Below are 144,179 nucleotides of genomic sequence, written 5' to 3'. Positions count from 1 at the left end.
TTTGTCATGGTGTAATCTTTAAAAGTGAATGGAAATCTGACACTGTCAGGGTGTGAAGACCGGCAGCACTGGCAACAAAATAAGTAGTAGCTGGTGACAAGCACATAATGTTCTCTCACAAATCTACGTGCTGTCTGCTCTTAGGAGTTATAACTATGATTAATCTACCTAATTCAAATTGCTCCTTAATCACTGACAGAGTTCATTAAAAACATACTTAAGCTTAAAAAAAAGCCTGTGTCTGCAATAATTTATTAATTTCTATTTAATAATAAATAACTAAACCTTGGGGAGTTGACCTGGACTGTAACCATTAAGAAAATCCTGTCTGTAAGTAGATGCATTTGTAATTTCTTTTGTTTCGCTGGAAGTGCCTGAATGGAAAATAAACTCAGCCTATATAGTTGAGTTTGTGGAGATAATTAGGTTGAAAGTCATATTGCAGATTAAAAATAAGATCCACAGGTTCCTTAAGTCTGATGTAGCCTGACTGTATCTGTATACAACTGCCTTAATGTCTTTTTGTTTCCTGGGAATACAATCCTTTCTATCAAAAACATAAGTAATTTATATGTTACACTAGGACAATCTCTATTGACTTCTTTAAAGTCATGCAGAGAATACATCTGGGTATCCTTTGCTTCAGAAGATGTGTGTCTCTTCTCAAAAGTATAATCCACAGCATTAGCTACCACAATGGATTGTAAATATGCAATTTATCCAGACCACTCTAGCTCATTGAAAATTCTGGCTATAAATATATTTCTGGTAACTGAATATTCAGATATCTACCTAATGGAATTTTCAGAAGTGCCTAACTGGCTCCTTTCTATTGATGTCAAAGGACAACAAATGCTTTGGAGCACTACCCTTCTGCTAGAAGTTTTTATTATTAATTGAAAACAGCTCAGGTTATATATTATGAGCATGTTTCAGTTTGGTTTCCCGAAGTGTCTCCATAATGTCCAAGCAATATTTATTTGGCTTGACAGAGTTAAAAGGGATTGCACAACCTGAGTAATGTAGTGTTTTAACGGATGCTTAGCAAAGGGTGTGTTGTTTGGCACAAGTTCAACCAGGCACTAATTAGAAAACAATGTGAGGGCCAAGGTGATGGCTGAAAAGGCCTTACTTTGCTAAGCTCCATCATGCATTACTTAATTTTGTCACTGTTTAAAGAGACTTTTAGAACACTATGGGAACATGTATGGTCAAAATTGTCTTTTAGGGGGATTTTGATATCTCAAAACAAAGCAGCTGGATTTTAAACAACTGGGAAGAAATGAGAGTAGTCAATAAAATTGCAAAGTAAAGGGAATTCTTTGTGTGCCCAAGGTAAGATCACAATGCTCTGACTAATGATCATTAATTTTATAGGAAAATTAATTGTGAAGGGGAAAAAGTTACTTACCCAGAGCTGGTTTGTATTGTAGATAGTTAGAAATTACAGTTCCTACAATTGGCTTGTGCCTTGTGTATAACATGTAATATTGCTTCTTCTAATTCATCATTAATCTCATCATTTTTATCTTTGCATTTGGTTATCTAGTTGTCCATAATAAAACCATATTGAGCTATGACCAGGATAATTGAAGGCATATTAAAGATATCTATGATGGGTTGCTCAATCATTTTTGTTGTGCAATCTGATTGAAGGGAGAAAAGGAGATTTGGGCTGATTGTGAATTTCATAAGTTTTAATGTTATGCATCTAAGGAATCCTAGAAACCAAAAACATAAAGGACTTTTTGTTTTTGTTTTTCCTGTTAGTGCACAGGTCTTTGATTGCTGAGATCTATATTACAAACTGCAACATTGCTTTGCTTTCTTACAGTTAGTTACAGAGACTTAGAAGTACTTGGGTAGGTCATTTGGATGGTGGCTGATTTTGTCATGTCAAATGTGACACATAATGGCATGAGAATGCTGAGTAAATTTTTCTTTTGGATTACTGCAGCTGCTTCCTCCAGATATGGGCATGATTTTTTCCTTTAGGCTTTTTATAAAGGAATTGTAGCTCAGGTCTTTTTTGAGTTGTTTCAGCTCTGCTGAATGATTTGAAGGAAGATTATTGACAAAACTGTATTTCTTAAGAACAGCTCCAGCCTGAGGTCTGAGTGAAGCCTTCAATCCTTTCCAAGCTGAATGATACTGAAAGGACAAACGAAAAAGAGATATGGAAGAAGGGGAAGTTCTCAGAAACTACAATATTCATATGTGTCCTTTGCATGGTTTTGGCTATGGAAAAGACTTGCCCAATGGGCTCTCAAGACTTAGACTTTGGATCTTTCCTTCTCCTTTTGCCTTTTACTATAAGGAAAAGCAACAGTGCAGCATCCTGCGTGTTAAATCAGTGCACAGACCAGTAAAAATTAGAGCAATACATGTGCAGAAGGCTCTGGGAGTGCAGCACTGACAAATGAGGAATATTAATACTCAAAACAAAGCAGGTTTACATGGGAAATGGAAGTTGTGCTGGTTTTTTTTTTAGCTCTGTTACTCTGTGTAAACCTGGTAAAAGTTTGGTATGCCCTGTAACAGAACTGAGCTACAATCTAGAGACAATACAATAGTACAGCAGAAACATGGTAAATAAATGGGTAAGGTGTCTCTTGATCCCTAGGGGGGCACAACACTTTTTCATGTCTGTATAGCCCTATTTTTTTTTCAAGTGGCTTCAGTTGTTAAGAGTGAGATCAGTAGGTTTTGTCCCACATTTGAGGAATTTAAATATTGGTTGAAATATTTGGTTTTCTTTTGTGCATTCCATTGCTGAGCATCTTGTTTTGCTTTTGCCTCTCCCACTTCCTTTCAGAATTGTACCAGCAGCCTACAGGCTTGTTCAGCATTTCAAAGGGGCAATATGATTCCCAGACCAGAATGGTGTCAACAGGAGACAGTCTGCCCAGTGTCAGGTTTTTTGTAAGTTGTTTCTTTGTTTACGCTGTGAAATGAGAAGGGGGGAAAAATCAAATTGTGCACAATTGGCTCCAGTAAATGCCAAGAGACAGTAAATGCCTTGTTTATTGCCTGGGGAAGGCTGGTTACTTGCTGACTTTCCATCGAGTCTCCTCCGTAAAGATCTCCCTTGGAGCTGGTTATGCAATTGATGGGGCAGGGTTTTGGCTTCTGGAGCAGCAGGCTTGCATAACATGGCTTACAATCCAGCACTCCCTTCCCAGCCTGAAAGGATCTTTCTCATAAGACATTTTCTACAACAAACTTCTTCCACATTTCTACACAATTACTGAAATAATCGTACCCTGACTCTTAAAAAAAAACATTCTACAAGAGATTTTTTTACTTGATCTCTTTGTATATGGCACTTAAAAAAAAAATAATGAATCATTTATAAATTCTTTTTTTTTCTTCATACCATGAAGGCTACTTTGTATTTTATTAGCAGAATTCTTGTTGATACAACACTGAAGAAATTGAATTATGCCAACTAAGCACTTCTTGGAGGCCTTAACAAAACTAGGCTGGTTTCTGAGAGCTTAATATTCTTACATGACCTATATTTGAAATCATAGGTGACCAAACCTGCAACTAGAAGGTTTTGTCTGTATAGCTGGGAGAGGGAGGCCTGCATAGCATGACAATAATGCCACAAAGATGCTGTCTGTGGAGATGGCTACAGTGGTTACTTAAGGACAATGGGAACTGGGATGTCTTGTTCTTTATTGCAGCCTAGGGGCACGCATTCTTCTTCCTCTAACAAGAAACTTCCATCTATTCTTCTTCTTCCTTCATAACATACACTGCCCATCTCCAGATGCTTGATTGCTGTTTCTGTCCTCACAGAAATGTATGGATCTCCCTGTCAGCCTGGTGAGAATTCCAGGGTAGCTGATGGGTGGTTGTGTGTTGCAGCCCAGGTCCTCCCTGCTTCATGGCCTGTCTGGGCAACTTTATATGTCAGTATGAGGACCCATGCAGCACAATCTGACCTAAATATTTATATTACTACTTTGTCTTGCAGTTTTGAGGACAAAAAGCAGAAATATAGGAAAAACGTGTAAATGAAGTCTTTGGGAATTGGAAGTAGGAAATCTAATATTCTTTCCCTCCTTTCACTGAACTGCCCCACTGAATCCTCATGCCCAGGAAGAGAAATGTTCTCAGCTTGTTACAAACATGGAGGTTCTCGGGATACTCCAGTTATGAACTGGTGACTTGGAAAGAGCTGAAGTTACATATGCATCTCACATCATTGTCAGCTGTAATTGCAGATGACTGGTCTTTCTGAAAATAACTTTGGGGATGAAGATGTGGTACTGCTATTTCAGACAACAGCAATCAGAATGACTTATGTGACATCACATGAAATCTGTTATTAAGATGTCTGTAGCAGTCATTACTTGCTTTCCTTACATGAAAGCAGATATGACAGATGAAACTAAGAAAGGTGTTTATTTAAATACTACTAGTTTAAATATTTGGATGAAATTACTAAGGATTCTAAATCTGATTGCTGAAGTCCTTATTCACCATAGGAGCAGTATGGACAGCAGAAGTGAAAGCTCTTTATAACTGTTCCACAAATATGAGTTGTCATATTTTTATGCATTTTTAAGCCACTGTCCTCAGGAACTGGACTCTGCCAGCAATATTAGCAGGGAAAGGTTTTTACTGGAAAGCGTTCACTGCAGGAAAATTGTTTCTCAACTCTCCATTGTTTCTCTGCTGCCACTACCATTGTCACCATTATTCTCCTATTTCATCACACAAATGAATTTCCTTTCCCAATATCTGGATTGTCCCCAATGAGGTGGTAATCAGAGGGGCTGCTGTTTTTGTCTAGTGGATTCTCTGACACCTAAGGAGATTATTATTGGATCAATCACAGCACCAGAATATTTTCATTTACATCTCTTGGATTCACTAAGCATGGTCAGTTTGGATGTGCATGGCAGGAAAACTATCTTTCAGTGTCCACTTCTTTCAGCTCCCTAAGGGGCTGACAAAAATAACACTGAACCTCCAGCAGGAATTGTTCAGATTCATATTTTGAAAAGTCAGTTTAGTTGTAGCAAAGAAACCTCTGAGATATGGCATGGGCAAATTGAAGTAAATTCTCAGGTTATTTTGGATTTTATTATTGAAATGCATTTGTAATATCAGCTGCATATGATAAATCAGGAGGTATGTTTAGAGGTTATTCATGACAGTTAAATCTTTTATGAGGAACTGCACTTTTATAATTTGGGGCTACCTAAAAGTCAAAATATGAGTCCCTGCACACAACCTGGCTACTCTCCATTAAGCAGCCCTAGAGTTTCATCTGTGAGAAACTGGAACCAATCAAACATTTTGTTTATGCAATCTATGTTATTTAATGAGCTACTGACTCTGGAGTTATTTGATCTTCGACAGTTTAGGAGTGGGGATGGGAGACAAAGTTGCATTCTCACTGGCAAAATCCACATTAATTTCAGAGCTTTTAACTGAGAGAAATGTGGGGTCAAGACTGTTGTATAGCAATGCATTCACTAAATTATGTATGATTGTTAGTCCGGTTCTTACAGTAAAAACAAGTAAAGTGATATGAATTTAATTTTAAATTCAGTTTTTCGTGTTCTGAAGAGTCTGGAAAGGCTAATCATGACACCAAAACCTATATCTGAAACTGAAATATCAAACAAGTTTCCATGGACAAGACTTACTGAACAAGAGAACTTTCAGTTTTATTCCTTTAAAAGCCTTCAGTTCAGTTTGTCTGGCTCCTTAGGTACAAAATGAAAAAAAATCCACTCATCTCTCCTTGAAACTGTTCCACTGAGCTCAGGAGCAAGGCCAGAGGAGAACAGAATGTATGAAGCTCTAGAATCACAGTTGTGAATTAGTCTTACAGTTGTGAATTAAACTAGAAACATGTTCTTGATATTACAATATTTATATGCTACACTAGCATTTTTTATGGACACCAATATTAGTGACTGCAAAACAGCATTTTTTTTTTCCTTAGCTATGGGGTAAAACTCTTTCTGTAGACTCAGTAAATATATCTGTAAGAGTAATATTAATCTAGAACAGCTACAGCCATACAATGAGCTCACATCATATCCCTGAGTGTTCAGCTGCCCAGCTGTCAACATGCCCTGTCTGTAGATCTGTGTTAGTGTAGGCCCCTGAGCATACACACCTCCTCCTTTGCTACCTAAGATGTATTACTGCTGTACAAATCAGTCAAAAGCATAAACTATGTTTATTTTAAAAATCACTTTACATTCGTCATGGTATGTAGTGGATGCTTTGAATGAAGGTTATATGAAACAAACAAAATTTGTCTTATCAGGTTATCTAGTTATGTAGCAATCTGGGATAATTCATTGCAAGCAGAAAAGCAACATAATGGGGAAAGTTTTCTGTTTATTGGAAAAAAATCAAATTAGCAGCTTCAGAAATAGCCCTGAGTCAGACAGCTAGCTCTATTATTATGTTACTTAGAAGCTAATGTATTATGAACAAGTGCCAAATATTTCTGTGTAATGCAGAAGAGATTAAATGGAAGCTTCTATTTTTGAGATCTGCTTTGTAGCATACATGTAATCAACAGAAAGTCCTAGATAACAAGTAGTACACAGATAGCCCTGCTAATTATGAATAATTATGTAAATGGTTATAATCTCAGAATAGTACTTATCTGAGAGATTAATACATACCAATCAACAGAAAAGTTTTGAAAATCAGTTTACCAAAAGTCAGCTATAAGTTTATTTTTAAATGGTGATGTGGGAGTGTAACTCAGCTATGTAGTTTTGTTTAAAGCCACATTCCTAGCCTGAGGAAGGAGAAAACTCCCTGAGAGGGCTGGACTGCACAAATACATCAGGTTTTGAATCTGCTCAGCTAAATTGCACAGTACTTGGTTGTCAGAGACGACAAAAGTTGTGAATTTCTGAATACACTTCTGTGCAACTCTTGGCCAGATCAGTCTGGTTTTATACTTTCTGTATTATTTCTTTGCTGGAAAGGTCACTGTGAAGGGTTGCAGAGTTGGATATGGTAAGAGTAGTTTCTCCAGTTAATACATTGCAGAGGCAGCTCTGAAACAATTGTTCATGCAAATATTCTCATTTCTGAGACAAATGCCAAAAGTGATTTCAAAGATCTCCCTGTTCTAGGAAAGTTCAGATCTAGTTGACACTGTGCACAGCATTGTCAGTACAGGGTTTCAAACTGATCTGCTTTATTTTGAAACAGGATTTAGGATGCAGTTCTTGCTGTTTAGGACTTAACAGAAGTATCTAGAATGAGTTGCAGAGGAATGGGCTTATTTTAAAAATTCTCATCCAGAGCAAGTAGATGGCCTAGTTTCAAGTGAGAAAAAGCTGCAGCAAGTGTTGACTCACTCAACTGACCTCCTGTCTTTCTAATTCTGTCCTTTTGGAGTCAGGGCAGAGAAGGCATCAGGGAAGTTACACTTTTAGCACAGATTTACAGGCTTTGAATATATTTGTGCTCTGAATAGTTAGCCATCGTTTAGCTTTGAGTGTGTAAAAGTGTTGCGGAATTTTCAGGTGATGGTTTAAGCTTTCGTGGGCAGCAGTAGTCACTAAGTTGCAGTTTCAGTGCCCAGTGAAGGCTCCAAAGACCCCTCCCAATGCAGTGTGGCACTTCAGCCACACATGGCTCTGCGTGAGGAACAGGATCCTGCCCTGCAAGGCTCTCTAATGAAAATCAGAAGGGACTGTGGCCACCGAAGGAAGCAATAATTAAGGCCCTGGGAGAAGGAGGAATGCACTTCACAGCTTCCCAGCAGAGCAGCAAGCGCAGTAGCATATTGCTGATTTGAAGAGAGCCCCAAAGGCAATTACTGCTGCCTCATTAAAAGGATTAAAAACACCTTCTCTAAGACTTACAACCTTTTCTATGTTGTCTCTGCAGGCTTTCTAAAAGTGTTTGAACAAGGAATCAAGTTGTGTTTTGGTTTAGGTTTTGTAAAAGTACTATTTTAAAAGGCCCTACTTCTAAATCAGAAAAAAACCCCTGTCTTTTCAATAGGTATTGTTGTTAATTCTGAAGTAAAATGTACAGAGACACCTTGTTCCTATTGGCTTTCAAATTTCTGCATGCTATTAAAAAAATACTTGTAAGCTGAAGAAAGTTCAATTAGGAAGTCTTTGAAAGAATCTTTTTGCAAGATGTATTAAATTTACTGGGAATTTTTTCCCCTTATGCTACCAAACAAATTATTCTTTGTGGGTTAAATTCTAAAATTTTTACTTGTGCAAATTCAGTTTTGGTTTTAATGATGAAGTAACTTCAGTTTAGCTACAAGTTTTGAAATTCAAAATACAACATATTGAATGATGTGGTAATAGCAAATAAAATATGATAATCATGCTATTGCTAAATAGTTTGATTTTGATAGATTAAAGTTCTGGAGTTTTTCCTTCTACCACATAATCTTGGTGTTAGGTACTAGTTTTCTCTCAATATGCATTTACACCATTTCCTCATTTGAGTAATCACTACCTCATTTGAATGAAACTTTGAAATTGCATAATTCTGTCCCTATGAAATTTTGTAAAAGCCAATATTCATTTGAATTTGACTCTCAAATTCTTACCAGATGGATGCATAAAGTTTATATTTATGAACAGTCTGTTCATGAGCAGGAAATCCTCATGTGATCACTATGGGGATGAGATTTTGGGATGTTTCAGGAGCGTGCCAGCATTTATCCACAGCAGCCTACTGAGAGCTAAATAGTGTGTGATAGGGACAGAGCAAGGTTTCAAGGAGCATAACACAAAATTAACGCTGTGAGAAGTGGTAACAGGCAGAAGAGGAGGGTCTGAGGAAAGTCTGAGGTCTTTCCTCACTAAAAAATGATGCTCAGAAATTTTTATAGCCATTTCAAGTGCTTAGTTTAGGGTGTTATTTATTGGCCCAAGTTTAGGGGGATTTTTTGTTTCCTCTCTGAAACGAGAGGATGTAGAGTGTATGTTTTACCTGAGCTATTCTCACAGTGGTTGAGTCTGGGTTTGTTCATATGGCTTTATATAAAGGACCACAAATAAGGATGCACATCCTGAAAATAATGCTTTTTCTGTACCTACCTGCTTCTTCTTTGTTTGGAGATCATTCCTGTGTCTCCCAGGAAGGCCCTGTGCCTATCCCCCAGCACATCTGCAAGAGCGTGCGCTGGTCCTTTTTTGCACACTGAGAGAATCTGACATGGAGCTGGCTCAGAGAAATCCTCCAGGGGATTCCCAGCGGGTGACATGCTCCCTTAGCTGCCCAGTTATCTTAACAGTGGCTGAGCCTTATCCCTGCTGTCACTGAGCAGCCACTGCCTGCCAGGCCAGGAGGGACCTCTGGGAGAGCTCTGCAGAAACCTTCCAGTGGTTTGATTAGAGCACTGACTGTGTAGGGGTATTTGCATCTCAACTTGTTTCCTCCTCTTTTTAACACACTTTGTTATTTTAATTTCAAACTGGCTGTGATATTGCTTCCTCCCTGGTGGCAGCTCTGCTCTTTACCAACAGGAAGTTTGCCTCTTGTGTGGTTGTTATTCACCAGCATGATTTCCTTCTCAAGAGGACTGCACACTAAACATGCTCTCTAGATGTGTCTTCTGTCATCAGTCCTGTGCCTGAATTGTTCTTTTTCATGTTTTATGTAACTGATGGGGCTTCTCAGATTGTTTCTGAGCCAAGTTCAGAACTCCACATATCGTGGAAGCCACGCTTAGTGAAATATGCCTTTCTCCACTGGTAATGGTTGGCTAAATAGTGTTGCTGTTACATGGACTAAATTTACATAACATCTTGTCTTCCAAGGTTTTTTCATTCATTTGGTGACAAGGCACAGTAGTTAATAGATCAAACCACAGCTACACTGAGGATGGAATTTCAATCTCTGAAATGTTAAGACAACAGCTGTGCTCCCATGGGACAATGTAGATCACAAAGCCCCGGATAAAGTGGTTAATTTAAGTGGTTCTGGCTTAGAAACTTGCTTCTAGGGCTGATTGAACCCAGGCACTGAACATCTTTGGGAACTTCTGCAAATTATCTTTATGGAAAAACTCTTCTTACTGTTGGAATTACATCTGGATACCAGCTTCAGCCCGAGGAAACCCAGACAGCACCAAATAACTATTTTAAGGGGAAAAAAAATATTTTTAAAGTAAAGGTGTCTCAAACATTTGATTTGTCAGGACAGACACATGGCAAAGATTTTTATGGAATATGCTTTGGACTTTTCTAATTCTGACATAGAAAATATTCAGACACTATCATGGTAGATGAAAGCAGAGCAAATATGCTCAGAGGGCCTAAGATAATCACAGCTGGTTGCTTGTTTCAGGATCTGACCCAGCAAAGATTGCAAACCATTCAGGAAATCAGAACTTTGGTGTTTACAGCCAAATCAATCTGATCTTCTTAATTTTTATCTAAGCTTAACGATCTTGGTGGTAAAGCTGATTTTCTGGTGGTATCAGTATTTTCATATTTAATTTACCTGCAAGTGTGTGCCCAAATCTGCCATCTTTTTTTAGCATAAATTCTTTCCTTTTTCCCCCCTAGTTTCTGTGTGGTAATGAAAACACTGCTAGATGGTCTAACCTCCAGATATTTTTCCTTAGTGACAGCTGGAAAATATGCTCTCCAAGAAGTACTAGGCATAACAATAACCCAAAAGAGCTCCAGCTAAAAAGAATGTAGAAGTTTACAACTACAAGTATGTTTTCAAATACAATCTAAGTAGGAGGCTACCAACTGATGCTCTTTTTGTGAAGTAAATTTCCATGGCAGGATGAAGATGTCTAAGTGGACTGAAAATGTCCTAAAATATGTAAAAGAAAATATAGGCTACAGGGGGAAAGAAAATGGACTGGTTTTTGGTCTGTCCAAGCAAACTAAGGCATACCTGGCCACAGATTCAGGGGCTGGACCTTGGTCATCCTTGCTGGTTAATTGTTGTGGCCTGAGCCCAGAGTGAAGGGATGGCTGGGAATTCCTTTTTTCCTACTTGGACAGATCAAGAACCTCTGAAGTGGTCAGGATTTTTGTTTAATGTCTGTTCCTTAAAGATTAATTTAAAATTACTGGGTCATTTACTGTTCTTGTTTTGTTTACAGGTTGCAAGTGCTTATCTAGACTGAAAAGCTAAAAAAAGCTCTCTTCTCTTGTCTCCATCATCATTAAAGGTACAAAGAATTAATGGTCAGGATAAGATATTTTGGTCTAAAAAGATTTATCTCTTTTTCCTACTAAAGTACCTGCATAAATACAGACAAATCCAGAATCAACAGATGATATAAATGTTATATGATGTGACTCAGCAAAAGCACAGATGTCAGATCATAGTGAATACTAGTTTGTCATATAGATGAGTGTCATTATCAGCAAAGTCAGAAATTGTCTGCTTTGCCCTTTTTTACTATTAATTACATATTTTCAGTTCAGTTTTGAGTAGCTGAAAAAATTTTTCATATGTGAAAGTGGGGGAATATGTGTGCTACAATCCTGTTACTTTTATTCTGTAGCACTTGCAGAGCTTAAGTATAGTCAGTACCCTATTTCTCTGCAATTATTCTCTCTTTCTCTCTCAGTCCATTATCTAAGTTCCAAAGTAAAACCTTTCAAAGATGCTATAAATTATTCTCTGGAACTAAACGTGAATGGAAATTATTTAAACACCAAGGTTTGGCATGGCTACCTTGTGTTTTGAGCACCCTTTCTTTGATTGCTTTACAATGTGAAGCTATTGGGGGGAAAAAATGATAGGACAGATCCTGTTACTTTATTTAAGATATGGCATTTGAAACCAAATTTGATAATTTGAAAGCAAGCAATAGCTGCAATTTTAAAGGAGTGGTATTATCTGTCCTTGACTACAGTTTCGCAACAGGTCTAAAATAACTAGAAGCTTCCATGGAAGTACATTGGAGACCTGAGTGCATAACCCCCTTAAACTAATGGGCTAGGGTCCTCAAGGGAGGAGTGGGGCTTGGAGGGAGTGAACTGTAATCCAGTTTTTATAGATTTGTTACTGCAGTTCTCTCTGTAGTGTCATAATACCCTCCTGGAAGCCACTGCTTTGCTGTCAGTCAATGAGTGGCACAAATCTGCCTTCAAAATAAAAGATGGACCTAAATCTTGTTCTCCAAATGGAATAAAGGTGGAATATTTTGAGCTACACCACCCGTCAGTGTAGAGCAGGAAAGAATCCTCTCTGTGACATTTCTTCCATGTGTTAGTACAACTCTGGACATTTTTGTACTGACATGCTCAGTATCTCATTTCAGTAACTGATATGAAATTCAAGTAGAAGGGAAGGGAGCAGCCATGTGTGTGTCTATGGGCCAGCAGGTTTGCCAGCCTCTTACCCTGGGGAGTTCTGAGGGAAGTCCCTAGTAGCAAACCTAAAAGCAAGAGTAGAAACTCTCACTCTTTCATCATTGCCTGTTTTAGTGTGCTCAAGTGCTGTTGCAAAGGAGATCGAGGAATTTGGATTCCTCATGTACTTTTAGGTCACAAAATTAATTTGATACCTTCTCCTGCCTTTGACACCAGATAGCATCTGAAAAGAACTTCACCATCTGTGTTTGTGTTGGCTTGGTCTTTGCATGTCTGGTGGGTTAGTCCCACAAGTATTTCTCTGTGGATTGTACTTAAGAGCCTTAGCTGATGCATTTTTGCAAGTTCCATTGTCTCTTCACAAGGCAAACTGAAAGCCTTTAACAAGTCCCAGATACATCTCTTGTTTTAGGGAAGTCTAAAACAGGATGGTAAAACTCTCCAGTCTCTCTGATGTTGCTGAGCATTCTTTGAACTTGTAGTAACTCCACACAGCATTTATGGATAGATAAAAATGCTCCAGAACCATCTGTGCCTTACGTAGAATTTCAGCTTTTCTGTCTATATATTGCATTTTAACAGATATGTAACATTAAGAATTTTCCTGATTACAAAACTATTTTCTCTTGAAGTCTCTGGGACATGCTTCTATTCTATTCTATGATAAAGCAACATTTAACCACTTTTATTTGATAAATATTCCTGGTAAATCAGGAAGCAGGAAATTCGTTGCATGAAAAATGGTTGCATGCAATGAATTTCAGAGAAGGGAGATGAGTTTTGTCAGAGAGAAGTTTTGAGGAAGAAAGAAATTTGTGCATGGAATCTTAGTAATTAAGTAGTTTTCCTCACTAAACACCCAGTGGCACTTCAGGATAAGACTTGTGCCTAGGAGAGGAATGGGCATTCTCAACCTTTAAGGACAGGAACCAGGCCTGTGTTTGAACTAGAGCAGATACAAGCTGGTAAGTGAATTTAAGAAATGGAAATTTAAAAAAAAAAATTTAATATCATTCTTTTTAATCACCAAATACTTTCTAGTATTAAAATGAACAATAAGTTCACTTTCTGCATGTTGCAAGTTGCTAATAAAGTAAATCAAGAAGGAAGCTGAAACCCAGGTGCTACCTTGCTGTATGCTTGAATTTATTTAAAATTAATATAGTTTCTTGACCTGCTGTTGAGTTCTCACAGGTCAACTTCACACTGATTTCTATGAAACCTAGAATTTAGATTTGGATGTGTACAAGATGCAGACACAAGTAAACGCTGTTTAAACAGCGTCAAGTAATTTTCCCAAGAAATGCAAAGATGAAATGTCTTTCCAGGAATTTCCTGTTAAATAGTAGCCTCTCTATGTATTTACACTTCAAGAGCTGGTACCCTGTTGAATAGGGCTATATTGTTATGGGGACAAAATGGTGGGCAACTGAAGCAGCTTTAAAATGTAAATGTAGCTTTTCTTTTATGTCTAGATCTCTCTCTCAAAGATACCAGATTTATGTGTTGCAAAAATAAAACTAAAACAACTAAGTTACATTTATGGGGGGGGGGGGGGGAGGCGAGGGAGGAAAAACAAAATTGGAACCATATGTTCTGAACTAAGTTATTACTGCTTTTACAAATGGTTTGTTCTACAGCTTTTTCAGAATTATCCCAGATAAGTATTCTGTTGATGACAAGTTGGAATTAAATTAGGATAATACACCCTGCATTATTAAAAAAAAAAAGTAAAATAAACAAAAGTATCTTTCTGGCTAAAGGTTAGTTGTCACCTTAAAGAATTTTTGGTTTAGGTTATTAAAGCACTCAATAATGATTGGCTGCCCTTGGGAGACATTTGTAATATTTTAGTCCATGTAAACATATGGATTCAATTTAGTCAAAGGACATTGTGAGTGAAAGCTGGCCTCTCTCCAATACAGTGCGATAGGTGTCTGGAGGTTTGAATACTTCGTTTGCATTACTCTTATGAGATAAAAATTACCATCAATCCAACTAACTGAGATCCAGTGAGTGCCTTTAATACTAAGAATCATAAGAAAAAATTGAAAATTAAATTCAAATTCATGTGCAGAATGCTGCTGCAGTATAATAATAATAGAATTTGAAAGAGAGGTGTACAAAACCTTTTTAGGAATCACTTTGCACAGATATGGCAGTAAAATAATTTCTAATTCACAGTAGTGGAAGTTTTCACTGTAAATTGGTTTTTGGGTTTTGCCATTTGATATCATAGCAGAAATATGTTAAGCTGCTTTGCTACCCTTTCACAAAAGTCTGATTAATTTTATTCAAGAGTAAATTAATTTGGACTTTTATGACCAAGCCAAGGAAGTACCAAGCTTCTTCTTTTAAGGTACCAAATACTACATCAAGCATCAACACTGCCATGAATCTATGAAGAAAAACATCCCTTGATAACCATAATATTTATGGTTTTAGCTGTGAGCATCAGTAACCATGAAAGACATAAATATTGTTGATTAGTTAGTGAACAAATTTAATTCCTGAGATAAAGCTGTAACTTCAAAGTGATGGGCCTTCTTGATTGAATTTAAGTTTCATGGTCAAGTCACATTTATTTTGCAATTTAGAACAATCTGGGAAGCTGTTCCCATGTGCAATAAAAGCATTTGGAGGAGCAAGGAGTTGGGTGGGAGAGCTCAAACTGAGCACATGCACTCCAGCCTGCATTCACCTTCTCTGGCTTTCAGCATGAATTTTCTATCCTGATTCCTTACAATTTTGCAGTATTTGGTGTTAAGGAAATCAAATAATTGCATTTCAATTTGTAAAATTACCACATGCCAATATCTTACAGGTTATAAAGATTAATTCAGCAAATTTTCCACTTGTGGAAGGTATTAGCTCAGGTTTGATTAAGCACTGTTACATCCTTGTAAGGTGTGCAGTTCCTACTGGGCTGCTGTTTGTCTTGGGGCACCAATCCTGCATGCTCTCACCTACTTCCCCTGGGTTTTGGAACTGCATTTTTGGCATTAATCAGTTGTCAAAACATAAATATCCATTATCATTGTGATGATTCAAGATATTTAATTTCTGCTCTGGCTTCCCATTCATAAAGCACAGATATTCTATATGTTCTCTGTTAGAGCAAAATAAATTTTTTAAATAATTTGAAGCAGTATATGTTTCACAATCTTTCTAAATACTAAATGCTATAGGTGTGGTCCCAAGACCCTGTCTCGGAGGGCCAGAGGGATCCTTCAGAGGCAGCTGGTGGATCAGGCCAATCTCTGACATACCATCTCAGATGTGCTCTCTGACTTCCACTGCAAAATGCCAACATTAGTGAGAATTGTAGAATATTTGCTAACTGGCAAGAAATAGAAAAAATAAAAATACTCATAAATCAAGCAGTAAGTATTCATTCAACGGGCTCCATATTGGTGTTTTTACAATATCTTAAAAAATTTTATGGTATAGCAATATGGATGCACAGAACATGGATACAGTACCCACTCCACAGTACCATCAACTGTCTGAATATCCCTTGCCATGGATCTTACGAGGAGCTTTCCTTCAGATTTTGTTTACAAAAATTATCAGTCCAGATTTTTGAAGCATAGAAATACATTCACTTTTTGACTGTCCCTCTGCAATTTTCCATGGCTTGATAGAAAACACAGCCATCAAAGCAAGTGGAAAGGTTGTTCTTGGCCTCCTTCCCAGTTTGCAGTAGGTGAAAGCCCATGAAACTTTGGTATCCAGATCCTTAGGGGGGATGTGGGTGCATACATGGACTATATAAACCATAATAAATCACTTATTTTAAACATAGTTGGTCCTTTTTCTTGGCATCTAAATGAGTGAGATTGTGCTGTATTTATTTTGTCTCTTCCTAAATGTTGTATTGAATAGGAACAGATTCTTCCCTGCCCATTTCCTCCTATGAATTAATTTCAGTATTTTGATTTCTAAGCCTTTTTCAGGTTATTCAGAGATATAATGGGCTAAGTTTCCAAAGTAGTGAAGCCATTTTTCACTGATTTTCCAATTATATGGTATAGAAGCTCCATCAATCATATTGATCAGCATCCATAGCAAAAGTCTGGAGTATTACATGTGCAACTAATATTTTATTCCCCAAAAGTTAAGGGTGGAAAATAAGAATGGAAGAAAGCACTAAATATAAGCTAAAGGAAACAATGCCATCTGCTATAATAGTGAGATTTGAATGTGACAGCTGCCTGGCAATACCATGGCAGAAAACTGTACAACATAATTTGTGACAAAGAAAATCAGGAGTGCTGGTTCTACTTGAACCACTGCACAAAATGGTGGAAATTACAGCCTTTCTGATGTTTTCTTAAGTACAAATGGAAAAAGAACAAACAGTCAGAGATTTTTTGCAAGTCAAGTCATTTCCAGCTATAGTCTTGCTTCCCTGTATTTTGTAAAGGTACTTGAATTCCTCAGTTCAGGGGATTGCCCGAGTCATGCAAGTACTTGTTATGGAAAGGCAACACTTCTATTTACACTGCTTTGACTTTCAACAAAGGTCAGTTGCTTCCACCAAGCTGTAACTTCTCATACAGGAGTTTGCAGGGGTTTTGTGAGTCTTGTCACAGTAAACTTGTAGCCTTGGTGCTCTGCCAGGGGCTGGGAATCTTGTGCGAGCTTAACTCTGTGCAGAACCTTGCAAAAATCAAATATAAAGAATTTTGCTGCCTGCAGACAGACTGAGGAGCTCACTGGATTAGTTCTCACTTCCTTCTCACTACACAAGCCACTGTCATTTCCAGGTCTTATGGGACTTCCTGATTGCAGCACTCCCTCTCTGACAGTGAATGAAACAGTATTTAGCACACGATGTCTGAATAGCTCAGTGTCTAATTTTAAATATGTTTTTCACTGCCATTTTTGTGTCTGTTTTTTCAGTAGCTTAAATGGGGTCAAGTCTTTGTGGCTTTTGTACAATGCAGGCTAATATATCTAAGTAATCTAGTCATCAATTTGATAAGGGATTTAGGAGACATCTTCAGTCCCCATTTTGCTGCCAGGTGTCCATTGGTTAAAGAAAACAAACAAACAAAAAACCCAACAAAACAAAACAAAGCCACAAAACTGTTTGAAAGCTCTATTTCTGGCTGAGTGCACATTTTAGCAGGCTCCTGATTTATTTATTGTGTTTGACCTGGCTGCCTGCTGGAGCTATGGAGATACTCCGAGTGCTGCAGGAAATCAACTGGAGAAAATGTCAGGCATTCTGCTTGTCTCAGACAGATGCAGGTGCAGGATTACACAGGGATCTGTGCAGTGTTTTCTTGGGATGGAGCTGTGTTTGCTCCAGCCACTTGCTCACGTGAGGCTGGTGCAGCCTCTCCCCTCTGTTGGCACATGCCTCTTTGGAGCTGTGCTTTTCCAGGTTTGCCAGGAGCAGGAGAAAGTTTGGTTCATTTGTCTTTTGTCAATATTAACCCAGAGAAAGCTGATCTTTGCACCAGCTTTCTTTTTGAAGGGCAGAATCCTCAATTATCCTCTATCCTCTTATGTATTTTTGAGGTGATATAATCCCTATGCTGCTATTTTTTTATAAATGACTAGCACTTTGAAAGAATCATTGTTTCTTAAAAGTGAGTTAAGGTATCACTTTAAGATCTTTGCAAGATCTCTCTGTTTGGAGGTTTAAATTTAGAAACCTGTGCTGTCATAAAAAAAAAAAAAAGTTGCTTTTCATCTGCTTTCCCTCTGGCTCCCAGGACCCAGTCTCGATGTAGCAGACACTTCATTGCTATTTCCTCTTCAAATCTAGGACAACGAAGCTGTGACACTTTTCAAAGTCCCAATGTCCTTGTTAATATTTCTTTGTGCTGTGAGTGAAGGTAAAGCTTATGCAGGAAGTGTCCTAGTTTCCAGTACCTAATTCCAGCAGAAAAACTTTAGAAAACAGAAGTTTGACAGCTTCTAGTATTGCTATATATTAAATAATGTATATTGTAGTGTGTAAAAGCTTTGTGCAATATGGAGCAGATGAAATGCAAAAGTATGACAGTTTATGATCCACTTGTAAAATATTTTATGGCTACTTTTGAAAGAGTTTCAAACCTTTACAATCTTTTAACTGAGATGCAACTGTCTGGTACATGAGCACATCTGAATGGCTCCCTAGCACCAGAAAGATATTTTCACACTGGAGTTAACTCAGCAAAAGACTACTAAGATAACCAGGGAATTGAAGTACATGGTACACAAAGAGATGCTGAGAAAATTTGGTTATTTGAGCCTGAAGGAGAGAAAGTGGAGGAGAAAACTTATTGTTCTCTTCATCTGCTTAATAGGGAAGTGCAGAGGGTGACTCTTCCCAGGAGTGCAGAGCTGTAGGATGAGAGACATGTAAACTTGATCACAGTAAATTTCAGTTACACAGGAAATATTCTCATTGTGCGGGTGCTCAAACACTGGAACAGATGACCAGAGAAGTCATGGGATCTTTGTCCTTGGAAAACTGGACAGGATAAAGCCCAGTTCCTCCAGATCTAATTGCACGTGCTTTGAGAAGGGGATTGGTCTCAAGTTGTTTTCTTTCTATGACTGAGCGAGCATTTGGTGCTGGTCTTGTCACAAGAATAAGGCAGCATGTCTTTTATATAAAAGCTTAAATATTTTTAGATGTGAAAATGGGGAGCTCTAGATGCACCAGCTCTGGTCACACTTTCTTGTTCTCTCCCTTCTCTGTACTCACACAGCATTAACAGAAATTGGACAAATAATACAGGAACAATCAACAGGCAAATACCATTATGCCTTTGCCAAGGGTTTGACCTGGCCAGCAGAGCATGGTAAAACCCTATTTGTGTGTGACTTTTGGTCCATGGTGAGGAACAGTGGGGTCATGAATGACAGTGTTTTTTGAATTTAGCAGAGGATAGGAATGTGTGCCTCACACAGAAACTCCTGCTTTCAGCTCTTTTATATTACCCCATAAAAATTGCTCAGAAATATAAATATGCACATACACACTTAATTTGCTAAATTTAATCTCAACAGTGTTTTAAATTGTTGCTGCAGCACAGACTTAATTCAAAAAATGAAAGTGAATATAAAGGAAATGAAATTCAAATTCTGATCCCTGTGCTCCTAGTTTTATCCACTCACCAGTCAAAATCAGTTATTTCTTCTACTGCTGTGAGAAGCAAAGCTGGGATGCTGATGGTCCTTCCCCACTGACTGCATTATGTTTTCACCTCATGCTAGAGGGGAAAAAATTCTGCAAGACTCTAAACCATTATAGCTTTTGCTTTCTAAAATGAAAGATTAATGGCTTCTACTTCCTTCCTATAAAGCACTCCTTTTAATTCTTCTCTGGTATAAGAATTTTCTTCACTTTTTCTACCACTTGGCTGTAGGCAAAGTTTTGTACAGTATCTGTAAGACTTCTGGACAGCAAATCTTACTAAATTTTATTTGAAGAAAACTGAGTGGCTCTTGTAGGAATGATTGATTATGCATAGTGGGGACATTTCTGCTATGGGACAATTACTGTTTTCCCGTGTTCACTGACCTTGGTGGGATTGCCAGTGTGTGCTGTAGAGCTCCTCAGGAGAAGATATGACTGAATATTGGTGTTATCCATAAGTGCTTTATATATATAAGGCTATATTCTAATACCTGTACTGTAATTATTCGCTTTCCTTATCTGTGTAACTTAGGAAGTCAGTATGGGGTAGAAACAGCAGAAGTAGCAGTAATATTAATAGTAGAAATAGCAGTAGTATTAAAAATGAGAGTATAAGAAATATATCCCTTTATGAAGGGGTAGCATCTAACATGGCATGCTGCAGGTTTTCGATTTTAGAACTAACGTCTCTGAGTACTGGCAGTGGGGGAAAAGACAGGGAACTAATCAGGCAGTCTTGGGGGGTTTGTCTTTCTTAAGTACAATTTCAAAATAGAGATGAACACATCACAGAGTTCCACAAACCAAATACCCCTCTATGCAATCCCAGTAAATCAGCAGAATTGCATCATGATCTAGTTACCTCTGCAATTTGGACTACATGACATTGAGTTCAAGGTGCTCATATATCAGTGGAATAGATATGTCAGTCACCCTTGGAAGATATTGGCATGTCAACTAGCTTGCTTCAGGGTCATAAGTTGACATGGAACTCTATTTGGAAGGCCTTCCTTTGGGAAACTCCCTCCGGAGTATATGAGTTTAAAAGAGAATATTAATATATGTGTACACTGAGAGGGGAGGACATATTCTGCAGTTCCGCAAAATGAGAAATAAAGGGAGATCTATCAGTTCCTGAAAAAGAACGTATTGGGAAGAACCCTAATGTTATATGCCATTTATTAGGCACCATATAAATACCCCTTCTTTGAAGCAAACTGCACTGATACTCCCTGGAACAGATGCTGAGGAGAAGGAATGTGACTGAAATAAACCATTTTAAAGTTCTGAAGGTAAAATGTACAGAGTAGGATGTGCTCAGACAAGATGGTAAGTGGCATGGACAGAGCTTTTGCTGTGGTTTGGGACAATTTAGCTTAAAACAGGATGCAGTTGGGAGCGTGGCCATGCTGACACACAAGTGATCCCATTGCCCAGGTTTTCTCTCTTCCTACACTGTGTTGCTCTTGAAAGCAAAGTGGAGGAAGAAAGCAGGTGTGGTTCCACCATCTTTAAACCAGTCCACTCCTTAGGGTCAACCAAACCAATGGGAGGGACTTCTGCTGTGTGTGACCTTTCCCTGATACATAAACTGGAATTGCAACTTCCTGCGCACACTTCCATCCCTGTGCACCTGTACAACATTTCTGTCTGTGTCAGCGAGTTTTGACCCACCCATACTCTGCATACTGACCTTTGCACAAGCTGGGTATAAAGAAATTAAAATATTCAGCCTTTCTGGCCCCTGGCATGGGTCAAGATCAGTTTAATGGCTGCAGCAGGCTAAGCTCAGGTTCTCTGAGGGGAGTGCAAGGCCAGCAGGGGAAGAATGGTGGAAAATTGAAGCACAGTTGGCATATATATTTCAAGAGAAATTAAAGGTGTTCTGGCAACATCTGGAAGTCCTAAAATCTCTGAAAAGTAAATCTAAGTAAACTCTAGGCTTTAAGCTTCCTCTGTAGTGGCCTGTAGAAGCACAGTGTGTTAAAGATAGCAGGCATTCTCACAATTCTCATTTTTATCCTGTCTGTATCACATTATACAGCTGTCTGCAGTTGGTGATATGAACAGGATATATTGAATACATTTATTTATGAAGCATTTTATGTTAACATGTTCAATCCATCACTAACTTTTAGCTTATATTGTCTTCATACTTGCTAGAAAGCATTTAATATACAGATTGATAAATATTGCTCTTCTTATATCCTGATTCACAATACAATATATTGATGACGTAACTTACATTAGGACCTGATATTTATTCTTCTTCTCTTTACAGTTAAAGGGGTTTGATGAGATCCTGCCCTCTTTCACCTGCTGCTCAAATTGTCAGCTTTCTCACCACTGTTCAGTTTCTAGCAAAGTGGTGAGGGTAGGATGTTTTCTTGCTGTATTTGTGACAGTAAGTAATCAGATGGTACAAGTGCTTAAATTCCAATCCAGTCCAGAGGCTGGACTTGATTGGTTTCACTGCACATAGAGTGCATGTTTGTTGGTAACCATGTTTTCTTGTCATACCACTGAGATATCCAATCTTACTTGTACTAAGCATAGAAGTATAGCTAATAAAACTTGCAAATTACTATATGGTGTTACAACTCAGCCTTTCTTTCTTAATGGACCTAGCCTTGCCAGGGCTAAATCTTCACTAATGATGTAATCTTTGCTAATGAGGCTTCAAAAATACCTAGCCAAATAGTGTAAGATCTTACATAAATAATAGTGAATAATCTGAGGTAGCTAGCAGTTCATTATGGCATGGCAAGAGCTTGGTGGAGTGCTGACAAATGGGTTGCAAAAATGACAGGCAATGTTTCCAGAAAATGTGAAGTGGTGACATTGTTTTCCATTGTGGCTTTGACTCAGAAGATTGGAACTTGACTTCTGGCTTTCATATCCAACACGTGTTGGCAGCATATCACTGTATAAATAAACCTGTTTAGTTATTTTTTTTATGGTTAGCTTCCCAGATCATGTCCAAGTACATGAAATACATTTTTTAATTAAATTACCTTTTATCTTGAACATTTTAATTGTTTTTATTTTGATATTCTTCATTCTGACATGTAAAATGTAGAAATATGCTTTTGATATTGTTATATTTGGGTTAAACAAGCCCTTGTACTTTCTGTGGGAAACAATGGGAAAGGTTATCTGCATCATAACACAGCTGAATATTTCTGCTTTGTATGATGCTGTGAGATTAGGTGTTCCTGCATGGCAGACTTGAATCTATCCTGGCTTACAGTTTGAACCCTTGACACCCCCAGTCCCATTAGGAAAAAAGGCTGGAAAAATACAGGAGATGTACAAGTTGTATTTTGGGGGAAAATCAGAACTATGAGAAGTGATCCAGAGATTTTGATGAAAGATGAGCAAATCAACTTCACTTGTAGGCATTTATTGTACTCTGGATTGTAATGCAAGCATTGGCAATCTTATAAATTTCTACTACAGAGCAATATATTAATTACAGAATATGAGATGTTCACATATCACTTGACTACTGAGAGAGAGAGAGAAGGATATTGATTATAACAAATCAATACAGGCAGATAAATAAAGAGGACAGCAAGGAATACAATGCTCACAAAGTCTTTGTCAGGATAGATGCTGCCCCCATATTCCCTTGAAGGCTTAAGAGAGGATGCCTTTTGTTCCTGTACAGGAAATCTCTGACTTATATTTAGAGATTCATGTTATGGTCATCATGTGTGGGATATAATTTGTTGGTATGACAGACATGGTCTTTGAAACATCACTGAGCTGCTACACAAGAAGCTGCTACTCATTTTTATTGTGAGCTGTCCCATTGTTCCACAATGGAATCAGAAAGCTCTGGATCTGTTAAAATGGAGAATCTATTCACTAGAATGGGAAGTTATTACATTTACCATAATCTCATCTTCCTGTGTGAGCTATATAAACACATTCCCTTCATCCCCCATGATTAATTTGCAGATGTGCAGCATATTTTATGTCTCTAATAATGAAATTATTTCAGATCTTACTCTGGATGAAATTAGATTGTGGTCACTAGAAAGGAGACCACATTCAGTTTATATGAAGTCCAAAACCTTATTATTTAATAATCTGTAAGTTCTTCAATAGTGTTTTTAAGGGTATTACTTTCCCATTTAAGTTATCTTCTGGGCAAGAGGGGCAGATGCTTTCAGTGCTCTCAAGAGATGTTTCACTGTTCCTCAAGAGATGAACCTAATGCAGATTTGCATCACCTTGAACAGAGGTCTTAGACCAGGCACTCTCTCTATTCTGTTCTGTATCATGTCTTGCTTCAGTTTAGAAAGTCCCTTCTGATTGTCTAGATTCTCATACACAATTCTCCAAACTAGAACTCGTCATATTAAAGTTTGTCACGTAAAGTGAATACCTGAATGTTGATGATGAATTTCAGTTCCTGCTGTGACATCCAGATACATGTGTTATTGCTCCTTTCTATTTCTTCAGAAGTTCTCTTTGTTTCCCTTTTATTTAGTCAGGCTCTTCAGTAAAATGCTGAGGGAAAGAAGAAAAATATTATGGATTATGCAGTAACTGAGTGATTTAATTCATAGCCACTTAAATGCTTAGCTTTGAATCATATTATTCCCTTTCTTATCCTTTACTTCATTCCTGTAGAGGATTAAGTGTATGTGCACAGTTAATCAAATAAATTACAGGTAGCAGTCTCTTTCCAGCTGAGAAATTTGAAGGCTTGAGCAATTAGTCTGCCTGTTAGGCTCAAATCACTAAAGCTAGGGAGACACTAACACAGTCTTTGTTAGAAATTCTCCTGAAAATGGAAAAGGCTGGAAGCAGTCACCTCACCCGTGTTTCTGAAGGAATGTAATACAATTCAATTTTTCCTGAGGACTGTCAACAAGTACCAGGGGAGTTCCTTGGAAGATCTGAGGCCTGGCAAAGTGCACCTGTGTTGATGGAGGACAAACAGGGTCAATGCCCAAAAGTACTGAGGAAAATTTTAAAATAGCTTCACACTTTCAGCCCTCCTCTAGCAACAATTGAAGCCTATGGGAGATTTTTCATGAATTATAGCTCAGAATTCTGGCAGATATGTACAAAAGAATTATGGCAGCAGTTTCCACTCCCTCCATGAAATTGTAAATAGGATGCAGAATATCCATGCCATTTTTTCTCTACCAATGCACTACCATGAGAGAGACAAAACTATTATTTTAAAATGCATTGTATGAATTAGCCTGGGAGATCCAGCTGGCTATAGCTCAGCTCTTCATACTCAGTCCCCAAATCTTTCTGCTCATCTGGTGTGTAGACAGTGCTCCCACAGCACAAACAGGGCACAAATCTTTCCTGTCATTCACGTAATTCTGATAGCACAGGGATTTGGGACGTGTTATAACTTTTATAAGCTTTTCTAAGTTGCATACATTCTTCATGTATTGAACTCTGCTTATAGAGAAGCATGAGGCATATGAAGGTCTGCTTCTTTGGAAGATGGAACTTGCCCTAAGACACCCAGGGAACAGGCAAGGCCTCGCAGTTTCTTCATGAGGCCAGAGATATAGCAGAAGAAATATCCTAATCTTTTCCCAAACCAGACAGAGATCTTCCTGATAAAATGGGCCTTTCTTAAGGAAGGTCTTTCAGACACCAAGCATGAAAATTACTCCTTTTCAGCAGAAGAATACAACAAAAAAAGCAGATATTCTTCTGTGCCTCTGGATAGAAAGTAACGAAGAGGAAATGGTAGAACCCAGAGGAAACAGAAGCCTTCTCTTGGTAAGAAACAGTGAGGAAGATCCAGTAATGTTTTTCTGTAAGAGATGCTATATGGCTGATGTGGGGACCTCATGAAAAATGGAGAGTGTGTAAGTGAATCTATGTGTAAGCCAGTGGTGATGCCAGGGGATTCTTCTGTTTGACCTTGTAGCTGTCAAGTGTGAAATGTTTTCCAAAGCCACACTGAGGATTGATTCTCAGTACTGTAATTAATACTGACCTCTCTATGAATACCAAAAGGAAGAAAAAGAAAAACAAAATTAAAAAAAAAAAGGGCTGTATTTCTAAGATTCTATATCTGTGCTTGTTAGTAAATGAACATGTATGCCCAGAGTAAATGTTCATATATATAAACATTCTGATACTTCCCTCTGTTGAGGTTTGTCTTGCTGAAATTGGGATTTTCTCCCTAGACAGTAACTTGGAGAACATGATCCCTTTCCAAGATCATCTGCTTCTGCTCTGCATATTGCACCAAGCAAACAAACCATGCTCCTTCTCAGATCCATTCACAGCCCCTCTGTCAATGTCTGTCAACTCTTAATGGTCCTGAATGGTTAAATCCTTTTCAAATAACCTCAGCAGAGTAGGATAAATGCCCTTTTAGTTACTTAATTCAAATGTTCATGTTTTTCTTACTCCTCTCCTCATGCTTCAAATGAGAATTTTTACAAACTTGCAAATTAATTGTTTTCATTCCAAATGAAAACATTTTGTCCCTCTTATTTTCTTTGTCATACTTACAAATAAAAGATGAATATCAAGATCTCACATACTGTGCTACTTCCTATATTGCTTGCTTTTGTGGTCCTGCCACTTTCTTTTGTCTGTATTCTCTTTTCACTCCTATTTTATACAAAAGTATGTGTGGGACAGGAGTGTCCTCCTAACTTTATATTCATTGAACAACTGGCACACTGAAGCCCTGGCTTGTGATTAGGATTCATAGGCATGCTGCATGTAAAAAAAAGTTTAAAAAATAAACTAACTAAATAAATAAACAACCTATATAATTTAGGCGGGTGCAAAACTGGAATTGATACTGTTATGGCCATGTAAAGAGATCCATGATTAAAGACATTGTGTATTTTTACCTTTTATATATATATATATACATATATATATACCTAATATATACATATATATATACACCTATTACATATTACCAAATAACAAGACACTATTTTTGTGTCTTGTTATTTGAAGAAGTGTCCAGTTGCAGTCTGTATAGTAGAAAGAATTAAATTAAGTCTTCCATCACAAAAACTGGGTGATGTGGGCTTAGCATGTACATCTTAGTCAGGGGGTTTGCTTGTAAGTAACTTCTGTGATATCAGAAGGGTAAGTGCCCATCAACATTCTAATATCCTGGTTGTTCAAAAGGGTTACTCCATGAATTATGGTCATGAGGACTTGGATTTTTCATAGTCCTTTTGTAGGTACTGCAAGGAGTAACATACCAGTCTTGCAAATCAAACATATCAGTCTTTTCTTTTTATGCACACATGAAGACAAAAATTGCAATTGGGAAGAGCAGTGGCTATTCCAACATCCCCCAGGCCAACACAGAATCTGCTGATGGAAATAGAGACATAGGATTTCATGTCCTATTTTGCTTTTCTTGTTAATTGTCTGAATTTGGGCTATCCTAAAATATGGAATAATGGTAATGTTTTATTAAATATGTGTAAAAGGAGATGTATCAGAGCATTCCCAGGCTATGCTTGTCTAGATGAAACTTGGTTTTTTGACTGCTAAAGTAGTGTAATACATACATTACTCATAGTTTATGTTGTAGATGACATAATCCTTTTGATGTAGGAAATAACATCTGTCAGATCTCCAAAACAGCAAATATTTTTTTTAGATTAGCCTCCTAACTTGTCTGTATGAGTAATGTGTATTACAGCACTTGGTTAAGCTAGTCTCTGCTGGTGAACCTAAAAAACCTTATCACACAGGAACTAATTTAAAAAGTAGAGAAACAGCATTTTGCCTACTGGCTGAAATTAGTTAGTTGTTTAATGTTTTAACTGTGCTAAGACAGATCACATCTTTACACCTTGTGGTCGCTGCAATGGCAGTTCAAAACTCAAGGCAAAAACTCAAGGGAATGGCTTAGAAAAGGGTCTCAGGCCAAGGATCGGTTGCTTTTCCCTCCATCAGCGCAAGAGATGCAATTGATAACCTCCATGCTTAATTTGTATTGATAATGTGCAGAGATTTACCTCCTTCCTGGGATGCAGTTCTGCCACCATCCTCCTTGGGGTAAGTGGCTTTTGGAGACAGTGTTTTAAATATGGTTATGGACTTGACACACACAAGCTTAGGCTGCTGGGACCATGCATTCAGTGCTACTGACATAAAGAGATACCTCCCCACCACCCTGTTACTATTTGTGTTGGTTTTAGTTTATATTCTATAAAATCATGTTGGAAAAGGTTTTGCATAGTAAGAAGGGTTTTGTTATGGTTTCATTAAGCACCATGTTATAGCAAGGTTGCAGAACTAGAAAGCTACAAAGATAAATGAAATTTAAAATAGTTTGTGAGGATTTATGTAAGCATGTACACAGTTCAGAAGGCCTCTGGCACTAATAAACCCCAGTGTCGATCCTCTAACTAGATTAAATTCATTTCCATTAGAATTCAGCAGATGCAGCAGCCAGGGGTTGTTTTTCTTCTCCTTGATGGAAACTCCAGATACCCTTTTGCTTTTTGGTGTCTAATTGGTAGACAGCAATCAGGAAGGTGACAATAAAACTGAGCTTATGGTAAACACCAGTTAAAAAAGGAGGAAAAAGTTGAAGTGGACATGGCTTAAAGTAGTTTCTTAATGGACTTCACAACTAAAAAGAAAAAGGAAGGTTTGCAATTGTGAAAAACACTATGCCAAATTCAAAATTTTGAATCTGGATAGTGGAATAAAACAATTGCAAAGAGAGCAGTCATTGTAAAAGATACTAAATTGTGAAAATTAAATCAGAAAGGAGGAGAGGTGGTAGATTAAGTAGTTGGAATTGAGAAGTTAATTCCTGTTTACAAGAAATATGCTGAAATTTATCTCTGCCTCAAAAAAACCTCCACAACAAAGCTCTGAAATTTTGAATGCAGCCATGTAGGAACGCTACAGTCAACAATGACGAGAAATTTGATAATTCTTTGCTAAAAGCAGTTTTACAGCTGCTTTGATGTGCAGCTGCAGAAGATTCTGCTGTGGTTAGTTACTAGGACAGGTCACATTCCATACTTTCCCATTGTAATACTCTTCTAAGGACCATTTATTGGAAGCGCATGGATGAAATTTATTGATTGTGAAAATTATTGTCTGTAATGTCATGACTGAAGGGACATGCTTGTTGAAACTATGGGAGTTACTTTGCTTGAGATTTGTCCCTGAATAGTGTAGTTTAGAATTCATACAGAGAAAACTGATTTTATTGCCATTTATTTTAAGGCAGTAGATTTCCCTACCACCCATCCAAACTTTCTGAATGTTTAACAGCAAGAACAGCTCTGCAGCAAGAAACTCCCATGTCCTGGAGCTTAAGGTCTTCTAAACAAACCAAGGATTTTTTCATTAGCACTCTTTTTAGAATTTTTAAGGAAGCATATGTTACAATAATAAATTAAGAAATAGGAAGACTGAGACTGTGCAGATCTCTGCTTGATATGATGCAGCTTCAGTGGCATATTATTCAAAATAAGAAGATGGTGTTACTGCAGGTTTCCAGGTACTGTATAGAAGGCTAAGCAGGCAGACAGGGCTGTAGTATTTTATCATGTCTTCAAGTGCCTCCCTGGGGTGGGCCTGCTGCAATCCAATCCTGTCTGCAGGATCCCTGTGGTAACAAATGCATTGTGCAGTGTTTCTCCTTATCCCCACTAGGCCAGCCAGGACAGGGTTTGCTCCACAATTATGAAAAAGGATGTGTGTTTCACTGTGCAGATGTTCAAATGATGTATTTGCTTTCTTCTATTTAGAGAGAAATAAACTTTTTAGCAGTATCACAGTGAACACAGGCACAGCTTGCAAAGGATTTCTGTTTAATATCTTATTGAATGTTGTTACCATGTCACCCAAAAATACTTTGGAAGATGATATCTTTCTGCAGCTGACAAGCTATAAATTTTCTCTCAGGCAGCTCTGCAAATGTGTGATCTTCCCAAGAGCTTTTCATTTTAAGCAAATGTGCAAAATAATCAAAAGAAGTATGGATTTATTTATAACCACCTAAGAGATTTTACATTCAATTTTAGGCTTACTTTGGTATAAACACCTAATCTTTAATGAATCAAGTCTAATAATTTTACAAAAGCCTTTCACCTTAGCCAGGGAGCTGTCCTCTCCATACAACTAAGAGAAAAAAAACCCACCCCCAAAACCCAAACCAACAAGCAGTAACAGGAATTAAAACCCCAGCATTTTCAGTAGGGAAGACTAGAGTGACATTATTGATAGTGTCACCATTCTAATTAGGATGGTGAACCTTTTTGTGTCGTATGATACTTTTTTAATTGTTCTGTTACAAACCAGACTGTTTTAATTATTTTTTCCCTTTTTCTTACAACACTGTTAAAACAGCCCTGTTGAATAAAAAGAAGCCTGTGCCTCAAAATCTTTCATGTGCAGCACCAGCAATCTATAGGGAAGCTGGAAACAGAGGTGCCACAATGGTAAATGATATGACAGTAGGAAGGAAAATAATGTGTGCAGTATGAATTAGGCATTTATATCAAAGAACATTATAATGCCTCGAGCTTCCTCTGTACTCAGGTGTGAAAAACAGAATGTTATCTCTTGTAATTTTCCCCCTTCTCTGGTAAATCAGAAGTATCAGGGATAATGCATGTAATCAGATTTCTTTGAGGCTGACAGCTTCTTCAGTGCTTCTCCCACTCTGATTTTATAATCCTCATTACACTTGGTGGTGTCTGCTTGGACTGTCTCCCAGGAAAATTAATAGGAATGTTGAATGACAAAGGATACCTGGCAATAAATATCCTTACTTTGCACTGTTCCCACAACACCTAATGTAAGGTGATATATTTATACAATCCATGGTTTGATGAGGTATTTCTGGTGATAAGTCTTCATTGACATTGATAATGTTTTTTAAATCTGTTTTAAAGAGAAATAGGAACAGGAATGAAGTTGACCCTTACTGTACTGTATGATCTTGCTGCATTTGCACATTGGTGACCATGAGAATTCTGCTGAAAAACTACTAACAACAGGAAAATTCAGAGCTCTCCAGTCACCCATCAATGAAAGCTGAAAGCAAACCTTTCTTCTTTGTCCAGGCTTTCCCATGGTAGTGCTCCCATTCTTACTGATTCATGCAGAAAATGAAAACCAGGAGACTTTTTGTCCTTGTTTGTATGGATAGAGGAAGAAAAGAGGGAAAAAGAGTGGAAGCATGACCATTTTCTTTGGAGGTGTTCTCAAAATGTTCCTTTTCTGGCAAATGTTTGTGCCTGTGCTCAGTCACAGGCCTGAGTACAGTCAATAAGTAAAGGCTGAACAGGAGAACAATGAAACATTTATGTGTACTGAGAGAGCTGGAACCAGTAGGAGCTGGTAGACGTGGCAGGATCTGAGCAAGGTGTTAATCATGTGCCTTGGGAGACTGGTGGCAAGAAAAGAAATGGGGATTAGTGAGTGTTTTCTCATTGGAAAACTTGAAGAGGAGCCTTCGGCCTCTGTCAGAGGCATTTCACAAAAGCAAAAATGGGATTTGCAAGCAAGGAAAGTGATGCCACTTTCTTTCTCTCTCTAATATGTTCAATGCATATTTCATAAATGGGCTTATGACAAAGATATACCTAAATCCTATTCAGGTCTCTCATTTTAGGAAGGCTCAAAATGTTGGCTCTTTGCCTGAAGAATGAGCAACAGTATAATTAAACAACCTTTACAAATTTAGAGAAAACAATGTGCTTGGTATGGGACTATACCTCAGCAAATTAACTTATTTGGCCAGCTACAGTTCCATACACTGCTGTATGCTTCTGTATTAAACTAAAAATGTGTTGAGTCTGATGGAGGACTTTTTTCTATATAATGTTTAGGCTTTAGCTGGCACTTGATTATTTGCATACAGAGATCATCTGTCAAAATAATTCACATCTGGTAATAGTCCCAGATTTAAAACAAAACAACAAAAAATATCCACCAAAAAAAACAACCTGTTTAATGGATGACTTACTTCTTTCTATTGTTTCTAATTACATATGACTAGCCAGTATTGTTGTTCTTTGGGTCATGCTGCAAGACTAATTTCTTCCATCCAGCCATAACCTCCTAAGTAACTTACCAAAAGAAAATCCTCAAAAAACCTTCGTTCAGTCTTATAGACATGGAGATTTCAAAAGTGAAAAGATATGATATATGTTTTTCACTATTTAATTTTTTTTTTTTATCCTATAGTTGGCTTAATGAATTGACATGTAGTTATGAACCAATTTCTACACAGTATCATGTGAACACAGAATTTATCCAATGCTATTTAGTGCTATATAACATACATCTCATTTTTCATTCAGAAGAATTTAAATGAAGCTTTCATATTTACATAGTAAGACCTGGATGATTCAGGAGATTTTAATTAGGAGATTCAGGAGGTTTTAAAGGCTTTTAAATTTAGTTATCTGGAATCTAAAATAGGTCAGGGCTGATTGGAATTTTCTTTTTTCTAATGACTAGTTATAGATTTTTACAGAATAACTTGATGGTCCTCAGCCTCTCCTTGGATTCATACTGATCCTCAGGAGGGCTGGCTCTTTCTGTGGCTGAGTGTACTCCTGCTGCCTTGAAAATCAGAGCTTGTTTTAAAACATAATTTAGATTAATTATGTCACCCATACTGGCACACAGTCACTTCCCTCCTAAAACTGGAAGGTAATAATTGCCTAGAAATAAGCTGATCACAAATATTTCTGTGGAGCTCAATGACCTCAGCTTCTACATTAGGACCAACAAATCCAACAAGTCTAACATAACATGAGCTTCCAAATGAAACATTTATTATTTAAAATACTAAGATTGGGATTCTATTTACCTTCTGAAACTTTAGGTCTACTCAAAGTTTTGTTTGCTCCCTTATTTTAGGGGAAACCAAATTTGAGGGAATTGCTTGAATATTGCAGATGTTAGAGGCAGCCTTGCAGGAAAAAATCCCCAAGACTTCTGTTACATGAGTATTTATCAACAAAATTAATGGTGACAACAATCCTGTGCACGCCCAGGGCTCTGCAGGTCAAGAGTGGGATATCACAGGTGTTTCAGAGATGTTCATTACTTTCTTACAAACTAGGTTTAGTTCAACAGTTTATACCAGATGGTATTCAGTGTATCCAAAATTGCTTTTTTGTGGAATTCTTCTTAGCTCAGAATTTTAGTGCTATGCAAAATAGACAGTTCAAGCACACATACAAAACAGCTATCGATGTTTCTCTGTGAAAATAAGTTTCTTTTTTAATTAACTGCTTTAAGTAGTCATGCTATTCTTTCACTTTCTTGCTGCCAGAAGGTCCCTAAATAAATTGTTTGTGAATACTGATGTTTAGCAGGCAGGACAGTGAAGAATATAAATTAACACTTCCAAACTCATCCCACTGCAGAATTAAGAGATCAGTAGAGATCTTAGATGTCCTTTTGTAATATGTGTAATCACTAATTTTTAATTAATGTACTGTTACCTTCCAGTACTTCAATTAGGCAAGCCTCAAAAATAAGTGTGTTTTGTTGGACACTCTGTACTCAGTTTTCTTAATGGCTCCAATGTTCTTATTTTGATATATAATAAAAAAGTAGTTAGAATAGGACACTGGGTAAAAATGAATTCATTACTCCTAGAGACTTTGAAAAGCTGTAAGTAGAAAATCACTTAAGCATGTGTAGTTTTCCTCGCTTCAGTGTTGTTACAGACAAGCTTAGAAATTAGTTTATGTTTGGGTGCTTTGCTTAGGGTGTAGGCATTTAGCTCCCAGGACTGAGTGTTACTCTGACTGATCAGAAACAGTGTTTCTGCCTAAGAAATCAAATCCAGACAAACATTTGAGTAGACAATTTATCCTCTGATAATCATGTTTCATCTCAAGAGAAAGCTGCTATGTGTTGCCCTTAGTTTCTTCATTCATGAAGCAAAAATGGGTTTTACAGAAACATAAAATAATCAGCAATGACTTTTCACATAAAAATTCATGTATCCTATGAAAATGTGTGAACTTAGGAAAATGATACAGTAACTCATATAGGTAGTGTGAACAAGTTTATCCCTTTTACTAAATGGATGTGAAATAATAGGGCTTTTAAGAATGAGGACACTGTCTAAAATTTAAAGGAGAGAAATAGTATTTTATTTACATATAATGAATTGAAGACTTATAGACATTATTGTCAAATAAGAAAACACGGTAAGGCCATTCAACTGTGGGACAACATATCCCTATTACTTCAAGGACAGTAGTATTATACACTTCCACACTGACAGTAGGTACATTTCTAGTAAACACTGCACACAAAAGTAATGTTAATAAATTAGTAAAACTTGATGTTAAAACTACTGACTTCAGTTTGAAATTATTATATTAACAGATACTGCTAATTTAATGGCTTCCCCATAGAGTCAGCCTTTATTACTCAGCATTTAGAAGGGCCTCAGATGGAGTGCTGTGCCCAGTTGCCAAACTATGGTCAAAAATAATGAAAGAAGCAGTTACAGAGTATGCAGAGAGCAAAACCAAGAATGATCAGAGGCCTTGCAGTGGTCATCTATAGATGGAAAGGAATTGATGTAACATACTGAAGAGGAAAGTATTCAAAAACAGGAAAGTGAAAAAAAAAGTTTCAGTGCTCACAGAAGTGTTTAAAGAATGAGCTGGAATTATAATAGGAGATTCAGATTATATATCACAGGGAGAACCAAGTAATGGTAAGGACAGGCAAACATCAGAAGAGGTTTAAACATTTCTGCTGTGGGAGGACTTTTATGAGCTGCTTAAACAAACAGCTGGTAGGAACAACAAAGGCATGGCTGATCCTACCTTGCAGCAGGAGCACGGAGTAGATGGTGCATCTTTGAGCCCTTTTAGCCCTCGTTTCTTACAGTGATGAAGGCTGTGCCACCTTGCCATGGGGTCCAGCCTTCCCTCACTGCCAACTCTGACCCTGTGCACTAATGATGGCCCAGTTCGAGGGAGGAATGAGGCTCAAAGACTCTGAAGCTCCTGTAGCTTCTTTGCAAAATGTGGGGTATAAACTGAGATAAGTGGTGGTGCAGCTGATGACTCTGGTGTGCTGGAAGGGCTGGAAGCTGTGGGCTGGGTGAGGGAGCAGTGCTGTGAGCAGTGCAGCTGCCTTGGCTGTTCCCTCTGGAGCACCTGCAGCCATACGTGAGCTCTGGTGCCACTGGGGTTAAGGCAGGTGGGCAAGCTGGAGGCATTGCAGGGGGGAGCAGGAACACGGGAATGAACTGGGATGTTCCTGTGGCAAAGTCAGAGCAGAAAATCCCATTAGAAATGGGGTTTAATTTCTTTCACTGTTCAAGAAACTAGTTTCACTCAGGGAAAAGCAAGTGTTTGTATGCTATCGTTTCATAGTGACCAACCAGCGATGCATCGATCTGATACAGAACTTGTCTTTTTTTAGCAAAAGTGTGTCCTTCCAGGATCAAAGTGTTAACCACAGAGATATTCTGTACAAAACCACACAGATTACCGGAACTGATAAGCATTGTGGTTCTCATCTCTAAAAATATGAACTGCTACTATTATATCTGCTTTTTTCCTTGATCTCTATAGGATGGTACCTTTTTTTGACGCTTCCACTGGTGAATAGACCTCCATGTTTAAAAATACATCAAATTATTAGCCCTACTCTGTACTAAAATTGAAGGTGGGGAAAAATCTTTAATATTGAAAATATGTTGCTTCAGGATTGTATCTTTTCTGTCCAGGACAAAAATAATATTTTACTTAATCATATCTCTTTAAGTATTCAATAAGTCAGCCCAACTATGAGTTGGCAGTCATTGCTGTGTGTATCACCCCTCATGAATACTTAAAGCAAAAGGCTTAATAACCACTGCATAGCTACAAGGTGTGCAGGGAGAAATTATGTGGAAAGAAGTGAAATCTCTTGTAGCTAGCCATCCTTTGACAATAAATAATTTACATTATCTATACTTGGGAGGATTCTTAAAAGAGTGCATTTGGTACATATTGCACTGCATCACTACAGTGATGTATTTCTGAGAATCTGCCTTAAAATTAATCAAAAAATTCTCTGAATAGGAGCAGACTTGGCAGATTCAACATAGGAAATGTTATACAGAAAGAAGTGCTTTAATGGTCATCAAAAGGAATGAGGACGATATTGAGAACCATCTGGATAATCAATTAAACTGGCCAAGAAAATGCTTCAGTCATTCAGAAAATGGAAATAAGACAGCAAATACATATTTTTAAATATTTTACTGAAAATAAAATAAACAGTGTCTCTCCTCTGGCAAACCTCTGAATAGCTGCAGTAAATGAGCATGGTCCTAATCCAACAAAGCATATGCAAGCACAATGGTAAATACATTTATTTCATCCAACTTACGTATTGAAAATTACATTTGTATTTAGGGCATCGCTGGATGGGGACCTAACCTGAATTATGCAAAGTGTTTGAACAGAGACTGGAGGAGGGGTTTGTTTTTAGCATTAAAACCACCAGAATGCCCCCGTGCCGGACGTTCCCGGCCTCTCTGCGAGAGGCCGCTTTGCGGGCTCTTTCCTTTTTTAAAACACAATCCCGAGCCCTTGTGACAGTCCCCGCGGGCCCCGGCGGCGCGGAGCCCGCGGGTGCCGCGGAGCCCGACCCTCGCCGCCAGCGCAGGGGCGCTCCCGCCCCCGGGCGCCGCGGGGCCGGCACGACCGCGGGGCCGCGGCAGCGCCCGGGGCTCGCGGGGGCTGAGAGGGGCCCGAGCGGCCCCGCGGCGGCGCAGGTGAGAGGCGCCGGTGGCGGGCCGGGGCGCGGGAGCGGCCCGGGGGCGCGGAGCGCAGCGCGGCCTTTGTTCCCGGCCGGGCGCGGGGCAGAGCGCGGCCCGCGGGCGCGCGTGCGCGGGAGGGGCGCTGTCGGGAGCGCGCCCGTGGAGCGCGCGCGCGCGCGGAGGCGGCGGCGGCAGGATCGCTCGGGCGCAGCCGGCGCGTGCCCGCGGCGCGGGGAGCGAGCGAGCGAGGCGGGGAGCGCGCGGTGGGGTCGGGCCGCGCACGGAGCGTCTCGGCCGGAGCGGCGCAGCGCAGTCGGCCCGCACGGAGCCGCCATCGGGGGAGCCAAGGCCGCCTCAGCGGGTCCCGCCCTGCCCGGCGCCCACAGGTGAGCGCCGTGGGGAGAGCGGCGGGCCCCGCGCGGCCCTCAGCCCCCGCCCGGGCCCCGCCGCCCGCGGGAGGCCCCGGCGCGACCGCGGGGCGGGCTCGGGACGAGGCCCCCGCGCGGCCTAAGCGCGGCCCGGGCGGTGCTGTGTGGCGGCCGCGGCTCGGGGGAGCGCGGCGCGGCGGGGCCTGCGGGGAGCGGCGGCCCCGAGCCCTTCCGCCGGGCCATTGTGTGCAGGCGGAGGCGGCGGGGCTGCCCCTTTGTGGGCTCGGCCTCGGCCCCGCCGCGCTTTGTGCTCGGGGAGCGCCGCGAGCTCGGCGCGGCCCGCGGAGCGGCCTGGCCCGGCGGCCTGGCCCCTGCAGCTCCCGGCGGGCCCGGCCGCCGCAGGACGCGCTGCCGGGGTAAATGTGCCGCCGGGTGCCCCTCGCTGACATTACCGCGAGGGCTGCTAGCTCTTACTTAATCCGGTGAGAGCAAAGAGGGAGGGAGATATTTGCCCATCCTACCGTTTCCCCCTTAGAGATGAAAAGGCTGGGGACCTTCGTGCCTTCCCCTTCTCCAAGATTTTAAAAGGACGGGAGACAACAGCGTTTGTAGTGAAAGGCAAAGCATCTCAAGTATTTCTTCAGGAGAAGAACCGAGTTTCTTTCCCGGTGGTGAGCTGGTGGCACTTTTATTTTATGCTTACATTAATACAGTATTTCTCCAGTATTCTCCTTGCGCCCTCCTTTTCAACCACTTTGGGTGAATATTGCCTTGTTTCTGTAATGAACAGTCTACTCATGGTCTAAATAAATAGATAAAGCGATTTAATTTGTTTAACGTGGCACATAGGTGTCTGTTAGGAAGCTCATAGCTAATTGGACTAGGTCATGAAGGACATGGGATATTCCACGCTCGGGACATAGTTTCAGTTGTCTGTTTATCTCCTTTCTAAACTGAGGCTAGCGTGGTGCATTCCAGAGGGGGAGGGAAAATGGAAGGGACACTTCTCAGCCCTGATTTAATCAAGCTGGTCTGCAAGAAGATTTGAGTTACTGGAATACAGGTACAGTAATACAGAGGTTTTTAGGATAAAGCTTGGAACTCTGGACTATTAATTCGTTGCAGAAAATTCCTTTGATGAGTATACCTGAAGTAAAAATCGACTGCTAGAAATGAAGTTCATTTGAATGGAAACTAATGTTCTTAAATAGCCTTTGCCCTTTTCAGTGAAAAATCATAGAGGAAAGCACAAGAATAAGACCTATCCTTCTGTGATACAATTTTAGAAATCTGTTGTGACCCAAGAATTCAGAACCTGGTGAAATTATGGGCATTTTTGACCTGAAAGTGGGTGTCTAGATGAAGTAGCTTAACTGTTACTATGCCATATGTGTTGATAAGGTTTTAATGCCATAGACCAATCAGACTGTAGTAGAGGAGTTAGCTCAGAAATTCAGTGGCTCCAGCTAAGTAGGTGTGAACTAAAGAAAGTGAATACTTTAAATAACAAGAGTACTTTTCATAGTTAGGTTTGAGTAGAGTTGCTGTGCTTTCCTTAGTGTGAATTGAGAAAGAAATCTTGCTCAAATGTCAGACACCTGTCTCTAAGGTGGAAAAGGGGAGTATGAGCATGTTCATGTGAGAAGTAATCCTTTGGTCTGAAAATTCAAAGAAATGAAGTAGCACAGTTTTATGAACTATGGTCTTCAGATGAAATATTCTGGAAGACTGTGCATGCAACTGTTATTAGAAATACAATGTTCTTAATTTAGAATCACTGATTTATTTTCTTCTGTAGTAGTGCTTTTGTCTTGTAACTGTCAGCTTTAAAAGCTGGACTGAGTTTTGCCAAATGGATTATTAGTAGTTTTTTTTTTTTTTGCTTTAATGATTGTCTTATTTTCAGGAGCTAAACTGAAGCAAAATAGTCAAGGTAAATGAATGATATTTGAAATTCTTGACACATAGAAAGAACTCGGTTCTGCAGTTGTAGTGCATGTAGGCAGTCTGCAGAAGGCCAGAGTGTGCACTGTGTTTGCAGCTGCTGGCTGTGGTTGCCTTGATTCCTGCTCAGTGCTGTTGGTGCTACCTGCTGCAGAAAGCGGCTGCACTGGAGTGAGGATGCTGGCAGGCTCTGGTTCATCTCAGCCATCACGTGGTGCCTGAAGCTCAGGATCTCAGCTCCAGAGTTTACAGTCTTAAATGTCATGAACATTGGAGATGCAGATTTTTTTACTGGATTTTTTGCTTTTTCGTTGCTTTGCTTTTTAAAGGAAAACCAGCATTACAGAAAAGTGAAAACTAGATGTAATTTCAAAAGTAGTAAGAGGTTTTTGGGATTTTTTTGTGTTTTTTTTTGTTTTACTTTGACAAAATACAAAACAGAGACAAACTTTTTTTAATAAAATGTTTTCATTAATAAGAATGTTTCATTGCTAAAAAAATATTTGTTGTAAGCAGGTTACTCTTTTTGAAAGTGTACATACTGTTCCTTTGCTAAATGTTCAATGGCATGGTAAAAATGTAATTTTGATGTGTGTTTTCTGTGTTCAGTATCACATTGTGGGCTAGAAATTGGGAGAGATGCATAAATACTGTGTCGTTACCATGAGCTGTTACTTCAGGTTTACCTGAGATGTTGTTAACTTTACAATGGAGTAAAGGAAGACAAAAGCCAGCATTAATACCCCATTTAATAGTCTTTAAATTTTGTACCACTAGAGACAGACGTTTTAGTTCTGACCCAAACTGCATACCATGTTTCTGTAATGGCCAGGACAACTTATAAGTATATGCCTGTTTGAGCGACTGTATAAAATAATGATTCTTTGTGTTATCATAGGAATAGTGAGAGATTTGGTTACTAACTCCACAATACTTTAATCAGATAAAGTGGTAGATAATTACAGCTAACCAAATGGTCCACTTCTGAATTTAACTTTTTTTTCTTTATAGAAACTAAATATGAAAAGTGACATTGTCTGTGTTTTTGGGAAGGAAGTAAAATGTTACTTAAATGATGAAATCTGTATTTTTCCTCTTGCACCTGGAAAAATTAATTATAAAATTACCATTGATCTATTCCAGGGCAACTGATATAAGAAGAGCAGTAAATTGCTCTATATACAGTTGCTGACCTTTTCCCTTTTTTGGTCTGCTTATCCAGAAACACATTTTTATCTCTTCTCGTAGCAATTGATGACCTTGCTGGACATGAAGAAAAACAAGGAGAGTGTAGTGATAACTTGGCTGCTTTAAAAATTACTCATCCACTCCTTAAAAGTGAAAGAGAAGTTCTTTGAAGTGTGGTTTGTGTGGCTGGGGTGGTTTAACCCCAACTGGCAGCTTGGTACCACACAGCCTCCCTCTCACTTCCCCACCTGCGGGATCAAGGACAGAATTGCAAGAGTAAAAGCAAAAAAAACCAAAAACCTCTTAGATTGAGATAAAGACAGTGTAGTAGGTAAAGGAAGAAATGCACACACAAGCAAAACAAATCAAGGAATTCTTTCACCACTTCCCATGAGCAAGGCAGGTGTTCAGCCATTGCCAGTAGAGCAGGGCTCCATCATGCTTGGTGGCCACTTGGGGAGACAAATGCCATCGCTCCAGACACCCCCCCTTCCTCTTCTCCCCAGCTTTATATGCTGAGCATGATGCCAGCAGGTCTGGAGCATCCCTGTGGTCAGCTGGGGTCACCTGTCCTGGCTGTGTCCCCTCCCAAGGTGTTGTGCAGCCCCAGCCTCCCCTCTGCTGGGGTGGTGTGAGAAGCCGGAAAGGCCTCAACTCTGTGCAAGCTCTGCTCAGCAATAGCAAAACCATCAGTATTTATCAGCACTGCTACCAGCACAAACCCAAAACACAGCCCTGTCCCAGCCACTGCAAAGAAAATGAACTCTACTCCAAGCAAAATCAGCACAGTGCCATGAGGTCTTTAAATATTCTAAGGTTCTTTTCTACAGTTGTTACCACATAGTACTGAGCAGAGCAAAAAGTAACTTGGTCTTTGAAGAAAGACACAGTCACTTTTCAAGGTGGTTTTTTTTTAATGCTGTCAAGGAGGAGCATTTAGAATGCCACATTTTTAAGAGTTGCTTTCAAATACACATTCAGATGAAGTATGTTGAAGGAAGATTATTAAAATTTTGCTAATGTATGGATTTTGCAAAGGTTTTAAAGGAGTAGGAGTATTTTAAAGCAATTTGATGTTAAACTGCAGGAAAGAAAGCTTGAAAATAAATTGCATAAAAATTTCTAGAATTGCTGTCTAGCTTAGAAATGTGCATGTGTTAAAAGGCTTATCTTTGTTGTTTCTGTTTGTTCCGTGTTACAGATCTTTCATGAGGGAAAGTTATATGTCTTATATATTTTACAAGGGGATGACAACTGCAATACAAGGCATCTCTTCTGTAAATCTTGGTACAAGTTCCTTCATGCTGAAGTGTAATGTAGGTATTAGTTTGAAGTGGGTTTAAAAGGTTTTTTTCCTATGATTTTTTGGAAAGTAAGGGTTATTCTTAAAAAATGTGATCATTTGTTGTTAACACCTCAGTGTTAGGAAGGAGAAATGTAGCACTGCACAGGCTGTGGCACATGCAGGGTGCAGTTCTTGCGGGGCTGCCAGCGTTCACTTGCAGTGCTGCTGCTCCCATGGGAGTGTGAAACGGAGCAGTTGCAGTCCCAAATTCAGTTGAGAACTGAACCTGTGAGGAGAAGGTAACTGTTCCCCGGTGCCCTTCCCAGGGCAGCTGGCACCATGGCACGTGAATTCAGCCCTGCTGCAGGAGGTGCCACTCTCTGTCACTGCGGCTGCGCTCGGTCCCTGTCAGGGCAGGCTTAGAGCTGAGAAAGGATGGCTGGCCCTCCATTGCCACTTGCGTTTGGTGCTTCCTGGGGCACCAGGGGTGCTCAGGATGTGCTCAGGTGCTTGTGCAAGACTGGTCTTGTTGAATACATTACCTGAAAGAGAAAAGCAGTGGGTGAAAAGCAGGCAGCACAACCACTCTTCGGTGGCAGCCTGCTTTTGTTTGTTGTGGAAATGGTGGAATTACACTCCAGCATCCTCTGTGTGTGTGCCTGTTGTCATGGAGCCTGTATCTGGTGGGTCATTCTTCGTGCTATAGATAAAACATTTTCTTGGAGTGCTGTGTGAAAGCTCTTAAGAAATATTGTAACTGAGCAGTTTCATTAGAAGTGCTATTAAAATATTTAAGAAACTTTAAAACATGGCATGTTGCTAGTTTGAAAGGTAGTGACTGTAACTCCTTTCTGTAAAAAATTGACTCTAGATTTTTTTTTCTTTTGAACACTCATTACCTTCTTTTTTCTTTACCAACAGGGTCTGCTACCGTTTTATATTTTAATCTTAGATTACCTAATGTTGTTTTGGAAATCATATGGTAAACATGGTTTGATCTGCATTTTTGTGTTGATGCCATTATGACCCCACTTTAAGGTGTAAAAGAGAAACTTCTTACATTTAAAGCTGATCACTTTTGCCTATATTTGAGCTTTAAGTCTTGCTCCTTTCTGTCTCACAAGGTGCATGTGCAATTGGCTTCTTGTAAAAGTTGTAAAATTGCTCTGCTCAACTAATATATGGGTTTCTGAATTATTTTATTTTGAAATATATGTGCACTTGTATTTATATAAAAGTCTTTAGAGTCACAAAATGGCTTTCATTCACAGGATTTTCCTCCCTTTTTGTGCATAAAGGCATCATACAGTTGGGAGTTAATTTGTATAGGGTTCATCTCTCCATGGTCAATATCTGTGTGATTGCACAAGTGCCCTAAGGATGTAATTTGGAGACTGGTTGCACAGGTGTGACTAGGGAATCATTTGGCTGGCAGATGTTGATGGTGTACTATGAAATTTTAGTGTGACTGGGTCAAGTCTAATTATTTAGAAAGGAAATTTTACAGATAAAAAATATGGATTCCATAATAGAAGCTAATATGGACATTCTTCCAAAATAGCATCTGTAAAACAGTAATTTCAAGAGCACTTTTGCACATATTAAAAACAGCTGCTAACCTAAACAGTTTTGTTTAAAAATCATGTGTTCTGCTTAAACAAAAGTTGTTGTTCCTTGTACAGTCATAATTCTTCCATGGATGTAAAGGTGCGCATCTACTTAAGGAGTTGAGTGTAGGGAAAAAGAGGATTTCATTGAAAGCTGTTCTATAATGTGCATATGGGGAAGTAGACATAAGGTTGCCTATGAAACTTTAAATTTTTTATTTCCCATTTTTTGAATGCTTGATCCTCCAACCTATTTTATGTTTGTAAAACTCGTGTAAAAGAAAAAGGCTAAAAAGTTTGAATTTTACAGCTGTGCTTTAGACAGTGATTCATGGCTAAGAGATGATGTTAGAGATTCAGCACTGCAACAGACTCAAGTTTTGATTTTGAATACATAACAGAAGAGAGGACAGATTTTTGCAGAGAAAGACAGTGAGAGGTCTTGAATTTAGAAAGTGTATATAAAGAGAATGTGAAGTAGTAGAAAAATATGTCTGCTTCTGTCATTTCCAAACCATTTTTAATATCTTGTGTTTTAGCTTTTGGTGTACTCAGGCCTGACTTCAGAGTGATTATGACAGAATTTTAATTTTGTATGCCATGAAGCAATTCCCAAGCAATACAAATAAGTGAAATAGTGCATACATTTTACTTGGCATTTGAGATGTACCTGATCAGAATTTAATGGCAATAAAAGAACATGTAATTCTCTTGCCCAAGAGGATTTTTTTCTTCTGATTTTAAATAACTTGCTTGACAGTCTGGGTACTTGGAGCTTCACAAAAGAGGCTGAGGCAAATTTTTTTGATAATTCAAAGATCCCTCTAAAGAAAGGTTACTTTACTTTCCATAAAATCAGGAGGGCCTTCAGATTAGGTACAATGGAGATGGTGAGAAGGGTGTTGCCACTGTTTTCGTAATTTGTGTCCTTGATGTACAAAATACTGGAATGAGTAGAGGGCAGTTATCCATATGTGAGCAGGAGTTTGAAAGTAAACAGTGATTGAAGTCTGATGATTGCGTACTACAAAAACTGAGATGTTAAATAATTTAACAGTGTCTTTTAGTGTGTAATGATACTCAGTTATTACTAACCTGAAGTAAATTTGAATAGAGTCTAACAGGATTAGCTTGGTATCCTTATCAAGTAATTTCATTCCGTTTTGCATTAATGGGTCAGACTCACAGCTACTTGAGGTAGTTTAAAACCTGTAAAAGGCAGGGAAGTACTTGCCTGTGGTGACTCAGAAGCTCGTGACAAAACAGGAACTAACCCCAGGTCTCCCTCGCCACAGACTTGTGCTCTGCACCACTAATCGCGGGTTTGCTTGGCTTTTTTTAAAGATTTCAAGGAATGCTCAGTCTTTGCATGCAACATGGTGGGCTGTGACGTCAGCAGCTCCACCCATCTCTGGTCTGTGCTCAGGTTGGACATTCTGGGAGACTGCTCTTCTTATTTGTGAGCTAAAGCTGCATTTTAAACCTGAGGGTTTGAGGAGAAGCTGTAGAACTATTGCTCTCAGCAGCAGTGTAGCCAGGCTTGGCTGCAGAGTTGTCAGTAGCAGAGTTTGAGAATTTGATTAACATTTTAACAATTATTTTAAAAATATTAGTTATTGTGGCAACATAATTTTCATGCAACAATATTACAATAAATAGTTGATTCAGAACTGATGAGTGGGGAAAAGCTAACTCAGTCAAATAAAGTGAAATTGGTTCTAATGGAGGCACATGGGCTTCAAAGAATAGGTTCCAGAAACACAAGGCATGCAGAAAATGGGAGTTTAAAGAAATGGAGTACTGGAAAGTGTGGAACCATCAGAAATGCAAAAGTCCCACTGTAGTTTTGTACTTCTTTTACAAAGGTCTTACATACTCTTAAGTTCAGTGCTTTCTGTTTTCTACCTGAGGTATATCAACAAAATACAAAAACCTGTGGCCCACCTTAGATTGCCACAGCTTTCCTTTTGAATTAGTGTGCATAGTAGGAGAATTTTAGTTCCAAAATTTGGAAATACCCATTTTACAAATACAGACGCACTCCTTTACTTTTAAATGTTGTGTCTTTTATTCTCCTTGCGGTGTGTGTCTGTGGTAAAATAAATGCATTATCTTTATTGGACATTCTTCTGAAAGTTCTTGCTTTTGAAGATTAATTAAAAAAAAACAGATATGTAAAAACTGACAGATAAACTAGAGATTCTGTAGTTTAGTACCAGAGGTTCTAAAAATTAATAATTTCTGAGGTGTTAAAAGTTAGGCCATTAGAGAGTGTTCTGTGATGCTGGGTGTATTTATGTAGGATCCATACCTGACATACCTTGTGGCACCAAGGTCTGGTCTCTGCAGTAAGTATCTTGATTCACCAAGCTCTCCTCTACATATTTGTTCTCCTGAGTTTAGATTGCCATACTTTACACAAGCTCCACTGTCATCAGGGCTGCATGCAGGAATACAGAAGGAAGTAAATGATCCCAAGAAGAAGTGATGAAATTGAAATATGTACAAACCTAAGGAATTAACAAAATGGAGGTGTCTTTGTAAAAGTAGTCAATGTATGTCATCCTGTCCTGACTTCCTCCAGAGGGGCTTTCTGTGTCACGGGTCAAGTCTTCTGTAGGGTAGTCTTTATTTGTAGATCTCTTTGATTAGGTCTAGTTATTTTGATGGTCTGCTCCCTACTACTATTAAGTTATGCAGGAAAAATATTGAACATGAAATAGGTCTTGAATTTGAATTGAAATAGTTATCACAGAAAGATTTGGTAAGTGAAAACACATCAAAGTACAGGTGCTTCTTTTAGCTGAGCCTTACTGAATTAAGGTAGGTGCTTCCATGCCACACCCTCCTCCCTGTGTCTGCCACAGACACAGAATGGTGATGCAATATTGCATGGCAATTACAGCATGCACTGAAGAGTATATAGGGTTTGCAAAATCAGACTGAGGAAAGAAACAGCCCCCAAATTGTCACACGTGGTAGGATTTGCTGTTAATGTTTATAGAGGGGGTTGGTTATTTTTTTTCTTCTTTCCTTTTTTAAAAAATTCTAATGGAGTGTAATTGTATACAGAACCCATCTATGATGCCTTGTAGAACAATTGAGTGCTTCCTGTTTAGAGACGTCTGAATGGCAGTATGTGTTAGAGAATGAAAAATACCTTGCTTTCTTCTTTTCTGTTGCTCTTACTAGTTTACTCTGTAGCTGATCCTTCTGTGTGCTTGCCTTTTTATTACAGCATTGTATGTCCAGAAACTTTAAAAAGGTAGCTGTCTCCTGTGTTTTTAGATATTACTGGACTGAACTGTTGAAGGATGATTCTGATACAGCTCAATTCAGTGTGTTCTGTGCACAGTGAACAGAAACTAGATACTACTAAAAATAAAACAAAATTTTTTCCCTGTTACTTAGTTTGCATAGAGTTATCTGTATTTTCATATTATATTTTCTTAGATTCTGTGGTTTCTGCCACCTTAATTTCGAGACCGCTGCACAGAGCACAGCAGCTGCAGACAGGCATGCTCCCTTGGGGTTCTCAGAGGGCTCCTGGGACACAGGTGCCAGGCTGGGCCCATCCCGTGGTTTATGGTGCTGTAGGGTCTGTGTGGGGGCAGCTCTGGGTGTCCCGTGGCAAGGCTGCCTGCTGATCTGGGTGTCCTGTGGCAGTGGCTGTGGCCACTGCCTGCCTGCTGATCCTGGCACTGGGGGTACAGAGCTGGGGAAGGAGGGAAGAGAAAGCTCTTGTCAGACAGCACCACCAGGAGCAGTGCAGGAGTGTGCAGAATACAGCTTGGAGCAGTGTTTTTCTGCTAGGTGGGATTTGGCGGTGTCACAGCAAGACAAGTCATTTGCTTGTTTTTAAAAAGGAAAAATATGTTCAATTCCAATGTGGAAGTGGTCCATGATATTTTTAATGCAAGTGTTTGGTTTTGATTTGTATTTAAAGAGTGTTTTTTCCCTGTATTTTTGTTTAGCTGAATATAGTTTCACTAGCTAGTTTGTTGCTTAACTCTTTTATTACATTAGATTACCAAATATAAATAATTTTTATTTTGTTGCTTATATCAATTTATTTAATATATTACTACATTTTCTTTGTTCACGGTGGCATTTGATTAGTTGTTTTTAATATTGCTTAAATTTTCTGGAATTTCTTTGATATTTCCTGTAGCTTTTGCTTTCTGTCCTCCTTCCTTTCCTTCCAAGCTCAAAAAACAGAAGAGATAAACATCCTGTTTTGCTTTATGATTTGTAGGAGGGTCTGAATTTACAAGGAAATCTACTTTTAAATTTAATTCTATATGTAAGTTGGGAAAGCTGGCATATTCTCCACCTATAGAGTACAGAGTGAGTGGTCCAAACTCATGTTTTGGCTCTTGATCAGACACTTTTAGTTTTCCTTCTGAATGAAACTGGGGGATTTATCAGTTTTTTTGCAGAGCTTTGTTCCTCAGCTTGTCTTCCTTCCCAAGGCTGGAGTACCATAGCAGCATGGGATGCAGTATTCTGTGCAAAGGTGGATGTTGAAACTCTGTTGGACTGGAGAACAGGTTATTCACTTGTTGGAACTGATAAATTTCTTTGTTGCATTTAAAATTGAACACTTCAGTCAATAGTAGTTGGTTACTAGTGTGATTTGATTTTGATGTGCTTATTGTATGTCTTCTACAGGATACTGTTCCTTCCTAATCTTAACCTTATAAAGTTGTTGGAAAGAAAATCTTTAGCAGCTAGGGAAAAACCTCTCCTGGGCTGATGCTGAATATTCCAGCATATCTCCACAGAAGAAATAGTGAGTGATGGCGAGGAGGGAGAAATCAAACAGCCCTGACCAAAGTCTGGGTTTTGTGCTGAGTTAGAAATAGGTCACTCTGATTTGGTGGGTGGAACAATGCTGTTGGTGTTTCCATGGCTGTGTTTGTGTCTGCATCTGCCATGTGGGGTGTGGTGAACTTGGAGAAGGTCTGGACAGGGACTGCCATGGCTCCATTGGGGGCCGTGAGAGAACACGAGAGAACATCAGAAATGTGGGGTGTCAGGGGCTGGAGGCTCCCTGCAGTGCTGGCCACAAAGACAATTCCATGGTTATATAAATCTGTTGGGATTTCCCTTCGTGGTGGTTGGAAAATGGGGTTGGTAGGGAATGTCTTGAGGTGCAAGAAAAAAGCTGCCTGCAGTTTCAGGCAGAGTGGGTCACTACAAGGTAGCAGGAAATGGTCTAATTGTGTATGAAAAAGAGATGAATTGGACTGATGACATTTTGGCAAAGGAAATCATCAAGAGTCTTGACTCAGTTTTGTATATTTATTTTGGTCTTGTTTTATAATATTCTGTTACATTGGATTGATCTAGCTTTTGCTTGTTATGGAGGAAAAGAGAACCCTGAGGTGTCTTGAAATAACAAATAGCATAGTTAAGGGCACCAAAGAAAAGAGTGTCTGGAAGGATTGAAAAAAATCCTAATTCATTAGTCAAAACCAGAGTGGATAGAGATTAAATTGTATTATATAGTTGATTAATAATTTATGTCATGAACTGTGTTCTAAAAATTGTGAAGTAGGCCAGCAGATCCAGAGGCTGTGTCTGAGCAGAGGTGCACATGTCTGTCCAGGCCTGCATTTGATCCTAACCGTGCCAGGCCCTTGGGATCTAACATCTCCCAAGAGCTGATAGACTGCAAAAGGCAAAACCTTGCACCCTAACATATCTTTGAAATTAAATAAAAATACTAGTTTCTTAAAAAATATTGGCAAGCTTTTCTCTGATAGGTATTATGTTTAATGAGCATTTTCAGCCTTTCATTTAGATTTTGGGTCTTAACATTCTTTGGTTTGTGTCACATCTTGAAAAAAGTAACTTGTCAGTGTTTTTCACAACTTCATCCTGTTCTCTCTTAATAGTACTGTGTGTGAAAAAGTCTTATTCAAATATGATTACACTGTTTAAAAAGATGAAAGATTTTCTATTACTTTGTTGGTGGCTATAATGAATTAAGAGTGCATTTTAAATGGAAGTTCCTGAACTCGGTTTTTAAATGTTATAGAAAAATATATGTTGTTGCATCACATACAGACAATTGTGATAAATTTTTTGTGTTTATTACTCTTATATGGGACTTTTTCCCTTCCAACCATTAAGATGACTATAGAGAGCTTTTGTGTATTTTTTTTCCTCAAACTAATATTCAGTTACCCTTTCAAAAGCTAGCTAAAATGCTAAATTCAAGTCTAATCTATTTGATATGGGTGAGGATATGAAAGAAGATGTGCTTTTTGATATGAGAGAAGTGGATGATGCTAAGTTGAATTTGTCAGAGGTACCTTGTATTCCAGTGAAGCACAAATGTGATTTTTAGAATGGGTCTGGAGCTAACACCTTGGTAAGGTGAGAAGCTGGAAGAGTATCAGTCTATTTGCCATTAATAATGCCCAGGCACGTGAGGCACACAATCTTTTTCAATGTCTTCAAACTACTTTCTGTGTGCCTGCGCCCCAGCAGAGCTTTTTAACCAGTGGTTTGGTTGTGCCTTGCTTTTCGTACAGGATTTCGGTTCTGTGTCCGGGTCCCAAAGGCTTTGTCCCCGGGGCACTGCGCAGCCAGCAAAGCACACGGGCAGCAGCAGCTGTACCGTGGCCAGGGGCCGGAGGGTGGCTCTGGGGACCACACGGGGGGCAGCCTGGGACACGTTTCGCGCACCTCACAACGCGCTATTAGCTTCTCAAAAGCTGTTTTTATGCAGTTTTTATTCAGCTTCTCTGTTCTGCTTGTAAACTTCCTTGACTCTTACCTGGTGGGATGCTGTAGATTGCAGGTTTTCGGGCGAGACTGAAGGAAGCCTTGTATTGAGTGGGTAGATTGTTTTTATAGCAGTTGGGCATTATTTGCAGGTATTACAGTGCTGATACAAGTCTTCTTGAAAAGGACTTGGATTTGAAATAGGAGGAAAGCACTTTAAAGATAATTATCTTTACTCAGATTTCATAGCCTTGCTTTTTATGTGACAACAGTTTATCTCAGTGTGTTTTGTTCTGTTGCCTCCACTGCAACTTATACTTCCATGATCTTACCATCATTACATCAGCGTTCCATAATGTCTAAGCTTTTCTGAGCAAAGCATGTGCTTCACGCAAGTGTGTTGACTTGGCTTCTAACTTTATCCTTTTACCTGTTCTAATTTTTTTTAATACTCCAAGTAGATAATCAAATATGCCACATTGTTTTAGTTCTGTTGGTTATCTCTTCTCCTTGAGATTATGCTTTTGCTTCATTGAGCAATACTTATACAGATGGAGAAAATTCCTGTTGAATAGGAATTTATAGATCCACAGTGAAAAGTGCTCATCTGAGGAATATCCTTGAAATAGGAGGAAGTGATTTTCATGTGTTAGAAGAGTTTTGAACGGAAGCTGTAGCTTTTGCCGGGGAGTTATTTCGGGGGAAGCAGAGGGCTTTCTCCGTGCGCACGTGTGAGGCACGGCCGGGCCGCGGGCGGGCGGCCCTGGGGAGCCGTGGGGCGGGCGGGGCCGCTCCCGGGGCCGTGTGGGGCGGGGCCGTGTGGGGCGGGCCGGCTCCCGGGGCCGTGTGGGGCGGGGCCGTGTGGGGCGGGGCCGGCTCCCGGGGCCGTGTGGGGCGGGGCCGTGTGGGGCGGGGCCGGCTCCCGGGGCCGTGTGGGGCGGGGCCGTGTGGGGCGGGGCCGGCTCCCGGGGCCGTGTGGGGCGGGGCCGTGTGGGGCGGTCCGGCTCCCGGGGCCGTGCGGGGCGGGGCCGCGTGGGGCGGGCGGCTCCCGGGGCCGGCTCCCGGGGCCGCGGGCGGGGCCGAGGCGCGTCCTCCCCCGGAGGCGGTGGCGGGCGGGGCGGGGCGGGGCGGGGCCGTCCCGCGCCGGCCGCGCCGGGGGAAGCTCGGGGAACCATTTTGGGGCGCGGGGCCGGAGCGCGGCCGCGCACGGGGGCGGCGGCACCGGCCGGGGCGGCGGATCCGGGCGCGGCGCGGGGCCCCGCGGCCGTCGCGGGGGCGTTCGGCGCGGTCGCCGCCCGGCCCGCGGCCCCAGCCCGCCCGTGCTGCGCGGACACGCCATGAGCTCCTCCGCGCCCCATGACGGGCAGATCTGCCTCCAGCGGGCCGTACTCCTGGAAGGGCGTCTGGTCTGCGTGCTTGCCGGGGAGTAAAACCTGCAAGGGGAAAGGTAGCGCCCTTTAAATTGCCTTATGCGCAGTATTTGAAGCCGGGCTTGCAGGAGCTGTTAAATTGTGTTCCGCGGGAGGTGTCGGTAACCTGTGCATGTCGCCTTTCCCAGAACAGTGTCGAGAGTCCTTTTAGCAACAGGTGCCTTCTAGATGTTACCAAGAGCTGCTTTGCTTGATTTAGAGCTAGGAAATCTTAAGATGTGTTCTCCCCTTTTCACTCTTACTGTTGGGTAATTTTTCTTTTTTTTTTTAATATGCACAGTGTTTTTGGTAATTGGAGTTAAAGGAGCTAATACTCTTGAAAATGACACCTTACTGTTCCTTAGTTTGTCACTGTTGCTTAGAAACTTGTTCCTAATGTGTGCAAATAAAGATAATGAAATAGCAAATATTGCATATAAGTGTTTTTACCTGTAGTAAGGGGTTTGTAACTAAAAATGTCTTTAAACTTTATCTCCAGTTCTGTAGCTGTTTTTCCTTGGTTTGTAATTGTATGATTTTCATGGTTTGGTGGGTTAAATGTATTACACTGTTAAAACTTTTGCTTGTGATTAACTTGTAACTTTTGAGATAGCCATAAAAGATGTATTATTCATCTTTGTGTTAACAAGAGTGATGAAAATGTAGGCTTTGGGCAGGTTTAGGCTTGGTGAATTACAGTTTGTAGCCTTATGCAGTGTCTTTCCTGCATGCTGATCTCAGTGGGCTGGTTCAGAGATTGCTCCTTGTTCCCAGTTGCTGCTCCTTCCATTCCCTGTTCCTTTCCATTCCCTGCTCCTGTGAGTGTTGTGGAAGGTGTGTGAAGGCTGCTCACACAGGAGCAGTGGTAACATAGTTCTGTTCTCTTCCATACCTTAGAAAGCTCAAGTGGGAAGTGCATCCGTGCACAAGCTCTTTTGCAAAGTTTGTAGGTTGCTTCATTTAACTGTTGCATGGGCTCAGCGAGGTGTAATTAAAGACGGCAGAGCTCACCCAGCTTGTCAGGCTGCCCAGGGAACTGGTCTGACACAGTGGTTTTCACCTGCCTTATCTGCAGGTTATGGAGGATCCCTGGATCAGGATCTACAGGGTCAGGCAAGAGGAAGCACAGCACAGACTTTTCTGAAATGTGTGTGTTTGCAGTATTTGAAGGGAAACACTTCCAGAATTTTACATGTGAATATGTTGTTTCTAAGCTCCTCCCAAGCGAACAGGTGTGATCAGCATTGGTTCTCTTGTGCCCAGTGGTTTGTTCTGGAGCACAGACCTGCAGCTGCTGGGACATAGAGCAGTACAGCTGGCAGAGTCCCCTCCCTGGTGCAGCATCACTTCTCCAGGACACATGCTTGATTTGTCACAGACACCCTGAACTTCTCATCTAAGTTGGAATGCCTCACAGTGGGAAGATACAGCCAAAAGACACAAGCATTCTTGTCATAGCTCTACAGGATCAGTTATGGCCCAGCACTGAAAACTGCTGCATGGGTGTTTTTCTCAAGGTACTTCTAAACCACCAAGACTGAGATGGAGGAAGAGAATTTGGTGGGTTAGGAAGATGCTGTCAATGGGACACATGAGACTCATAAAATCAGTGTCTGAGAATCATATCTTAGACACTCATACTTTTCTAGCTCTGGGGAGAGGTACTTCTGTAGAGTAATTTGGACTTGTCTGTCTCTCGTTACTTTCTAAATGTCAAGGACTTAAGTCATTTTGCAAGTAGGAATCTCTTAGTTCTTCTGCTTGGTGTTTTTGAACAGTGCATGTCTTGCAAAAGCATGCACAGTATGTTGCTCTGAGCTGTCTGGTCCAAGTATGAGTAAGTTTGTGGTGAAATGATGCTAAATATGGGAAGCTTGCCTATTGCCTAATATTCCCATGTCAAATAGCAAGGAGATTAAAGATGAGGTTTATTTTGAGAGCTTTATACGTACGTGACAGATCCAGAGCTGGTTGTACTCGCAGAGAGGCACTTAGTGTGGCTGAGAATTGTACTCTATAACAGAAGCCAATTTTGGATAGCATTTTATTTAACTGCCCTTTACCTACAAAGGTATGGTTTATTTTTTCAGATAGCGCTAGTAATGTCTTTTGTACAAGAAGGAGGAGAGTTAGGAGTGCAGGAAAACACAATGTGTTACAAAATGTGGTCAGTACTTGTTCCACATCTGTGGAATGTTCGAGTAAGCTGTTAGGTCAGACAGCTGTCACCTTTGTCGGGGGACATTAGAGAGGACAGAACTTCAGTGGGAGCTCCACTGAATATAGAACTTCATCAAGAGGGACTGAAAATGTCTGAGTATTTACATGGTAAAATGAATACTCAAATTTAACAAGTGAAGTTCGAATTTTTAGTCTTAGTTGGGAAATTAAATAAAGTAATTGCTGTGGGTTTTTTTTTCTGGTATCGTCACAAATGGTTTTGTTAAGGAAGCTGAAGCAGTGGCTGTGCTTTACAAGCCATGGGCCTCAATAGTAGAGTAGTGAAAATGAAGAGTCACTGTCCTATCCTGCAAAAAAGCAGAGTAGTAATTGTCTGAGCTGTGTTTTTCAACTTCTTAAAAAATTACACTGTAAGTATGAGTACTGAGAAGGTCACATCCAGAAGATAGTTTTTTTCATTAAAGCCTTGTTTCTCTTACACGGCAGCTTAGAATTGTTCCATACACAGAGTTGGTACACACAAGTGATCTGGGTGTGAAGCATTTCATAAATGCAGTATTAAATTTTTAGCATGTTTTTACTCCCCTGTCTTGCAGCTTCCAGTAGCTAAATGCCTCTTCCGAACAATGAGCAGAAGTCCTTCACTTGTTAAGTTTCCATGTCACGGGAGTGTCTGTATCGATCTACACATAGCACATACGCAGTTTGTATTACATTGGGGGGATTTTGCTTTCATTTGTATCTTACTTTCTCTTGAAGCTTTGTGAGTCAAGGACTGCTGTGTGCAGCGGCAGTGAGGTGTGGTTAGATCTGAATTGTCCATTCTCTGTTCTGTTGCAGAAATGAGCCGTCAGACCGCCACAGCGCTGCCCACAGGTACCTCCAAGTGCACGCCGTCGCAGAGGGTGCCCGCGCTGACGGGCACCACCGCTTCCAACAATGACTTGGCCAGTCTCTTCGAGTGTCCCGTGTGCTTTGACTATGTGCTGCCACCCATCCTGCAGTGTCAGAGTGGCCATCTGGTCTGTAGCAACTGTCGCCCCAAACTCACGTGCTGCCCCACTTGCCGAGGCCCGCTGGGCTCCATCCGTAACCTGGCTATGGAGAAAGTTGCCAATTCCGTACTATTCCCGTGTAAATACGCCTCTTCTGGCTGCGAGATAACCTTGCCACACACAGAAAAAGCAGACCACGAGGAGCTGTGTGAGTTCAGGCCTTACTCCTGTCCCTGTCCCGGTGCTTCGTGCAAATGGCAAGGCTCTCTGGATGCTGTGATGCCGCACCTGATGCATCAGCATAAGTCAATTACAACGCTGCAGGGAGAAGATATAGTGTTCCTGGCCACGGACATTAATCTTCCTGGTGCTGTTGACTGGGTTATGATGCAGTCTTGTTTTGGCTTTCATTTCATGCTAGTGTTGGAGAAACAGGAAAAGTATGATGGTCACCAGCAGTTCTTTGCAATTGTACAGCTGATAGGAACACGCAAGCAAGCAGAAAACTTTGCTTATCGACTCGAGCTAAACGGGCATAGGCGGCGATTGACTTGGGAAGCAACTCCTCGATCCATTCATGAGGGAATTGCAACAGCCATTATGAATAGTGACTGCCTAGTCTTTGACACCAGCATTGCACAGCTCTTTGCAGAAAATGGCAATTTAGGCATCAACGTAACTATATCCATGTGTTGAAATGGCAATCGAACCTCTTCAGGCCAGTGTCTAAAACCGTTGCATTTAATTTAGCAGTAATAGGGTAACCATCTTTGACTGTCAGACAAATTATTTGGTAGATGGAGAGTAGACATAAATGAAGGTAAATAAAAGGAAAGGCTGTTAAATTACAGGAAGCAGTTGCATGTAGTAACTAATATATTTAAAATAAGTCAACAGTAAACCACTGAAAATATATATACACCCAAAATGGGCATCTTTTGTATTATGAATTGATTCTACAGGAAACGTTGTAAAATAATTCTAAAAACTTGTTTGTAGATTGATTGTACTGTTGAAAAGGATACTGTTTCGTGTTTTTGTTTGTGTTTTTTTCCTCCCCCTTTGACTGACAAGCCATGTTGAGCGGTCTGGTCTCTGGCCGCTGCTTCCCCTCCTCCTCCCCACCCCCCCTTTGTAAGTCACTACATAGTATTGCTGCTGTTTGTGTATATTTTTTGTGTATTTGCTAATTTTTATTAACTTCTAGTTTTTCATTAAATAAATATGACTTTCTTTTCTGTAATTCAGGTTTTTCTCTTTTTTGTATCTTTTTAAGATTAATTACAGGTGTCATCTTTTGATATGCATAATTGCTATGGTAAAACTTATATTTCTGTATGTTTGGTAAATTTTGTCTCTTTCCAGTAGTCAATTCATTGGTGATACTGTTCTTAATTGAGCTATTTGTGAATGTACTGAACTCGAAAGGAGTGCTTATGTTCAAAGACGTGTCAGGAAAGACAGCTCCTTTAAAAACAGGTCTAGATGTTGTTGTACTTTGAGTTATCTTCTAACAAAAATGAAACAATTATTAAGAACTTTCCAAATTAAAAAAAAATAGTAATTCACATTTCAAATTTAGAGATGCTTAGAAAAATTGATTGCATCCTTGTATTTGTCGGTTTGCAGTACAAAGAAAGTCTTGTATTACACAATATTTGTAATTATAAAAGCAGACCATTTGTCTAAAAAAAAAAAAGGCAGTCAGAGTGAGATGTTTTCAGTCTTTTTATATTTGTCATTAAAAGATTACCTGGCAAATGAAAAAAACACAGCCAACTTCTGCTTTTTGCTTTAGCTCAAAGTTTGACACATTGATGCTCTTGCTCAGTTTCTTGTCTTCATGTCTTTTGGTTGTTACTAAAGCAACTGTCTGGAGCTGACTTTTGTATCTCATTTTGGTGACATGATACACATGACAATGCAGATAAATCTCTTCCAGGTGTGACTGACCAGCCCTAAAGGCTTTGGAAGGATACTGGGCTTTATGCAGACTGCCTGTATGTGCAAACCTGAACCACGAATGTAAACAGGATTTGTGTTACAAAACAGACACAGAGCAGGGAAAAGCTGTTCCACCTCAAGCAGGAAGGAAATCTTTGTCAAAGCGAGTGGTAGCGGACGTGTCGGGGAGCTGGTCTGGCTGTTGACTACTTTTGTAACACATTAAAATACAGTTTATTTACTGTGCACTGTCTTAACTTTCTATCAGAAGTTGATCTGTTAAGACAACTCCTGTTCTTACTATTTTTGATGCATGATGAGGTAAGTAGTTCTACAGGTAAGGAACATAAAATCCATTGGGTTGGATTAATAAAATACTACAGAAATAGTTGGCTTCATGTAGTAAAGTTTCACTCTGAAAATTTGATACTTAAGACTGTTTGAACTGTGCACAGATGTAATTTAAAAGATGTACTGGTACCTTGTGACAGTAGATAAATGCTTCCAAAACTGCACTCTAGCATTTTTTCTTTTTGAATATGCAGCCAACTGTTTGCAGTTTTCTAAATTCAGTAATTATTCTCACCTAATTAAGCTTGTCTACATTTACCTCCAGTTTGTCTTTTAGTAGAGAGTTGGCTAAATACTCCTTTTTAGAGGAGCCCACATCTCCCTTGCCTGCCTGGCAGAGCTGAATCACTGCAGCTCTGGCTGTGCTAAGGGACCGTGGTGGAGAAGGTGTGTGGCCCCTCTGGGCGTGCCCCGAGAGGGGGGCTGTGCTCAGGAGGGTTCAGCTGGGGCTGTGTCCCCAGGAGCACTGTCAGCCCTGAACCTTGTGCTGGGCTGCAGTGATCTGCTGGAGGTCAGGGCTGTGCTCTGGAATGGCCTTGGCAGTGAGCTTTATTAGCTGCCTGCTGTGCTCAGACAGGTTTGTTCATGTTTCACAGAGGACAAGAGCTGTAGCATAACTACTGTATGCTGACTTACTGTAATGTAAATTAGTATTGCTCCATTTGGTGTTAAATAATTGTATAAAACCTTTAATATCCATCATCAGATGGAATTACGAAATTACCCTTAGGCCCAGATCCTCAACAGTATTAAAAGCCTAAAGAGTGGGAGGATCTGGTAAGTCAACTACACTGTTCTGTATGAAAAAAGAAACCGTACTAGAAGTCTGTACAGTTTACTACCTTATCTAAAATAAATGGTGTATTAAAGCCTGGCATTGTCTTAACATTAGCTATTTATTTTAGAAAGTGCTGTTTTACTTTGCTGTATTGGGAGGAGTATTCAAATTTGTCTCTAAAAGATGAAATGCAGTAGATCTTGCATTTGTCTGCTAGCACTACCTCCATGGTTTTTCATTGCCCTTTAAAAAAAAAAAAAAGGCCTTAAAATGTTTGACAAATGTGGATGTAAATATTTTGATTCTGTTGTGACAGTTCCTGCTAGTTCTTGTTTGCAGTAGTGGTTTAAAATTAAAGCAGGTGAATGGTTTTGTATTGCTGCCTGTCCTGTTGTTTTATCCCGAGTCTTTTCCAAGCTGCTGTGACTAAAGCAGGAATTGTTCTAGTGGGGTAGTTACAATCTGTAGCAGTTTATAGTGTGGCCAGAGGAAAGGAATTGCCACTTTTACTGTCGATAAGCTTGAGCTATTTTGGGGTATTTTTCTGAGGGACAAGTTGAATCTCTGCTCCATCTGACTGTTTCCAAGCAGATACTCCAAGGGGCATTGCCATCCCTTCAGAAGTTCTGCACTGCTCTGGCTCACTGCTGCACAGGATTATTGTGCTCAGTGAAGCAAAACAAAAGGCACCAAAGTGTGGCTGTAGTGTCTGCTATAATGGGTAATGCTGATGTTCAGAAAAATCTCAGCTTGGTAACTGAACCTCCTCAGCCCTGGCAGCAGGGACAGGAAGAGCTGGCACTAAATGCCTGGCATTATCCTCAGAGTGCCATTAAACCCCTCACCTTCAGGTGGAGTCCACCGGGCCGAGACTTAGGAATTGGAGTGATGTGAGAGACAGAATGTTATCCTTTAACTTTTCTGGGGAGCAGCTCCCTGTTTTACCATGCTGGAAACTTTTTCTTAGTAGTACTCAGTTCTCTTCTAAAAAAATGCAGTTTGTTTTGTCCATGTGTAAACAGACTGTGCTGGAATTCTGAGCATGTCAGTGCTCTCACACTGCAGAGCAGTGCAGGATGGTTTCTCCATCTGTTTGGTAAAGGATTTTTCCCTCCTGGTTTGATCAAAAGCAAAGCCAGTAGCACAGAGTTACCAGGCTGGGGTTTTACCCAGGGGGAAGTTTCTTTGCACTTCTTCCCTGCACATTTCTCACGAGGCAAAACACATTCTGAGACGGGCTGTTGTCTGTAGTCTCAGAACATACATGTGAGTGACTAAGCACAGCTCTTAAAAGAATGACACAGAAGCTGGTTTTATTTTTATCATTTTAATAGATTAAGTCTTTTGTGGAAGTTGTAAAATCTTTTGTAAAATAGGTGTTGAAATTCCCACTGAATTGATTACAATCAGTGTTGTTAAATTCCAGGTAAATCAGCTTTGTTAGCTACAAAAATGAAAGCAAACTCTTTACTTTTGATTTTAGGCAGCTTCTAGAACAGGCTGTTGTGTACAGTTTGTTTTTCATAAGCACTTTGGGGTTTGTTTCAGAACCAGTGAACAAGAGAAGGATATAACAACACGCAGGATTTGCTTGTGGGACTGACCCTGGAGTAAACAATGCCAAGGGCCCAGATCACAGGGTGAAGCACAGCTCTCACTGAGGTTCGAGTGGAGACAAAGCTGTCAAAGGACAGGGAGGCTTCTGGAACCTTCCATTATTCACACTGAATAAATTCAGAATTTTCTTAGCTTTGTTCAAATGGATTTAATTTCCATAGGTGAACCTCTGAGCACTGGCATCCCAGAACCAAGGGGGTTTGTAGTGGGTAGGAATGAAAGACACGTACTCTGCCCTCCAAACATTCCTGGGTTTTCTCATTAAGGCCTCATGCACACTCCACTCCCCCTGCTGCTGCAGGGACAGCTGTGCACATGGGAACTGACGTTCTCTCCCTTCCTACACAACAATTCCTACATTTCAGTTCTGGCATTGCTTCCTGCGTTTGAAAACTAGAACAAACTAGAACCAAGTGCTGAAAGAACTTCCTAACTTCATTTATTAGGCCATAGTGATTCTCTTAGATGCCTTAAGTGTATTTTTTTTTAAAATTTCAAAAACCTTATTTTCCCCAGATACTGCTGCTCCTTAGCACATTATTCACTATTATTACAGATACTTTGTAAATAAGTAAACTTGCACTAAATCAGTTTGCTTTTTGTAACAACCCCACCCATGAGGCTCTCCTGCACACGTTATTCCCTCTTTAAGGATGTGACTGGCTGCTGCCATGTACGTACCTAGATGTCACACATGCTAAGGAATTCTTTCTCATACTCAAAGACATCAGGAAATGAGATTCAAGATTCTTTGCTGATAAAAAGCAACAAATGTCCCTCAAGTGCAGTTTCAGGTTGGTAACTGCAGCAGCATCTTCCTTTCGATAGCACTGACACCCCCATTCAAACCCATTTAGCTCCTAGTTGTACCTGATACCTAAATGTAGCTGAAAGAGATCAAGAACTATGGAATTGGAGAGAAGTAACCTCAGCCTGCCTGCCTAAAGTTTGCTATTCAAGTGCTCCAGCCTGGCCTTGACTGCAAAGCCGCCCTCGAAGGCTGCGTTCAGCACCTCGTCCAGGCAGGCGGCCAGCACGAAGGTCAGGTCCTGCCGCACGTGCGCCGGAATCTCCTCCAGATCCTTCTCGTTCCTTTGAGGAATGATAATTCTCTTCAGTCCAGCTCGGTGTGCTGCCAGCACTTTGTCTTTAATTCCCCCAACCTAAGAAGGAGAAGAAATACACCTATAAAAAAAATGAACTAATCTAATGAAATAATCATTGTAACATCACATCAGGAGTTAAGTTTTGATGAAAGGTTCTGCCTCCCTCAGTCATTTAGGAAAGCAATTAAAAATGCAGTCAGAGTTGTAGCTCATAATGTGCTTAATGAGGGAAATATGTTAATATACTACAGTATTCTTTCTGTAACAGCAAATTAGAGAAAAATAATTTTAGGAGCAGAGATACAAGAGAATCAATAGTGGAAAAGTCATTGCTTTTCAGGAATTTAACTAAAGTGGCCTTCACTCTTTTTTTTTACATCATGTGCTGAAATCCCACACCTGCATTAAACCAGAAGATTTTTCAGATAAAGACAGTGTTAGATTTAGGGGAAAAAAGAGTCCTAAGGAAACAATGTCCCATGAAAAATAACTTTAGCTGTGCAACAAAATATGCACAGCAAAGCAAACCGTGTTCCAGGAGTGGAGAGGCACTGCTCCACTGAGCCTCCTGGTTGAGTTGCTAATCAGATGTAAATGGCAGTTAATGTAGCAATTCTTACAGCTGTAGCTCTTCCCCCCAAACTCCTTTCTATTCCTAAAGACCATCTTAGAGCAGAAACTTGTAATTTTACAATGCTTTGGAGGAGAGGAAAGGCCCGTGTTGCGGTACAAAGGGCAAACCGCAGGGCTGCTGGGACACGGGGCAGGAGCGAACCGTGACCCTCACATGACCCCCGGGTCCGGCGGTGCTGCACACGCAGCAAGGGCAGCCCCTGGCACAGCCCTGGCAGTTCAGTCACTGAGAACAGCAAGATTCCAGACTACCCTGGGGAAGGAGGAAAATGTGGTTTAATATTTACAGGTACCTTATCTCTACACACAGATTTAGCAGCAGGCACAGTCAGGACAGGCTGGCTGCAGGGCTAAGCTGGCTCCCACCAGAGTCACTGCAGGGTGCTCCAGAACCCTGGACAATGGCCTGTCCTGTCAGGCTCTGCCCCCAGAGCCTCCCAGGCCACTGCCTGCCATGGCACCTCTGGTTCTGTCTCCCCTACAGTAGACAAAATCCTGTCCCTGATGTCCAGCTTCATCCTCCTGTCCATCATTTGGTATCAGATGACAGCTCCCATATTGACTTCAGCACGTGTGCCAGGCTCCACTGACACTTTAAACTCTTTGTTTGAAGGCCTTCTTTGCCTTCATGATTTGACCAAGCTTTATGGAAACCCCATTTGGCTGAGCTACATACAAGGATCAACATTTAAGAGAAACCCAAGAGTAGATCCATGGATTCAGGAGTAACCTGTATGCAGTTACTGTGAGAGCTTCAGGACACAACTTTTCAAAGACACCAGAAGTAGTTCTGCACCAAGAGTCTGAGGAAGCACATTTAGAAACTGCAGTGCAGACTCAAAGCCATTTTGCATTTTAAGACTTTGATGTTTCCTTTCCAAGTAGACATTTTAATGTATTTTCCCAAAAAGCCACATCAAAGCTGGCTTTAGTTTGAAAGACAAAGCAGAGGAGTGGAGCAGTCCTGCATCAGACTGGGCTCTTCCAGCTGCACCAGCAGAGACTGAATTGCTGCTAAGGCTCTGGATCCACTCTTTTCTAAGTGGCTGTAAACAGATTTTATATCCAAAATAGGGAGACTTAATACAACTTAGCTCTTTTCTCCAATGATGCTTACTGGAAGAACAAGGCCTCTTAGTGTAATTTCTCCTGTCATGGCTACATCTGAGCACACCAGCCGCCCACTGAAGAGTGAAGCAAGGCACGTTGCTATGGTAACACCAGCAGATGGTCCATCTTTTGTGACAGCTCCAGCTGGGAAGTGCAGATGGATGTCAGTGTTGTCAAGGAGATCAAAATTTCCAGAAGCTTAAGGAAAAAAAGAATGGTTTGAATGTTAAAAATCTAAACCCATTTTGTTCCTGGTCTTTATTCTAAAAGCCCACCAAGAACTAAAAGCCTTGGCACTATTTACTAACAGTGGGCTGAAAAATCCATTGCAGAGGCCCTAGGACAAAACAACAAAGAGAAATCCCAACGAGCTTTCCTACATCCAGATTCCTAGAAAAAACTGTAACATGATAACCAATAAGCTTGGCATTGGCACACACTGGGAAATTTAGAATAGGGATTAATGTGGAAATCAAGGAATTTTCACACAGAATTTTTGTCTCAAGCCATCAACATCAGTGTTCAGAGAACACTCCACAGAAACTCACAATTAAAATAAAGTGGAACTCTTATTTATGTCCTTTCCACCTGTAATGGAGTATATGCAGTGTAAACCAGAGAGGCAAACGTGCACACAGGTAATGCCTGCAGCATTTCACACATTAATTACATTTTGGTTTTTAACCTATCTAAACTTCCACAAATAGTGACAGGTACTGGTCAATTATTTGCCGAATCAGCAGATCATCAATCTAGAAAGCACATTTCTACAAGTCCTGGGAGGTTCAGACAAAAAATAGTTAAAACATTCTTGTCCAGAGCCCTATTGCACTGCAGTTCCACAGCTGCCATGCAAACCCAACAGTCTCAAAATACTAGAACTACAAAAACCTTTTAACAGAACCTGTCAGAGAAAAGCTACAGACTTCCATATCTGTCTCTATCACGAAAATACTGCTGGAAAGCTTGAGTGTAAGAATGAGTCAGAGGCAGTGTCTGCCACAACCAAGGAGAAGCACCTTGGCACTGAGGCTGCCCACAACCTCCCAGGCTAGGGCAGGGAGACACGACTCACGTTCTGCCAGGCCACAACCACCTTGGCTTGGCAGCAACTGGGAAAGAACTACACAAAGGCACTCTGGAGCTGATCTCATCTTCAGGGTAGCACTGATGGCTGAAACCCTTTCTCTGTTACACGTCCACAGGGAGTAACTGGCAGGGGTGCTCAGCAGTGTGCCCCCAGGGCTGTAGGGCTGCAGTTCCCTGCTGCCCACCGTTGGTGAGGTGGTATCTCTTGGCGTTGCTGCGCAGCCAGCTGATGGCCAGGTGAGCCGACTCCTTCATGACGTCCCCCAGCTGCCCGGTCAGCGTGAGCTGGCCCTCCCCGTCCATCCTGCTGGCCTCCACAAACATGATCTCCCCTCCCAGCGGTGTCCAGGCCAGCCCTATGGCCACCCCGGGCTGGTTGAGCCGCTGAGACACCTGAAGGCAAACACAGCAAGTGGATTAGGAAACAGCCATTAAAAAAATTGCAAAAACAATTCAATAGTTGGCTTTGAAACAACTGTACCCCATCGAAACATTAAAGTTAAGCCAAGTGTCTGATCTCTTATATTTTAATTTATTATTTAATGCAGCAGTAGTTCTGGATATGTGTAAACACTAATTACACAACAGGAGCTGTATGTGGCAGCTTAGCTTAAGGCCATGGCAAACATCTAGGTGTGTCATTCTTGAAACCTTCCCCACCCCCAAAAACACCATTGGAATCTTTCTCCTCAAAGGACTTCAAGTCTATCCTGACTGAACGTTTATGTGACTTAGCCCAGTTGCTGGAATGTGTCTGCCCTGACTGTTAGTCCTGCGACAAAGCCAGTTTTGCTCCCCAGTGTTCCCTAGAAGCCTTTTTAAAGGTGGTGCCATTGCCTGAGCTGTGGCCAGCCAAGCCCTCGATGCTGTTCTCTGCAGACATTTACAAACACTTTGAACAGCAGAAACAGGAATGTGTTCCCAGGCCAGGCAGAGGGGACACCTGACAGAGTCCCTTTAGGAGTTACAAGCAGCCAAGCAATCAGCAGCTACACTGGCAGCCAAAGCCAAGGAAGCCAGACAGCCCCTCCTGGCTCCCTGGGGCTCTCCCTTACCTGTGCACTGGCATCAGCATCCTGTCATTTGCTTTCATTAGCATGATTTAGCTAAGAAGGCTCTTTCTTTTTCCAGCATTTAAGAAAATCGTACAGAACTTTGTGTTTCACTTTTATGGTATCAAAATACCTCACCAAGAATTCTCATCCTTGCTAACATCAGTTTCTGTATCTGCTCCCTGTGTGTTATAAGTTACAGCGATTTACTCTGATTATTTTAGTAAATGCTTAGTAGCTCAGGTTAACAAAGTCAGTTCATCCTGGTCACACTGAAGTCCAACAATGCTGGAACATTCCCCTTTGCACTGGAGACAATGCTATTTTGGCAAACCATCCTCGTTTCAAACATTACAGGTGTGATGAACAAAATTAACTGCTCACACCTTCTCTCAGCCCAAAGCAGCCATTAACAAGGTTTGTTGATTTGGGGATTTTCTTTCAGTTTTTTTAGACTGTACTCTGGATCAACTGAAAACAGTTTAGAGACTGTCTGAGAGCTCAGGGACAGAACACAGCAAATGGGACAACAAATCAAAACCCAAATGCTTCTATAGACTCATCACTTGGAACAGGTGCCCTCTGTCCTCAGACTCGGCAGGTTCCTCCTCCTACTTTCACAGGTCAGGTGAGATTTGGTAAGAGAAACTGGCTGTGTAGTAGGTGCTGGTCAGCTTTGGACCATTGTTCCTTGCATTACCTGGTGCCTCCAAAGCCAAGCAACCTCTCCTGCTGTCCTGGAGTGACTGGACCACCCTCCTCAGCTGAGCCTTCACTGAGCTGCTGACAGGCACACGTGGCAAATGGCCTGGCAGCTTTGGGATGTGGCAGCAGAAAAGCCCCTTGGAAATCCCCAAACAGCCAGAGCCACAGAACCCCCAACACTCAGAAGAAAGCACACTGGATTACATGAGACACCCACAAAGTGTTACAGAGAGCCCCACAAGACTGAATCGCTCCTGGCACCTCTGAATAATTTCTTCTCACCAAAAGTCAGATGAATTTGTGTTAGAATAAATCCTTTCTTACACTTTCTGAACAACCTCAATTAAAAATGACCACTCAAATCAGCTGATGAGTGGTGATGCCTGTCAGATGATGAAGATATGAAGATGCCACTGACCAATGGAGTCTCAGAGTTTGAAAATTTTTGTAGATGAGACCAAACCAGCTGTGATTTAGCTGTACCCTGAGTACATGAACATACTGTCAGATGCATTTTAGCTGCCTGGGTGCTGCAAAATTTAAGATTTAACATTCAGCATAGTCATTTATTTTAGAGTATTTCAGGTTATCATCTGCAGTTCTGGAGCTACACCAAGTCAGTGTAATGGACAAGAACCTGGTACGTCCCTGATTCACAATGGGAAGAGGAGAATCAGTTCAGTCATTTGCTGGCCTTTAGCACATTTGTTTTCCTTCCACAGGTTCTCCCAGCCTGACTGTACCAACTTTTTTCTTCTCTTCTGATTCATCCCTTGGCAAATCACTGCTGGCAAAGCACATTAACAGTGGCTTCCCTCTGAGGGAGGAGGATTTCCCAGAAATATCACCACAAGACTGATAGTTCTTAGATAAAAATGCCAATTTAAACCTGTATTTTGGACAGGTTTTGCTTCTGAAAGACACCCTGGTTTTTTTCACTGATTAGAATTGTGCATGTGCCATGAAACAGAGACATTATTTTATAACATCTGCAGTTTCATTCCCTAGAACAGGCCATTTCCCTGACCTGCAGCTTCTGTCCCTTCAACTTCACTTAAGGTATCAGGATACAAACCAATCCTGATGGGCCTTCCTGTGGTGCCAACAACCTTCGTTACTCAAGCAGAATTAGGGGTTGAAAGAAAAAAAAAGGTAAAAATCCCCAAAACACCAACTAAAATTCAAGCCAAAAATACAAAAACAGTTTGTTATAAACCCACTGGATATGTTAGAAACCCTTTCCCCCAGAAGTGTGCTGTGCTGAAACATTCCATTAAATCTTCCGCACTTCAAACTGTTGAGATTATTCTTTCAAAGCCTCACTAGGTAATTTATTCTAACATTTGTTCTATAGGGAGACACATAAGATTATTTATTTGTGATAAATTAATTAATCCAGCAAGTAGGAGCTGAATATTCTGTCACATCTTCCTGCTGGGAGAGCTATGAAGACAATAACTAAGCAGTGCCCTGGAAAGGTGAAAGATGAATACCTGTAAATACTCAGCAATTCCCTGAAGGACAACTGATCAATTAAGTCATGCCAGGTTTCAGTTCCATTTGCTCTGCCTCATGCAGGTACTGACACAGTGGCTGCCTCCACTGTGCCTCTGTTTCAGCTCTGATAAATGACAAAACGCAGCCCCCAGGGTGAAGCTCTCAAGCCAGACCCAGCCCGTGACTACAGAGCAGAACCCAGAGCAACCAAACTCAGAGCAGAAACTCTGCTCCTCCAGAGAACCCTGAGGGGACTTGAGAAAATTCTAAAGAATAACATATTAGTTGGGAAAATTCCTTAAAATAGGAGTTATGTTGTTATCTGAGCATTTTACATGGAAAAAAACCGAAGTGTGTACTGAAAAATACTCACTCAATACAGCAAATAGTACATGAAAAGAAATCCTGGGCTGCTTGGGGAACTGATCTGTGTGGATTCATCTCTACTTCTATTTATGCACTAAATTTGCCTTCTAAATATGGAAATGTTAAAAAAACTTTTTGAAACAGAAGTCACAAGCTTCTATCAGTCTTAGTTTAGAGGCCAGCCGATCCATTATATGCTTATCTGCAAATTTATGGCATCTATTGCAGACCCCACAACAAATAAACAAAAAACCCACAAAAGATAAACCCCAGCTAACACTCCTGTATTTGTACACTTTAAATTAAGAACCACACTTTAATTACTTAATCCTACAGCAAAAAGACAAAATAGCATAAATTATTTTCTAACACAGCCACACTACCAAATTTAAATGAATAATCAACTCCAGAAACAAAACTGATACCAGATGGAACACCTAAGAAAAGTCCCATATTAGCACTGAATTCTTACATTTCTGTGATCTTTCTGTTGGGTAGAGAGGCTTCTGAGAGTTGGAAAGAACAAAAGTAAGTTGCTGACAATTCAGTCATTTGGCTAAAGAGTAAATTCTTCTAATTTCTGAAAGTAAAAAACTAGATCACCAAAGAACCCATGTGAATGCCTCAGCCTAGAGTCACCAGGCACTGGCCTGTTGGTCATTTTTCTTCCTTGCCTCCCATTCTCCCCCTGTTCCCATCACCATCCTGTCACAATCCATGGCACTGTCTCCTTTCTGTTTGTTTCCTCATTTCTGTCTCTTCCTTAAGAATCTCTTCCATGATAAAATCTTCATATCCAAAACCCTCAAGTTGAGGTCTAAAAACTAAGTCATTCCTTAACAATCATTCATCTTATCCTGCTATCCCAATCACCCTGCCCTCTTTTTGTTCTTCAAGTCCCACTGGAAGTCTGGCTTTCTGATTTAGGAGAAAATAATGTTAAGAGGACAGTTCTCAGCAACAGAGAACAACTGCACTGTCACGGGTGAAATAAGAATCCCAAACTAACAAACTACTTTAAGTGATGGCATTTCCATAGAACAGAGCAAAATACAGATGGGGAAAAGCAAAAAATCTGAAATATGCCTATTGAGGAGCAGAACTGGAGGTGCCTGATTGATCATAAAACATTTCAACAGCTAAGAGTCACATTAACCTAAAGAATATGAGAACTTCTGGTGCAAACTGAAGTGGTTTTAATACCCAAAAATGCTGCCTGGCTTTAAGGAGGTATGAGGAACAGTCCTTAGCACAGCTGCTGCAGAGACAGGATTCCTGGGTTCTACTTTTGGCTTCTTTCCCAAGACCACCAAACATCCCCCAGACAAAAGCAAAATTGTTTCAAACTGAAAAAACACCACCACATTCTTCAGCACTGCTGCAGGAACCTTTGCTAACAGAAAAGTCAGGGCATTATGTAATTTACGTACCTTGAATTAAAAGAAAATAAAAACTTCTTTAGGTGAAAACACACATTGTGGAACATAAAGAAACACAGTGATGCTATTAATGTATTTTGAAGCTGTGAACATTGCATAGACTCAGTCAACACCAGTAATTATATCAGCCAGAAACAGCATCAAACAGAAACAAATGAGATGTTACCTCCATGTCATACATGGGGGGGCCCAGGATATCTTTCAGAGCATGGAAATCAATTAAAATCGGCATTTCAGGTGGCAGAGCCAGGTCAGCTGTGTCACTGAGGGACTCTGGTTTGGCATCTTCTGTGACGTGTTCTTTGCAATCTAAAGGAAGAAAATCTAATTTAGGATTTGTAGTGGCCTTTCCTAGACAAAGGAATTTTTTAAACATTGTGATAGAGAAAAATAAAACATGCAATGAAATGCTCAGTAAGTTCAGGAAAATGTGCTCAAACCATCTCTCACAAAAATCTTGTCAAATTAAAGATAATATGGCATGAAATGTAATTATTAAGCCTAAATATGTTCTAACTGTTCATCAAAGATAAAATTAAATCTAGAGCACTGACAGAGATGCAACTCATCAGCTTAAGTGCATTTTAAATTAATTCAAATAGCAAAACCCATTAGGCTCATTTAAGACTTTACATTTTTTACCAGATTTGTGCAGAAAACCAGTGTTACACAGAATCAGAATAGTTTGGGCTGTAAAGGACCTTAAAGGTGATCTTGCTTTAAGGTCTTGCAGTGGCACCTTCCACCATCCCAGGCTGCTCCAGGCCACACCCAACCTGGCCTTGGACACTTTGAAGGGATGGGGCAGCCACAGCTTCTCTGGGAGCCTGTGCCAGGGCCTGCCCACCCTCCCAGGGAAGGATTTATTCCTGCAGGAGGAATCATGTGGTGTAATACAGAATGTGCAGCTGAGCAGGGCAATTCTGTCAGTGCAGGAACTCCTGTTCTTTTCCTGCATGTTTACAACTCTGCCCCAGCACAAAGCACCTCCAGGGCAGTTCTTGCAGCACGGGCTCTGATGTGACACTTCTCACGTTGATCTTTGTCTTCTATGACTTCTATGGCTTTGTTCAATCATAGAAGGGTTTGGGTTGGAAGGGACCCTTAAAGATCATCAGCCCAACTCCCCACCACGCACAGGGACACCTTCCACCTACTCAGGCTGCTTAACTCACAAAACTGACATCTCCTGTCTGTTCAATAGCCAGCTCAGAACAACACCTACAGGCCTTGTTCAGTGGAAAAATCTCAATTTCGGTGTACAACCTGTGGCTTTTGTCTTGAAATACCACATACACAAAGGGCTCTGTTCTTTTCTTTGTTGAAAGAGATATTGCAAAGGTGCCATGCTCAGTAACCAGTAGCAGCAAAAAATTCCTCCAAGGTCCAATTACCAGACATTTTCAGAAACACCTACAGGCATGATATACTCTTCAGGATGGGCTATAAAACTCCAGCAGCCTGACACTTTTGAATGCAATATACTCAAGTGTCACCCAGGAGGGACCACACAATTAGAGCAACAGTTATGGGTTCAGAAGGGGGCTCTTCCCTTCCTTCACTCACAGCACGAGTGGATTTCTTACCTGTACAGTGGCTTCCTTAGCACAATTGCTTTCAAATTTCTGTTTTCTCTTTTCATACAGAACTGAACTATAATAGGATCATGTCAATGTCAAAGTCTCACACCCAGCCTGCAGAGGAGCTGTTTGCATGACTGAGCTCAAGAGGTGGCAGTCCCTGGCAGGGACTGACACTGCACGGGAACCCAGGGACAATGCAAGCAGGGAGTAATTTCCCCACAGAATCTGATCCAGGTGCAAGAGGCTTTTCAGCATTTCTCAAGAGCCCAAAGCAGTGTTTTAGTGAAACATCTATCAGACAAATGAAGAATGCTTGGACAATCCAGCTGTTCCTAAGGCTCTGTGTCTCTCTCAGGGCAGTGCCTCCCTGCCCTGGGGCTGTCCTCCTGCACACACAGAGTGAAGACTTTTCTTCCCACCCCAAACCCCAGCCTAACACAAATCTGAGGTCTGTATCACACAGCAATGTACGCTGAGCTTCAGGACTCCTGCACCATCTTTTGGATCCAAATATGGGTTGTTTACTTTGAATGCTTTCTAAATTTAGTTTGAAAAGGAGCGTTCTGGTTCTTCCTCTGTACATCAATGCATGCACAGTAACTGAAGATCCAAGAGTTCAAACGAGTACAGAAAAACACAAATCACTGATCTAATCTATTTACCATAACGTGAAGAGGTGGTCAGTGGTGCAAAAGCAATTCTCAGAATGGATGAATGAGGATGACTCACAAGATACAGACTATCCTATTATTAATCCTGATACATAAAGACCTTTTTACAGATAATTTTGTGACTGTGCAATTCTCACTAGTGCCTTGACAGAGCATCAAGGAAAACATTCCACATCACTATTAACATGACAGCAGCAACTCAGCTTTCATTCAGGACTCCAATCTAATAGTTTTTATCCAACAGCCACTAATCTTTCCATTGTACAACTCACTGCTCCATGGCTAAATCCCATTCCTTTACTGCAAACACTGCCTAAGTCAGATGCCTCCTTTTGTTCCAGCATGTCTCTCCACTTTTGTTAAATTACTATTTTTGTAGAAAATAAATTCAAAGACATAAATACTGGCAAGTCTAGGAAACATGATCCTGCATGCTATTCTTGCAATTCAGACTGCAATTTCAACACTATTTGATAATCTGAGATGCAATCCATATTTCAAAGCCAAATTGAGTTTAAAACCAGCTGCTTTTGTTCCATACCAAGATTTCACTGTCTAACAAACACAAATGTATTTATTTCACCTAGCTCTGTACACAGCAGAAAAGACAAACTCCTCATACACAAATCAGGGAATTTGAGGCCACCTGCCCTATTAAAATGATTTTCTTTGAGTTTATCTGATCTAATGAGTAGACCATTTTAGGATCCATAACAGTAACAAACTCCAGACTTTTTCTAAAAATGTTAAATGAAATTCTGGCATTATCTAATTTTCTGTAAAAGCACACAGTGATGCCTCAAAATGTAATTACAAACTCTAACTTTTTCTTTGAAGGAAAAAGTCATCTTTGTTTATAATCTTTAAACAGGTGCTGACTAAGAGGAATCTATAGACACAAGTAATTAACATTTCCACTAACAATGACAAATACCTGTTCCCTACCTACCCCAGACTAACAGCCATAAACCACAGTACAAGCTAAATGGCATATTTATCTAAAACAAGACACTTAAATTCAGGTTTCCAGAAACAGAACTTCTCATTAGGAGAGCAGCTTAATCATCTTACAGTTTGAGACAAGTTGGCAAAATAAACTAAAAGGTCAAAAAGTGCCCTCACCAGAGCTCCAAACTGCACTAGAGGAACCACCTGCTGCTCTGCTATTACATGTCTGCTTACACAAAACCAGCATGGTATTCAGTTGTTTTAACATTTAAAAACTGGAATACTAAAAATAAACAACACATAGCCCTCCCCAAGTAACCAAAAATAAGTTTAAAAAACAACCAACCAAAAAGATTGTTTGTAAAATTTTCCAAGCAGAATCTGCAGCTACTCAAAGATCACAATGTTCTTCAGGAATCTGTCTTTGCAAGTTCCCAAAATAAAACAAAGTTTCACACATAAATAATGTATTTGTAAGAAAATGGACTCTTAAGAAAACATACTGACAACAAACTATTAAATGTAATGAATGATTTAGTCTTAATAGACATTTCATGGCACAAAGATTAAAAAAAAATAAGACTGCTACCTTCTACAGATGTAATGAAAATGAGAGACTACAAAAGTCTAAAACATTCTCAACATGTAGCAATTTCTCATTGCCTCATAAAACAGATTTAAATTAAGCACTAGCAACACAATTCTTAGACCCAAAGATTTCCAGCCATTCTTACTGACCAAGATGGAAAAATAGAAGCCTAACATTTTAAAGTAGTTTTAATGTAACACATACTGATTTGCTGAATTGCTACAAAGAGATCAAAAAAGAGCATCAGTATGATGGACAAGGTTTCAAGTCTGTGGGTAATTAAAGGATAATAACATTCTTTCCCTCTCATCTGACTTAGCAGCAGATACTTCAGCACACAACAGACAGACCCGGAATTCTTTTAGCCCCTCCAATCTAAAAATCCCCCACAACTGCATTTAGATAGAGAAGGATGGGATTGCTTTTGCTGCCAACAGTTCACATTCAAAGCCATAACATGAAACTGCACCCTAAAAGCAACATTCCACTGTCAAATCTTATGCACCAAACTTTTAGGAAGTGTTTCTTTAGGAAAGGAACAATTTCCTGGGACCCTAATCCTGTTTGCACTTACTTACATGGTTAGATTTAATGCTATGCACATTTCTCCCCACAGCATCAGAAAAGTTCTCTTTCCACAAAATAATTACATTCCATCATTTGTGACCTACAATAACAACATGTACTTGAAGCACTTCAATGTGAGGTGTTCATGCAGGAATATTTAGATGAATTAACATGGAAAAAATAACGCTTTAAAAATTATTTTGCATACAAGCCAAACTTCTCAGAACATTTATGCATTTTCGACCTCCTACAGAGAAGTCATTGCAAGTAATTTTCAGAAATTTCAGCAAAAGGCCCACAGTGCAGCCTGAAGAGCTGGGAAGCTCTCTAAGGTCAGCAGAGCTCAGACCTGAGTACCTGCAGTCACACCACCCTGGGACTGATGCTCAGCAGATTTCATGTGTCAGTTCACATTGACCACTTTGGGCAGACTTGCATTTAATTTAAAACCAAGTGTTTCATCCACAAGGAGTGTAACAAGCTGATCTGTATTGCTGGGTTATGGAAATATTTAAGTATGTTTAAAGCCTTGGTTTCACCATAAACACAATCCCCATTTCATCACTTTCAGTTATGAAATATTACCTGTCCTAAATCTCCCTTCAGGTCTGAATTAGACAAATTGTTTTTGACTCTGGGTTTCAACTGCTGTATCATGATATGATGCCTTAGTGCATAGTTGCTGCATTGTATTCTCAAGGCAGTTGTACTAAAATAGGAAGGAGAGTTTCACATATTTTTGTGACTCCTAGAATTTCTAGTAGTGTCAGAAGACTTGAGGAGTGTCTCATAAATCTGAGATAGTGTTTCAGTGAAGTATCAGATAGCACTGCTGTACACAGGGACGACTCCCCTGAGAACTCTGAAAAATGCTGAAGTTCCCTGTGCAAACTCAACAACTGACACAAACCAACATTCCTGCACTCATCAACTTCTCCAGAAAGCTCAGGAATCAGAGGAGCAAGGAAGGCACTACAGGCTGCCCGTGCATTTCAGTGATGCATTTCTGGGAAGTGCAGAACCCAGGCTGAGAGTCTCCAGCTCTTCCAGGGCAGTGCCCTCCCTTCCCAGAGCCCACCGCCAAACAGTGGCAAAACCCTCATCTTTACAAAGCCTTGAAAACAGGTGCTCTCCCTGGAGGTAATAATCTGATTTAATCGATGTAATGGTGGAAAGCCTGTGATTCTACCACCTAGCGTCCTTAACTCTTACTACAACCCAGCAGCCAGAGGCACCATGGTAGGATTTGGCTATGTCCTGGACCAGGTATAAATTATGTTTTAGCAAGCAAGGCAAGCCTGCAGTCTGCTCTCTCCTAGTCACAATTCAAGGCATACCAATGCACTAAATGCAGAGTATCAGTCTCACATCAGCAACACACAAACACAGGAAGCAAAAATGACTTCTAGGTATTTTTATAAAGAAAAAAAAATCAATAAATAATTCTAAATGAAACTATTAAGGGATGAGAGCTTGATTAACTAATCTTCCAGAGTCATTCATGATATGAAATAAAAATTCATCATCATGACGCACAACTGCACATATGTCCACTAATCAACAGGAGAAAAAAATGCCAAATAAATCAACTTAGACTACAAGTCCCATTATTTGCATCAACTTGCAAGTATTTGGAGATATTTACAAACTTTGTTTTGAACACTTAGTTGTTTCCAACAGACAGAATGAAAATAAAAGTATTTTTTAAAAGGGTCCTACTCATATACACTCCTAGCAAATGACACACTGTAAAAACACACCAGGGTGTAAGCACAGTAAGTACATAATAAAACCCACTTTGCAGACTGCACCATTCTGTACAAGTCTTTATAACAGCGAAGTTTCATTGTAGAGACACCTGTCCCTCAGACTGTCTTTTATTAATACAGCTTTTTCTCATGGACAGTTTTCACTTCAGAAGTACAAAGGCAACTCTTCACAGCTCATTTCTTTCTTAACTCCAAACTGGGTCAACCAAAAATGCCAGCATTTTGCTCACTTTTGAAACACTTGGGTTGCTATTTTCACTTAGCTTTGGTAAGTTGCAAGTCCAGAACTAATTTTAACAGTGTATAATTTTAACAGTGTAAATACCTCAGTTGCAAGCACAGTGCTAATTTTAACATGGTAAATAACTCTCTCACTGAATTGAGATGTCTAATACAGTTCCTTTTTGTTACTTGCCTTAATAATAAAGTGTTTCTTCTTACAGTACCATGAGTTGTGTTCTGAACCTACCTCTTGTCTATTTTACCAGAATGCTTGAAGAGCAGAACAACATCTCTTTTTATTCAGCAGCTGCATTAGACCTCTGAAACACATTTTAGACACAGCTACCTACTTTGAAAATATGACTTGTCAAAAATACCATCCAGAAGGTGCAGTAGCCAGGACACCTGATACTGCCTGCTGCTGGTGAGCTGGACCAGCACAGCCCAAAGGCTCAGCAGTCCAACCATGAAGAGAGCACAGAAGCATCAACAAGTCAGTGTTTGACTTCACAAACTCCATCAGAACACAGAAGGTGGAGAACACACACATAATATAAAAAGGAAGGCATTTGTAAATGTCTTAACACCTCTGCTTTTTAATGTAGATGGGATGATTTAAATTGCAGGATCGCTCATGGATTCAGTCACTGCTACTGTGAGAGCTCACCACCTTTAAGCCAAACATTCAGAGAAAACCAAGCTGAACCTGCTTAAGCAAACACTGCCAAATTCAATATTCTTATATTACAGTTTTCACAGACATTACAGTGATCCCAGTAATCCTCAACAAGATAAAAGAAGATTTAATTTTCAGAAGGGAAATACTGAGCTAGGGAAAAAAGGCAAGGTAAAGCTAAAATACTGTCAAGAAACAGATTCTCAGAGACAAATTATTTAAGTTTTTACTGTGCGTAAAACTCTTTTTCAAACACCCTTCCAATTATTACCACTGCTTGTAAAAATATCCCTTATATTACCTCCTCTAGAATTTACTCTCTGAAAGAGGCAGGCACTGTTGAGACTTGTTTGCTGCCTGGTTTTAAAAGAACAGACAATGAGTCTCCTCATTTGTCCTCCTCCAATCCAGACCAGACCTATTCCAGTAGTACAAATGTTAGGTTTTTTCCACACCAACTACATTGTGGAATATTTCAGAACATCAAACCTACAGGGCCCTGTTTTGTATTTTAAGTCTGTGAGTATCCTGGAGCAAAAGCAAGCAGCCACACTGCAGTTTTCAGTTTCCAGGATCCTCTGAGACCCAGTTGTTAACTGACAGACTGAGAGAATTTCTTGTCACCTGAAATAATTTCAGTCTTCAAAAAACAAACTAATGGAACACACAACACCCTGCTGGATAGATTTTATTAGACTAAAGATTATCCACATTTTAGAAGTTCAGCCTGAGGTTTGGAGTTTTTCCTTTCACATTTCTAATCTGGCACTGAGGGCTCCTGCAGACATCCAGTGCTGCAATGAGCACTGTGGAGCTCCAACAGGAAATGGCTGAGTACAGCAATACCCTCCATCAGCACCTGGCTGGAACAAAAGCATCTGTACCCTCCATCCTATCTTTCACCAAATACAGTGTGGATGCTCATTTTTGTTAAAGAGAACACTCATGGAGGGATGAAAAAGGAAGCAGTCACCTGTTGTGCACTGCACACGAACTGGATCATGGGCCTGACTTCATCCTTCCCACTCCTATTTCCAGACTAGAAAGAGACCTGCCTTTACTGGTGAAGCAGTTACCTGGGTATTTTTGCTGTTTGAGGGTTTTGTGTTTAGTTTTCTTTCAGTCTGTTTGATGACTGGAAATGATAAAACACTGTCTGTACACATGGGAAACAAGAGCAGACTAACCGAGGCTGCAGTGTTACCAAAGCTCCAAGAGACTTTGAATAAGCATGGTCTTAAAAGGCACATGAAACAATTCTAATTTCAGAGCCCTCCAAGCACACAATTTTTTTCATCTACAACAAAATAACCAGATTGAGTTCTGAGCTAGTAGGAACTACAACCATGCTTAGAGAAGTGAAAGATTTGCATAAAAAAACCTAGGAAGACATACACAAATCATAACTGCATCTTAAGACATAAAACAGATGCACTAAACTTGTCAATTACCAACTCAGCAGGCTGAAACAACTCAAGTTATGTCCTAAGTAATAATTCAGCACTAAAATTGTACATAATAATAATAATGTCACACTATCTGCCAAGCTTTTGAAAACAAGAGTCCTTAAAGAAAAATAAAACAGGAGAAAAAGTTGCTACATTAGCTTACTAGTGATTACATCAGAAGTTCTCTTTTTAAGAAAACATGCCAAAGATACATACCTTCTCCTTCCCCCACCTCAGCACGATCTGGCTTTGCTTCTTTGTGCTGCCCTTCTGCCACTTTCACAGCCACTGCTCTGCAAATGGCTCCCAGCTTCCGATCCAGGGCTCGCACTCCTGCCTCCCTCGTGTACCTGTGAGAAACAACAGCTGCGCTGGGCTTTGCCAGACAGAGATACCTCAATGGAAACACACTCCTTACTAAACACACAGCCACAAAAAATCACGTGGGAAATGTACCAAAACTTTGGACTACTCTAGTACATACGAAAAAAAGAAATTTTTATTGAAATAATTGTGGTTGCTGATAAAATTGTAGATAAATTACTGAGTGGGAAGACATGACTAACAGCTGGTGCCAAACCTTCATGAAATGGCAAGCAATGTCCAATAGCACTGAGATCTTCTTGGATGCATAAACATTAGAAGGAAGAACTATTTTAAAACTTAAAATACATAGCTCACTGGAAGCTGAGGAACTGCCTGTAAAAGAATATTTTGTTTTAGTCTATGAACTAAAAGGAAGCACCAGGCAGTAACACTACACAAAACAGCCAAAATACTGGTCATAAAATACTTAATTCATTGAATTCCAGTACACTTTTTCCATTGGAAATGAGCTAGTTTCAAGTTCAAAAGATGTTTTGATCAATACATTTGCTGTCATGTCTAACAAAAACCCCAGTTCTAATGAATAGAAACTATTTATAAACCCTGTATTTTAATTTTTTAAATCTAATTCAAAATCAAAACAAACGTACCCATCAAATCACAAGGAAAAAAGGAAGTGTAATTTCCATTTTTTGTATGAAAATGATAGAAATATAACTTGGTTCTTTAAACTGCATGTTGTCTGCTGCCAAGGCCATGGCTTCACACAGTGCAGCCACACCAGCCTCAGGTGTTCCTGTTTATTCACAGGGCCTTGGCAATTGTGTCAGCACAACTGACTGTGAGCCATACCTGGAGACCAAAAGCAAGGAATTCTCTACAGAAAAGATGTTCCCTAGAAAAGACAAGAGCTAGGGAAAGAGCAATTCCATAAGCTACCAACTGTTGAACTGCTGAAGCTATTAAGGACAATACATATTAAGTATTACCACTTCATAAACTGATTTATAAAAGAAGGTCTTTAAATTGAAAGCAATGAACATATTTACCTGGTAATTATGCCCAAAGTGGTTACTTGGGGAATCTGTATTTGCTGTGGAGTCAGGCCATGTAGTTCAAGCTGTTTAGGAATCAAGTGTCTATGTGCAATTTCAATTTTTTCTTCTTGTGTGTATCCTTCAAAAAAAAAAAAAAAAAAAAAAGCATGTATTTATTAATAAGCTTTTTGCTTCAACTCTACAATATAATCAAATCTCTTATCGTTTACAATTCTACCTGATTGAATGTAAGAAAAAATCTCCTCCAGCTATAATTTACAAGGCTGTTGGTATGATCCTTTGTGGCTATTCATAACTTCATGCAAACAAGAAGAGAATTTTAGTGTTTCAATGACCACATTCTCCACCAGAATTTTAAAAAGATGCATCAGCTAACTGACCATTAGAATACAGACAAATCAGTGAAGGAAAATATCATTACAGAATGTATCCATGTATCACCACAGACCTGGAACTGAATTTACCTGAGTGCAATTCTAAGCAGTATTCTTGTGACAGAGACCACAGCAGAGGCATCCTGCCTTGTCCCTTCTAATGACCCCACCCATGCACTCCAGACTCCTGGTAGGCTTTCCTTTTTACCTTTTATTACAGCAAGAACACCCAAAACTTGTTTAAGGATCTGCAATAGCCATGTAATGAAGGCACTGCAGTGTTACCTGGCACCTGGATGACCTCCATTCTGTCCAGCAGGGCAGGTGGGATTGTAGCTGTAGTGTTGGCTGTAGCTATGAAAAGCACTTGGGACAGGTCAAAGGCTACGTTTAGGTAGTGATCCGTGAAACTGTGATTTTGTTCTGGATCCAAGACCTCAACAAGAGTGAACACAAAAGTCACATAATTGTTCAATCAGAAGCAAATATGCATATTTTTATTATATTCTATTTGGATCTGTCAAATCTGACTTTACAATAATAAAATACGTTGTGGATATCACTACATCCTGGCCTTGCTGGGAGTACTCTGTGACTACATGTCACATCACATGTACAGTTCAAAAGCCACTTCCCCATGAGTTGTTCCTGCCCTTTTCTAGAGGCGCTGCAGCATTCCTCCAGCCATTAAATACATCCCCTAAGCTGCATCTCCATGACCTTTCACATGTGGTAGAGTGGCCCTTCAAGGACTCACAGCAACCTTGGAAAAGCAGCCCATGTGGTCCCACAGAACAAGGAGAATTCTCCAAGGTAATCCCTGACTCCAACATTCCCCTGCTGCTGGCAGCTCTCTTACTTGAAGCTTACTTCTTCCTCTCACACCAGCCTGTGAGATCTCTGTTGTGAGACCAAGGGGAAGAACACAATCCCAGCCTTACCTGCTGTCACCAAATCACCTGCCCCACTCTTTCTGCTTTGTCCAGCCTTTATTACTAAAGGAGGAGTACAAGTTCTTATTGTCCATGACATCCCAGGCAAGCTCTGACCCTTGGCAAGCCCTGGCCTTCCCAACACAATCATTTTTGTTTCAAAACAACAGAGACAGAACTGAACAAGCATTGCAGAACAAAAACAAAGTCTGATCAAACTCAAAAATTTACTGAACAGGTAGAACCAGGGCTTCAATAACTGTGTTGTCTTCCTATTGCTTTTAGTACAACTTATGTGTGCAAATGCAACACTTGCCTAGATTTAAGATTAGGTGATAAATATTCAATACATATGTGGAACATGAGGGTACTGAGATGCTGTCCTGTAGATTTTTTTAATAGTGCCACAAATGGGAAGTTCATTGTACACAGCAATGTACTCCTGCTTTTCACATGTGAACCACCTTTGCTTCACATCCCCTTGAAGTACAGCCACACTTCCTTCCCAAATGATGAATGGTCATTGCTACACACCCACACGAATAATTCTCATGTCACAAATAATGGGACCCAAGCATCTCCTGAGAAACAGCACTCTGCTGTCAAAATAACTTATCTGCCTACGCCCAAATGAATGCACACAACATGAATTATAGCCAAGAACAGTGTTGATAATTAAGAAACAACAACTGAATTTGAAGACTTCTTTGATAGTTATAAAAGAAACAATTCTGAATTTTCATTACTCTTAAATTCTCCTCAGGCTTTGAAAACTGCAAAAAATATTTTGAAAAAAAATTATAATCAGAGCAAACTAAAAAAATTCTTCTATTACAGAATGCCAGAATCACAGCTGACTTTCCCAAAAAACAGAATAAATTTGGATTTTATTTTGAAGTGCTACACAGATTTAAGAGCAGTTACACATTCCCCTTAATAGTGAAATCCTAAAACATACTGAAGCATATGCTTTAATTCTGAACCTAGGGCTGGAACTCAGTGAATACCATTGTGCACTGGCTCTAAGCTATTCAAAAGCTTTTCTTACCCTCTTCATTAAGAAGCTGCTGTCATTTACTCCCTTCTTTACAAAAAAAGGCAAAGTATCCTGACAAGTCAAGTCCACTGATGCATAATTCAGAGAGGTGCCTTACCTCAGCCAACCCCCAGTCCAGCCCTAAACTATAGGGAGACACAACAACAGGCAAAGAATGCAAGCACAGCAGCTACAAACTGACTTCAAAATAAGCAGGTCTATACCAAATATTAGCTTCCCACTCAAAGTCTACTCTTGCAAATTTTTCTGAACTGTTTTAAACAGCTAATCCTAATTCGACGTACTCTTTTTTTAAATACTGATATTTCCACAGAATTCTAGTCTATTAGTGAAGTGTTTGCAATTAATTCCAAAGCTGCTGAAAAACAATGTATTCTGACAGACCAAACTGGCATTCTGACACATGCATGATTCTTTCTCTTTCTAGTCTGCAACTAGAAATCCTTATGAACCCTGTTAAGTGCCAAGCTGGTGACTGGAAAGTTATACAAAATATTGATACTGTACTCACATGCAAAAAATACTATTCAATAATGATAAAGGAAACTGTATTCCAAACCCACTCAGATTATATCTAAAAATGTGAATTATCTGAGATTTTTTACAAGGGCTGGAGAGCCTCTGGACTCATAATTCTTTATCATGGTAACTGTTTTTTAGAAGAGGATACAAATCAATCCTGCCTATGTATTTCAAACAGACTGTCCAAAGCAAATAGAACTGTTCTTCAGTTAGGTATCTGTGCTGAAGTTCAAGTTCAAAAGTTTTCCAAGATATTCAACTAATACAGAAATATGAAGTACAAAAAGAACATTCAGTGCACAAAGTATCTTGGCTAATTTATGACAGATAGCTGACATGCATACAAAGGCTTCTCTGTAACAGCTTTTTATTACCACAAAATTCAGAAAAAAATTCCATGAACATTTAATTGCCTGGCTATGCTCCTGGTCTAATTTCCCTGCATACAAATAGTCACTATCAGGCATTTGGATCCATTTCTGTTTTCTTCTCTTTTTAACAGAGGTCATCTAAATTTAGACTAAAATATTCCTTTGTTAATGAACAGTAACTGGAAATAGGAAGACATTCTGTCTTGCTGAAGCAACAGCTCTGCAGAAGCATTAGAACTAAACACATATCCAGCAATTAGAAAGCACCAAGCTTTGCTCCCAAGCTCATAGGCATGGCAATTTTCTTCCTGAATTCACCCTGTCATGGACAGCAAGAATTTAACACACCTACACACAGGAATAAAGGTTGTGCCTTTCATACTTAATGATGGCACTTACCAGACAAGCAGCAGTGTGAACAGCAAATGCAGCAGTTAGGTGACCACTGATGTTGTTTGCTCTCCAGCATAACAGCCACCTTTGCTCGCTCCAGATGGAGTTTCCAACCACATAAACCACAAGAAGCAGATGAAAATGTAGCAATTATGTCCAGCCATGAGCTGTCCATTAGAACAGGTAAAGCACCTGCTTCAGGAAGTTTAGCCAGCAGTAGAGAGATATAAAGATCTCATAGGGGAGCAGCCCAACCATGGTTAATAGAGCAATTATTTCTCCAGATGCAACTAATGGGCAATTAGCAGGGCTTACATAAACCCTGCAGCCCAGGCAGGCAGGGGGGCATGAACCTTATAAAGCTCAGCTGCAAAAATCCATGGACAGGAGCAGAGCATCCCTAAGAATGTGGTTTTAAAAGATGGAAAAACAAACATCTCAAAGCAGCAATGAAGTACCCAGAATTCAAACACAACTAATTAAACAGGTATTAATTAAATTTGTTTTCCTTCACAAATGACACAATGGAAAACCACAAATTTTCTCTACTGAAGGGCAGGGAATGAAAAAAAAAAAAACAAAACTCAGCAAAGGTTGAATAAAATTGCCAATATTAATATACAGAGCTAGATTAATGATTGGAACGCTCTTTCCAAGAAATCCCAAATCATTGTGTCTGCATAGCAAACAACAGCCAGATAAACAGAAAAATGTGATTTTCAGGTATTTTTATCCATCCATTGACTAGAATTAGGACAGCTTAGTTCAAGTATTTAAAATACCAATGACAGGAGAGGTATCAGCAAACTCAGAAACAGAGAGCATTACACTTTCAGCAAAGTGTAAATAAAATTCCCCAGGGGAATACGACAAGAAATAATGTATTTATTACACTTCCCTGCTTGTTTTCTTTGCACTTTGAGGCCCTTCATGCACCCTAAAAAAGTGTACTACACACTTGAGAAATGCGCAGGTAAAGGACAGTAACTCATTTTTGAAAGCTAAAGAAGTGAAGCCATGCTCTTTTCTAGCACATTTAAATTACTACTAGTTCATGTTAACATGCAAAGATCAAAACAGAGCTCTCAAACCACAGCCTGTTCATGCATCCATTTTCAAAGAACTCGTTGGCCTTGTCAAAACAGTCATTTTCTACTATCTAGCAGGAAGAAAATAATGATGTTTGTAGGAAGTCAATTGACACTTCATTTGCAGAATGTCATGTAGCATCCAGATGAGCTCATGACACCTTAATTTAAGTAGCATTTTTCATATTTAAATCACTGCATTAAGCACTGTCAGTCAAGAGAGTCATTAGAATGACTCTGTAGGCAAATACTATCAGAACCACTTTCACTCCCACCTACTAAAGCTACCACACCTCAGGTCTGACAACTGAGAAGCTTCTAGGATTATGCCCTAAGTCACTTCTGTGAATGTGAGCCAGGCCAGCTCAAAAAATGTGGCTATTTTTTACCAATGCTTCTCCTTTTGACTGAAACAGGTACAGAACCATGCCAGAAGCAGTGCAGCTGCAACAGTGGGAACATGGCAGTCCCTAGGGCCAGAGACAACACAAAAAAGAAGGCAGAGTGTAAAACCACAGCAGTACAAGGAATCTCTAAGCATGCACAATACTAAAACCATCACATGCATTAGTGCTGCATCTGCCCTGGCAGCCTCAACAATTCAGCCTGGCCCAGCCCTGCTGTGCCAGCACCTCCCTCATTCCCTCCTCTGCCATCCATGCTGGCACAGGACAATGGACACAGACTTCTTTCTGCCCAGGGAAGGGCAATGCTTTGTCTCTTCCCCACACCTAAGGACATGCTCCTTCTTCTCTCCAGCAAACTGCTAGAATAAAAGCACTGAATAGGCACAAATCAGCAGAAAAAGGAATTGTAATGGGCTATCGCATCACACTGCAGAAAATGGATATTGGGATGAAGGTTATGACAACTCCTTACTTCTGTCTGTTACATGATACCTGAAGCTTGCAAGGCACAGGTCTCAATTCATCTTCCTCATGATCACTCCAGTTCTGGCCTTCTGAAAGCCAAACCTCCTGAAACTAACCTAATTAATAAGATCTCAACACTTGTATCTCCAGAATGTTATTTGTGTCTTTAGGCAAACCAACTTTGACAGCTCTACAACCTTTGTGATAAAATAACTGTAATATGTGCTCCAAAATTAGATTAATTCACATCTGAGTCCCAGAAGTTCAGAAAAAATTCACTCATGGAAAACCTGACTCTCATGGAAAGCTAACACTCATCACACCATAATCAGCCAAACACTCATCACACCATAATCAGTCAAGGAGTGGGAATCTGTGACTTACATGAAAAATCTAAGTTCAGAAACTTAATTATAACACTAATTAAAGAAATGCTCCTAAAAGAACATGCAGCTAGTCCATATTATGCACTGGGGAAACTGCTTAGCTTCAATACAAGCTGGTACCATCAAGAGCTTCAAAAATACATTAAAGCTCTTCCAAGAAAGAAAGAGAAAACTTGAAGAAGTCTAGTTACTGTCTAGATTCTCTACAGTTCTTTCTTAGCTAAAAATATTTGATCATTAAAAATCAGTATCGTGAAGTCCTCCAAATAAGTGATGTTTAGGGCTTGAACACTATTTAAATACAGAAAACACCCCAAAATCTGTCCTTGTGTTCAAGTACAGCTCACTGAGATTTCTATGTTACTTAGCCACCATGTAACAGCATCTGCATTGTACCCAAGGAACTGACAGAAACCCACCTATGTCAGAACTCGGCAGTTGATATCTGAATAACTGAGCTGGCATTCTCAGGCCTTCTTTTGTCCACTGAATCTTCTGAGTCCAGTTTAATTCTTTTAAAATTCAAATGAAACAATACTTGCAGTTTAACACCTCTTACCTCAAGCAAGGCTGCTGCAGGATCCCCCTGCAAGCTCTTTGCCAGCTTATCCACCTCATCCAAGAGGAACACAGGATTGTTCACCCCAACAGTCTTCAGCCCGTTGATGATCCTGCCAGGCATGCTGCCCACATAGGTACGCCTGGAAAGGAAAGGAGATGGAGAAAGAGGGTGGTGACACGAGGAAAAGGAGGAGCAACACCAAAAATATAAATAAAACTCCAGGCAAAATAGAAGAACAAGGAGCACTGCAACAATTCTTCTTTTTTTGCAAAAATTTGTGAAATACTTGATAAAATTATGGAATATACAATGGAGCTAATACAAGCAATTGTAGCAACAGATGAAAATTTGAGTTCCATGGTAAACTAGCTGGTCTGCAAAGATAATAATTTGCATTAAAGTGTATCCAAACTTTACAGCTTGTGGACATCTAACATGTTCCAGTACCAGCATTCCAGAAGCAGATTTGGGAACCTCATTAATAAAAACATTTTCATAATTACAATGCTGGGATTTTGTCATCACAACAGAGTTCACACAGCATGTTACAAAAGAGAGCAAAATTCCAATTATGCTGAACTGTGAATGTCCCCTTGACAGCATGATTTAATAAACACCCAACAAAAAAAACTGTATTTACTGTCATTTCAATATAAAATGAAAAGATTAATATTGCAATGAAACAAAAAATTGTAAGTTTGAATTTATTTAGCAAATCAGTAAAATATTTTTTCCACAACACACACAGAGCAGAACTACATTTTACAGGTGTATGTAACCCTTGTTTGCTGCATTTATCACACACATTTCTGCTTGTGCCATAACTACTCAAAATACTATAATTAAGAGCATGACGTTCTAAGACGAAAGAGATACATTAAGTGCTGAATTACAGTATCTAGCTCATGACCCCCACAAAGCAGACAAGCAGAACAGGCCTGCTTTGCCATACAATCTGGTTTATTACTGTCCAAAATAAACAGGATGACATTTACAAAGATGAATCCAAAAATACCATGGGAGTAATTTCAAAAAATACTAGTGATTACTTTAAATATATAAAAAACCCCAAAACCAGAATCCAAACCACAGAGCAATGGTGTCAGTTCCGTGTAACATTTAACCACTGAAGAAACAAATAGCAGTATATAAAATTTAATTTTAATTTAATTATAGATGTTTTAAGATCTTCTAAATAGCCAGCAATGCAAGAGAAATTCAGTTGCCTGTTACCACCTTCTTGAGGCAGCTGTTAAAGACTGAAGCAGCCAGCAGGCAACAGTTCCTCACTTCAGTGCTTTTGTGTAGTCTTAATGTGCAGCAAGGGAGCGGATTGCTGTCACGGAGGGTGTGCTGTGGAACGTTCATTACAGATCAGGGCTCTGCATGGGGAGCTATTACACAGCCAGCCTGCCTCCTCCTCCTCCATCTGCACACCCACAGCTTTGCCAAGACAGGGAAAGCATTCTACAGAGTGCAATCAGAAAATGAGGAGACTGAATCAGAGCTAGAGTTCACAGAAGTGAATCATTCACCAGTGTAAATAAATGTGTCAGTGTTTCAGTTTGGGTATTTCTTTGGTTTTGGGGGGATTTGGGTTTTTTCAGTTATGGGTTTAGGTTTTTTTCTTTTTGTGGTTTTGGGTCTTGTTTGGTGGTGCTAGTTTTGTTCTTATCTGGATCGTTTTTACCACAAGGTGCTCACTGCACTAGAGAATAATTTTTTATGCTTCAGAGACAATGCAGCCCAACTGTTTCAGTATTTTGCTTATGGCAGTAAGAGTGTACCATAATTAGGTAAACATCAAACATTCCTTGTTCTTGCTTCCTACATTATTTTCAAGTGCATGCTATAAAACATTACATGCATTTTTAAATGCATGTTTGTGTTTATATATACACAGTTCTACTTGGTCCTTTTGAATCCTATGAAGATTTGAGCTCTCCATGTTCTGTTGAGTTTTAAGAAAGAGGCTGGTTTATAAATGAAATTAAGGCAAACAGATGCAATCGTCTCAATCTGTAGTACCTCTTCATTTATTAGAGATGGACCAATACCTATTTTATTATACAAATAATCAAATGCTTGAGATCTCAAAAGTTATTAGGGGAACACATCTCAACAAAAGAATCCTTGGTAAGGCAGGCCCTGCAGGTATTTACATATAAAACCAGCCAGAATATATTAAAATTACAAGCAGATATGGCCATTTATCTGTCTGGCTGTTAACCTTTGCCTTGTAAGATGTGAAACTAAATGCTAAAATATCACTGAATGTGATGTTGATTTCATTATTTTTGCTAGGGTTGAAAGGAGGTTAAACAGTATCCTACATTGCTTTGCTCATTTTTTGACACAGTTTCTTTCCCTGCATTAAACCCAGAGGACAGTCAGCTTTCCCCACTCAAAACAGGAAGCACAGAGCAGGCTTCCTACTTACCTCACTTGTGTAGCAACACTTAAAAAACCCAACCCCTTGAGAGCTCCAGGAAGAGGTCTGCAACTTAGTAATCTTTTTATATAGTTTCAGATCAGTGAAAAAGTACCTTTAAACAAAACCTTATAGTGGTATAGTATGTCATCAGGCACTGTGTATCCTAGAAAATGCAAGAAAAACAGCTGGGAAATCTAACCTTCTCAGTTCTCCCAAACTGGGAAAGCCTAGGACACAGAACCCTTGAAGTAGTGGTAGTATTATTGAAAGAAAGAAACAGGACTCACTTTCTTCACAGTGAACTCAAGACAAATAGTTTTAAATCATTTTTAACTGCAGGGCCAGAAAAGGGTAACAAAGTTAACACCACTGTTTCTGAATGTCCTTGCACAAGGTCACATCCTTTTTGGTTTTTTGGGGGTTTTTTGTTGTGCAAGGCCAGAGATTGCATCCACTCTAGGGCTTTATAAATCTACCTCTGCTTTGTACTTGTCTAACAAAGCTCATTCCTCTCATGGGTGAAGCTGTTTGAAGTTCTTCTGGTGCAACAAGGCCTGTGCAGGGAAGTTCTGCCAGCACAGCTGTCCTGGTGAGGAATCCCACCTCTCCTCAAACAGGTGCACCAAAAAAGTCTTCAATAAAGGCCTAAGACAGAAGTGAGCTGTCCAAGCTTTTGAAGCTGCAGAGCAGTGGAAATATAGGAAGGAGTGCTTCACATGAAGGTGAGAAAGAAGAGCTTCACACTTACCTCACCAGCACCACTATAAATAAATGGCACAATTACATTTTTCCTTTTCAGAAATAGAAAGACACACAACAGAGAAGATCATACATTTACTGTGTGATACAAAATATCAATACCCAGGATATTTTTTTAAAACAATGAGCTTCTTGGAAAACAGTTCTAAATCATCCTTCAGAGTGGTTTGTGGTTTTTTGGTTTGTTTGGTTTTTTTTTTTTTTTAATACAAGTAAACAACAAATGTAAACCAACATACTTTAACATATGGTATAGATGAGTGATAAATACAGACAACAGCTGAAGGATATCTGATCAAGGAGCTCTGGTTTTGTACCAAGAGGATGATTTCATTTTGGGAATACAAAATTAATACTTTATATATAACAATATATATAAAGTAACAATACTTGCTACTCCACTCAATCAGTGAAGGATTCCCAAGCTCCAGGTGTAGGCACATGATCCCCAGTGAAATGGCCAAACCTGGGCAGCTCCAATGGCCACATTTACACATCAGGTGGGACAGCAGAGTTACTGAGACACCACAGCCCACCCTGCTGCTCTCCAAGAGCCTTGTCTGCTGAATCTCTTGGTCTGCACCTTTCACCAAAGTGGCCCAAATGAATGCTATTTCAGGCACTGTTTGCTTGCAAGTCAAGCTGAAACAGTTCCTTTTCCATGTTCTAGTACATTTAGTACATTTTTCTACATGTTCAGTACATCAGTAGGCACATACAGTACTGTTCTCCTGCAATGTTAATTGAATTCTTAACTGAAGCCCCAAAGCCTAATAAGGAGCTTTTAGGAGAAAAACAGTGTCTTCTAAGGTATAATATTAGAAAATCAGCCTGCTCCACAGTGAAACCCAGAAAACAACAGTCTGTGTCTCCTCCACTTCCAGATCACGTCCCCCTGACTGCCAACATGGATTCACATGTCTGAGAGTAACTTGAAGGATTTATTCACACAGAAGGACATTTACAGGGCTGTACACAAAAGCTGTAGTTCAAATCTGATTAAATCTTATTCTGAGAAGGAGGAAAACAAAACAAAGCAGAATTTAAAACTCAGTAGGCAACAGGTGAGTTTGATTTTAGTTATAAAAAACTGGAAGAAGCAGTTGGCTACAAAGGACTCCTGGTACCAACTGCTCTAAAGTTCATTTTTAAACTATACACTTGCTTGTTGAACAGTAAACACACAATATTCTTGCTAATTCCTGATTACATTTTTCTTTGCTGGTGAAAAATAAAATCTCTTAGCAAATTTTTCCCATTGGCTAATTTCATACACTTTTTAATATGAAATTTGTAACAGTTAGCCTCTAACATGAATTAGTAACTTAATAATGCCCTCAAAAATGTGTGACAGCCACAAGCAGCTGAATTAAAAAGCTTTTTAAAGACTCTCTCATATGACTCTCCCTGTCTTTACTCTTTATGAGGTCTAAGCACAAGATAGGAAGTTTGACTTTTGCTTATAATGTCAAGCTCAAGATGTGGTTTCCGTGTTACAAAGGATTGAGTCCTGCTCTGCTCTGGAAAAGTTACTTTCCATAAAGCTGAGTATTCCACAGCCTCTAGTGGCTTCACTTCGAATAGCACATGGTGTCGAGTCACATTTTAAGCTGTTTTTAGGACATTCTATTTTAGGTATATCCTACTGAGAGTAGCTGCATAGCCACAGGGCAAAATTTACTGTTAGATGGCATCAAACAAAACAACTGAAAGCTTTAATTCACTGTATTCACATACTGCTGTAAGGAGACATTTTATTGAATAACATGACTTAAAAAAGAAAACCTGACTAAAATGCATTATTCCAGATTTCCTATACTGCATGCAATAAACATAAACTATGTGTAATGGAAACAAAAATGCTGCACTGATGCTTGGTAGTTACCTATCCCTACTGCCCATTATGCTTCCAGGTGCAAGGATTAAGGAATGAAATAATACAAATTCAAAAGACAAAGCAGTAAGGACATAAAGAGCCCAACATCAAAAACTGTCCTCGGGAATGTTATCAAAAAATTCTCCTTTGAAACCTGCCAGCTTAGGTGTCCTTGCATAAATCTCCTTTTGAAATAGGAAAACATTGTACAAACAAGCCCATTGCTATCCACTAGCAACTTTCATGTATCACTCCAAGCTTCCTCTTGTCTTTCAGCTGCAAACATGGTTATGAAGGAATGTATTGAAATCTTTACATCACTTTTAAAAGGCAGAAAAATCAAGAGCTTGCATTAAACTGTCTACAAAATTTTACTTCAAAGTGCTAAAATAACTCAAGATGAAATCCATTCCCTATGAAAATAAAGGGCAGCAGCAGAAGGAAAGAATAAAGGCTGTACCACAACACTAAACATCCATTCCCATTAAAATACTCTCTGAAGTAGTAGCACTGAATACCAAGGAAAATCAATAAATACCTACCATTGTTTCATAGAAGTAAAATTTCTCTGTATTAGCTGAACAATTAAAACAATCAAGACATTCTAAAAAGAAAAAAATGCAATTAGGAAAACAAGAAGTAATTACCTGTGGCCTCGAATATCAGACTGATCACAGACGCCTCCTAAAGCAATTCTGTGGAATTCTCTACCCAAAGTCTTTGCAATTGATCTTCCAACACTGGTTTTGCCAACTCCTGGGGGCCCCACAAAACAAAGAATGGGTCCCTTGAGGTTGTTTTTAAGCTGTCGCACAGCCAAATACTCCAAAACTCTCTTCTTCAACTTCTCCATGGCATAATGGTCATTGTCCAAAACAATGCGAGCTGCACGGATTTCCAGGCGATCTGGCATCAACAACAGCACACAGATCAGCACATTTACCTTAAAATGGAAACAACTGATCCTACAGTAGATATAGATACCTTCATCAGGGCAACCCCCCAACTCACATATATTTCAGACAATGCTTTTCTAAAACAAAGGTATTAAAGTTTTCTTTAATTTCCTTCTTTAAGAAAGAAATTTGACCTTAGCTAGACAGATTATAGTACTGAAAATGACACAGTACGGATAATTACACCCAAGGCTAAAATTATTATAATGATTTTCTATTTCGGTATTCATGTGTGTTTGTTTTCACTGTAGCTACAGAGTTCAAAGTAGCAATCACCTGGGTCACACTCAAAAACTTTGCTTAAAGTAAAAACACCAAACTTCACATGACACAGCACAATTTTAAAGGATCAAAGAGCAATTTCCACCAAAAAAACATTCTGCTAGGATATGACTGTCAACAAACATTTTACTCATTTGGGTATTCTTTGAATAATATTGCAAAGTACATGTAGGCAGATCTTGTTACAATTTAATGATTAAAGAAAATATTTTCAAAACTAGTAAACAGCCAGGGCTCTATTTCAAACCAGCAACAATTCACCACTACAAATAGCACCAGAAGGGTAGAGATGGACATGCAGGTGTGCTAAGTCCACCTTGTGCAAAGTAATTTTGCCCACTTCACCTACTTGTGCTGGTCAGTAGATGTCTGTCGGTCCTGTTTGGTTTCCTATTCTTCCCTCACTCTCCATTTTTGCACACTGTATCTGTATTAACGGTATCATCCTCTACTCACAACTTCAAAAATTATAGTACAAAGCAGACACTGACTCAGTTTTTCCACTGCACCCCAAGCTGTAATTTTTAAAATTAACTACAACTGAGCTTTTTTATCCTTTTGTTTCTTACCAGACTTGCTTAAGATAAACCAGAATCTTCTTCAGACAGATCAATATTACAGAACTCTCCAAAAGGGTTTTTTGTCTGACATAAAAAATAATTAGATGCTCATTTCTTTGATACATACTGGCACAATTTGTAATTATTAACACCTTCATTTTTTAATGGCGCTATTCTTAATAATTTTTAAATTCACATTCTTAGATATACAACTGAGCTACACAGGCTATTCAGTGTACAGCTCTCACTGAAGTGTAATGGTTCACCTGGCTTACAGTAACCTAACAAACAATGTTTTTACAAGACAGAACCAGTTCACAGTGTTTACATGACAATTACTTGTCCTAAAATATTTCTGCATGAGAATCACCACTACGAGAAGGATTTACCTTTTGTACTCTTGTTCCATGGCAATTCTACCATCAGTTCCAAGTAATTTCTTGTCAAAGCATATTCTGGCATTGACTGAGGCATCTTCTTTAACCTGGAAATATAAGTACAGAATTCAAAAGGCCAACCAGACATTAAATGCAAAAGAAGTCTCTACTGCACCACAAGGCAGCAATTGCTGCCTGACGCTTAAAACCATTTCAAAAACACAACCAACAGGAACATATATCAAACAGGAAAAGGTCTGCAAGATTTGTTTTAAATTTTAAAAGAAACCACCATTTAAAAGCCTCCTACCTTTTTATTTCTTTAAGACAAACTTTAAGAGCTTGTTCTGACATACTGGATGTTCTAATCTTTTTTTCTAGGATGACAACATCATCATGATCTTCGTCTTCCTCCTCATCTTCTGTAATGCTTCCATGACTGATTCTTCTATTAGGACGAATAGCTACAACCTGTTCAATGGAAAGAGAGCCACAGAATTGCACCAGGTCTTGGTTTTTAAATAAGCTGTGTACTTTGGCTTTGAATGAAAATCATGGCAAAAACAAGTAAGGTGCACAGAAAAATTCAGAACTCCAGAAAGTTGTAAGTCCAGAAACTAACTTCAAAAAGTGTTATTGTCACTACTTTAAAAAGGTACAGCTCTTTATATATTTCCTAAGTAAGTTTATCATATATCCTAAACTCACAAACAACACAAAACTGAAAGGAGCTATTTGTGGTATTTCAAACACTGCAGCCCATCATATTAAGCAGAAAAATGGTTAAATCTCTCTTATCTTTTTTCATTTCTCAATGACTTCCCAGTTACTGAACTATTTAAGTGCAGTAAGATGCAGCAAAAGTGAACAAGCTCCATTTTACAACACCCATTCTTTATCTGTAGTTCAAAAGCTGCCACTCATCTGCAGTGCAATCAGTAAGCAATACACCTTTCACTGCACATGCCAGAACTCACTGAGTGCATACCATGCATGTGAACTGACTCATCAGAGGAATCTGAGCATTTACTTAATGTCACAAAGTGCTCAGACTAAAATAAAAATAAAAATTAAATTAAAAAAAAAATAAAGCCTAGACAGTTTTAAACAAGTATTTCGTCTTTTGTGTATTTACACAGCCAAAATTGCCACCTATGGCTATAAATTAAAAATGCACAGATTAAAATCATGCATTCATTAGCCTGTTTATAAAGTGCATCTTAGTTATAATTTTTAAGTATTCCAAATTTAAAGCTCCATACCCTTTTATCATCATCCTGTTTGGACTTTCTTGTTTTCTGAAGCAGTTTCAAGCCTTCAATCTGTCTAACAAGCAATGGTATGGTCATCTTGAACCGTTCTTCCAGCCTAACAGCATCTAAAATCTAAAAGCAAGGAGTTGTAAGCAGGCACCAAGTTCACAATGATAAATCCTCACTCTGGGGAGGACTGCATGGACAATACTGCTACTGTTTTTTGACCAGAGGTATAGAATAGATGGATTTAGGAAAACAGGTAGCAAGAAAAACAAGGAGAATACAGTACACAAAATCTAGCCCTCAAGGGTCTGGATGCCTGAACTACAAAACTTCAACTTCAAACTATAGAACATTCTCTTCTCTCTAGTTTTAAAACATTTCAGTATTTCAGTTGCATTTTCTGTGGCAAATATCTATCAATTTTCTATTTTTCAATTACTGGGCCTCAGGAAAGAGATGGCCCCGTTAAAAAAATTACAGCATCATCTCCTTGGATAACCCAGGGAAAAAAAATCACCTTTTGCCTTAAGAGTTTTGTTCTGAGATTTTTTTGTTTCCGCTCCTCTGTATTTCCACAGCTTCCACTAGCTGGTCTTTTCTTTAGAAATTCTAATAATGAAAAAGTGACACACTAATAACTAATGTACCTTCCTCCTGCAGGATATTCAGCTATAGTACACACCTTCCCTTCAAATTACTGCATTAATTTGTATTTGTGGTGCTTTGAAACAACCTAACACACTATCAATTCCAGGCACAGCATAAGAAGTTAGAGAAAAGAAGGAACAACTTCCAAAACATAGCAAGCAAATACAGAAATCAGATGAATAAGCACCAAGCCATAAAGATCATTCTTGCAGATTTACTTTGACATATGATAGAAATTTAACCACTGTCTCAGTGTTTAAAGAAACCCAGACTTCAAGATGTTTTAAAAATATTTAATTGTAATACTAAAAATATTTTAATTCTGAACTTATTAGCATTAAGATATGTATAATGGTCAGTCAGCTATGATAAGTAAGCAAAATTTCAACACAATCTTAAGGAAGATTTATCAATTTTACTATGGGAAGTGCATGGTCTACCTATTAATAAAACAAACCATTTCCAAGATTTCCCAACTAGAGCTATTTACCTTAGGCGAGTTCTGCCATATGCATATACAAACACTTTAAACAACACAATCAAACCATTTTGCAATCATTCATGCTCAGCTGTAACACAAATCCCTGCTGGCATAGTATTATCTCTGTACAGTCACAATTCCAAAATTACCTAAAAGTGACTGATTCTAAAAGATAGCAACACCTAACTAGCACTAAAACCGCTGAAGAAGGCGATACCTGCAGCTTCTCTTGGTTGGTTGTTCGGATGATAGAGGTCAGGATATCTGGCAGAGCTTCTCTGGGCAGACTGTCCAGGAGACGCCGGAGCTTTGCGACTGCAGGCACGGACATATCCAGCATCTCAACCAGCTACAACACACAAGGAACAGCGCTCACGCCGCTGTGCTCCTTCTGCCATGAGCTCAGTGCCCCTCTGACCCAAACACGATTGTGCCTTTCAGTGTGAAGCGTGTCCAGGTAGTTTGCCAAAAAGCTACTGGAATAAGTTCACCAAAAGTTCACAGATGAGGCACTAACTCAGAATAGAGCACCAAGACTTTGAGCTTTCTGCTTGTCTGAGAAGTTCAAAAGTATCATTATTGTTCGTAGCATTGTTTTTCAATACATACATCTCCTATTCGCCCCATATACCCACACGAAAAACCTCCTCATGACTCTTTTTCAATACATCCTTTAAATTCTGATTCATAAGACTTCTATCGTATATATTTTCTTATATCTCTGTAAAAATTAATCAAATATTTTACTAGAATGTATTTATAATATTCCTACATATGAAACACCAACTTATCATAGCACCAACGCAAGCAGTTGCACAAGATTCAGCTGCAATGAGCTGTGCAGACACCCTGGAATTTGACATAGAAACTTCAAGCTGTAACAGCAACATTTATTTTGTAGGAGAAATACTGAAACACTACTAGTCACTGAAAAATAGACAGAAAACAAGTTGATAGAAAACAAGTAAAGCCTAAGAATACCCACAGGTTATGTGACACACAATTATAAAACAAATTACCTGTACTGCATACTTGTAGAATTGTTCTGACAGCTCTCCAAGCTCCTCCTCAGATTTATGGCCATTAGTGAACTGCTCAAGTCGATCTAACTGCTGCACTTCAGCAACAGGATAGGGCTTCTCCTTCAGCAGCTGCAGGATCTGGAATCGGCAGAGGCCTGTCACCAGCAACGTGTAATGGGGCTTGGGCCAGTTGCTACCAACCACCTGAACTGCCAAGGCAGCAGTGCCAATCCTAAAAACAGATCAAATCCTTGTATTATCTGTCACCCTCCACAGAACATTTTGTGTGCTCATTAGCCCAAGTAACCAAGCTATATGTTGCAAGACCGTGATGGGTCATAGTTCCTACTGTGAAATGAAATCAGATTATCCAATTCCCTTTGTAACACAGACTACAAAACCAAACACTGGAACCTGAACACGAATGAGTTAAGTGAAAAACGAAGTACTATAATATCAGTCATGCAATTTAGAAACATGTAATTTCTTCATAATAATGGATCTGGATGCGGACAGGCACACTGACATTTTTGTTAAGCATTATACACTGAGAAATGGGAGTAATGATGATTCTTCACTGAAATTCCCAGCCTTGACCTGAATCAATGTTTCAGATCGCCGTACCTATTGAAGCAGATTTACAACATAAGTTATTTTCTCGCAACATCTTACGAAGTCCACTGATACGGTAAAGTTCAGAGAGTAAGGGTTACATCATGTTGGTTTCACCAGACAAATAGGACTTGTTTTCATTCTATGTGAAGTAAGTCAATACTGTGTTACCTATCAGGTGAAAAAGCCAAAGGTTAACAGCTGCGACAGCCCTAGAGGAGCGTTCTTTCGTCTTCTGCTCGTTCCCCTTAGCCTCTTTCCAAACTCCCCCCCGGCCAGCCCGTCCCGGCACCTCGCCCGCGGGTCGGCTGTGGGACCAGGCTCCCGGGCGGGCGGGGCCGAGGCCTCGCGGGGCGGCCCCGCGGCGAGCCCCGGCCGGGGAGCCGGGCTGGGCTCGGGGGGACCCCAGCGCCGCGAGGGAGAGCCGGGCCGAGCCGCACCTGTGCAGGTTGGGCAGGTCGTCGCAGTCGGAGGTGGGGTCGCTGGTGTTGGGGATGACGCCGATGATGGTGCTCCGCAGCGAGGTGCCCTTCAGCAGCCGGCTGCGCACCAGCTGCATGTTGCGCGGCGAGTCCACGCTGGTGCGCATGGTGGAGCCGGGCAGCAGCACGCTCTCGTGCGTGAGCAGCAGCGGCAGCCGGGTGGGGATCTGGATAGCGCTGCCCGCCGCCATGGCCGCTCGCCACCCTCACGCCGCCCCGCGCCCCTCACGCCCGCCCCGCTGCCGCGGCCGCCCGGCCCCTCGCGCGCCGCGGCCCCGCCCGCTACGGGCGCCGGCAGGGCCCGGCCGCGCGGCCCGCCCGCTGCGCCCCCTGGCGGCGGCGGCGGCCGCGCCGCCCCGGCCCGGGCCCGGCGCCGAATCGCTCCCGCCGCTCCCGAGGCGCTCCCGCCGCTCCCGAGGCGCTCCCGCCGCTCCTACTGCCGCTCCCGCCGCCTCTCGGGTCCAGTCTCCTTGCAAACACCGAGCCGAGCCGGGTCCCCTTCGTCCCCTTCAGTCCCCCGAGGCCGCTGTGCCGCCGGCAGGTGTCAGGCTGGCACTGGCAATGGGTGTGGGCTGTGCGCTCTGAACCAGCGCTGAGGGCTCCGACACTGGAGAGGGAGCGTGCGACAGATCGCCTGTGAAATGCGACCGCTACGAGGTGAAATCCCCTTTTCTGTTGTTTTTTACACAAACCTGCTCTCCTGCGTCCGTGCTCCGGGTCGAAGGGCTCAGCATGCTGTTTCAGAGTCACGGAACGGTTCGGGTTGGAAGGAGCTCTGCATCGCCCCGTCCCAAGGCAGGGTCAGCTGGCGCAGGTGCCGCAGGAACGCGCCCAGCTGGGTTTGAAAAGGCTCCAGAAGGGGACACCCCACGCCCGGGCAGCTGCTGCTCCTCCCGTGAGGAAAGCGGAGGGAGCAGCTGCAGGACCCGGCACCTCCCTGCGGGGCCCCGAGGGCAGCGAGGAGCAAAGCCCGTCCGCTGCTCCTCGTTCCCAGCCTGGCTGCCCGCGTTCGCACCCGGAATTCCACTGCCACAGTGATGTTAGCAGCCCTGGAGGCACCAGCCAGGCCACAGCTCACTGGGACAGTGAGCCAAAACAGTCCAGGTGAAAGGGCTCCAACTCCCTGGAGAGTTCAAACGAAAATGTGGGGTTTAGAAACTTTCCTTTTTAATTTTTCCCCACTGGTAAACGAGGTGCAACATCAGAACTGCATAATGCAGTGAAGTATGTTAGCCAATCTCCTGTTTAATCACTGATTTGCATGATTCCTGTTGAACAAAGGTAATCCTGTACAGAGGGGAAATCACAATAGCAGCAAACTGACAATTTGAAATGCAAAAGGATAGCTGCAGTAAAAACCTTGCTTCATCATAGGCTTTCTTAAAACCTTCATCTGTTGGTTTACTGAAAAATGCAAGGTAATAGGATATATGGAAATACCAACAATATATTTAAATGCAAGAAGTTATTACAGCTGAGAAAAGTATCTTCTAAAGCTACCACTTCAAGTACCTTAGAAAAAAGCTGAAATTTAATATACTATTCAACATGACATTTAGAAAACATTAATATAAAAGGGCACATAACACATGTGGAAAGTGTTTTGTGAATTTCCCAATGTTAAATATAATTACTCTGTAAGCATATGTTCAACACTTACAAATGTTTAAGCATCTCTAACTATATTTGTTTTGAATGTGAACACAAAACCACAAATTAAACCTTAAGGTTAAATACTTGCTCATTATGTTTATTGAGTAATTTTCTTTGAGTATTTTGATTAAAAAGAATCTACAAGTGTTTATTCTGCAGACTACCATTTTCTACTTCCTTCAGAGATGACTGGTATCTGTGGTCATTAACAATAGCTTCTTAATTAATTCTGGAGCTGTAACAAAAAAAAAAATCTCAATTATTATAATTAGTTTCAAATTCCTTTCCATTTCTCCTGAACAACTCTTAATACCCAGGGCTGTGTTTTACTGTGTGTACTAAGCAATACTACAGGATCACATCCTGATTATGATGTCGAGATAGGACTGTATCCCCCAAACTGTATTTTGCTTAAATACAAACAGATCACATTTGAGCAACAACCTTTCAGAATGTTTTTCTAGACCAGCTGAACATTCCTTGACACCTGGAGAAGCAGTGTAGCAGTAAGTATTAAGATATGCCTCCAACTCGGGAATACAAGATGAAAAGGGACAATTGCCACATGGTCTGACCTCCTCTAACTCTCACCAGCAACTTCTGCATCACATCCATGGTTTTTGACTTACACTGTATCTCAAAGGTATTCAACCTTTGTTATGAGTGACTGCAAGAGAGCACCTACCACCTCTATGGCTGTGCTGTTCAGTAGTTGATTACTTGGTTAAAATTTGCACCTTGCAAATTTTACTTGTACTCTTGGCTTCCAGAGACTGGCTTTTGTTGTATCCACAGACTGAAGAGTTGTCTACTATTAATAAAAATCATTCCTCAGAGACCAGGACTAGTGCTCCAAGATTGAGTCAGGCCTTAACTCTGAGCTTCTCTTTCTCATTTTTTAAATAAAGTCTCATCCTCCTTAAAATGTGGGTAGCCTCTAACTCCAGTACTCATCTTGCAAATGTCATCTAAAGGGGGTAATGGTAATACTCTCTTTGTTTGCATTCACTATTCCCTTCCTGTGAAATCGAATGTGAAGGTTATTTGGCTAGAGCCCCACTGCACACAGCTCAGGTGCTCCTGCTGTGGTCTGGGTGCAGCACAAGCCTGGCTGAAGGAGATGGGTGTCAGTGCAATGGGGTAAAGACAGGGCTCCCCAGTCCATAAATCTGTGTCCTGCAGAGTCCCCTGCTTCCTCTCTCTGAAGCTGGACTGGCACAACAGGTGGACCCCACAGAATTTTCATTGATAGAACAGCTGGGCACTGTTTTAGGTCCCAGTTAAGCATGTAAGTAGTGGTATTCATTTCATGTGCTTCAGAGCCTGACAAGATAGCCATGCTCTTCCTGAGCTCCTTGGGAGACCATACTAACAAGTTTGCAATAATGATCTTCTCAAGACCTATTTCTTTAAAAAGGATTACAATTCACAGATATCTGTATTTTATGCCTGTAAAATTCATATACATTTTTGCTTTCCCCCCACCTCTGCATTATTTCTTCTGTTTACAAAAATGTGAGAGAGCTCTGTATTTCCAAAAACCAAGACCAAGCTACCTCACAATGAAGACTTGAAGTTAATATGTTTGAGGTTAAAGCTCAGTAATTTTCTCCTAAGATGTGCACACACTTCTCTTCTGCCCCCTCACTGGCACTCTTTAAAGCTCTCAAGCCCTCTGCAGCTATTTTATAAAACAAGATTCTCAGTCTGTCATCAGACTTTCCCTTTCTCATACTACTTCTATTTTGTACTCACAGATTGTTTGATGCAGTGATGTTCTTTAGGAACTATTTCTCTCCAGTCTCAACTGCTATGTTGATAAATCAAAAGGTTTTCCCATTTTCTTTTCTAATTCCCTCTCAACTGTGTGAAAACTTCAGAGCCTCTCCTAACAATTACATAATCTGGCTATAAATCCAGCTAAACAATTTTTCTTAAAGATGCTGTGAAAAGATCCTTTGAATTGACTCAAGGTCTGTTTCTAAACATCAGTTAATATGACATATTCAATAAAGACTATCCAAGCATGGTGCAATATGAAGAATTAACTGTCAGGGTTTTGAAATGCATGTTATGATAAAACATGCATTTTGTGTCTTCTGAGGTGAGAGATTATATGGATACATGGTCTGTGCACAGATGGACTTCATACCTTGTCTGTTCATTAGATTATTTTCCTCAATATTATTTCCTCCAATCCAGATGCTTCCTACTATCTTGGCCTGAATCACAAACACCTCAAAAAAATCTTTAGAATACCATAATTAGGAAATAGGCTTATGTAAAGCTATTGACAGGATGTAATAATATAACTGAACTGCATTTTAAAGTGCATTTATTTTAATGTCCAACTTTTCTACTCAGTGTAATGTTGAAGTGGAAAATTTAAAATCTGATTTAATTTGAAATTTTAAAAACTGATTTTTTAAATCAGTTTTTTTTTAATGAAGTCTTTGTTATTATTTGTATTCTCAATCATCCCTCCTTCACACAAAATAATTTGGTTTTTTTTCTGATCCTGATTGATTAAAAAGCTCCCAGTTGGTTATGTAAGAGCAGCACACCAGGAGTTGCTGGCAGCACATTACTGACTAACAGAGTGAGAGACCTTTCAGACATTTCTGAAGCTCTGTGTAGGATTCTTTATGGCAACTGTAAAATGTGTTTTAGGAGTAAGTGCTAACAGACCTCACCAGCTGAAATTAAAGGCTTAATCTTTTATTCAAAAGTATGAGTGAACTCCAAGAAAGGAACAGGAGGAGGTTCACAGGAAGAGGAATTCAAAATTACTGTTAAATTTTGAAATTTGAGCTAGAATAGCATGGGGCAAAGAGAGTTCTTGCCTGTCTTGCCTAACCAGACATGATTTTCACACAGACCTATCCATACCATAAAAAATAAGGATTCAGAGAAACTTCTAAAGGACAGAAAATATCCATGGGAAATTAAAGAAATTCCATCAGTAGAGCTGTGCTGATGAGGATACAGCTGAAGTAATCGAAAAGAAATTTCACTCACACTTAGTTTTGCTGCACACAATACCATACTACCTGGAATATATTTATTTTTTCCCTTTAATCTGCACACTGCCAAATCAGCCTTTTTAGAGAACTGCTAGTAAGAGATAAAAATATGTTTCCTTAGTATTATGCTGAAAAGGCTACATTTGAGGCTCGGATATATTTGGTAAGGTTTTGTAAGCCTAACCCTCCTATTTTTTTAAATCTCATAAAGTGGAAAAAATCTTGCCACCAAAAAACAAAACTGTGGAAAATAGTGTAGTTATTGCCACAGCTTATTGAAATACTCTTCCAAGTCAAACTCAGTCATATTTGTAGTCAATATTTTAGTGAAGCAACAGTTTGAAGGAGCTGCAGAATCACATTTTTATGTCCCTCTTACCCAAGGGAGCATCTTCTTTCCCATTGTTCAAATGAAATTTGCTGACTGACACCTAAAAAATGCATGCAAATGTTCTGAAGTAATTTTAGGGCTTGACCTTAGCTAAAGTCCACACAGACTTTGGGATGGAGCCCAGAATTATTCCATAGACATAAGCACAGTAAAGTCTGGGAATGAACAGGAGTTTTGCTTTCTCTCCTTAGCAACTGGAAAGACTGCCTGTCTGAATTTAGTTACTCTTCTGTGTTTCCAACAGTTTGAGAGGATATTAACTGCACACTGTAGGTCAATCAATTTGAGAATGTTTTCCTACCTGATCCCTTTGAAATCTGCAGTATAATGATTCTCTACATGAACCATGACCTACTGTGCTTTCAGTTATTCAACCACATTTTATCAACGTTATTCAATTGTTCAGAGGCAAAACACTTAAAAATTAAAGTTAATGGAAGTAATTACCTATCTCTGAATTAGCAAAATAATCCTTCTCATTCTTTGCTGTTGTACCTGCACTCTGCCATTCGGCAGGGGCTGTGCTACACAGCCAACCCTTCAATGCCAGTTTGACCATGATACAAACTGAAGGGAGTCATTAGCCAAAATGCTATCCATCATTTCATCTTCAAAAATATTATAAATATTGTTCCAGCCGCTGCACTGATTTAAAGCCACTGAGTAATCATAACAGTGTACTCCCTGAGGATGTTCCAGGAAATTATATACTAGAACCAATTTCCTCTCTAATATAGTTGTGGAAATTCAGGTCAGGTAGCCACTGACCTCATTTTTTGAAATTCTGAAATCTCCACAGCACAAACATATAATGTTTACATGGCAACAACACTGCTGCTTTGTGCTGACTACTCTAATGTACATAAATTAAGTTAAACCAATCATATTTTTCATAGAAATTATTGTATTAGCTAAGCACAATAGCATCCACACTTCTACATTTTTTCTCTGTTGGCCATCTTGTAGAATATTATGACAGAGAAAATACAAAACATGACAGATAAAGGTACATTTGTTTTTACCTATTGCCTCTTTGTAAAACTTTCATATGTACAAACTTATTGTCAGTATGTATTATAAAAACTAGAAATCCTTTCCAGTTCTAAAAATCCTGGGAGACTTGCTGAAAACTGCTGTAAATAAAAATACAGATAAAAGAAAGACAGGAATCTTAGACCTTATAAAGTCTATAATAAATAGCTGAGAATATTTTGTGATTTACAAATATGAAATTTACTAAGTCACTGTGATGTGCATAATTTTCTTAAACTGGACAGATACTTCAGTTTCATGATGAAGCATGAAGCACACTTCAGAACTGGCCTCTTCCATTTAATTAGCAGTTTCTCTGGTACCATCTGAGACAGCAAGACATGTTACCAAAATGACTTCTGTCTCTAATTCGATAATTTATTTTGGGGTCATTTCTTCAGGATAGGAAGAAGAAAACACAATCCTGAATGCATGTCAAAATGGACTACGAATTAAAAGATGAAAAAACAACCTTGATTTCCCCACACCCCTGCACAAATCTTGACATTTTACTCCACTTTGTTCTCCTCACAGTCATTTACTTTTATGGCCTCTTTTGCCCGAGACACAAACAAACTGTTGATTTATCTAGTCACCTCTGCAAAGCATTAATATTGACAGAGTGAAAACATGTCAGGCAGGTTCCTTCCCACATAAGGAATTTCTCCCTGAATTATGGAAATGCAGAAGAGGAGAAATAGAAATGCTAGGCTTTTCATGTTCATTTATAAGCTGTTTAGGAAGGGAGGAGCACATTTTCTGTCAATTGCACTGGAGAAAGCCCAGCAGGTTCGATTCTGGCATGCAAATATTAATGGCAGCAGTGGCTTTGTTTTTATCCATCCAGCCCAGAGCAGATGTAATGTTTGTGCCATGCACATTCCAGAGGAATGCAAGAGGCACATCACTGAGAACTCTCACCCAGCACCGCCTGCTCTGCAGCTGCCACTCATAACCAAAACTCTGTTGCTAAATAAAAAATGTCTAATAATGGACTTTGGGTTAGTGTTTTTAAATTTAGACACAGATTAATATCGCTTTTTCCTACCAACCACTTGTTTGTTGGTTTGGGTTTTTTTACAAAATTTTTAGATTTTATATTTGAATATTTTAAAAGTATTTTCCACATAGAAACAGATTAAAAGCCTGACTGCTTTACTACAAATGCAGGGAGTATTCTCTTTAGCCTCATCTGTCGCAACATAAATATTTATAAATAATACCGTAATAGATTAATAATTATATTTGTAATATGAATTAAAATGTCCAACAGTAGGCGGCACATGTATTATGTGCAGTGTCATCATTTCACCATCTTTCTTTCTCATTTACTTCCACAATGGGTTTAAAAACATTTACAACACAACAGGTGAAAAGCAAGTAGTTGACATAATTTAAGGGGATAATTAATTTTAACTCTAAATTGCTACATGTAGGAAGAAGAGAAGACCAGCAAGCAAGCTTTTCAGGAAATATTAGGCTCTACAAAATCATTCCAGTGAAACATGGTGACAGGAGATATATTACAAAAGGATAATTTAAAAAACAACGGAACTAGTATGTTTTGATTCCTTTTTGCTTCATTTTTTGTTTGATCGACCATTTCAAATAGGTAGCTGTACTAGGCTGATGATTATAATCTCAGCCGCAACAATTCCAAGTAGAATAGAATCTTCACAAGGGAACAAAATATGAGCCCACAAATAAAAAACAGTAAGGTCAGGTCCTAGAAACATGAGTAGAGAAAAAACAAAACAGAACAAAACAAAACAAAAAACCCAAAACAAAACCAAAAAACACCCGAAAAACCCCAAAAAACAGGGCTCAGCCTTTGCCCAGAAGAGAAGCCCGGCAGGGCGGGAGCTCGTGGAGCAGCTCTGGCCGCAGGTGGGAATCTCGGGCACTGCCCGGGAGCTGCGGCCCCTCGCCGGGAGCCTCCCCGCCCGCCCGGAGCCGCGGCGGTGCCGGCGCGGGCTCAGCGCGGCCTCCGCCGCCTCTCCCGCCCCGCGCCGCCTCCGCCGCTGCCGCGCGGCCGTTCCGGAGCCGCCGGGCTGCGCGGCCTCAAACGCTCTCCCCAGACGGGCCCCAGCCAGCTCCGGGCCCGTGCTGCCCGCAGGCCTCGGCAAAGGCACCCTCCGACACCTGGCCTGAGGGAACGCGGCTTCCCGGGCCGCTGCCGCCGCTGCTGCCGTCGGAAACGTGCCCGGAGCCGGCCCCTCTCAGGCAGGAGCCGGACAAGTGCGCGCCTCGTGCTGCCGCGGCTCTGCCGGCCCGAGGGAAAGGTGGGAGAGCGCAGCCTCGGGCCCTTGGAGAGCGCATCCCTTCACGGCGTGAGGGGCGGCTCCGTGACAACGGGCTCTGCGTGCTACTGCTGAACACCTCTTCCAATAAACCAGCTGCCGGTGCAAGGAAGAAATTGTATTGCTTCCTTTGTTTCATATAAAAATGTCTTACACCGCTTGGGTACGGGACAAAATTCCATCAAGTACAGTCACTTCTGAAACAAGGCAAATGTATTTATTTACAGATTCTAGCATCTTTAAAAACTACAACTTGGAAACATTGAAACAAAACAAAGGTTTAATTTAATAAAGTACTAGGGACATTACAATGAACAAGACTTTTAGTGGCTATCATAGGACATTTAGTTAGGTATTTTAGTTAGCTACATTTTTTACTTTAATAGCTCTAAATTCTACGTCCTATTTTTAAACAATTTTACTAATATTCCTATATTAGTAAGATGTTCTATATAATACACTTATAGACTATACTTAAAATGAAAACTCTTAAACATCTAATATACAATCTAGATTGGGAAAGGTAACCTATATAATCTAACAATGATTACTACTCTATTCCTTAGATTGTACTCTAAGCATATTTATATAGCATTAAATTGCTGCTTCAATAGAACTACTTCCTAATTATGAACAATTGCATTACTATTCTTATACGCTATAGCTAAAGTAAAAACTTCTTAACCATCTAAAATACTATCTGGTATTGGGAACATAAAATCACACAGCCTAAGAATGAATACTACTGTGTTCCCTGGCTGCAACTCTGTCCCAAAATCGCTTGTGGGAAGGGCTTGGAAGATGCGTTGACCATCCCTTCCAAACCCTCCTCTGACTTCTGCCGTGCTTCGACTCCAGACAGGCATCTGGAAGGCTGACTTGATCCAGCTTGTCAAAGAAGTCGGCTACGGCACGCATCCTCTTCCTCCTCGTCATCCTTCTCTTCCTAGCGGGCACCGCTGGAGCTCCTCCGCAGGCTGAGCTGTCATTGGCAGACCTGTCCTGCTTGGGCAACCTGTAGATAGAAAAGAGCACCAGGAGAATCTCCACAGAGGGCCAGAACCACCACTGCTCAATGGCCCAGAGAAACAGGCTGTCCTCGGTGATCTCGGGCACCTCCTGGATCCTCTTCCCCATCTCCTGCAGCATGGCCATCTCCTGCTTGCGCTGCTCCTCGTGCTGGCGCAGGAGCTCCTCGGTGACCTTCACGGTCTGGTCATCCCTGCTGCACAGGAACGAGAAGGCGCCCAGCATCACCACGATCTTGGTGAGAGTTCCACCGATGGTCTGCAGGAAGAGGGACAGAAGGGGCTCAGCAGGGCTGGGAGGGAGATGGCTCCTGGGCTAAGGGGCAGGACATGCAGGGCCCTGGGAATGCATGGGAGAGGGAGCTCAAGGGGAAGGTCAGGCCACATCCCTGCAGCCCCGTGGTGGCACCTGCTCTGCCCAAGGTGGCCCCTGCACCCTCACCCCTGCCCCAAAACTCACCATGGCTGCCGATCCTGCCGCCCCAACCCTTGTCTAGCAGAGCCTTCCTCTCGCCTGCTGCACTCGCCGCTGCCTCGAGACGCAGTGAGAGCCAACGGTACCGGCCGCTGTCCCTGGAGCTCCCGGGGACCCTTCCGTGGTTGCCAACGGTGATGCCGCTGAGCACGGAACCCAACGGCACAGCCTGGCCATGGCCCCTGGCCCTGGCTCTGCCCCAGGCAGGCCCAGAGCACCTGAAATCAGCCATCCACGTAGCCCGAGAGCCCCGGAGGCACCTCCTGGTGCCCCTATTACTGCTGTCTCTAACAGCTCATGAGATGGAGGGTAAAACCCCAAGGAAATTCTAGAGCACACAGCAGAACTTCTGGTGCAAAGGATCCCTTCGTATTTCAGTAGTTCTGCTTCTGTAGGTTTATCGATATCTATATCTATATATCTTACATAAAAATACATTTATATCCCTAACCAAGCAGTTATTAGCATGCAGCTCTTTCATTAAACAAGACTTTTTTATTTTTAAAGCTTTTTTCCCCACCTTCCTTCACTTGCATACAGCAATGATTCTAAAAAGGGAACTTGACTATTTCTTAGTGAGCAACAGTGTACTGAAGGAAAACAATAAGATGTAATAGAAGTTACAGGAACAAACAAATATTCAATGGTCCAATTTGGAGCATATATGTTTGGAAAAACAAGCATAAAAGGAGATATCAAAAATATCACTTTTAAAAGTGTGGCACAAGGTTCATAAAATTTCTACTTTGTAACACTCTTGTCCACTTATATTTTGTTTTTTAATGTTTATTTCTTCTCAGATATTTCTACTATAAATAAAATATTTTAACAAGGCTTGTACAGCTTGATTGCAGATGAAGATGGCTAACTTCACAACTGAATTTCAATGAGCGGCAATTTCATCAGCTGATAAGTGTACCCAAATAAACAATGAGATTTTAACATGCATTAAATTGATTACAATGTACTATTGGGAAACAGGTTCTGAAACAGCCACCTAAGGCATAAAAATTGCGATTCAAATGGTGAACACAAGTGTAATTATGGGGTTTTTCCCAATACCTGTTCACAGGAACACGACAAATTAATGCAGTTGCTGAAACATTTTATAAGGAAGGATCCTTAAAAATTCCTCTTTTGAGATCTGTCTCCTCATAAAAGAGGTAGGATATCTTGTCAAACACTATGATTCTAATGCTGGAACAATGTGAATTCTTTACACTTTTCTTCAGAATGGTGATTTAGTGAAAATAATCTGACAGGTTTGTTGAATATTTGAAAATCAGTTAAATATGTGAAAATTATAACACTTCAAAACAAACAGCATAAATAGAGAAAAAATAAACAGTACGGGCATTACTGACCTGACTTTTTCCCATCCTACTATAAGTTACATGTTCAAATGTAAATTCATGACAGTTTGTCAATAAAAATACCAACTCCAGTGCCACAAGTAGGATGAAATTCCACGAACAGAAAGTTTAATCAGGTGGGAGTTTCCCCCTTCCCAGCGATGATTAGGTTAAAATACAACATTCCTTCACTATGTTCTAAACTACTCCAAATCCAAGTTCCAGGGCCAGCAGCCTTTGAACTGTGGAGGAAGCTCAGCTTTGAGCAGAATAATTCTCAGGTCTTGTGTGCTGCAATCATCGTTCTCCAAACCAGAAATTTGCTGCAGAAATGTTGTCAGTGCTTTCAATATAGCTCAACAAATCTCTTCCAAGGAGAAAGAATGATGTCACTTGAACATGAAGATAGCTGTCTGAAACACATCATTGGCTGCTGGACCATTAGCTAACAATTATAAATGGCACAACATTAACTAGAAGGAAATGTCTGCATATGTGCTCTCAGAGTCACCAACACTGGATCTCCTTCCGTAAATGTTTAATATTTTACCTTTAATTATGATTTACTATTTGATTTAATATTTAATTAACATAATTAATATTTATGAAAACTGGAAAGAGCTGTATTGTGCCTCGATCAAGTATGCAGGTGACCTAACACTCTGTGGAGGAAAAGATTATGGCACATGACGCAACTGAATTACAGTGACAGGGAAGCACTAGGAACCAGTCGTGGAACAGTGGGATTTCTGCAGTGTTTGTAAATATAGGTGTGTGTAGGTCTAGACCATTACAAACTCCCTGTCTCTATTCATATACACGCACCTACAGACCTGTATGCGTGCACAATTTAACTGTTCAAATACAGCTTTGGCACAAGTTGACCCTAATTACACTTTAAAGATTCTTGAGCAGAGAATTCTGCCTAAAGGAAGGAGGTAATGTAAGCAAAAGAAAAAGGCTGGGGCTTAATTCCAAAGCATTACTGGAAAAAAAAAATCTCACTGATTCCACTTAGAATCTACACAATCCAGATACTGAAGGGATGTTTTTAGGCATAGTGAGGGTGGAGCAAAACACTGAAAGGTTAAGAGAGACAGGAGATAAGGACATTCTAACTGAACAGCAAGACAAAAAAGATCTAACATTTTTTCTTTCTGTCCAGTAAGTATCAAGTAACAAAATATTAACTGGAAGAAATAAATAGCAGACTTTTCCAAAGTTTCAGACTACAGGCATGATGAGTCCCTAGAATAAAACCAGACTAAAATATCAGTAATATTAGTTTGTCTCCAACCTAGACCTCAGAAAACTAAAACAACCGAACCATGGGGAGTCAGAAAGGCTCTTGTAACACAGTGACAATCAGAATAACAATACCAAGCAACCAACCTTTTATGTAACACAGCTAACAAATAAATCAATCAATGAATACACATGTATGTTTGTACACATATACTGCAAATTGGGCATCCAGAGATTTAGGGTACAACTGCACAAATAGTGTAGAGGAAAACATCCGCAAGCAGTAAAATTGGCACAGAAGACAAAGCATGAAGAGCAGGCAGGAAGGATGTCCAGGAAAACCAAATTTATCCTGCAGAAAATGCAGGAAGTGTCTCATCAAACCAAAGTGATCCTGCGGAGTAAGGGAGAAGCATGCCTGGCAAAAACCAGAATTCCAAGACTACAAAGTGAAAAGAACTGTGACAAGATGCTGTGGGAAAAAGAAACCACTAAGGACAGATGAAAAACTGCAGGCCGCAAAAACCAAAAAAATCCTCCTTCATTTCCAGCTTTTCTTGCTGATGAGCTTTCACCTCTGATTTCTGCAAGTGGGACCATCAAGGACTATCATTGCTGCCTGTATGGGACTGGGCCATGGGCTTCCTTCCCCTGGCATTTTATGGGAAACTTAAGAACTCCTACACCGGACACCTGTTGCTAACGACTGACAGCAATTAAGGACTACCCATTGCTCATGGTATTGTATTATTGCTGGATATCAATGTAATGAATCGTTGCTTTGAAATTGCCCTTATTTATTGGCTCTCTATAAACACTCCCTTTACTGCGGCCTCTTTCCCCCTGATACAGGCAAGGTGCAATGTACAGACACACACACATGCATATAATCTATCGGAAAATTTCCTGTATTTATCTCCAAAGATAATATTTTCTCACAACTGGAAAAAATCCCAGGGAGTTTCTCACCATGTTTACATTGGTACTTAAAAGTTTTTAAAGCTACTTATAAGGATTTTTTCAGGTTGTGCTCCAAAGCATAACCTGAACAAGAACAAGAAACTCTGGAAATGGAATATTAACAAAATCACTAGTTCAGCACCATGTAAGAGCTCTGCTCTTCAGAAATATGAACCTAGTTTAAAAATGATGACTCCTACCCTCACCCTAGTAAACAAAATTGCATCTGTAACTGAAAAATGAAATGCAGAAACAGTCAGATGAAATGTCATTACCTACAATATTATGAAAGTGTCTCAGCTTGCTTTTATGAAGCGGGTCATTGTGTTGCCAAGATAATGTTTAGCCCTAGCCTGAGCTGAGTTAAACTCACAGAATGTGACATTTCTGCCTTGTTGAAAGGTAACAGGAGCAGATGTCCTCATGCTCAGTGCATGCCCTGTAAAAGGAAGAGGAGGACACAGGTTATATGCAGCAAATGCGTGTTTTGCCCAAAAAGGGGTTTCTGCTGGCTCAGAAGCAGCAGGCACTGGAAGGAAGCATCCACGGAAGGAAGGGCTTCCTTCATAGCCCCTGAATGGGACCTTAATTTACCATCTATGGTCACTTGAAGGTGTTTCTCAGGCTCCTCAAAAATGTGTGTTAATCCCTCTCTGGAAGTGTAACAAAATATCTTCATATGCTTCAGGACACATTCATTTTGACAGGTAACATTTTTAAGGTCAGTCTGACAACCATAAAAGGAACTTGGTGAATACTTAATATCTTGTTTTCCCTTGTGCGGGCCGTTAATCCATTGGATTAATCTCCTCTGCTACGTATTATTGGCTCTCACCCCTAATGAAGAAAGGATATAATCATAGCTGTTAGCTGCAAGAGTTTTGTGCTGTGTTGTTTAACTTATTCTCCAATGTCATGGTTTGACACTGGCACAATGCCAGTGCCCCCATGAAAATGTGATCCCTCCCTTGAATGCTGTGAAGTGGAGTCTAGAACAGAGCAAAGCAGGCCCAAGCTTAATAATAATAGAAAAAAACTGTATTAAACTACTACTACAAAAGAAAAGAGAAAACTAAAGAAGGAAAGAAAAACCACACAAAGATCAAATGAAAACCTTGCAAAACATTCCTCCCCCCACCACCCAACTCCAACAAACCACAGTGAGACACAATCTCGACCCCAATCAGGTTTCCACCCCCCAAACAATCAATACTCAGTCCATCGAGGGAACAGAGTCTCTCCTGTGCCACAGACCCCCCAAGGAAACACAGCTCCACATCCTGTGCTTCCATGTCACACATGGCACCGCCCGGAGAAAAGTTTGCCATGGTGACCCTTCTCCTTTCCATGCACAGTGCTCTCACCACCAAATGCATGGATGGACAGACTGCTTTTAGGATTTTTCCTTTCAAGGATGCCCTGCCAAGAGGGGAGAAAACAACAGTTCAGTTTTTCATTGTCTGGGACCACAGTCCCCCCCATTTTCCCCTGGGGCCGAGGGCTCAAGAACAGAGATCTTCTTCTCTTCTCTTTCCTTTCCAGGACAAGGGGGTGCCACCACAAACCCTCTAACCTTTTCTCTGTTCACTCCAATTTTGTCTTTTTTCCCAGCTGAAGCAGGTCTCTTGACTCACTGGCATCCTCCCAAAACACAGTCCCTCTTGGAGGAGAAGATTGGTTCAGGTTGTGGCTAACACGGAAAAGTCCAGCCAAAGCCACTCCTTGTCCCCCTTCCATCTAGAATTCCCCCTTCTAACATCCCAGGGTCCAAGGTGTCCCTCTTTCTTTCAATTCGAGGAGGGGAAAGGAAAATTCACAAAGCTTTCATTTCTCAAGGAAGGGTTAAAAGTCCAAACTCCCAGGACGGCTCGATGCCCAGACATCCAGCAACTCCCACGCGACTGGGCACCTTGCAGCTTCCCCCCCCACCCCGCTCCTCCTTCCTCGCGGTGGAATTGCTGACAAACTGCTGCTGTCTTCCCGCTGCGGGGGGAATGGAGACATCCCAGATTTCTTCCACCCTTCCATCTGCAGGGGCCAGCCTGGTTCCAGTCCTTCCACCCTTCGGCCTTACCTTTATCAGGCCATGGGGCTTTCCCCTGCCCCGCCCAGCTCGTTGCTGGGCAGGGGAGAGCCCACACTGCACGCTGACCGGAACCAAAGAGAGCGAGTTCCCCTGGGAATTCTGCTTTTAACCCTCTGTGTTCTCAGAGGCGTGTCCACCTTTAATTGGTCAATATCTAAATTGACCTCTTCCTTCCGGAAAAAATTCTCTTTCCGTGTCAAACCACAACAGCCAAAAATAAAAAATAGCTCAGAAGCACATAATGCATTTAACATAGAAAGGATAAGCAGAAGTTGGGCATTATTTAGTACAGGGGGAAAAAAAGGACATCAAAGTGGAAAAGGTTTGCTCCAATCCTCCCCAAATGTTATACGTGACGATCTAGCTTCTACCCATCATGAAAAAAGGCTATGAAAAATTCCTACCCAAATTCATCAATTTGCATTTCTCACCAGCCAAACCAGCAGATGGTCCTAACCAAAATGCAGCAGAAGCTGCAAATGCTTTTAGTGCAACCTGATTCTGATCCAAAAGTCCTGCTCATGATTGGCATTAATACCTAGGAATACTGTAATATTTATTTATAACCTTACATTCATCTTCATTGCACTGTGGGGGCAGTTGCTCACAATTTTATAGTATCAAGTCCAAAGCTGTTTCTAGTGCTAGAAGCAGACATTCGTTTCAATATTAGCACTCTGTGACTTCACTGCAGGACTTGGGAAAAGTACAAATTATTTCATCTACTCTCTTGCTTTAATTTAAGAGCCGGACACTCCAAAAGAGGTTTGCTCCCCTTTTAATTTTATCCAATTTTTTTTCATCAACAAGGAGAGGCGAATGTGAGTAGGCACAAGGGAAAAATAACAAAAAACAAAAAAAAAGGGAAAGGGAAAGGGAAAGGGAAAGGGAAAGGGAAAGGGAAAGGGAAAGGGAAAGGGAAGGGAAAGGGAAGGAAAGGAAAGGAAAGGAAAGGAAAGGAAAGGAAAGGAAAGGAAAGGAAAGGAAAGGAAAGGAAAGGAAAGGAAAGGAAAGGAAAGGAAAGGAAAGGAAAGGAAAGGAAAGGAAAGGAAAGGAAAGGAAAGGAAAGGAAAGGAAAGGAAAGGAAAGGAAAGGAAAGGAAAGGAAAGGAAAGGAAAGGAAAGGAAAGGAAAGGAAAGGAAAGGAAAGGAAAGGAAAGGAAAGGAAAGGAAAGGAAAGGAAAGGAAAGGAAAGGAAAGGAGAGGAAAGAGCAGCAGGCATTAAATAGCGATAATCAGCAGGTACAAAGCTGCTGAACGCGGCGGCCTGCCCGCATCCAGGAGAACAAGCCCGGCCCAAGCCCCTCCCGCGATGGCCCCGCCTGTGGGGAGGCAGAGGGGGAGCGGCGGCCAAACCCCGCTGGGCTCAGCCTTTGCCCAGAAGAGAAGCCCGGCAGGGCGGGAGCTCGTGGAGCAGCTCTGGCCGCAGGTGGGAATCTCGGGCACTGCCCGGGAGCTGCGGCCCCTCGCCGGGAGCCTCCCCGCCCGCCCGGAGCCGCGGCGGTGCCGGCGCGGGCTCAGCGCGGCCTCCGCCGCCTCTCCCGCCCCGCGCCGCCTCCGCCGCTGCCGCGCGGCCGTTCCGGAGCCGCCGGGCTGCGTGGCCTCAAACGCTCTCCCCAGACGGGCCCCAGCCAGCTCCGGGCCCGTGCTGCCCGCAGGCCTCGGCAAAGGCACCCTCCGACACCTGGCCTGAGGGAACGCGGCTTCCCGGGCCGCTGCCGCCGCTGCTGCCGTCGGAAACGTGCCCGGAGCCGGCCCCTCTCAGGCAGGAGCCGGACAAGTGCGCGCCTCGTGCTGCCGCGGCTCTGCCGGCCCGAGGGAAAGGTGGGAGAGCGCAGCCTCGGGCCCTTGGAGAGCGCATCCCTTCACGGCGTGAGGGGCGGCTCCGTGACAACGGGCTCTGCGTGCTACTGCTGAACACCTCTTCCAATAAACCAGCTGTCGCTGCAAGGAAGAAATTGTATTGCTTCCTTTGCTTCCTATAAAAATGTCTTACACCGCTGGGGTACGGGACAAAATTCCAAAGAGTACGCCACTTGTGAAACTAGGCAAATGTATTTATTTACAGATTCTAGCATCTTTAAAAACTACAACTTGCAAACATTGAAACAAAACAAAGGTTTAATTTAATAAAGTACTAGGGACATTACAATGAACAAGACTTTTAGTGGCTATCATAGGACATTTAGTTAGGTATTTTAGTTAGCTACATTTTTTGCTTTAATAGCTCTAAATTCTACATCCTATTTTTAAACAATTTTACTAATATTCCTATAATAGTAAGATGTTCTATATAATACACTTATAGACTATACTTAAAATTAAAACTCTTAAACATCTAAAATACAATCTAGATTGGGAAAGGTAACCTATATAATCTAACAATGATTACTACTCTATTCCTTAGATTGAACTCTAAGCATGTTTATATAGCATTACATTTGTTGCTTACATAGCACTACTTCCTATCTATGAACAACTGCATAACTATTCTTATATTCTAACCTAAAATGAAAACTTCTTAACCGTCTAAAATACAATCTGCTATTGGGAACATAAAATCACACAGCCTAAGAATGAATATTACTGTGTTCCCGGGCTGCAACTCTGTCCGAAAAACGCTTGTGGGAAGGGCATGGCAGATGCGTTGGCCATCCCTTCCAAACCCTCCTCTGACTTCTGCCGTCCTTCGACTCCAGACACGCATCTGGAAGGCTGACTTGATCCAGCTTGTCAAAGAAGTCGGCTACGGCACGCATCCTCTTCCTCCTCATCATCCTTCTCTTCCTTGCAGGCACCGCTGGAGCTCCTCCGCAGGCTGAGCTGTCGTTGGCAGAGCTGTCCTGCTTGGGCAACCTGTAGACAGAAAAGAGCACCAGGAGAATCTCCACAGAGGGCCAGAACCACCACTGCTCAATGGCCCAGAGAAACAGGCTGTCCTCGGTGATCTCGGGCACCTCCTGGATCCTCTTCCCCATCTCCTGCAGCATGGCCATCTCCTGCTTGCGCTGCTCCTCGTGCTGGTGCAGGAGCTCCTCGGTGACCTTCACGGTCTGGTCATCCCTCCTACACAGGAACGAGAAGGCGCCGAGCATCACCACGATCTTGGTGAGAGTTCCACCGATGGTCTGGAGGAAGAGGGACAGAAGGGGCTCAGCAGGGCTGGGAGGGAGATGGCTCCTGGGCTAAGGGGCAGGACATGCAGGGCCCTGGGAATGCATGGGAGAGGGAGCTCAAGGGGAAGGTCAGGCCACATCCCTGCAGCCCCGTGGTGGCACCTGCTCTGCCCAAGGTGGCCCCTGCACCCTCACCCCTGCCCCAAAACTCACCATGGCTGCCGATCCTGCCGCCCCAACCCTTGTCTAGCAGAGCCTTCCTCTCGCCTGCTGCACTCGCCGCTGCCTCGAGACGCAGTGAGAGCCAACGGTACCGGCCGCTGTCCCTGGAGCTCCCGGGGACCCTTCCGTGGTTGCCAACGGTGATGCCGCTGAGCACGGAACCCAACGGCACAGCCTGGCCATGGCCCCTGGCCCTGGCTCTGCCCCAGGCAGGCCCAGAGCACCTGAAATCAGCCATCCACGTAGCCCGAGAGCCCCGGAGGCACCTCCTGGTGCCCCTATTACTGCTGTCTCTAACAGCTCATGAGATGGAGGGTAAAACCCCAAGGAAATTCTAGAGCACACAGCAGAACTTCTGGTGCAAAGGATCCCTTCGTATTTCAGTAGATCTGCTTCTGTAGGTTTATAGATATCTATATCTATATATCTTACATAAAAATACATTTATATCCCTAACCAAGCAGTTATTAGCATGCAGCTCTTTCATTAAACAAGACTTTTTTTATTTTTAAAGCTTTTTTCTCCACCTTCCTTCACTTGCATACAGCAATGATTCTAAAAAGGGAACTTGACTATTTCTTAGTGAGCAACAGTGTACTGAAGGAAAACAATAAGATGTAATAGAAGTTACAGGAACAAACAAATATTCAATGGTCCAATTTGGAGCATATATGTTTGGAAAAACAAGCATAAAAGGAGATATCAAAAATATCACTTTTAATAGTGTGGCACAAGGTTCATAAAATTTCTACTTTGTAACACTCTTGTCCACTTATATTTTTTTTTAATGTTTATTTCTTCTCAGCTATTTTTACTATAAATAAAATATTTTAACAAGACTTGTACAGCTTGATTGCAGATGAAGATGGCTAACTTCACAACTGAATTTCAATGAGCGGCAATTTCATCAGCTGATAAGTGTACCCAAATAAACAATGAGATTTTAACATGCATTAAACTGATTACAATGTACTATTGGGAAACAGGTTCTGAAACAGCCACCTAAGGCATAAAAATTGCGATTCAAATGGTGAACACAAGTGTAATTATGGGGTTTTTCCCAATACACGTTCACAGGAACACGACAAATTAAAGCAGTAGATGAAACATTTTATAAGGAAGGATCCTTAAAAATTCCTCTTTTGAGATCTGTCTCCTCATAAAAGAGGTAGGATATCTTGTCAAACACTATGATTCTAATGCTGGAACAATGTGAATTCTTTACACTTTTCTTCAGAATGGTGATTTAGTGAAAATAATCTGACAGGTTTGTTGAATATTTGAAAATCAGTTAAATATGTGAAAATTATAACACTTCAAAACAAACAGCATAAATAGAGAAAAAATAAACAGTACGGGCATTACTGACCTGACTTTTTCCCATCCTACTATAACTTACATGTTCAAATGTAAATTCATGGCAGTTTGTCAATAAAAATACCAACTCCAGTGCCACAAGTAAGATGAAATTCCAAGAACAGAAAGTTTAATCAGGTGGGAGTTTCCCCCTTCCCAGCGATGATTAGGTTAAAATACAACATTCCTTCACTATGTTCTAAACTACTCCAAATCCAAGTTCCAGGGCCAGCAGCCTTTGAACTGCGGAGGAAGCTCAGCTTTGAGCAGAATAATTCTCAGGTCTTGTGTGCTGCAATCATCGTTCTCCAAACCAGAAATTTGCTGCAGAAATGTTTGTTGTCAGTGCTTTCAATATAGCTCAACAAATCTCTTTCAAGGAGAAAGAATGATGTCACTTGAACATGAAGATAGCCGTCTGAAACACATCACTGGCTGCTGGACCATTACCTAACAATTATAAATGGCACAACATTAACTAGAAGGAAATGTCTGCATATGTGCTCTCAGAGTCACCAACACTGGATCTCCTTCCGTAAATGTTTAATATTTTACCTTTAATTATGATTTACTATTTGATTTAATATTTAATTAACATAATTAATATTTATGAAAACTGGAAAGAGCTGTATTGTGCCTCGATCAAGTATGCAGGTGATCTAAAACTCTGTGGAGGAAAAGATTAAGGCACGTGATGCAACTGAATTACAGTGACAGGGAAGCACTAGGAACCAGTCATGGAACAGTGGGATTTCTGCAGTGTTTGTAAATATAGGTGTGTGTAGGTCTAGACCATTACAAACTCCCTGTCTCTATTCATGTACACGCACCTACAGACCTGTATGCGTGCACAATTTAACTGTTCAAATACAGCTTTGGCACAAGTTGAACCTAATTACACTTTAAAGATTCTTGAGCAGAGAATTCTGCCTAAAGGAAGGAGGTAATGTAAGCAAAAGAAAAAGGCTGGGGGCTTAATTCCAAAGCACCTACAGACCTGTATGCGTGCACAATTTAACTGTTCAAATACAGCTTTGGCACAAGTTGACCCTAATTACACTTTAAAGATTCTTGAGCAGAGAATTCTGCCTAAAGGAAGGAGGTAATGTAAGCAAAAGAAAAAGGCTGGGGGCTTAATTCCAAAGCACTACTGGAAAAAAAATCTCACTGATTCCACTTAGAATCTACGCAATCCAGATACTGAAGGGATGCTTTTAGGCATAGTGAGGGTGGAGCAAAACACGGAAAGGTTAAGAGAGACAGGAGATAAGGACATTCTAACTGAACAGCAAGACAAAAAAGATCTAACATTTTTTCTTTCTGTCCAGTAAGTATCAAGTAACAAAATATTAACTGGAAGAAACAAAAAGCAGACTTTTCCAAAGGTTCAGACTACAGGCATGATGAGTCCCTAGAATAAAACCAGACTAAAATATCAGTAATATTAGTTTGTCTCCAACCTAGACCTCAGAAAACTAAAACAACCGAACCATGGGGAGTCAGAAAGGCTCTTGTAACACAGTGACAATCAGAATAACAATACCAAGCAACCAACCTTTTATGTAACACAGCTAACAAATAAATCAATCAATGAATACACATGTATGTTTGTACACATATACTGCAAATTGGGCATCCAGAGATTTAGGGTACAACTGCACAAATAGTGTAGAGGAAAACATCCGCAAGCAGTAAAATCGGCACAGAAGACAAAGCATGAAGAGCAGGCAGGAAGGATGTCCAGGAAAACCAAATTTATCCTGCAGAAAACGCAGAAAGTGTCTCATCAAACCAAAGTTATCCTGTGGAGTAAGGGAGAAGCATGCCTGGCAAAAACCAGAATTCCAAGACTACAAAGTGAAAAGAACTGTGACAAGATGCTGTGGGAAAAATAAACCACTAAGGACAGATGAAAAACTGCAGGCCGCAAAAACCAAAAAAATCCTCCTTCATTTCCAGCTTTTCTTGCTGATGAGCTTTCACCGCTGATTTCTGCAAGTGGGACCATTAAGGACTATCAGTGCAGCCTGTATGGGACTGGGCCATGGGCTTCCTTCCCCTGGCATTTTATGGGAAACTTAAGAACTCCTCCACTGGACACCTGTTGCTAACGACTGACAGCAATTAAGGACTACCCATTGCTCATGGTATTGTATTATTGCTGGATATCAATGTAATGAATCGTTGCTTTGAAATTGCCCTTATTTATTGGCTCTCTATGAACACTCCCTTTACTGCGGCCTCTTTCCCCCTGATACAGGCAAGGTGCAATGTACAGACACACACATGCATATATTCTATCGGAAAATTTCCTGTATTTATCTCCAAAGATAACATTTTGTCACAACTGGAAAAAATCCCAGGGAGTTTCTCACCATGTTTACATTGGTACTTAAAAGTTTTTAAAGCTACTTATAAGTATTTTTTCAGGTTGTGCTCCAAAGCATAACCTGAACAAGAACAAGAAACTCTGGAAATGGAATATTAACAAAATCACTAGTTCAGCACCATGTAAGAGCTCTGCTCTTCAGGAATATGAACCTAGTTTAAAAATGATGACTCCTACCCTCACCCTAGTAAACAAAATTGCATCTGTAACTGAAAAATTAAATGCAGAAACAGTCAGATGAAATGTCATTAGCTACAATATTATGAAAGTGTCTCAGCTTGCTTTCATGAAGTGGGTCATTGTGTTGCCAAGATAATGTTTAGCCCCAGCCTGAGCTGAGTTAAACTCACAGAATGTGACATTTCTGCCTTGTTGAAAGGTAACAGGAGCAGATGTCCTCATGCTCAGTGCATGCCCTGTAAAAGGAAGAGGAGGACACAGGTTATATGCAGCAAATGCGTGTTTTGCTCAAAAAGGGGTTTCTGCTGGCTCAGAAGCAGCAGGCACTGGAAGGAAGCATCCACGGAAGGAAGGCCTTCCTTCATAGCCCCTGAATGGGACCTTAATTTACCATCTATGGTCACTTGAAGGTGTTTCTCAGGCTCCTCAAAAATGTGTGTTAATCCCTCTCTGGAAGTGTAACAAAATATCTTCATATGCTTCAGGGCACATTCATTTTGACAGGTAACATTTTTAAGGTCAGTCTGACAACCATAAAAGGAACTTGGTGAATACTTAATATCTTGTTTTCCCTTGTGCGGGCCGTTAATCCATTGGATTAATCTCATCTGCTACGTATTATTGGCTCTCACCCCTAATGAAGAAAGGATATAATCATAGCTGTTAGCTGCAAGAGTTTTGTGCTGTGTTGTTTAACTTATTCTCCAATGTCATGGTTTGACACTGGCACAATGCCAGTGCCCCCATGAAAATGTGATCCCTCCCTTGAATGCTGTGAAGTGGAGTCTAGAACAGAGCAAAGCAGGCCCAAGCTTAATAATAATAGAAAAAAACTGTATTAAACTACTACTACAAAAGAAAAGAGAAAACTAAAGAAGGAAAGAAAAACCACACAAAGATCAAATGAAAACCTTGCAAAACATTCCTCCCCCCACCACCCAACTCCAACAAACCACAGTGAGACACAATCTCGACCCCAATCAGGTTTCCACCCCCCAAACAATCAATACTCAGTCCATCGAGGGAACAGAGTCTCTCCTGTGCCACAGACCCCCCAAGGAAACACAGCTCCACATCCTGTGCTTCCATGTCACACATGGCACCGCCCGGAGAAAAGTTTGCCATGGTGACCCTTCTCCTTTCCATGCACAGTGCTCTCACCACCAAATGCATGGATGGACCGACTGCTTTTAGGATTTTTCCTTTCAAGGATGCCCTGCCAAGAGGGGAGAAAACAACAGTTCAGTTTTTCATTGTTTGGGACCACAGTCCCCCCCATTTTCCCCTGGGGCCGAGGGCTCAAGAACAGAGATCTTCTTCTCTTCGCTTTCCTTTCCAGGACAAGGGGGTGCCACCACAAACCCCCTAACCTTTTCTCTGTTCACTCCAATTTTGTCTTTTTTCCCAGCTGAAGCAGGTCTCTTGACTCACTGGCATCCTCCCAAAACACAGTCCTTCTTGGAGGAGAAGATTGGTTCAGGTTGTGGCTAACACGGAAAAGTCCAGCCAAAGCCACTCCTTGTCCCCCTTCCACCTAGAATTCCTCCTTCTAACATCCCAGGGTCCAAGGTGTCCCTCTTTCCTCTCTTTCAATTCGAGGAGGGGAAAGGAAAATTCACAAAGCTTTCATTTCTCAAGGAAGGGTTAAAAGTCCAAACTCCCAGGACGGCTCGATGCCCAGACATCCAGCAACTCCCACGCGACTGGGCACCTTGCAGCTTCCCCCCGCACCCCGCTCCTCCTTCCTCGCGGTGGAATTGCTGACAAACTGCCGCTGTCTTCCCGCTGGGGGGGAATGGAGACATCCCAGATTTCTTCCACCCTTCCATCTGCAGGGGCCAGCCCGGTTCCAGTCCTTCCACCCTTCGGCCTTACCTTTATCAGGCCATGGGGCTTTCCCCTGCCCCGCCCAGCTCGTTGCTGGGCAGGGGAGAGCCCACACTGCACGCTGACCGGAACCAAAGAGAGCGAGTTCCCCTGGGAATTCTGCTTTTAACCCTCTGTGTTCTCAGAGGCGTGTCCACCTCTAATTGGACAATATCTAAATTGACCTCTTCCTTCCGGAAAAAATTCTCTTTCCGTGTCAAACCACAACAGCCAAAAATAAAAAATAGCTCAGAAGCACATAATGCATTTAACATAGAAAGGATAAGCAGAAGTTGGGCATTATATAGTACAGGGGAGAAAAAAGGACATCAAAGTGGAAAAGGTTTGCTCCAATCCTCCCCAAACGTTATACATGACGATCTAGCTTCTACCCATCATGAAAAAAGGCTATGAAAAATTCCTACCCAAATTCATCAATTTGCATTTCTCACCAGCCAAACCAGCAGATGGTCCTAACCAAAATGCAGCAGAAGCTGCAAATGCTTTTTGTGCAACCTGATTCTGATCCAACAGTCCTGCTCATGATTGGCATTAATACCTAGGAATACTGTAATATTTATTTATAACCTTAAATTCATCTTCATTGCACTGTGGGGACAGTTGCTCACAATTTTATAGTATCAAGTCCAAAACTGTTTCTAGTGCTAGAAGCAGACATTCATTTCAATATTAGCACTCTGTGACTTCACTGCAGGACTTGGGAAAAGTACAAATTATTTCATCTGCTCTCTTGCTTTAATTTAAGAGCCGGACACTCCAAAAGAGGTTTGCTCCCCTTTTAATTTAATTTTATCCAATCTTTTTTCATCAACAAGGAGAGGCGAATGTGAGTAGGCACAAGGGAAAAATAAAAAAAAAACAAAAAACAAAAAAAAAAAAGAAAAAGGAAAGGAGAGGAGAGGAAAGAGCAGCAGGCATTAAATAGCGATAATCAGCAGGTACAAAGCTGCTGAACGCGGCGGCCTGCCCGGATCCAGGAGAACAAGCCCGGCCCAAGCCCCTCCCGCGATGGCCCCGCCTGTGGGGAGGCAGAGGGGGAGCGGCGGCCAAACCCCGCTGGGCTCAGCCTTTGCCCAGAAGAGAAGCCCGGCAGGGCGGGAGCTCGTGGAGCAGCTCTGGCCGCAGGTGGGAATCTCGGGCACTGCCCGGGAGCTGCGGCCCCTCGCCGGGAGCCTCCCCGCCCGCCCGGAGCCGCGGCGGTGCCGGCGCGGGCTCAGCGCGGCCTCCGCCGCCTCTCCCGCCCCGCGCCGCCTCCGCCGCTGCCGCGCGGCCGTTCCGGAGCCGCCGGGCTGCGCGGCCTCAAACGCTCTCCCCAGACGGGCCCCAGCCAGCTCCGGGCCCGTGCTGCCCGCAGGCCTCGGCAAAGGCACCCTCCGACACCTGGCCTGAGGGAACGCGGCTTCCCGGGCCGCTGCCGCCGCTGCTGCCGTCGGAAACGTGCCCGGAGCCGGCCCCTCTCAGGCAGGAGCCGGACAAGTGCGCGCCTCGTGCTGCCGCGGCTCTGCCGGCCCGAGGGAAAGGTGGGAGAGCGCAGCCTCGGGCCCTTGGAGAGCGCATCCCTTCACGGCGTGAGGGGCGGCTCCGTGACAACGGGCTCTGCGTGCTACTGCTAAACACCTCTTCCAATAAACCAGCTCTCGGTGCAAGGAAGAAATTGTATTGCTTCCTTTGTTTCCTATAAAAATGTCTTACACCGCTGGGGTACGGGACAAAATTCCATCAAGTACGACACTTGTGAAACAAGGCAAATGTATTTATTTACAGATTCTAACATCTTTAAAAACTACAACTTGCAAACATTAAAGCAAAACAAAGGTTTAATTGAGTAAAGCACTAGGGACATTATAATGAACAAGACTTTTAGTGGATAGTACAGCACATTCTATATCCTATTTATAAACAATTTTACTAATATTCCTATATTAGTAAGATATTTTATATAATACACTTACAGTCTATACTTAAAATGGAAACTCTTAAACATCTAAAATACAATGCAGATTGGGACAGGTAAACTATATAATCTAACAATGATTACTACTCTATTCCTTAGATTGAACTCTATGCGTACTTCTATAGCATTACATTTGCTGTTTCAATAGCACTACTTCCTATTTATGAACAATTGAAATACTATTCTTATACTCTATACCTAAAATGAAAACTTCTTAACCATCTAAAATACTATCTGGTATTGGGAACATAAAATCACACAGCCTAAGAATGAATACTACTGTGTTCCCTGGCTGCAACTCTGTCCCAAAATCGCTTGTGGGAAGGGCTTGGAAGATGTGTTGACCATCCCTTCCAAACCCTCCTCTGACTTCTGCCGTTCTTCGACTCAATACGCGCATCTGGAAGGCTGACTTGATCCAGCTTGTCAAAGAAGTCGGCTACGGCACGCATCCTCTTCCTCCTCGTCATCCTTCTCTTCCTTGCAGGCACCGCTGGAGCTCCTCCGCAGGCTGAGCTGTCGTTGGCAGAGCTGTCCTGCTTGGGCAACCTGTAGATAGAAAAGAGCACCAGGAGAATCTCCACAGAGGGCCAGAACCACCACTGCTCAATGGCCCAGAGAAACAGGCTGTCCTCGGTGATCTCGGGCACCTCCTGGATCCTCTTCCCCATCTCCTGCAGCATGGCCATCTCCTGCTTGCGCTGCTCCTCGTGCTGGCGCAGGAGCTCCTCGGTGACCTTCACGGTCTGGTCATCCCTCCTACACAGGAACGAGAAGGCGCCCAGCATCACCACGATCTTGGTGAGAGTTCCACCGATGGTCTGCAGGAAGAGGGACAGAAGGGGCTCAGCAGGGCTGGGAGGGAGATGGCTCCTGGGCTAAGGGGCAGGACATGCAGGGCCCTGGGAATGCATGGGAGAGGGAGCTCAAGGGGAAGGTCAGGCCACATCCCTGCAGCCCCGTGGTGGCACCTGCTCTGCCCAAGGTGGCCCCTGCACCCTCACCCCTGCCCCAAAACTCACCATGGCTGCCGATCCTGCCGCCCCAACCCTTGTCTAGCAGAGCCTTCCTCTCGCCTGCTGCACTCGCCGCTGCCTCGAGACGCAGTGAGAGCCAACGGTACCGGCCGCTGTCCCTGGAGCTCCCGGGGACCCTTCCGTGGTTGCCAACGGTGATGCCGCTGAGCACGGAACCCAACGGCACAGCCTGGCCATGGCCCCTGGCCCTGGCTCTGCCCCAGGCAGGCCCAGAGCACCTGAAATCAGCCATCCACGTAGCCCGAGAGCCCCGGAGGCACCTCCTGGTGCCCCTATTACTGCTGTCTCTAACAGCTCATGAGATGGAGGGTAAAACCCCAAGGAAATTCTAGAGCACACAGCAGAACTTCTGGTGCAAAGGATCCCTTCGTATTTCAGTAGTTCTGCTTCTGTAGGTTTATCGCTATCTATATCTATATATCTTACATAAAAATACATTTATATCCCTAACCAAGCAGTTATTAGCATGCAGCTCTTTCATTAAACAAGACTTTTTTATTTTTAAAGCTTTTTTCCCCACCTTCCTTCACTTGCATACAGCAATGATTCTAAAAAGGGAACTTGACTATTTCTTAGTGAGCAACAGTGTACTGAAGGAAAACAATAAGATGTAATAGAAGTTACAGGAACAAACAAATATTCAATGGTCCAATTTGGAGCATATATGTTTGGAAAAACAAGCATAAAAGGAGATATCAAAAATATCACTTTTAAAAGTGTGGCACAAGGTTCATAAAATTTCTACTTTGTAACACTCTTGTCCACTTATATTTTTTTTTTATGTTTATTTCTTCTCAGATATTTTTACTATAAATAAAATATTTTAACAAGGCTTGTACAGCTTGATTGCAGATGAAGATGGCTAACTTCACAACTGAATTTCAATGAGCGGCAATTTCATCAGCTGATAAGTGTACCCAAATAAACAATGAGATTTTAACATGCATTAAACTGATTACAATGTACTATTGGGAAACAGGTTCTGAAACAGCCACCTAAGGCATAAAAATTGCGATTCAAATGGTGAACACAAGTGTAATTATGGGGTTTTTCCCAATACCTGTTCACAGGAACACGACAAATTAATGCAGTTGCTGAAACATTTTATAAGGAAGGATCCTTAAAAATTCCTCTTTTGAGATCTGTCTCCTCATAAAAGAGGTAGGATATCTTGTCAAACACTATGATTCTAATTCTGGAACAATGTGAATTCTTTACACTTTTCTTCAGAATGGTGATTTAGTGAAAGTAATCTGACAGGTTTGTTGAATATTTGAAAATCAGTTAAATATGTGAAAATTATAACACTTCAAAACAAACAGCATAAATAGAGAAAAAATAAACAGTACGGGCATTACTGACCTGACTTTTTCCCATCCTACTATAACTTACATGTTCAAATGTAAATTCATGACAGTTTGTCAATAAAAATACCAACTCCAGTGCCACAAGTAGGATGAAATTCCACGAACAGAAAGTTTAATCAGGTGGGAGTTTCCCCCTTCCCAGCGATGATTAGGTTAAAATACAACATTCCTTCACTATGTTCTAAACTACTCCAAATCCAAGTTCCAGGGCCAGCAGCCTTTGAACTGCGGAGGAAGCTCAGCTTTGAGCAGAATAATTCTCAGGTCTTGTGTGCTGCAATCATCGTTCTCCAAACCAGAAATTTGCTGCAGAAATGTTGTCAGTGCTTTCAATATAGCTCTACAAATCTCTTCCAAGGAGAAAGAATGATGTCACTTGAACATGAAGATAGCCGTCTGAAACACATCACTGGCTGCTGGACCATTACCTAACAATTATAAATGGCACAACATTAACTAGAAGGAAATGTCTGCATATGTGCTCTCAGAGTCACCAACACTGGATCTCCTTCCGTAAATGTTTAATATTTTACCTTTAATTATGATTTACTATTTGATTTAATATTTAATTAACATAATTAATATTTATGAAAACTGGAAAGAGCTGTATTGTGCCTCGATCAAGTATGCAGGTGATCTAAAACTCTGTGGAGGAAAAGATTATGGCACGTGATGCAACTGAATTACAGTGACAGGGAAGCACTAGGAACCAGTCATGGAACAGTGGGATTTCTGCAGTGTTTGTAAATATAGGTGTGTGTAGGTCTAGACCATTACAAACTCCCTGTCTCTATTCATGTACACGCACCTACAGACCTGTATGCGTGCACAATTTAATTGTTCAAATACAGCTTTGGCACAAGTTGACCCTAATTACACTTTAAAGATTCTTGAGCAGAGAATTCTGCCTAAAGGAAGGAGGTAATGTAAGCAAAAGAAAAAGGCTGGGGGCTTAATTCCAAAGCACCTACAGACCTGTATGCGTGCACAATTTAACTGTTCAAATACAGCTTTGGCACAAGTTGACCCTAATTACACTTTAAAGATTCTTGAGCAGAGAATTCTGCCTAAAGGAAGGAGGTAATGTAAGCAAAAGGAAAAGGCTGGGGGCTTAATTCCAAAGCACTACTGGAAAAAAAATCTCACTGATTCCACTTAGAATCTACGCAATCCAGATACTGAAGGGATGCTTTTAGGCATAGTGAGGGTGGAGCAAAACACGGAAAGGTTAAGAGAGACAGGAGATAAGGACATTCTAACTGAACAGCAAGACAAAAAAGATCTAACATTTTTTCTTTCTGTCCAGTAAGTATCAAGTAACAAAATATTAACTGGAAGAAACAAAAAGCAGACTTTTCCAAAGGTTCAGACTACAGGCATGATGAGTCCCTAGAATAAAACCAGACTAAAATATCAGTAATATTAGTTTGTCTCCAACCTAGACCTCAGAAAACTAAAACAACCGAACCATGGGGAGTCAGAAAGGCTCTTGTAACACAGTGACAATCAGAATAACAATACCAAGCAACCAACCTTTTATGTAACACAGCTAACAAATAAATCAATCAATGAATACACATGTATGTTTGTACACATATACTGCAAATTGGGCATCCAGAGATTTAGGGTACAACTGCACAAATAGTGTAGAGGAAAACATCCGCAAGCAGTAAAATCGGCACAGAAGACAAAGCATGAAGAGCAGGCAGGAAGGATGTCCAGGAAAACCAAATTTATCCTGCAGAAAACGCAGAAAGTGTCTCATCAAACCAAAGTTATCCTGTGGAGTAAGGGAGAAGCATGCCTGGCAAAAACCAGAATTCCAAGACTACAAAGTGAAAAGAACTGTGACAAGATGCTGTGGGAAAAATAAACCACTAAGGACAGATGAAAAACTGCAGGCCGCAAAAACCAAAAAAATCCTCCTTCATTTCCAGCTTTTCTTGCTGATGAGCTTTCACCGCTGATTTCTGCAAGTGGGACCATTAAGGACTATCAGTGCAGCCTGTATGGGACTGGGCCATGGGCTTCCTTCCCCTGGCATTTTATGGGAAACTTAAGAACTCCTCCACTGGACACCTGTTGCTAACGACTGACAGCAATTAAGGACTACCCATTGCTCATGGTATTGTATTATTGCTGGATATCAATGTAATGAATCGTTGCTTTGAAATTGCCCTTATTTATTGGCTCTCTATGAACACTCCCTTTACTGCGGCCTCTTTCCCCCTGATACAGGCAAGGTGCAATGTACAGACACACACATGCATATATTCTATCGGAAAATTTCCTGTATTTATCTCCAAAGATAACATTTTGTCACAACTGGAAAAAATCCCAGGGAGTTTCTCACCATGTTTACATTGGTACTTAAAAGTTTTTAAAGCTACTTATAAGTATTTTTTCAGGTTGTGCTCCAAAGCATAACCTGAACAAGAACAAGAAACTCTGGAAATGGAATATTAACAAAATCACTAGTTCAGCACCATGTAAGAGCTCTGCTCTTCAGGAATATGAACCTAGTTTAAAAATGATGACTCCTACCCTCACCCTAGTAAACAAAATTGCATCTGTAACTGAAAAATTAAATGCAGAAACAGTCAGATGAAATGTCATTAGCTACAATATTATGAAAGTGTCTCAGCTTGCTTTCATGAAGTGGGTCATTGTGTTGCCAAGATAATGTTTAGCCCCAGCCTGAGCTGAGTTAAACTCACAGAATGTGACATTTCTGCCTTGTTGAAAGGTAACAGGAGCAGATGTCCTCATGCTCAGTGCATGCCCTGTAAAAGGAAGAGGAGGACACAGGTTATATGCAGCAAATGCGTGTTTTGCTCAAAAAGGGGTTTCTGCTGGCTCAGAAGCAGCAGGCACTGGAAGGAAGCATCCACGGAAGGAAGGCCTTCCTTCATAGCCCCTGAATGGGACCTTAATTTACCATCTATGGTCACTTGAAGGTGTTTCTCAGGCTCCTCAAAAATGTGTGTTAATCCCTCTCTGGAAGTGTAACAAAATATCTTCATATGCTTCAGGGCACATTCATTTTGACAGGTAACATTTTTAAGGTCAGTCTGACAACCATAAAAGGAACTTGGTGAATACTTAATATCTTGTTTTCCCTTGTGCGGGCCGTTAATCCATTGGATTAATCTCATCTGCTACGTATTATTGGCTCTCACCCCTAATGAAGAAAGGATATAATCATAGCTGTTAGCTGCAAGAGTTTTGTGCTGTGTTGTTTAACTTATTCTCCAATGTCATGGTTTGACACTGGCACAATGCCAGTGCCCCCATGAAAATGTGATCCCTCCCTTGAATGCTGTGAAGTGGAGTCTAGAACAGAGCAAAGCAGGCCCAAGCTTAATAATAATAGAGAAAAACTGTATTAAACTACTACTACAAAAGAAAAGAGAAAACTAAAGAAGGAAAGAAAAACCACACAAAGATCAAATGAAAACCTTGCAAAACATTCCTCCCCCCACCACCCAACTCCAACAAACCACAGTGAGACACAATCTCGACCCCAATCAGGTTTCCACCCCCCAAACAATCAATACTCAGTCCATCGAGGGAACAGAGTCTCTCCTGTGCCACAGACCCCCCAAGGAAACACAGCTCCACATCCTGTGCTTCCATGTCACACATGGCACCGCCCGGAGAAAAGTTTGCCATGGTGACCCTTCTCCTTTCCATGCACAGTGCTCTCACCACCAAATGCATGGATGGACCGACTGCTTTTAGGATTTTTCCTTTCAAGGATGCCCTGCCAAGAGGGGAGAAAACAACAGTTCAGTTTTTCATTGTTTGGGACCACAGTCCCCCCCATTTTCCCCTGGGGCCGAGGGCTCAAGAACAGAGATCTTCTTCTCTTCGCTTTCCTTTCCAGGACAAGGGGGTGCCACCACAAACCCCCTAACCTTTTCTCTGTTCACTCCAATTTTGTCTTTTTTCCCAGCTGAAGCAGGTCTCTTGACTCACTGGCATCCTCCCAAAACACAGTCCTTCTTGGAGGAGAAGATTGGTTCAGGTTGTGGCTAACACGGAAAAGTCCAGCCAAAGCCACTCCTTGTCCCCCTTCCACCTAGAATTCCTCCTTCTAACATCCCAGGGTCCAAGGTGTCCCTCTTTCCTCTCTTTCAATTCGAGGAGGGGAAAGGAAAATTCACAAAGCTTTCATTTCTCAAGGAAGGGTTAAAAGTCCAAACTCCCAGGACGGCTCGATGCCCAGACATCCAGCAACTCCCACGCGACTGGGCACCTTGCAGCTTCCCCCCATGCCCCGCTCCTCCTTCCTCGCGGTGGAATTGCTGACAAACTGCCGCTGTCTTCCCGCTGCGGGGGAATGGAGACATCCCAGATTTCTTCCACCCTTCCATCTGCAGGGGCCAGCCCGGTTCCAGTCCTTCCACCCTTCGGCCTTACCTTTATCAGGCCATGGGGCTTTCCCCTGCCCCGCCCAGCTCGTTGCTGGGCAGGGGAGAGCCCACACTGCACGCTGACCGGAACCAAAGAGAGCGAGTTCCCCTGGGAATTCTGCTTTTAACCCTCTGTGTTCTCAGAGGCGTGTCCACCTCTAATTGGACAATATCTAAATTGACCTCTTCCTTCCGGAAAAAATTCTCTTTCAGTGTCAAACCACAACAGCCAAAAATAAAAAATAGCTCAGAAGCACATAATGCATTTAACATAGAAAGGATAAGCAGAAGTTGGGCATTATATAGTACAGGGGAGAAAAAAGGACATCAAAGTGGAAAAGGTTTGCTCCAATCCTCCCCAAACGTTATACATGACGATCTAGCTTCTACCCATCATGAAAAAAGGCTATGAAAAATTCCTACCCAAATTCATCAATTTGCATTTCTCACCAGCCAAACCAGCAGATGGTCCTAACCAAAATGCAGCAGAAGCTGCAAATGCTTTTTGTGCAACCTGATTCTGATCCAACAGTCCTGCTCATGATTGGCATTAATACCTAGGAATACTGTAATATTTATTTATAACCTTAAATTCATCTTCATTGCACTGTGGGGACAGTTGCTCACAATTTTATAGTATCAAGTCCAAAACTGTTTCTAGTGCTAGAAGCAGACATTCATTTCAATATTAGCACTCTGTGACTTCACTGCAGGACTTGGGAAAAGTACAAATTATTTCATCTGCTCTCTTGCTTTAATTTAAGAGCCGGACACTCCAAAAGAGGTTTGCTCCCCTTTTAATTTAATTTTATCCAATCTTTTTTCATCAACAAGGAGAGGCGAATGTGAGTAGGCACAAGGGAAAAATAAAAAAAAAACAAAAAACAAAAAAAAAAAAGAAAAAGGAAAGGAGAGGAAAGAGCAGCAGGCATTAAATAGCGATAATCAGCAGGTACAAAGCTGCTGAACGCGGCGGCCTGCCCGGATCCAGGAGAACAAGCCCGGCCCAAGCCCCTCCCGCGATGGCCCCGCCTGTGGGGAGGCAGAGGGGGAGCGGCGGCCAAACCCCGCTGGGCTCAGCCTTTGCCCAGAAGAGAAGCCCGGCAGGGCGGGAGCTCGTGGAGCAGCTCTGGCCGCAGGTGGGAATCTCGGGCACTGCCCGGGAGCTGCGGCCCCTCGCCGGGAGCCTCCCCGCCCGCCCGGAGCCGCGGCGGTGCCGGCGCGGGCTCAGCGCGGCCTCCGCCGCCTCTCCCGCCCCGCGCCGCCTCCGCCGCTGCCGCGCGGCCGTTCCGGAGCCGCCGGGCTGCGCGGCCTCAAACGCTCTCCCCAGACGGGCCCCAGCCAGCTCCGGGCCCGTGCTGCCCGCAGGCCTCGGCAAAGGCACCCTCCGACACCTGGCCTGAGGGAACGCGGCTTCCCGGGCCGCTGCCGCCGCTGCTGCCGTCGGAAACGTGCCCGGAGCCGGCCCCTCTCAGGCAGGAGCCGGACAAGTGCGCGCCTCGTGCTGCCGCGGCTCTGCCGGCCCGAGGGAAAGGTGGGAGAGCGCAGCCTCGGGCCCTTGGAGAGCGCATCCCTTCACGGCGTGAGGGGCGGCTCCGTGACAACGGGCTCTGCGTGCTACTGCTGAACACCTCTTCCAATAAACCAGCTCTCGGTGCAAGGAAGAAATTGTATTGCTTCCTTTGTTTCCTATAAAAATGTCTTACACCGCTGGGGTACGGGACAAAATTCCATCAAGTACGACACTTGTGAAACAAGGCAAATGTATTTATTTACAGATTCTAACATCTTTAAAAACTACAACTTGCAAACATTAAAGCAAAACAAAGGTTTAATTGAGTAAAGCACTAGGGACATTATAATGAACAAGACTTTTAGTGGATAGTACAGCACATTCTATATCCTATTTATAAACAATTTTACTAATATTCCTATATTAGTAAGATATTTTATATAATACACTTACAGTCTATACTTAAAATGGAAACTCTTAAACATCTAAAATACAATGCAGATTGGGACAGGTAAACTATATAATCTAACAATGATTACTACTCTATTCCTTAGATTGAACTCTATGCGTACTTCTATAGCATTACATTTGCTGTTTCAATAGCACTACTTCCTATTTATGAACAATTGAAATACTATTCTTATACTCTATACCTAAAATGAAAACTTCTTAACCATCTAAAATACTATCTGGTATTGGGAACATAAAATCACACAGCCTAAGAATGAATACTACTGTGTTCCCTGGCTGCAACTCTGTCCCAAAATCGCTTGTGGGAAGGGCTTGGAAGATGTGTTGACCATCCCTTCCAAACCCTCCTCTGACTTCTGCCGTTCTTCGACTCAATACGCGCATCTGGAAGGCTGACTTGATCCAGCTTGTCAAAGAAGTCGGCTACGGCACGCATCCTCTTCCTCCTCGTCATCCTTCTCTTCCTTGCAGGCACCGCTGGAGCTCCTCCGCAGGCTGAGCTGTCGTTGGCAGAGCTGTCCTGCTTGGGCAACCTGTAGATAGAAAAGAGCACCAGGAGAATCTCCACAGAGGGCCAGAACCACCACTGCTCAATGGCCCAGAGAAACAGGCTGTCCTCGGTGATCTCGGGCACCTCCTGGATCCTCTTCCCCATCTCCTGCAGCATGGCCATCTCCTGCTTGCGCTGCTCCTCGTGCTGGCGCAGGAGCTCCTCGGTGACCTTCACGGTCTGGTCATCCCTCCTACACAGGAACGAGAAGGCGCCCAGCATCACCACGATCTTGGTGAGAGTTCCACCGATGGTCTGCAGGAAGAGGGACAGAAGGGGCTCAGCAGGGCTGGGAGGGAGATGGCTCCTGGGCTAAGGGGCAGGACATGCAGGGCCCTGGGAATGCATGGGAGAGGGAGCTCAAGGGGAAGGTCAGGCCACATCCCTGCAGCCCCGTGGTGGCACCTGCTCTGCCCAAGGTGGCCCCTGCACCCTCACCCCTGCCCCAAAACTCACCATGGCTGCCGATCCTGCCGCCCCAACCCTTGTCTAGCAGAGCTTTCCTCTCGCCTGCTGCACTCGCCGCTGCCTCGAGACGCAGTGAGAGCCAACGGTACCGGCCGCTGTCCCTGGAGCTCCCGGGGACCCTTCCGTGGTTGCCAACGGTGATGCCGCTGAGCACGGAACCCAACGGCACAGCCTGGCCATGGCCCCTGGCCCTGGCTCTGCCCCAGGCAGGCCCAGAGCACCTGAAATCAGCCATCCACGTAGCCCGAGAGCCCCGGAGGCACCTCCTGGTGCCCCTATTACTGCTGTCTCTAACAGCTCATGAGATGGAGGGTAAAACCCCAAGGAAATTCTAGAGCACACAGCAGAACTTCTGGTGCAAAGGATCCCTTCGTATTTCAGTAGTTCTGCTTCTGTAGGTTTATAGATATCTATATCTATATATCTTACATAAAAATACATTTATATCCCTAACCAAGCAGTTATTAGCATGCAGCTCTTCCATTAAACAAGACTTTTTTATTTTTAAAGCTTTTTTCCCCACCTTCCTTCACTTGCATACAGCAATGATTCTAAAAAAGGGAACTTGACTATTTCTTAGTGAGCAACAGTGTACTGAAGGAAAACAATAAGATGTAATAGAAGTTACAGGAACAAACAAATATTCAATGGTCTAATTTGGAGCATATATGTTTGGAAAAACAAGCATAAAACGAGATATCAAAAATATCACTTTTAAAAGTGTGGCACAAGGTTCATAAAATTTCTACTTTGTAACACTCTTGTCCACTTATATTTTTTTTTAATGTTTATTTCTTCTCAGATATTTTTACTAAAAATAAAATATTTTAACAAGGCTTGTACAGCTTGATTGCAGATGAAGATGGCTAACTTCACAACTGAATTTCAATGAGCGGCAATTTCATCAGCTGATAAGTGTACCCAAATAAACAATGAGATTTGAACATGCATTAAACTGATTACAATGTACTATTGGGAAACAGGTTCTGAAACAGCCACCTAAGGCATAAAAATTGCGATTCAAGTGGTGAACACAAGTGTAATTATGGGGTTTTTCCCAATACCTGTTCACAGGAACACGACAAATTAATGCAGTTGCTGAAACATTTTATAAGGAAGGATCCTTAAAAATTCCTCTTTTGAGATCTGTCTCCTCATAAAAGAGGTAGGATATCTTGTCAAACACTATGATTCTAATGCTGGAACAATGTGAATTCTTTACACTTTTCTTCAGAATGGTGATTTAGTGAAAGTAATCTGACAGGTTTGTTGAATATTTGAAAATCAGTTAAATATGTGAAAATTATAACACTTCAAAACAAACAGCATAAATAGAGAAAAAATAAACAGTACGGGCATTACTGACCTGACTTTTTCCCATCCTACTATAACTTACATGTTCAAATGTAAATTCATGACAGTTTGTCAATAAAAATACCAACTCCAGTGCCACAAGTAGGATGAAATTCCAAGAACAGAAAGTTTAATCAGGTGGGAGTTTCCCCCTTCCCAGCGATGATTAGGTTAAAATACAACATTCCTTCACTATGTTCTAAACTACTCCAAATCCAAGTTCCAGGGCCAGCAGCCTTTGAACTGCGGAGGAAGCTCAGCTTTGAGCAGAATAATTCTCAGGTCTTGTGTGCTGCAATCATCGTTCTCCAAACCAGAAATTTGCTGCAGAAATGTTGTCAGTGCTTTCAATATAGCTCAACAAATCTCTTCCAAGGAGAAAGAATGATGTCACTTGAACATGAAGATAGCCTTCTGAAACACATCACTGGCTGCTGGACCATTACCTAACAATTATAAATGGCACAACATTAACTAGAAGGAAATGTCTGCGTATGTGCTCTCAGAGTCACCAACACTGGATCTCCTTCCGTAAATGTTTAATATTTTACCTTTAAGTATGATTTACTATTTGATTTAATATTTAATTAACATAATTAATATTTATGAAGACTGGAAAGAGCTGTATTGTGCCTCGATCAAGTATGCAGGTGATCTAAAACTCTGTGGAGGAAAAGATTATGGCACATGATGCAACTGAATTACGGTGACACGGAAGCACTAGGAACCAGTCGTGGAACAGTGGGATTTCTGCAGTGTTTGTAAATATAGGTGTGTGTAGGTCTAGACCATTACAAACTCCCTGTCTCTATTCATATACACGCACCTACAGACCTGTATGCGTGCACAATTTAACTGTTCAAATACAGCTTTGGCACAAGTTGAACCTAATTACACTTTAAAGATTCTTGAGCAGAGAATTCTGCCTAAAGGAAGGAGGTAATGTAAGCAAAAGAGAAAGGCTGGGGGCTTAATTCCAAAGCATTCCTGGAAAAAAAAATCTCACTGATTCCACTTAGAATCTACACAATCCAGACACTGAAGGGATGTTTTTAGGCATAGTGAGGGTGGAGCAAAACACGGAAAGGTTAAGAGAGACAGGAGATAAGGACATTCTAACTGAACAGCAAGACAAAAAAGATCTAACATTTTTTCTTTCTGTCCAGTAAGTATCAAGTAACAAAATATTAACTGGAAGAAACAAAAAGCAGACTTTTCCAAAGTTTCAGACTACAGGCATGATGAGTCCCTAGAATAAAACCAGACTAAAATATCAGTAATATTAGTTTGTCTCCAACCTAGACCTCAGAAAACTAAAACAACCGAACCATGGGGAGTCAGAAAGGCTCTTGTAACACAGTAACAATCAGAATAACAATACCAAGTAACCAACCTTTTATGTAACACAGCTAACAAATAAATCAATCAATGAATACACCTGTATGTTTGTACACATATACTGCAAATTGGGCATCCAGAGATTTAGGGTACAACTGCACAAATAGTGTAGAGGAAAACATCCGCAAGCAGTAAAATTGGCACAGAAGACAAAGCATGAAGAGCAGGCAGGAAGGATGTCCAGGAAAACCAAATTTATCCTGCAGAAAATGCAGAAAGTGTCTCATCAAACCAAAGTGATCCTGCGGAGTAAGGGAGAAGCATGCCTGGCAAAAACCAGAATTCCAAGACTACGAAGTGAAAAGAACTGTGACAAGATGCTGTGGGAAAAAGAAACCACTAAGGACAGACGAAAAACTGCAGGCCGCAAAAAAAGAAAATATCCTCCTTCATTTCCAGCTTTTCTTGCTGACGAGCTTTCACCTCTGATTTCTGCAAGTGGGACCATCAAGGGCTATCAGTGCAGCCTGTATGGGACTGGGCCATGGGCTCCCTTCCACTGGCATTTTATGGGAAACTTAAGAACTCCTCCACTGGACACCTGTTGCTAACGACTGACAGCAATTAAGGACTACCCATTGCTCATGGTATTGTATTATTGCTGGATATCAATGTAATGAATCGTTGCTTTGAAATTGCCCTTATTTATTGGCTCTCTATAAACACTCCCTTTACTGCGGCCTCTTTCCCCCTGATACAGGCAAGGTGCAATGTACAGAAACACACATGCATATATTCTATCGGAAAATTTCCTGTATTTATCTCCAAAGATAATATTTTGTCACAACTGGAAAAAATCCCAGGGAGTTTCTCACCATGTTTACATTGGTACTTAAAGGTTTTTAAAGCTACTTATAAGGATTTTTTCAGGTTGTGCTCCAAAGCATAACCTGAACAAGAACAAGAAACTCTGGAAATGGAATATTAACAAAATCACTAGTTCAGCACCCTGTAAGAGCTCTGCTCTTCAGGAATATGAACCTAGTTTAAAAATGATGACTCCTACCCTCACCCTAGTAAACAAAATTGCATCTGTAACTGAAAAATTCAATGCAGAAACAGTCAGATGAAATGTCATTAGCTACAATATTATGAAAGTGTCTCAGCTTGCTTTTATGAAGCGGGTCATTGTGTTGCCAAGATAATGTTTAGCCCCAGCCTGAGCTGAGTTAAACTCACAGAATGTGACATTTCTGCCTTGTTGAAAGGTAACAGGAGCAGATGTCCTCATGCTCAGTGCATGCCCTGTAAAAGGAAGAGGAGGACACAGGTTATATGCAGCAAATGCGTGTTTTGCTCAAAAAGGGGTTTCTGCTGGCTCAGAAGCAGCAGGCACTGGAAGGAAGCATCCACGGAAGGAAGGCCTTCCTTCATAGCCCCTGAATGGGACCTTAATTTACCATCTATGGTCACTTGAAGGTGTTTCTCAGGCTCCTCAAAAATGTGTGTTAATCCCTCTCTGGAAGTGTAAAAAAATATCTTCATATGCTTCAGGACACATTCATTTTGACAGGTAACATTTTTAAGGTCAGTCTGACAACCATAAAAGGAACTTGGTGAATACTTAATATCTTGTTTTCCCTTGTGCGGGCCGTTAATCCATTGGATTAATCTCATCTGCTACGTATTATTGGCTCTCACCCCTAATGAAGAAAGGATATAATCATAGCTGTTAGCTGCAAGAGTTTTGTGCTGTGTTGTTTAACTTATTCTCCAATGTCATGGTTTGACACTGGCACAATGCCAGTGCCCCCATGAAAATGTGATCCCTCCCTTGAATGCTGTGAAGTGGAGTCTAGAACAGAGCAAAGCAGGCCCAAGCTTAATAATAATAGAAAAAAACTGTATTAAACTACTACTACAAAAGAAAAGAGAAAACTAAAGAAGGAAAGAAAAACCACACAAAGATCAAATGAAAACCTTGCAAAACATTCCTCCCCCCACCACCCAACTCCAACAAACCACAGTGAGACACAATCTCGACCCCAATCAGGTTTCCACCCCCCCAAACAATCAATACTCAGTCCATCGAGGGAACAGAGTCTCTCCTGTACCACAGACCCCCCAAGGAAACACAGCTCCACATCCTGTGCTTCCATGTCACACATGGCACCGCCCGGAGAAAAAGTTTGCCATGGTGACCCTTCTCCTTTCCATGCACAGTGCTCTCACCACCAAATGCATGGATGGACCGACTGCTTTTAGGATTTTTCCTTTCAAGGATGCCCTGCCAAGAGGGGAGAAAACAACAGTTCAGTTTTTCATTGTTTGGGACCACAGTCCCCCCCATTTTCCCCTGGGGCCGAGGGCTCAAGAACAGAGATCTTCTTCTCTTCTCTTTCCTTTCCAGGACAAGGGGGTGCCACCACAAACCCCCTAACCTTTTCTCTGTTCACTCCAATTTTGTCTTTTTTCCCAGCTGAAGCAGGTCTCTTGACTCACTGGCATCCTCCCAAAACACAGTCCCTCTTGGAGGAGAAGATTGGTTCAGGTTGTGGCTAACACGGAAAAGTCCAGCCAAAGCCACTCCTTGTCCCCCTTCCATCTACAATTCCTCCTTCTAACATCCCAGGGTCCAAGGTGTCCCTCTTTCCTCTCTTTCAATTTGAGGAGGGGAAAGGAAAATTCACAAAGCTTTCATTTCTCAAGGAAGGGTTAAAAGTCCAAACTCCCAGGACGGCTCGATGCCCAGACATCCAGCAACTCCCACGCGACTGGGCACCTTGCAGCTTCCCCCCCCACCCCGCTCCTCCTTCCTCGCGGTGGAATTGCTGACAAACTGCCGCTGTCTTCCCGCTGGGGGGGAATGGAGACATCCCAGATTTCTTCCACCCTTCCATCTGCAGGGGCCAGCCCGGTTCCAGTCCTTCCACCCTTCGGCCTTACCTTTATCAGGCCATGGGGCTTTCCCCTGCCCCGCCCAGCTCGTTGCTGGGCAGGGGAGAGCCCACACTGCACGCTGACCAGAACCAAAGAGAGCGAGTTCCCCTGGGAATTCTGCTTTTAACCCTCTGTGTTCTCAGAGGCGTGTCCACCTCTAATTGGACAATATCTAAATTGACCTCTTCCTTCCGGAAAAAATTCTCTTTCCGTGTCAAACCACAACAGCCAAAAATAAAAAATAGCTCAGAAGCACATAATGCATTTAACATAGAAAGGATAAGCAGAAGTTGGGCATTATATAGTACAGGGGAGAAAAAAGGACATCAAAGTGGAAAAGGTTTGCTCCAATCCTCCCCAAACGCTATACATGACGATCTAGCTTCTACCCATCATGAAAAAAGGCTATGAAAAATTCCTACCCAAATTCATCAATTTGCATTTCTCACCAGCCAAACCAGCAGATGGTCCTAACCAAAATCCAGCAGAAGCTGCAAATGCTTTTTGTGCAACCTGATTCTGATCCAACAGTCCTGCTCATGATTGGCATTAATACCTAGGAATACTGTAATATTTATTTATAACCTTAAATTCATCTTCATTGCACTGTGGGGGCAGTTGCTCACAATTTTATAGTATCAAGTCCAAAGCTGTTTCTAGTGCTAGAAGCAGACATTCATTTCAATATTAGCACTCTGTGACTTCACTGCAGGACTTGGGAAAAGTACAAATTATTTCATCTGCTCTCTTGCTTTAATTTAAGAGCCGGACACTCCAAAAGAGGTTTGCTCCCCTTTTAATTTTATCCAATCTTTTTTCATCAACAAGGAGAGGCGAATGTGAGTAGGCACAAGGGAAAAATAAAAAAAAACAAAAAACAAAAAAAAAAGAAAAAAGAAAAAGGAAAGGAAAGAGCAGCAGGCATTAAATAGCGATAATCAGCAGGTACAAAGCTGCTGAACGCGGCGGCCTGCCCGCATCCAGGAGAACAAGCCCGGCCCAAGCCCCTCCCGCGATGGCCCCGCCTGTGGGGAGGCAGAGGGGGAGCGGCGGCCAAACCCCGCTGGGCTCAGCCTTTGCCCAGAAGAGAAGCCCGGCAGGGCGGGAGCTCGTGGAGCAGCTCTGGCCGCAGGTGGGAATCTCGGGCACTGCCCGGGAGCTGCGGCCCCTCGCCGGGAGCCTCCCCGCCCGCCCGGAGCCGCGGCGGTGCCGGCGCGGGCTCAGCGCGGCCTCCGCCGCCTCTCCCGCCCCGCGCCGCCTCCGCCGCTGCCGCGCGGCCGTTCCGGAGCCGCCGGGCTGCGCGGCCTCAAACGCTCTCCCCAGACGGGCCCCAGCCAGCTCCGGGCCCGTGCTGCCCGCAGGCCTCGGCAAAGGCACCCTCCGACACCTGGCCTGAGGGAACGCGGCTTCCCGGGCCGCTGCCGCCGCTGCTGCCGTCGGAAACGTGCCCGGAGCCGGCCCCTCTCAGGCAGGAGCCGGACAAGTGCGCGCCTCGTGCTGCCGCGGCTCTGCCGGCCCGAGGGAAAGGTGGGAGAGCGCAGCCTCGGGCCCTTGGAGAGCGCATCCCTTCACGGCGTGAGGGGCGGCTCCGTGACAACGGGCTCTGCGTGCTACTGCTGAACACCTCTTCCAATAAACCAGCTGTCGCTGCAAGGAAGAAATTGTATTGCTTCCTTTGTTTCCTATAAAAATGTCTTACACCGCTGGGGTACGGGACAAAATTCCATCAAGTACGACACTTGTGAAACAAGGCAAATGTATTTATTTATAGATTCTAACATCTTTAAAAACTACAACTTGCAAACATTGAAACAAAACAAAGGTTTAATTTAATAAAGTACTAGGGACATTACAATGAACAAGACTTTTAGTGGCTATCATAGGACATTTAGTTAGGTATTTTAGTTAGCTACATTTTTTACTTTAATAGCTCTAAATTCTACGTCCTATTTTTAAACAATTTTACTAATATTCCTATAATAGTAAGATGTTCTATATAATACACTTATAGACTATACTTAAAATTAAAACTCTTAAACATCTAAAATACAATCTAGATTGGGAAAGGTAACCTATATAATCTAACAATGATTACTACTCTATTCCTTAGATTGAACTCTAAGCATGTTTATATAGCATTACATTTGTTGCTTCCATAGCACTACTTCCTATCTATGAACAACTGCATAACTATTCTTATATTCTAACCTAAAATGAAAACTTCTTAACCGTCTAAAATACAATCTGCTATTGGGAACGTAGAAACATACAGCCTGAGAATGAATATTACTGTGTTCCCGGGCTGCAACTCTGTCCGAAACACGCTTGTGGGAAGGGCATGGCAGATGCGTTGACCATCCCTTCCAAACCCTCCTCTGACTTCTGCCGTCCTTCGACTCCAGACACGCATCTGGAAGGCTGACTTGATCCAGCTTGTCAAAGAAGTCGGCTACGGCACGCATCCTCTTCCTCCTCGTCATCCTTCTCTTCCTTGCGGGCACCGCTGGAGCTCCTCCGCAGGCTGAGCTGTCGTTGGCAGAGCTGTCCTGCTTGGGCAACCTGTAGACAGAAAAGAGCACCAGGAGAATCTCCACAGAGGGCCAGAACCACCACTGCTCAATGGCCCAGAGAAACAGGCTGTCCTCGGTGATCTCGGGCACCTCCTGGATCCTCTTCCCCATCTCCTGCAGCATGGCCATCTCCTGCTTGCGCTGCTCCTCGTGCTGGCGCAGGAGCTCCTCGGTGACCTTCACGGTCTGGTCATCCCTGCTACACAGGAACGAGAAGGCGCCCAGCATCACCACGATCTTGGTCAGAGTTCCACCGATGGTCTGGAGGAAGAGGGACAGAAGGGGCTCAGCAGGGCTGGGAGGGAGATGGCTCCTGGGCTAAGGGGCAGGACATGCAGGGCCCTGGGAATGCATGGGAGAGGGAGCTCAAGGGGAAGGTCAGGCCACATCCCTGCAGCCCCGTGGTGGCACCTGCTCTGCCCAAGGTGGCCCCTGCACCCTCACCCCTGCCCCAAAACTCACCATGGCTGCCGATCCTGCCGCCCCAACCCTTGTCTAGCAGAGCCTTCCTCTCGCCTGCTGCACTCGCCGCTGCCTCGAGACGCAGTGAGAGCCAACGGTACCGGCCGCTGTCCCTGGAGCTCCCGGGGACCCTTCCGTGGTTGCCAACGGTGATGCCGCTGAGCACGGAACCCAACGGCACAGCCTGGCCATGGCCCCTGGCCCTGGCTCTGCCCCAGGCAGGCCCAGAGCACCTGAAATCAGCCATCCACGTAGCCCGAGAGCCCCGGAGGCACCTCCTGGTGCCCCTATTACTGCTGTCTCTAACAGCTCATGAGATGGAGGGTAAAACCCCAAGGAAATTCTAGAGCACACAGCAGAACTTCTGGTGCAAAGGATCCCTTCGTATTTCAGTAGTTCTGCTTCTGTAGGTTTATCGCTATCTATATCTATATATCTTACATAAAAATACATTGATATCCCTAACCAAGCAGTTATTAGCATGCAGCTCTTTCATTAAACAAGACTTTTTTATTTTTAAAGCTTTTTTCCCCACCTTCCTTCACTTGCATACAGCAATGATTCTAAAAAGGGAACTTGACTATTTCTTAGTGAGCAACAGTGTACTGAAGGAAAACAATAAGATGTAATAGAAGTTACAGGAACAAACAAATATTCAATGGTCCAATTTGGAGCATATATGTTTGGAAAAACAAGCATAAAAGGAGATATCAAAAATATCACTTTTAAAAGTGTGGCACAAGGTTCATAAAATTTCTACTTTGTAACACTCTTGTCCACTTATATTTTGTTTTTTAATGTTTATTTCTTCTCAGATATTTTTACTATAAATAAAATATTTTAACAAGACTTGTACAGCTTGATTGCAGATGAAGATGGCTAACTTCACAACTGAATTTCAATGAGCGGCAATTTCATCAGCTGATAAGTGTACCCAAATAAACAATGAGATTTTAACATGCATTAAATTGATTACAATGTACTATTGGGAAACAGGTTCTGAAACAGCCACCTAAGGCATAAAAATTGCGATTCAAATGGTGAACACAAGTGTAATTATGGGGTTTTTCCCAATACCTGTTCACAGGAACACGACAAATTAATGCAGTTGCTGAAACATTTTATAAGGAAGGATCCTTAAAAATTCCTCTTTTGAGATCTGTCTCCTCATAAAAGAGGTAGGATATCTTGTCAAACACTATGATTCTAATGCTGGAACAATGTGAATTCTTTACACTTTTCTTCAGAATGGTGATTTAGTGAAAATAATCTGACAGGTTTGTTGAATATTTGAAAATCAGTTAAATATGTGAAAATTATAACACTTCAAAACAAACAGCATAAATAGAGAAAAAATAAACAGTACGGGCATTACTGACCTGACTTTTTCCCATCCTACTATAACTTACATGTTCAAATGTAAATTCATGACAGTTTGTCAATAAAAATACCAACTCCAGTGCCACAAGTAGGATGAAATTCCACGAACAGAAAGTTTAATCAGGTGGGAGTTTCCCCCTTCCCAGCGATGATTAGGTTAAAATACAACATTCCTTCACTATGTTCTAAACTACTCCAAATCCAAGTTCCAGGGCCAGCAGCCTTTGAACTGCGGAGGAAGCTCAGCTTTGAGCAGAATAATTCTCAGGTCTTGTGTGCTGCAATCATCGTTCTCCAAACCAGAAATTTGCTGCAGAAATGTTGTCAGTGCTTTCAATATAGCTCAACAAATCTCTTTCAAGGAGAAAGAATGATGTCACTTGAACATGAAGATAGCCGTCTGAAACACATCACTGGCTGCTGGACCATTACCTAACAATTATAAATGGCACAACATTAACTAGAAGGAAATGTCTGCGTATGTGCTCTCAGAGTCACCAACACTGGATCTCCTTCCGTAAATGTTTAATATTTTACCTTTAATTATGATTTACTATTTGATTTAATATTTAATTAACATAATTAATATTTATGAAGACTGGAAAGAGCTCTATTGTGCCTCGATCAAGTATGCAGGTGATCTAAAACTCTGTGGAGGAAAAGATTATGGCACATGATGCAACTGAATTACAGTGACGGGGAAGCACTAGGAACCAGTCGTGGAACAGTGGGATTTCTGCAGTGTTTGTAAATATAGGTGTGTGTAGGTCTAGACCATTACAAACTCCCTGTCTCTATTCATATACACGCACCTACAGACCTGTATGCGTGCACAATTTAATTGTTCAAATACAGCTTTGGCACAAGTTGACCCTAATTACACTTTAAAGATTCTTGAGCAGAGAATTCTGCCTAAAGGAAGGAGGTAATGTAAGCAAAAGAAAAAGGCTGGGGGCTTAATTCCAAAGCACCTACAGACCTGTATGCGTGCACAATTTAACTGTTCAAATACAGCTTTGGCACAAGTTGACCCTAATTACACTTTAAAGATTCTTGAGCAGAGAATTCTGCCTAAAGGAAGGAGGTAATGTAAGCAAAAGAAAAAGGCTGGGGGCTTAATTCCAAAGCACCTACAGACCTGTATGCGTGCACAATTTAACTGTTCAAATACAGCTTTGGCACAAGTTGACCCTAATTACACTTTAAAGATTCTTGAGCAGAGAATTCTGCCTAAAGGAAGGAGGTAATGTAAGCAAAAGAAAAAGGCTGGGGGCTTAATTCCAAAGCATTACTGGAAAAAAAAATCTCACTGATTCCACTTAGAATCTACGCAATCCAGATACTGAAGGGATGCTTTTAGGCATAGTGAGGGTGGAGCAAAACACGGAAAGGTTAAGAGAGACAGGAATTAAGGACATTCTAACTGAACAGCAAGACAAAAAAGATCTAACATTTTTTCTTTCTGTCCAGTAAGTATCAAGTAACAAAATATTAACTGGAAGAAACAAAAAGCAGACTTTTCCAAAGTTTCAGACTTACAGGCATGATGAGTCCCTAGAATAAAACCAGACTAAAATATCAGTAATATTAGTTTGTCTCCAACCTAGACCTCAGAAAACTAAAACAACCGAACCATGGGGAGTCAGTAAGGCTCTTGTAACACAGTGACAATCAGAATAACAATACCAAGTAACCAACCTTTTATGTAACACAGCTAACAAATAAATCAATCAATGAATACACCTGTATGTTTGTACACATATACTGCAAATTGGGCATCCAGAGATTTAGGGTACAACTGCACAAATAGTGTAGAGGAAAACATCCGCAAGCAGTAAAATTGGCACAGAAGACAAAGCATGAAGAGCAGGCAGGAAGGATGTCCAGGAAAACCAAATTTATC

At 41.4% G+C, this 144,179-nt stretch overlaps 2 protein-coding genes across 5 annotated transcripts; one reads left to right on the top strand and one right to left on the bottom strand.

Annotated features, from left to right (window-relative positions):
- The first annotated feature begins 36,148 nt into the window (after positions 1-36,148).
- On the top strand, positions 36,149-57,363 carry SIAH1 (siah E3 ubiquitin protein ligase 1). Of its 4 annotated transcripts, XM_021536115.2 has the most exons (3): positions 36,450-36,588; positions 37,106-37,241; positions 53,760-57,363. In XM_021536115.2, the coding sequence occupies exon 3, from the start codon at positions 53,762-53,764 to the stop codon at positions 54,608-54,610; it is 849 nt and encodes a 282-aa protein (XP_021391790.1). In that variant the 5' UTR covers positions 36,450-36,588; positions 37,106-37,241; positions 53,760-53,761; the 3' UTR covers positions 54,611-57,363. The 4 variants fall into 4 exon arrangements, with proteins under 4 accessions (XP_021391791.1, XP_021391790.1, XP_021391789.1 ...); XM_021536116.3 differs by lacking the exons at positions 36,450-36,588; positions 37,106-37,241 and adding an exon at positions 36,149-36,217; XM_021536114.2 differs by lacking the exon at positions 37,106-37,241.
- A 932-nt stretch (positions 57,364-58,295) lies between these two features.
- Positions 58,296-96,023, bottom strand: LONP2 (lon peptidase 2, peroxisomal). Its single transcript, XM_021536112.2, has 15 exons — positions 95,723-96,023; positions 94,668-94,902; positions 93,866-93,997; positions 92,523-92,645; positions 91,571-91,731; positions 91,273-91,367; positions 89,733-89,991; positions 84,014-84,155; positions 78,119-78,269; positions 77,451-77,577; positions 76,291-76,424; positions 67,768-67,910; positions 62,728-62,935; positions 61,461-61,651; positions 58,296-59,767 (listed from the first exon to the last, which is right to left on the bottom strand). The coding sequence occupies exons 1-15, from the start codon at positions 95,953-95,955 to the stop codon at positions 59,546-59,548; spliced, it is 2,556 nt and encodes an 851-aa protein (XP_021391787.1). The 5' UTR covers positions 95,956-96,023; the 3' UTR covers positions 58,296-59,545.
- Positions 96,024-144,179: the final 48,156 nt, after the last annotated feature.

The sequence above is a fragment of the Lonchura striata genome, chromosome 13, assembly GCF_046129695.1.
Source record: "Lonchura striata isolate bLonStr1 chromosome 13, bLonStr1.mat, whole genome shotgun sequence".
In the NCBI taxonomy this organism is placed as follows: Eukaryota; Metazoa; Chordata; class Aves; order Passeriformes; family Estrildidae; genus Lonchura; species Lonchura striata.
Note: the sequence above shows the minus strand (reverse complement) of the source record. Positions and strands in the feature narration are given on the sequence as shown.

Excerpts from the sequence above, each read along its gene's own strand:
- SIAH1 (XM_021536113.3), top strand. The coding sequence starts at position 50,686 with ATGACGGGCAGATCTGCCTCCAGCGGGCCGTACTCCTGGAAGGGCGTC. Across the intron at positions 50,777-53,759 it reads TAAAACCTGCAAGGGGAAAG|AAATGAGCCGTCAGACCGCC; the intron begins GTAGCGCCCTTT and ends GTTCTGTTGCAG.
- LONP2 (XM_021536112.2), bottom strand. The coding sequence starts at position 95,955 with ATGGCGGCGGGCAGCGCTATCCAGATCCCCACCCGGCTGCCGCTGCTG. Across the intron at positions 89,992-91,272 it reads ATGGAACAAGAGTACAAAAG|ATCGCCTGGAAATCCGTGCA; the intron begins GTAAATCCTTCT and ends TGTTGATGCCAG. Across the intron at positions 61,652-62,727 it reads GAGATACCACCTCACCAACG|CTTCTGGAAATTTTGATCTC; the intron begins GTGGGCAGCAGG and ends TTTTTCCTTAAG.